Source organism: Oryzias latipes, chromosome 5, assembly GCF_053564925.1.
Source record: "Oryzias latipes strain Hd-rR chromosome 5, Olatipes_Hd-rR_3.1".
In the NCBI taxonomy this organism is placed as follows: Eukaryota; Metazoa; Chordata; class Actinopteri; order Beloniformes; family Adrianichthyidae; genus Oryzias; species Oryzias latipes.
Genome location: NC_136241.1, coordinates 9,161,966 through 9,263,194, shown reverse-complemented (window position 1 = coordinate 9,263,194; position 101,229 = coordinate 9,161,966). Strand labels below are relative to the sequence as shown.

The window sequence follows — 101,229 nt, the reverse complement described above, 5'->3', positions numbered from 1 at the left end:
CATCTGTAATGTGTGTTACAGTAGCATCTGTAATGTGTGTTACAGTAGCATCTGTAATGTGTGTTACAGTAACATCTGTAATGTGTGTTACAGTAGCATCTGTAATGTGTGTTACAGTAACATCTGTAATGTGTGTTACAGTAGCATCTGTAATGTGTGTTACAGTAACATCTGTAATGTGTGTTACAGTAGCATCTGTAATGTGTGTTACAGTAACATCTGTAATGTGTGTTACAGTAACAACTGTAATGTGTGTTACAGTAGCATCTGTAATCTTAAAGAAATAGAATATAAAAACAAAGTAATTGTAGAAAAAAAATAAGGTGATATAATTTCACAGCTATTTACAAATTGTCTTGGCAGAAATGTGCAAAAGTTATCTGTTATACTGTGACTTATTGTAAAGTTTAGGGCATGAGGGATTTCCGGTATCGGACAGTTTTTGAGCGGAGCTGTCTGAGCCTCTTAGTCAGGGGTTCTCAAAGGTTTGTAGCGGAGGGCCAAATTAAGAACTCAAAGTTAGAATGGGGGGCCAAGTTTGGTGGGAAAAAATGGATAAACACAAAAAGTTGTTTTTAATAACTTTGATGAGAAAGTGTCATTTGTACAGTTAACCAGGCCCTCCAGACGCTTTCCCAGTTGCGGTCGGAGGTTGCTGTCCAGATCTTCTACTCGTCTAGTAATTGTATCATTTGACAGAATTTTTTCTTCAAACTTTTTCTTTTGCTCTAGACCAGGGGTCGGGAACCTATGGCTCGCGAGCCATATATGGCTCTTTTGATGGTCACATGTGGCTCGCAGACAAATCTTTAATTATAGTTTTTTTTTCATTAGACCAGTCCTTCTCGGGCGCGATGCGATGCCGGAGGCGCGCAGTAGTAGCAGTGCTTAGAGAGAGAAATCTGCGCCAGCGCTATCAGTTACTATTATCTATTATTTCACAGAGTTTGTACCAACTGGAAACCTGTGAATTGACGTGCCTAAAACTGCGCGCTCCCGTCTCTGAGAAAGAGCGCGCAGATGCGGGGACGGGATGTGTGAGGGAGAAAGCAGAGGGTGGGGCTGAGGGGTTGTGGGGACAGGCAGCAGGTGAATCGCGCAGGGATTGTAAAAACGTAAAACCCGCTGCCCGTCACTCACTGCAGCGTGTGAGTGTGTGTTTGGCTCCCCGTCTGCATGTGATCAGTCTTTGTCACATCTACAGAACATTCAGACCTACGATCACGTTTAAAGTCTCAACGCCTGAACGAAGCAGAGAAACTCACCACGTATCAACCAGACTAGACCATCAGCAGAACTACCACGAGAAATACTCATCATTTATTAGCAACAGCATAACAATGTTATTAAAAAGAATCCACAGACTTATTGTACTTTAAAAGTGTTGAAATTAAATCAAATGCACACATTCATTTGTATATTTAGTTTTAAACAAATTGTCGCGGACTGAGTTGGATGGCTGTTGGGCCGCGTTAAAAGTTCTGGAGTTCATTGAACGCGTCAAGCAGAGATCTGATTGGCTCTCAGTTCTGTCGCTCAGCCTGTCGTTAGGTAGTTTGGACCAATGGGGTTCAGCTATGGGCCGAATAAGGGAAATGGGAGGGCTGCAGCGGGAGCAGGGGAATATAAAGTTGGGAGAAGCGCTCTCGTGTCGGCGGGAGAGATTTAGGAGTTGCTGAATTCATTGAACGGCGTTTGTTGCGGTCTGCAGTAATCGGAATAAAGAACTTTAAAAGAGGTTAAGTCTCCGTGCCTCAGTGTGGGGAAGGGACACTACATTATTGTATGGCTCTTTCGAAATTACATTTCAAAATATGTGGCGTTTATGGCTCTCTTGGCCAAAAAGGTTCCCGACCCCTGCTTTAGACAAACAATGTCAGCTACTTTCAGCATACATTCTTTCTACAAACTCCCCGTCACTTAAGGGTTTGCTACACCGAGCTGTTTCCGAAGCCACAACGTAGCTACTAGCTTCTGTCACAGCTTTACTGGATTTATCCATTTTTGTAAACATTGGGTGTGCAGCATAGCCTCGTTGTAGTTGTTGGAGCTTATTGTTGCGCTCCTCGACAGTAAATTTGTCATAGTTTTTATAATTTGTAACAAAGTTTGAGCATTGCATTTACCTGCTTGAAAATAGGGCACATGACTTTATCCAGCCCATGAGGTTACATGGATTACATAAAATCCTCTCCACCTTTATCGACCTCTGTCATGGTAGGGAGAACACGTCAATGGTCATCTTGACCCCATAAGTTAGCAGAAGGGTTAGAGAAGGAGCTCTGCCATTTGTCCAGAACAGGGTGGAGAGGATGCTCTGGGTTGTCCATGATGGATAAACGCTTGTTCAGTGACCTCCTCTCCACCACTACTTCAAATGTTTCTTGTTTGCAGCCATTGATAGAACCCGCCGTTCTGATTAGCTTGTTCAGTCTGTTGGCGTCACTGACTGCCATGTTGCTTCCCCAGCAGACCACAGAGGAGAACAAGGTTCTGGCCACTACAGACTGGTAGAAGACCTCCAGCATCTTGCTGCACACATTAAAGGACCTCCGTTTCCTTGAGAAGTAGAGTCCACTGCAGGCCTTTTTGTACACAGCAGTACTATTGCTCCTCCAGTTCAGTCTGCTGTTGATAGATATTTAAATATCCCAGATATTTGTACTCCTTCACTACCTCCACATCCTTGCCCAGAATGCAGAGAGGCTGCAGGACTGTCCCTTTCTTTTTGGAAGTCAATCACCAACTCCCTGGTCTTGTCCATGCTGAGCAGCAGGTGATTCTCTCCAGCCCACTCCACAAATCCATCCACCAGCCTCCTGTACTCTTCCTCCCATCCAGCGCTTATACACCCCACAACCACATAGTCATCAGAGAATTTCTGTAGCTGACATGACTGAGTTGTGCTGAAAATCTGAGGTGTACAAGGTAAACAGGAAGGGAGTGAGCACAAATGTGTGTGTGTGTATGTATGATTATGTATAATGTCTGATTTGGGGAAATAGCTTAAAAGAATTTGGGGTTTTGTTGCTAATTTTTAGTTTTACTAATATATTTAATTATAATCAGGATATTTATCAAATAGAATTCTTAAAATTATTCGTATGGGGTTTGATCTTACATATCAGTTATCTGAGATGATCATATTGTCTGCCATGGAGTTCATCAGATCACGCTATTTATTAATGTTTAAGTTATATTTTTTAAAGACCAACTTTACTTTGGGATGTAAAACTTATATCAACATTAAAGTGTGCAATGTTAATAAAGATGCAATGTTTTCGAGGCGGAAATGTGCTTTAGATTGTGGTTTAAGTCCAATTTGGGTGAGTTATGTAAAATGAAAATCAATGTTTCGACATTGAATGTTTCACACTTGTGGCTGTTTCCTATTGGCGCAAATATCCTGAATGCCACGCATCGCAAAGCTGTGATTGACAGCTAAACAACCAATCATCGGCTAAGCCCGCCTCTCGGTTCTAATGACGACACACTAAGGTAACAAATCAGCTTTTAGGAGCTGGGAGGGGCCGCTTTGTTGACAGGAACTATGTGGATCCGAAATACTATCAACTCCCTGTAATTTAGACCGAAACAGCGTTGGTTCTGGAACCTCTCTGAGGTACGTGGACCTGAATTATGCGTTTAAAGCTCGACCTGGGGCAAACATGCGATGGAGGTCGCTAGTAATTGGTTTGGTCGTGTTGAGACTTTCTGTCAGCTGCGTCCTGTGGCTAGCTTTCGGTTTGGGACCGAACCTTAGCTTGGGTTTCAACTTCCATTTGAATTTTAATTTACACAAACTAGACTTGCTGTTCAGAGAGGAAACCCCCACTGAGTCCTCCAAGGGTAGCTCTTGGTCTCAACGAATCCACGGCCCTAAGTATGAGGAGACGGCGGCCACCTGCGCCAAGGCTGGCGAGGAGCCCCCCAAGAAGAAGAAGAAGTCCTCCTACCTTCGACTGTTCGATGGCAGCGAGGACGAGTACGCCCGGAGATACAGCTCCTTCCCGGACGCGCTCAAAAGCCAAATGAAAGAAATGGCCAGAGAAATGTTTTATTTCGGATACGACAATTACATGAAATATGCCTTTCCAGAGGACGAGCTGAATCCGATTGACTGTAAAGGGAGAGGTCCAGACGCGCTAAACCCGTGAGTCTCCATGATCAGCTGGCTGCACACGACACTGCCGGACTCACTGTCGGTTACCCGAACCGCTTCTGTCTGCATGTAGTCTGTGGGTTCCGGTCCACTTATACCAGAGCGGCCACGGTTCTGATTTCTCTTGACTGTTCATGTTTAGCTGTCACTCTGAACATTTTGTGTGAACTAGACCCAAAAGAAGGTCAGGTTTGAAGTCAGAACAGACAGTTAATGAACTAAATCAGTCTGTTTTAATAATCATCATGCAAAAATCCAAGGAGCATAAGTGGAGATCTTTAAATTCTTAAACATAATCTCTAAAGGGCGGGCTCTTTACAAAAAAGAAGAGGAAAATGGCCTAAACTAAAGGTTTTTAGACATAATTTACTGTTATTTGTACCTTTCCCAGTAAAGCCTATTTATACACCAATAGTAGAGGCATTTATAAAAGACCCACTCAGAGGAAAATTGTGATTTTGGAGTTTTTTTTTTTAACAAGTTCTTATAGCATTTTTCTTGTGATGGTGTGTGTGTGTGGGTGTGTGTGTGTGTGTGTATACACATACACAAAGTAAATAAAGAGATTAAAACTTTGTTTTTGTGTATAGTGGGCAAAAAAGTATTTATTCAGCCACCAATTGTGGAAATTCTCCGACTTAGAAAGTTGTATGCCTAAACTATGAGAGACAAATGAGAAAGAAAAATCTGATTTTTAAAGAATTTATTTGTAAATTATGGTAACAGGCCTCTCATCTTTTTAAGATGAAGAACTTGCTCAATTGGTGGCTGACTATATAGTTTTTTTTATCCTACTGTATTTCTATATGCAAATCCATTGGGAATCAGATGGAAAAAGTTTGTAATTGTGATGTAGAAGCTACTACGGCAACGGGCGGCTCACAAGATCCCCGCTCCGCCTTATTCTGATGGATCCACTACTTGATGACCAGATCCATGTACGTTTTTGTTTTCCTGGTCTGAGCTGGAATCTGGCTCAAAGCTGTACGGCTGGATGTAATTTGTAATGAACTTCTACCGCTCTGCAGAAACTATCTCTTAGAAAATGACAGGATTTTTGATTTTGGCTCAAATAAAAAAAAAAAAATTAAACGGCCACTGGGAACACTTTTATAACATATCAAAAGTTGATTGGAGTAGACTTTAAGATAAAGTCTACACATTGTTTTTATTGTCCCGTCACCAAATCTGCCCCATAACTCAATCCATATTACTCCAATTTCTAAAACAGTGCCTTTAACATTAAAAGTTGGTACTGGAAGGCCCCCCTGCTCAGCTTACATTGGCCAGCTGCTCTTTGGGTTGCCATCGCGATCGTCTCCGGTTGTCTAAATGTTGGAAGAACGTGTATCAAGCTTGTGCTCTCATCTCTACTAATGTAAAGGAAATCTCGAATACTGAGAGTTCAGGATATTTAATGTCATTTGGCTTTGTGTGTTTGTGTTGTTTGTCTGTTGAGGGTGGTTCCCACCTTTCTGTCAGTGTTGGGATAGACCCTGTCCCGCCCTGAGAGGATTTAGGGGACAATGACAGGAATTTGTCTTTAGAAGTTACTTGTTCAGTGCACTCTTACAATGCCTCCCTGTAGTTCAGAATTACTCTCCAGACTTAGTTTATGCATAGATTTTCTTTTTCTTCAAAGGAAAGAATCATGCCTTTTATGCCTGTCCAAGTCCATACCACCAAGTCTGTTTTACTCTTTTTCTTTCAGATCCAACATCAACATAAACGATGTTTTGGGGAATTATTCTCTTACCCTCATCGACACATTGGACACCCTCCTGGTAACTTCTTTGATCCTCAAATGGTTTATTTTTGCCCAATCATCAGCTCAGTTGGCGCTCACCAGGTGTTTGGTCTCATGCAGGTGCTGGGGAATGTGTCGGAGTTCCAGAGAGCCGTCAAACTGGTTATAGAGACGGTGTCATTTGACAAAGACTCTACAGTGCAAGTTTTTGAGGCAAACATCAGGTACCAAGCTCGCTTCTGGACTTGTACTTGAAGAAATGTACTACTAGACGTTGTCAGTGTGGTTTTTTTTTTCTGGAAAGCATATCTGGCAGTCTTGATTAAGCTTGACAATTTATTGTTTATTTCTTAGGCTTTTGATGAAACTTAAATGTTGTCATAATTGTATCAAACTGAATCGTTTTAGATATAAAAATAAATGTCTTCTCTTCCATTTGTGCAGGATTTTGGGAAGCCTCATCTCAGCACACATTCTCCTGACTGACCCAAAGCAGCCATTTGGGAAAGTGAACTTTGAAGGTTATGAAAATGAGCTCTTGCATTTGGCCCATGACCTGGCTGTCCGCCTGCTACCTGCCTTTGAGCACACTGACACAGGCATTCCCTACCCCAGGGTGAGTGAGCTTTCAGCCATCAAAACTGGTTAAAAAAAATATCCCTGTTGCAGTGTGTGGTGCCTGTGGAAAGGCACCGCAGGCGGATCATTCAGTAAAGTGAGTGTGCCGTGAACACAGGTCAACCTGAAGACTGGCGTTCCTCTCGACAGCATCAATGAGACCTGCACAGCAGGAGCTGGGTCTCTGCTGGTGGAATTTGGGATTCTGAGCCGTTTGATTGGAGACTCGACGTTCGAATGGGTAGCGCGGCGAGCTGTCAGAGCTCTGTGGAGACTAAGAAGCAACGAAACGGGTCTGTTGGGTGAGTTAAAGATCACTTTCATGCCCGCCTGAGTCTTTCTGTTTCCGGTTCTTGAAGCCTCTTCCTGATTTGTCGTCAGGGGCAAACAAGTTTTTTTATTTTTTTTTTCCTTTGTAGGAAATGTTATTAATATCCAAACGGGCCAGTGGGTTGGAAAGCAGAGTGGTCTTGGGGCTGGCATGGACTCCTTCTATGAGTACTTGCTGAAGTCATACATCCTTTTTGGTGAGGAGGAAGACAACCAGATGTTTCAAGCTGCTTATGAAAGTATCCAGAACCACTTGAGAAGAGGGTGAGCTCCACTTTTTATTTTTTTTACCAATGTGGTTATGCAAATGTGTGAAAGTTTGTTGAAGTTTTGAAAAAAAATAAAATGAACTTTGAAATAAAATGCAAAGCTGCTGTAAAAGCTGAAAGATTTTAAAAGCTAAACTCTGGATTCAGAAAGATATTTGATATATATATTTTTACTTTTGAATCTGCCACCATCAGCTTTATAGCAGCTTATAGAAAATGATTGTGTCTTTAACTCAAATTGGTTCTGTTTTTTCCTGTAATAATAATAGTTTATTTAAAAAGCAACAGTGCAATTTCAAAAAACACGTGATTAAACATGGTTAAAATGGCCAAAATTAGTCAAAGGTTTGTTCTCATCTGTTGTATGCTGGCCATGCAGTAAATTAGCATGCATACTAGGGCTGCACGATATGAGGGAAAACTCACGATATTGGTGATTAATATTGCGATAACGATATAATTTGCGGTATATAAACAAATATCAAACCAACCAAAAACATCATTTCCATTTCAATGCAAAAGTCTGTGTATTCTCACAGACTTTTGTCCCTCTGCTGAATTTCTACTTTCAAGGCGAGATTTGTGCAATGAGGGAGAGGGAGACCCACCTCTCTACGTCAACGTGAACATGAACAGCGGGGAAATAATCAACACCTGGATCGATTCCCTTCAAGCCTTTTTCCCTGGACTTCAGGTCCGTTCATTTGCTTTTGTGAAGCGTTTGCCCGTCTGTGCCGAGGCTCATGAGGGGGACTGCTGCTCCGCCCCGCAGGTGCTGAACGGAGATGTTGATAATGCCATTTGCCTGCACGCGTTTTACTACGCCATCTGGAAGCGGTTTGGAGCTCTGCCGGAGAGGTATAACTGGCAATTGCAGGCTCCTGACGTGCACTTCTACCCTTTGAGGCCAGAGCTGGTGGAGTCGACCTACCTGCTGTACCAGGTAACTGCACCGACTTGTCCTGCAACATAGTTGTTTGCTCATAAATGTTTTCTCTGGGTTTAGTAAAGACTTGTGGTGCCTTTACGCAGGCAACCAAAAACCCTTTCTATTTGCACGTTGGAATGGATATTCTTCAGAGCCTGGAACAAACCACCAAAGTCCGGTCTGTTGTTTTTCATTGAACATCACTAGTCCTGTGTTTTTAAAGGTTTTAAGTGCATCTATGAGTTTGACTTTGGCTAATCTGCATTGTGCCCTCAGATGTGGATATGCAACTCTTCACCACGTGGTGGAGAAATCCAAAGAAGATCGCATGGAGAGCTTTTTCCTCAGTGAGACCTGCAAATACCTTTACCTGGTAATTTACACGTCACACTGATTTGAGGTTGATTGGCATTTAGAAGAAAAAACCCCACTCCCATCATTTTCAGACCAAAATATAAAAACGACATAGTTTCTGCAGAGCAGCAGGAGTTCATTAGAACTTCTCTTCTTATGTGTCATCTTGTGTTTGGGACTGTGACCAGTGCAACACAAATAGCAATACTGGAGCTCTATAGCCATGCAGCCAGATCTCAGGAGGATTTTTATTTAGAATTTGGGCCAAATTTTCCTTCAAAAATGTCCAAAGTTGTGTTCAAAAATGGGTTCAAAAAATGTCCCTACTACCAAGTTCCACATCTGGTAGTAGGACTATGTTTTCCCACTTAAAAGCCAATAGCAGCATAGAGTGAGGCCATTTTCCACTGTATCTCAGTCAGCTTAAATGAGCAGGACAGGTTTGTTAACCTCAATGCAGTGAAAAAGAACCAATCTAGAAGGATGAAGCACCTCAAATTTGACCTGCTGCACTAAAATACGCTGGAACAGCCAATTCCCAGAGGAAGAAGCAGGCTCAGGCCAGGATAGCTCCAGGGCAGTTAGCTCCTGGAGAACTCAACTGGGTGTAGATAGTTTCAGGTAGATGTGGCAGGCTCGGGCCTTGATAGCTCCTGGAAGGTATAGTAGTTTCAGGCTGATGGCAGTTGGTTCCTGGAGAACTCTGCTGGGTCTGGGTGGCCCGGGGCCCGTTGACCTCTACTTTTGTGGATGGATTATTGATTTATTAAAGCTTGGATCGATTCAGATTGATTATCCGACTTTCATCAACCCAGCCCCAGTTAAAAACACTAAAACCAGGATTTTCATCTGAGTGGGTCTTTACGGCTGTTTTTCTCTTAAAATGTGATGTTTACGGTTTATTTTTTATTTACATTACAGCTTTTTGATGAGAACAACCCACTTCACAAATCTGGCCACAAGTACATCTTTACCACTGAGGGTCACATTGTGCCTATAGACAAGCGCTTCAGGGAAAAGCAGTGGGACGACCTGTTTCCATGCGAGGAGGGAACACCGTCAGAAACGGAGTCAAACAACCCATCGCATCCCAGTAACACCAGCAACGTGAGCCCATCTCCATCATTTCAGTTCTGGTCGCTATAGCAACAAGTCTTTAAAGGTTTTTGGTTTTTTTTTCTGTCAACAGTGTAACAGGATTCCAGTGGAGCAGCGGTTTGCTCTGCCGCTAAAAAGCGTCTATATGAAGCAGATCGACCACATGGTGGGACTTTTTTGAGGAAGAGAACTGTGTTTTTTTTTTTAAAGGGTCATTCAAGTTCCCCACCTCTATTGAGCCGAGAAGAGACCCTCTGTATTTTTTAAGCCACCATCCTATGTGCTGCTTTGTATCCAGAAAGAGAAGTGAGACTCTTGAAAAGGCAAAGCTGGTGTCAAAAGGGAGGACCATTCAGGTGTTTGCTGGAGCAGCTTCAACTCAGCAAACAGTTGGAAAACGTTTTGTGTGAAAGCATTTTAAAATGACAGCTGGGCTGGGAATCTTTTTTTTTTTTTTAAAGCAAACTGTGCCATCAGACTTTACAAAGATTAAATGCATAGCCTGAAAATCTCTTCAAATATGTCTTAACTGCTAGTGCCTCTCTGCTGATGGCTCAACTGATCAGTGTATTTACATAAGGGCTTCATATGAACAAAGAATAATGTTTGGATTGTTTCAGCAGAAACACTGTTGATGTTTGGTGTTTTTCCTCAGAATTGTGATAGTTTAAGGGCAAATCCATCTTCTTCAGAAAAAAAACAAACTATACGCACTTTTGTTTGCAAGATCTTAACTGAACCAAACGCTAAGGTTAACCTCAAGACCTTTTTGCTGTTAACAGTTTAGTCCCAGGGCTGTTAAACAAAAAAAGTGTTTCATAGAGATGTGCTACGACTCTAAAGGTGTGAGGTTTAGGATGAATCTTAAGTGCCTTGTATTTTTCTTGGTCTGTCTCAAAGCTGTGTATTAAATGATTGTTTTGAATACATTTTAGGACACTCATGATATCAAACGATAATGTCATTCCTTTAGTATGCACAATGTTGCACTGCTCCTGGTATGAAACTTCAGTTTTTGATTTAAAAAAACAAAACAGCCATAGAATGTGTCCTTTTAAAATCCTAGATATTTTTTTAAATAAGTCTGATGCATTGTTTCTAATTGATGATTTTTTTTTCTGAAGTGCACATCATAATTGTTAAGTAAAAGCTCAGGGTTTACTCAAAATACAAAAATGTGTGTTTTCATTAAAAATTATTTTTTTTTAGTACAATTGTTGCATGTCTTTAATTTTCATCATTCTTTCAGTATATACCATTTTTACCAGTGTACTTAAATATACTTCAGTTATACCCGTAAGGGGCTGCTTTTATTACTATGTGAAATCATAGACTAGCAGTGCTGTAACTGTGCATAGCTCGGGCGGAAAAAGGGCAAAAAATATTTATACAGATCTTTTGGATGAACTGTATCAGTTTACTACATGTTGACTGTATAAGTTTCTTTTCCTGAGGACCTTTTCAGCCAAAACTTAAACAGGTGGGACCCGATTAATGTCTGCAGGTACTGAACTGCGCAGGTGAATTTTTCCAGATTCCTTGGATTTTTTTAAGATCATCTAGTGTAAATTAAATATGTTCTAGTAAACAGGAATGCATGTCAAATCTATTCACATTTTAGTTTCCTATAGTGTAGCTCATTGTTGTTTTTCCACATCCAAATAATCCAAAGGGAACATTCATAGAACATTCTAGAAAACTGTATGGACACGTCTCTGCGAAATCCAAAGTGTTTCCACACATCGGACTGGAATGATGTTGACATCATGTGTGTTGTCCGCTTTGATGTGTTTGGTCCTTTTTTCGTTAGTAAAATAAACCTAGCGCCTCAATCAAGATGATATTTTCTATGATAGATTATCGTTTTATCCCATTTTGAAACAACTTTTTTGATAGGACAGTAACAGTAACATGTTTTTAAAGTCTGGATAACAAACTATTTTATCTAGAGCAGAACTAATAACTTTCTAAAACATTTCCTCTTCCGTTGTACTTTTGAAACCTCAGTTCACTACAAAGCTAATGCTAGATATCTCAAGGTTAGCTTAACACCAACATCTGAAAACATTTTATTTACAGTTAAAAAGGAGCACAAAAACTCATTCTGTTTTGTTAAGAAGATTCTAATATTTTCTTTAGAGTTTTTAGATAAAATGTTTATCATATTGCCAGCTTTTTTGTTGTTATTTGTACTTACTAGTTATGCTAACTTTAGCTAAGCAGCTGCGAGTATTTGCAGTTTAAGGGTAAAAGGCATATTCCTCTTAAGTTATTTTGAAAATTTGTTAAAAATAAACGCAAATTAACTGAAACCTCAAAATGCAAGCACTAGTAAGGCTTGTGAACATCAAAAAAGAAAAAAAATATTTCTTTTTCCAACAGAACAAACGATTCAGTCACCTAAAACATTTGTTTTCCCTTTTTAAAAAAAATAATCTATTTTGCCTTGCATAATATTGCTCTTAATTTAAAAAAAAAGGACTTTATTATTTTATTTATGAGAGATAACTTGAGGTCTAAATTTTTGTTAGATTTTGTTCTGAGGCTGGCTAATTTTGACTAGGAGATTAATGGTTCTAAAGATCCCTCAAATATAATAAATGGCTGAGAATAAACCAGACACAGGTATTTGCTTCTTTTAATTTGTGAAAAATGAAAAAGTACTGGGTTTTCTACATAAGCTTTAATAATCTTAACCAAGGTGTGCAATTTTTCTTCGGTTCCTGTACAAGATAATTTGCGCAAAAGTTTATATAAATACTTTTTTTAAAACTTTAAGTTACCTACATCTACAACTCAACCGTGTTACAGATCAACACATTACCAAACTGTCCAATAAAAACCTGATTAGTTACATACATTTGCCCTTTTCAGCGACTGCAACAACTTACATTTTCTAACGCTTTTCTCAAAAGATCATTTTGTGAGCATTTTAAATAACATACAGAGTTGTTTATATAGAAAAGCCTTTCCTAATGACAATTTTGAGACTAAAAGAGGCTGAAGTGCATATGCAGGTGATGAGGCTGTCTTGATTGCTCTTTGGCTGTATACTTGCTGCTTACAGGAGAACGTAGACATTAGCTGGATATCTATTCACAACTGCATTTTTGTCAGCTAACAAGTGTACGCTGACACTGTAGATGTCTCATTTACAAACTTCTGGTCCTCCAAAGATGAGCTTAAGAAAAATTAGCTTGACTAAAACTTCTCATCTTAAAATCTGCACAGATGTCTGAATGAAGACTGACCTCGAAGTTGCAGTGAAGAAGATGTCTTCTGTCAGAGCTACAATTTAGTTTTGAGCACAACAGTTTCAATGTATTCTTGTTTCATATTTATTTTTCATAAGTTTTTTGTATCCACTTTTTTTAAGAACTGCTCTGAAAGGGGTCAGCTTCCATCTTCTGCCATTAGGTTAAATTGATGAAGGACTTCTGGAAGCCGTGGACTGTGAAAACACCCTGCAAAAAGAAAGTCACTTGGTTGGACTCTCCAGAAATGAATCCGAGTTTTTGTGGCAGCAGCTTCATTTCTGCTCACCTGCTTATGGTGTCTGGCTCTTAGAAGAGACCACAATCTTTCAGATTTTCCTTGATGATGATGTCGGTTACGGCATCAAACACAAACTTGACGTTCTCTGTGTCTGTGGCACACGTCATGTGGGAGTAAACTTCTTTGACGTCCCTGCGCATGTTCAGGTCCAAGAACTGCATCTTAATGTAGTTCCCAGCATCCTCGTAAGTGTTGGGGCCTACAAAGGAGAACACAAAATGAAATAATCTTGATTTGGGTTTTATGTAAAAAAAACAATTTCTCAGTAATGAAGCATGAACGCCTCACCATCATACTCTGGGAAACACATGCTCAGATGGGCTTTCTTGATCTTCTCAGTAAACACATCTTTCTTGTTGAGGAAAAGTACGATGGAGGTGGTTGCAAAGTAGCGGTGATTGCAGATACTGTTGAACAAGTGCAGGCTCTCATGCATTCGATTCTGAAAGAAACATGCAGATCCGATTACTCCTAAAGTAGACTTGGCTGTTGCCAAAGAACAATAGAGAAAAATCTAACTTTTTCATACCACTTCATCGTCTTCCACCAGCACCATGTCGTAGGCGCTCAAAGCAGCGATGAAGATGATGCAGGTCACACCTTCAAAACAATGAATCCACTTCTTTCTCTCTGACCTCTGGCCACCCACATCAAACATCCTATCCAGAAACAATGGTATATGTTTTTTATGATGTCCATTAGAGGCCGATGACATCTATGTTGATGTTATAAACTCACCTGAAATTGAGATCTTTGAGGCCGAACGTAGTCTCAATGATACCAGTGGTCTTCACTCTTGATCTCAGCACATCCTGCTCAGTGGGCACATAGCCTGGTTGGACCAGTCGCTCCAGATCATTCAGGTAGCTGTGGGTAAATTAGATTCACCTACTGGCCAATACATGTGACATGAAGTGAACAGTTCTGAGCTTCTGATTTCTTACTATCCAGCAGAGTCATTGAGTTGGTACTCTGAGGCCCTATCGAAGCAGGCCTGGATGCCAGAGTCTTTCCACAAACGCAAGATAATGTCTGACATTTCCTTGGGCATGGTGCCTTCCTCAATAGTGTCAGCAAGATGCATCAGCTTCCTGGCATCATCCTGCAGCATCACAAAACAATAAGTTTAGCTGCCTGTCCGCAAGCAATTTGGTCTGAGCCGCCCAGGGATGGGTGTTGTTACCTGCTGATCAGGGTGTCCATAGTTCATATTGAATGTGTTCATGGCTTTCACAATGGCCATGATAGACTGCAGCGTGTTGCTGTAGATGATAGTAATGAACTCCAAGCACTCTTCAAGCGAGTAACCATCTTTGTGGATAATTCTGTGGAGAAAATGGAAGGCCACAGGACAGTTTACAGTGAGTACAGAGACAGACAAGAAGCTCCTTTGATTGAAAGTCAAATCTTACTTCATCTGTTTGACAATGGTGCTTTTGCCTGATTCTCCAGCACCTGACAAGAGAACAGAAGGAAGTGAGACACTAGAACTGTGACTTCCCAGCAAAACCTGTATTCATATAGAGAATCAGACACATTTCGTTAGTTGGTTCATAGATCTCATCATGTCACTCTTCTCAGCAAAGTATTTGAACACTTGCAGGCATCAGTGCAGTAAAAAATACATTAGAAATGAAGCTTTGATTGAATTATATACGTTTAAATAAATGGTAATAGCTGAGCATTTTTTGCTTAAATGAGGAACTGTAAATGGGATGTAGAGCAAAAATAGACTCAAGTTGAATGAAGGATGTGGATGACCTAGTTCTTGTGTTTGTCAGTCGGTAACACCCCCCATACTTTGTACTAATCTTTATTTCCTAACTCTGAACTACATTATCGAGAAAGGCAATTAAACTGAGTATGGAGTAAAATGTGAATCAAGTTATGACACATTGAATGCACGCATAGACTATTAAAAATCTGTGATTATAAATGTTTAAAGGTCATTCTGCCAAAAGAGGTATTATAATTACAATATGGAAACCATATATGAGAGAAATTGCCTAGACAGCATGTCATTTTTATAGACTAGAAAACCTGAAATATTATTTGGAAATCTAATTAAAAAAACAGTTCTACAAAAGAATTGAAAAAGTTACTTGGAAAAAAATAATTCCACTTAAAATAAAACAGAAAGTCAAGTCGAAAGTTTGAATCTTTTTGAATGTCAAATAGGTTTTCCATTAATGTCAATGTTTATTGTTTTTCCTAAAACGTGGGTGCTCAGATTGGTATTCATGGTTACCCTTCATAGTTAAGCTCTTTGTGTTGAAGGACCTGTTGTGTCAGGATTACCAGGGGATTGTCCTGTGTGATCGAAGTGTCTTAGCAATTCAGTGACACAGGTTATTAAGCTTTTATCTGACTCAAGCATGTTGCATCTTCCCTTTTCTCGTTGTTTTTTACATTTGTGCAAAAATTACAGTTGAACAGATAATCTTCGTTTAACAGTTTGTAAAGGTTTTTGCTCCAATCTACTAAATGAAAAATTCACATTTATTGGAAAGATTTGTGTAACTGACAGTTAAAAAGCATTACAAAGTTTGGGGAATGTGTTTTTTTTCTATCTTAATATCTGAAATAGTTATTTGGCAAACTAATTGTACAATACGTTTTGGTAGTTATTGTATCTTATCCACCAGGGCTCCTGCTTCACTAAACCAGCTTATTGGTCTTTACCTAGCAGCAGCAGCTTGACAGTTCTTGCATCCTTGTCAGCATCCTCCTTCAGTTTCTTCTCCAACTCCTTGGAGCGTTTCTCTTCAGCGCTAGCTCCGGCCCCCATCCTACTTTTCCCGGCTTGGACCCTCCTGCTCAAAAGCCAAGTGTCAGGAAAAATGGAAGCAGGTCCTGGCTGCTCACCTGCCTGGCCGGTGCCTTCAACGTATGCAGCTGATGAGTCAACTGCGCTCAGCAAACACTGGAGAATGCTGGAGTATTTTCTGTCTTAGGAGAGGATTTCGGGCACCACCTGCCCACCTGACCAGCGGTGACCAATGGAGCACAAGGACAGGAGTGTTACAGGCCAGGGATGCAACGAGAAACACATACTACACCTACTCTAACCTTTAGGGTACTTTGCTGCGCTCAGCGGAAGATGAACATCGGCTCAAGTGCTTATCTCTGTATGTCAGTCTAAGATGCCTTTAAAAGAAAGTGTGTAAAGGTAAAACGTTTAATTCTTGTGGTTTTACCTACAGATAAACAAAACTAAACTCAATTCACCAAAGAAAAAATATTAAATCTCTGTTTTATTTCAGAATGATCTTTTGTTTGTGGATTTATGAAGTGGACTCTTTATTCTATGTTAAATTCATGTTCATTTACAATCAACTCAAAAAATTTTACTCTGGAGATCAGATGCAACCAGATCTGCCATTCCTATTGTCCTCAATGTGAAGAAATAGAATTGAGTTCGTCTTATTAGATCCCTCAGCCTGAAAGGTGAGTTGTGAAGTGCTTAAAGAGCTTTGTGGTCTCACCAGACAGATCTCATTGACCTCAATCTGGAGCTGGTTAAGGATCCTAATCTTCTCACTTTCAATTATGCATGCATGAATGCATGGTATGAGTGTGAACACAAACATTTATTCATGTAAAAAACTCATTCATCATGAAAAACTTTGTGTTTTTGATCAACTGTTTGCTTGCCAAGAGAGGAGCTGCAATATTCCATTGTCACATTAAATTTGAAAGACTTAAAAAACAACTCAACAGAAAAGGAATGCCATAATGAAATTATTTTAAACGACTGGGATTTAATTCTAATATAATTTTTTTTAACTAGTCTTGTGCCAGAAAGTGACTGTTATTGAGTAATAATATTCAACAAGGCGACGATCTGGCAATCACCAAAAGCCTTTAACCCTTGTGCTACCTTTGTTATTGTAGGAATAACACATTAATGTAAGGGTGGGGTCATCTAAGATAGCACAAGGGTTAAGAAGAAGAAAGGTAAATTCAAAAACAGACAAAAAAAGCTTTGCAGAAACAATGAAATACAAAAGAATGCTATAAACTTGGAGACATCCATTATCACCTTCATCTGTAGCTCATCATTACGTCCCCACTCCTGGAGAGTAAAACAAACAAGCTGCCATTTGAAATGTGGGAAGACTATGAGCTCCATTGCTAATGGGGGGATTCCACCAATGATGGCAGCAGAGATTGTAGTTAAGTGGGTAGATGAGGAGGATTTGATGGTGCAGGAGGTCAGCAGGGTTGTGAATGTCCTTGAAAGTGAGCAGGGATACTTTGTAAAGTGCATGAGATGTGTGACCAAGGGCCAGATTATTACAGAAAAACAGGTTAAAAACATCCTGCTCAGTTTTGTACAAGCTGGAGGAAGCGAAGCAGAAAGTGGTATGAGGTGTCTTCTGTTGCAGTAAAAGGAAGCAGATAAACTGGGTTCCACTAATGTGGCAAAAACACAGAAGTGTGCAGTGAGGGATGGGAGGCATGCTCTGAACTTGAGGGCAGGCTGTGATTTGGGTTCTGTCAAAAGATTTTCATTTCATTTGATTGGAGGAAATTGCATGAAAATCAGTATTTTTTGCTAGTTATTCAGCAATTAAAATGAATGGAACATTTATAGCAAACGTGAGCAACGGTGGGTATTTTCTGAAACTAGAACGGCCCCAAAACCCAGAAACCCTGTGCCCCTGCAGCAAAGCACGAACAAGTGAAACTAAATGATTTAATGGTTTCTTGACTCCCTTTGACCTGCCGACCTGCATGTTTTTGCATGTTAGCCTGCCTCAACACACTAAAATCAGCGGATTGTTGAGTTTTTCAGGTCTGAGAATGACAGCCATTAAAGGGTGGTATGTTTGCAGGGAAACACAGAAACTATTTGATTGGTAAGCCCAAGGACTGCTGGTGAAACATTGTGATTTCATCAATCACGATGATGAGCGGATAAGTGATTCCAATTGCAGAAAATCTCTTCAAGCTGTCAGTGTGTGAATTAGTGAGTGTCCGAGTCATGAAAAAAGATCAGGACATTAAGTTATGTTTCTTCATTTTATACTAAAATAAAGGAACTGGTCTGTGATTTCTCAAAGATATATTGCAATAAAGATGATGCTGGATTCTCCAAACTGATCTTAAATGAAGTCACATTCTTTAGCATTCTTGAGTACAAGAGTGACTAGATAAAAAATAATCAGTTAATTTAGTTATTTGGATTTTATTACATTTAATTATACAGCTTTTATAAACATTGATCATTTAGATGCCATTACACAAGGAAGCATTTATGGTTTCAGCTGCAGACATGCTTTGCTTCTGTAGCAGGTAAAACATTAAAATGATGATGATCTGTGACCGACCCAAGAAAAACACAACATATTTATGTTAAACACGTGGAAACATCATAGCAGAATGTGTTTTTTTCTTAACGGCAACAGCAGCTTTATTGTGAGACATTTACAGTAATGAAAGGCAAGTGCATTCTGTGTGTGGAGGAACTCCACTGCTCTGTTATCCCTTGTGCTATCTTAGATGACCCCACCCTTACATTGACGTGTTCTCCCTACCATGACAAAGGTGGATAAAGGTGGAAAGATTTCATGGAATCCATGGACACCAGTGAAGATCACAAATCATTGAAGAAAAAAGGTTCAGAGCACTGTCTAGTGGGTCTAGATGACCCAACTCCCAATGTTAAAGTGCCTAGGATAGCACAAGGGTTAAGAAGTAAAGGCAACAAAAATCTTTTTCAAAATCTACAGTAACTCTTGAAACAAATGGTAGTGGGAATAGTTGGAATGGTTCTTGCTGAAAATGCTCTGGAGGTGAAGAGAGTATCAGATACACTACCGTACTCACAATTAATCAGGGATATTATGAAAAACTCAGTAGATGTTGTAAATACACGGTGTTTGTTTCACTTTACAGATTTTCAGGCTAAAGAAGCAATTGCAGTGGAATAAGAGACACCTCATTTTGTGTTTTCAATACTTACTATTGTTGGAGCTAAAACCAAAAAAACTCTAAAAGAAAACCATTTTCAATGTGGCATCAACATCAACATTCTGTGGATGTTTATTTTGCTGGCAAGTCATTCCAAGTTCATAATTTAAACAGCCATGAACACACCACATTACCAAACACGGACGAGCAGCGCCACCTGGTCATAGCGCCTTCAGGTTGGTAGCAGGCGGTCAGATGTTGCAAGTGGACTTGGTAAGTCTCAAAATGTCATCAGGAGACTTGCATCAAGATGCAGAACTAGTGAGAGAGTTTGTGACAGACCAGGAGTGGAGCCCCATCAGTGACAGACCGCAACCATGACCAGAACCTGAGGTCCTCTGACCTCAGACATAGTTTAGACAATGCCACACAGCTGCACCCCCGTTTACCAGATGTGAGGGGTACGGGGGGTTTCCAGACCAACCATTCACAACCGACTTCACCGCTTTGACTGGAATGCCAGACGACCGTTGCAGGTGACTTCACTGACACCAAAACACCGGCGTGTTTGCAGTGGGCACACAACCATGTGACCTGGACAATGCAGCAATGGTCCACGGTCCTGTTCACTGGTGGTTTGGGTCACCATCCACAGAAATGATGGACGTCAGAGTTGCTGATGAAGGCGAGGTGAGGCGACACGCTGAGATCAACACGGTCTCCAGGGGTCACTTTGGTGGAGGAGGAGCAACAGTCTGGACGGGCATCACCAGTCGGCCCCAAAACGTATTTGGTTATTAGATGGTCCAGTTACTACACATTCTTACTTCAGAGACATCATTAAACTACCATCATCCCCCGATTCCACCGGCACCCCCCCAACTTTCTGTTCATGGAGGATAACGCTCCAACACATGGTGATAGGTTTCTCACAGGTGGGCTTCAGGAAGTCGAAGCGCCTCATTTGGTTTGACCAGCAGTGACCCCTGACCTGAACTCCATAGAGCAGGTCTGGGACCTGCTGAAGCAGAGACTGGAGAATCGTTCCCCACCTGACAGCACCTTCAGCTAAGGCTCTGGTCCCCAATCACCACAGTAGCAGGCAGCTCCAGGTCCTTCTCAACACCCAGAGAGCAGAGGGGCTTACCCAGCATCCTTGGTGTTTGATCCCCTGGTATTCTTATAGTGTAATTGTGCGGGTTTTCCTGTGTGTTAATCTTATTGCTTCTGTTTCAAGAGGTGGGAGGCTGAAGTGGTGGACTGCTGGTTGATTATGGGTTCCTGTGTGCCGTGTGGTTCTCCCACCACGTGTGAAATGCATCACAACATATGGTGCTGTTGTTTGCTTCTGTTTCTGTACAGTTCCTGCCACCTCAGTGAGCTTCCACTTCCAAAAATTACCACTGGCTTGATTACAGATTTGTATGCGTAGGAGCCAATTTGATTTTGTAGTTTGTTTTAAGACGGTGTAATTTCAAGTTGTTCCTGGGTCAATGAATTTTGTATTCTTATGTTTTTGATGTTCAAGTGTACATGTGAATACACAATTGCAACAATTACAGACAATTATGCACAAAATATTAGGCACACACAAATCCAGTGAGTCTGTTTTCTTTCCATACAGAACCACAGGTCGCACTTGGGAACAACAGTGGAACACATTGCCGCAGAACATCAGAGGCTAGTGAGGAGCAGGAGACCTTTTTTATTGCTGCAAATGGTGATAAAACCTGCTATTGACATGGTCACTTTTTATTATTGAGGGGCTTCTCTATTATTGTCTTATTTTTGTGGTAATAAATATCAAACTCATGAAAATTGTGTTTCTTCTCATTCATTATTAGTAATATCAAAGGTAACTTTTACGTATTTCATTAAAATTCAGACCACATAGGAAAAGGACTCATTGAAACAACAAAATCCCTAACTTATTGCCAGTATTGTAAATGCATAACTATAACCTCCATGCAGATGGATTCTCAGCCTGACAGCATTTACCCAACTTTATTCAACCTATTGATTGAGTTTGGTTCCTTCAGACTTTACTTCTTCACATCAGGGATGAGTTTGGCATAAACGAACAGATCATTTTCCCCCCTAAATGTTGAAGACACAAGTCCACAGACCCCAGGTTTGAAATGCTGTGATGTCTCTATAATTACTGGTAAGAGTACTGTTTAACCCCTCCACACAGTAATTCCCAATCCAGGACTCAAATTCATTTAGCATCACCTTAACCCACTCAGTTTCACTCTGCTCATTGGAACAAACAATAGCAACAACAAAAACTTGTTATTATAAAATATAGATTTAATTTATTAGCAACATTAATGAGGAAGAAAAAGATTGTTTTTACAAGTCATTACATTAATACCAACTGTGCATATCATACATAATCTCAATAATTAGCCAAACTAAGAAAACAGATTCACATAATTAAAGGATATGCAAACATATTTTCATTTTTTTTCCCGGAGAAGACAGTGAAAAGAAAATCACCGTCATCCAAAACTTTCAGCATTTCCCCATCGTAAAAAGAATCCATAATCCCTAAAACAAGAGAAGACATTCACTTACATCCACAGCAACATCACATTGAAGACAAATACCATATACTGTACATACACTGTACATGCATGCACGTTGAAACTCTGTTGTGGAAGATTGTGGCGTAGTTTTCTCTTCGAGGTTGGTGAGCAGCATGTTGGTGGTTGAACAGGCGATGCCATTTCACTGTGTCAAAGTTTGAAGGAGACTGTTGCACCAATAACTGAGGGACAACATGGCTCTGTACCAGCACCATTAAAAATCAACGTAGTATTCTCAAACATTGAAGATTTGAGTGTGTGAGCTAGCAAGAAAGTGTCATTTTTCTCTCCAATGTTTACATAAAAATGGCAGGAATGCAAAAAAAAGATTGTATATATATATTTAAAAGTCTACCTTTCATTGACATTCTAAATGATATGTCGGGCATACTAGCCCTTGTGCTATCCTAGGCACTTTAACATTGGGGGTTGGGTCATCTAGACCCACTAGACAGTGCTCTGAACCTTTTTTCTTCATTGATTTGTGATCTTCACTGGTGTCCATGGATGACATGAAATCTTTCCACCTTTATCCACCTTTGTCATGGTAGGGAGAACACGTCAATGTAAGGGTGGGGTCATCTAAGATAGCACAAGGGTTAAAATCCTTAATTTGGCTACAGAAGGTGCTTTGTTCAGTTAACGTGTCCAAACCTTTCCTGCTCATCCATAGCTGCCTGCTGGAATATCTCAACTCCACAGAGACAAAAGAAGGCAATGTTGTGTTTTCAGCTTTTGTGTCACCATTTACCCAAATAACAGCTTATCCCAAAATAGCATTTGTTATTAACAAAACACTCATCTGCGACGTTTACATAAAACGAAAACAAAAATTGTGACATTTTTTGATAGAAAGAATAAGTATATTTGTGGCAAGGAGGGTTGGCCCACATCATCTACTGAGAGCCTTTCCTTCACCACGTCCACAACGTGTCACAGCTGCAGTGTAGGGGTGTTCGGACTCCCATCAAATGTACTGCAAAATGCCATTTTTCTTCCATTTCTGCTTGTATTTTACAGAAAAGATATACAGTACATAGTTCTGGTGAGAACTCATAGGGATGCCTGACTTTGACTTTGAGCTTAGATTTCAACAGGATCGCCACTGACAGGTTTAGATCTCCTTGTCCCCTGTCCTGGGTTATGTTGCTCTTTAAAAAAAACAAAAAAACAACAAAAAAAACACCAAATATAAAGATATTCTCAACAGAACACATTGTCATGAACAATAACACTAACAATAATATTATAACAATAGTATTTGCACAGATTTATCTATTCACAAAAACATGTTGTCTGGATAGGTACAAAGAATTACTTTTTACAACCTACAATAAATATTGTGTATTTTTTCCCCCCAACTTTTACAGAAAAGCTGTTGATGGTTTCTTCTGGTTTGTCTTTCTGATCATCTAGCGTTTGACTGGAGTCACTGTGCTCCACGGAGGGCTGGAGTGGAGGGAGTTTGTGTCAAAAAGAAAATTAGAAGGGAGGTGTTGGAGCGCGGCGGGCTGCATTCGGAGCTCCTCATGTTTCAGCAGGAGTAATCTCCTCTCCGTGATGCCGGCGGTTGCGAGGCTTCTTCTGTTCTTTCAGCTCCTTCAGGCTTTTGGCCTTTCCATCTCCAAGACCGCTGTCTCCAATCTGCCAGTAATTCTGGCAATATTGGTTGATCAGATCCATCTCTGGCTGGTGAAGGAGCGTCAGCAGGTCTTTGTACTGGTTAGCACTCGGGGGCCATGGACTGGACTGCAAGGGGGCTAAGGCTGGATTGCTTGTCTCCACCAAGACATTGTTGACCATGCGACTTGAGAGGACCACCAGCTGCAGTTTCACCAGGGTGTGCTTGAAGTTCTTCTCTGTGGATGTGCACTGATAGATCCCACTGTCAGAGGACTGCAGCGAGCGGATCAGAAGACCTTGATTTGTTTTCAGGATGCGGCCTCCTGAGGAGACCTGGAACAAAAAAGAGGATGGATTTTCTAGGTCACTAAGCTACAGTCAGTTACATCTAAAGACCTTCTAACTCTACGCAAATCAGGGTAAAAATAAATAAAATTAAGAAATGCTTTCATTAATCATTCAAAAGCTGCTGCTACCAGTGTGCAGTTTAGGGAACAAAAAGGGTTTTTCAATAAATACCAAATCCTAGTGAAATAGGTTTTTGTATGCCTCAAGAAGTTCCTTAGTTAAGAGATAAAAAGGTTTTTGTCCCTGAAGCTACGTTCACACCGGGCATGCAACATGCGTTTGGCATATGGTGTTCACACTCGAAAAGCCGGGTGGGGCTTCTTCTTCTTTTTTACTGTTTTCTAGTGCATGTCCGCCATCTACAGTTGGGAGAGATTTTGTGCAAAATGCCAAAGCAGGGCAAATCTGGTGAATCTTGCTGCAGGCTTTTTATTTCACAGCTCTACTCTGAAATATGAAAGACTTGGTGTGATAGAATACCAGCGGGGCACAAACCGCAGTCTATTCATTTCTCCTTCATCTTTCCTTTTCAAACGATTGGCACTGCAGTGAGTCCCTGACTGGTCTAAGTTCTACCTGGTTTGACTTCCAGTGCGCGTTCAATTGCCACATTTTTGTACGATGAGCCTGAAGACAGTCGTGGAATCTTGTGTAGCGACGTGTATGCGTGAGAGTTTTGAAAAAGTGTTTACGCACATTTACATAGAGATTGACAGAACGCGTGTTGCTGAAGGTGGTGTGAATGTAGCTGGAGACCAACCATTCCGGATATAAAGTCACAAAGATAAAGTGGGAAATGTTCTGTGAGTTACCACCAGGTGGTGCTAGAGCTAAACTTATATAGACAAGAAAGGCCTCGTAAGACACATACACATCAAATTTTGACACTTTAGCTAGAGTAGTTTTAAGAGATATAGAAGTACAGGCAATGGCAACTTTTGCAGCACCATCTATGGGTTAATTTGTGGCTGAATTGTAGTATCACACCTCTCCTTATTTGCATTATGTTTTTATGGAAAACTGTCAGGGATTCAATCAAATCAGGGATGCTACTGGATTTGCGGTGATCCAAATAGAGTAAATATCAAAATTTGTGAAGATTAGTTAAAGTATATTGAATAGATAACCAAAACATGTTTTACAAAAAAAAAAAAAAATCATTTCATCTGAAGAAAGTGGGCGGTCCAATTTTAAAAACATGTTTCCAGCATCAGAACAATCTACAATATCTGACCATATGATGGCGCTATTGAGACAGCTTTTAATTTGGTGGGGTAGGAAATTACATAACACAATCTGTAGGAGTTTTTGATGTATCAAAACAGTTAAAGTTGAAGTCTAGTCCCAATTATTTCCAATGGGTAAAATGTTTTTTTATTTTTTTTTTAGTATTCATGACAGTAAACTAGAACCAAATGGTAGAAAAGTAAAAGAACGCTAATTCTAATGGAGCTTTAGAAACTACAAGTGAATGCACGTTGATAGCTTCCTCAAAAACGCTGAATGATAATAATATGATTATAAAATTTAATAGAAAAGTAGTTTTAACTCTAAAAACTTAATACAATTAGAGACAACTCCTATTTATGAGAAAAACTAAACAATAGGCCATAAATGTTTCTTAATATTCATACATTTTCCTCATAATAATTAAAATTTGTTTTTCTCTGTTGGTTTACAACCAATAAAAACGTAGATATAAATTACCAACTAAAAATAATAGATGATTAAACTCATGAAAGTAAATAGATCAATATCCACCCTCTTTTGTTCATTCATAATCTGTGGCTACTAGTCTGGTGTTTTCTTATTGCTGTCTACAAAGAATTGAGTCAAAGTAAATTTCATGATAACAACTTTTCCGTCTCTGTCGTAGTTTTTTTCTTACTAAATTCTTTGTTTTAGTTTAGTTAGTTTAGTTTAGCTCACAGTAAAACGGCTCTCACCTCTTTCCTCCTGTCACTGTTTTCCTTCAGCAGGTGCCACTTTAGGGACACGTGCGGCGATCGAGCCTGACACTCCAAAAACGTGGTGCTTCCCTCCACCCCATACTGCACCGTCTCCAGGGTATTCTTGTTAGCTGTAAAGCAATGCAAAGGAACACCAGGCTGTTTTATTTTGAAAAGCCTACAAACTGAAAATGATGCGTAGATCCTGTTACCAAGAGGATGCTCACCGTTGGAATTGTAGCCTCTACACTGGCGGATGGGGTTTCCATATTTAACGTCCTGTCGACGACTCCGTCTGGAGGCACCAAATCAGCCGTCAGACACACACAAAAGAAACGCTCTTCCATCTATGTCGTAGTTTTCCTCACCTCTTCTGTGAGGCTGAATATCTGGAGCAGGATTTCCCATCCCAGGCACAGTACGGGTCCCGGGCCAGACAGCAGTCGGCACAGGCCTCCCCGTACACATCACAGCGATGGAGAGCCAGGTGAGTGACACCCAGGACTGATCCCACATACAGTTGTTGCTTTGATAGAAATGGACAAAAAGACCGTTATGGTTTGACCTAAATACAAGCTGAGAAACTGCTATAATATTTATTTAAACTGGAGTTGATGACATCACTTGTAAGACCCAAAGTGCAAACTACAGCAATATCTTTAACTATTTTACCCCTTTTGTAAAATAAAAACATAATCAGCGATGAATCTGTGAAACCTAGAATAACCCTTTGAATGCTCTCTTGCTTTCTTCAAGGATCATTAATTGCCTTATTTTACTTTGTACTTCAGAATCTGTGAAAATTACCATAAGTTTTTAATCATCAAATAAAGGTCTTTGTTGTGTAAAATGGGAAGTTTCTCTTGTTTCCTTTTTTATTATTTGTTCTTATTTGTATTTTAGGTTGAAACCATCTCTCTAAAACCTTTTTTGTTTACTTTTAATTTGAGTCTTTTACTTTTTTCAAGACTCTCAGGATGAGCAGAAATGCCTTCATAAGTTCACTAATGACTACTGTTTGTCAGTGACTTACTCGTTTTGAAGAAATCTTCATGGTGGTGATCGGCGTGGGGACCTGCAGTAACAGACGTACCGGTCGGTGTTAAATGTGCACATAGGATGTTTGACATTACAGGAAACAGACTTCACAGATTGTGTGCGACTGATGCCTTAGTCACATGCAAACTTGTGCACGGGGGTCGACCCGAACGGGTACGGATCCAGGGCTGATCCAGGTGCGGCTGCATTTGAAGGATTTCCCTTGTGGCTCGTGCAGCCACCTCAAGGGATGTCATTGAAATGGAACGTACCATTGCCCTGCGGGTGATGCTATCATACAGTACCCTTACACCACACTCCAGTGGGTAATGAGGAGTGAGTACTGACCCCTGCATGCACAGGGTGTGCACGTGATACATAAGTACTCATAGGACGCCTGTTTGATGCCCACAGAAACTGCACTTATTTCCACATTTCTAACAGTCAGGCTGGATGCAAGGAGCTTGCACTTTTCACTTGATCAACCTATTGGCCTCCTTGTGCAGATTTTGGGGGTTGAAAAAATGTAAAGTATGTCTGCGTCTCACATATGTTTTTACCCTTACGTGTTGTTTTGAGTGTTTTGTCACCCATTGCATGCTCGTAGGAAAAAATGTGCATGTGTCATTCCTTACTGAGGAATCTAGGATCTTAAAATTTCGTGCTGGTCACTGGCATGCCCTAAACAAGTTTGTCTATTTTTTCGCTCCAAACAGCGTGTATCCACCCGTATGGGCAGTTGTCACTCTTAAATAAGTAGAGTCGGGGGGGTGGGGGATTGATTCAAAAACTGACCTTGAACACTTCAACCTCCTCTAAGACCACCTCCTCTATCTGCAGGTCGTCTCTTGGGAGGACGATGACCTTCTGGACTGTCCCTCGATCTGAAAGAGTGAGAAAAGAAGAAACTTAGCTCCAACTCTTTTATTTTTCAGTACACTTTTACTTTAAATATTTAGCACAGAAGTTTAATAATGAATCTCTTTCTTTTTCCTAGTCGTTTCATTTTTATGTGTAAAGATCGGATTCGGCCCTAAAGCACTGACCTGTGCCCAGGAAGAGCACCTCATAGCTCCCATCTGCAGCTCTCACTTGATCCACTGCAATGGTGGTGAACTCATAGTCCACGTTGGTTCTGACCACCAGGGGGCGCTTGTGCACTGGATATACAGAGTTGTACATGGTGGGGTGGTTTCTCATGAAGTTGATGACCTCATCCGGGTAATCTTTTGTGGATTTCATGTTGGGGGTGAAAGTGCCTCCCGGACACTATTGACAAAAAGATTCATGTGTCAGACTTCCTCTAGTCAGTCAGACTGTGGTTAGTCACTTTCTGTTATTGAAAGAGGTGTTATGTTTTAGTTAACCCACTGTGCCAGGTCGAGGGTAGGGGATCTTCCCCCCATATGCCACCCACTGGTAGTTGGGCCCTTCCTTGTGGGCGAACGGCCCGTTGAAGACCATGCGGATGTCAGCCATGGAGTACACACACACCGCTGAGCCTTTAAACACAGATCTGCAGGTGGAACCGGTGAAAAACACGCAAGCGTTAGCTCCAGGATTCACATGAAGTCGCTCTCTGCATCGAGGTTGGTGAGGACTCTGCGCAGCCGGCCGGCGGATGGAACTTTCTTCCCACATAAGCCAGTCTGCCACTTGCAGAAGTGCACAAACGCATTCCCAAACTGACTCAAGTAGAGTCCAGCTGTCTGACACATTGACATACAAACACCCACGTACTGCAGAGAGCCAGCAAAGCACAGACTCATGCTGCTGTGTGGTGGGTGCAGTGTGTTTGCAGCTCCTGTTATGGGGCCCTATCATTATCGCCACATGTGTTTTTATCAGCCGGGTTGCATGTGCTTGTTGTCTATTTCTGAAGATGGAAAAATTAACTGTATTTTTCCCCCAAATATCTAAATCAGGACATGTTTACTAGGAATTTGTGCACTCGTCTTCCTGCTTTTGGCCTTGATCTGTCTACATAATTGGTAGATAAAATGCAGGGGAGCTGTCACGGACTCACCCTGAAACTGAAAAGACTCCATAGATGACTGGATTCTTAGTGTCTTGAGTTGGCTGAATGTAGACATCTCCTAAAAGAGACAATGGAAACAAAATGATAGTATTTAGCTCCAGTGATACATTAGAAAAACACATAGTATCGCAGGCCTTTAAGGGCCTGTACCATGAAAAATCAACTTTTTGAGCTTCTTAGCGTATTATAATGTTTGCACCAGCCCCTCTCAACCCACAACGAGTGAGTTCTCACATTGTGACATAGACCAGTGAGAACAGGCCCTTAAAGGAAGAGTCGGCACAGCCAGCCCCGCCCCCAAGCTAACTAATACACACACTTTCTTCGCCAAGCCGTTGGTGATCGGCTAAATGCTTTTGTTAGACTCCACAACATGCACGTCCATCTTTGCAAAGGTTTGGATGTTGTTTGTTTGCAAAAGGCAGACACGGGCTGCACGGTGGTGCAGTGGTTAGCGCTCTTGCCTCACAGCAATAATGCCCCCGGTTCAAGTCCCGGCTGGGGGGGGACCTGAAATCAGGACACCAATGGGGGACCTTTCTGTGTGGAGTTTGCATGTTCTCCCTTTGCATGCATGGGTTCTCTCTGGGGACTCCAGCATCCTCCCACCATCCAAAAACATGCTTCATATCATCAATAGGTCCATAGGTGTGAATGGGTGTGTGATTATGTGTGACCCTGCAACGGACTGGCGACCTCTCCAGGGCGTCCCCTGCCTTCGACCATAAGTGGCTGGGATAGGCTTCCCCAGCCCCGTGACCCCGAAAGGGACAAAACGGAATAGAAGATGAATGAAAAAGCAGACACGCTCCAGGCTGACGTCATGAAACGATGTCGGAGCAAAGCTGGTGCCCCACAGATCAAGTCGTCTTCAGGTTAGGAAAAGGGCTTTGAAAATAACTCATAATTCATAAAAAAATGAGTTCTTCATGGTGCCAAAGGTAATATATGATCATATATATGGATCTAGTTTACTCTGAAAGGCTAAGGAAAAGCATGACATAGACCCTTAAAGTACGACTTAACTGTTCTACTTAAAGTCCAGCTTCGATCATATTTTGAAGAATGGTTTTTTAATCATGATTAGGCCATTTTTAGCCGAAATAAAAAAAAGCCTGCGTCATTTTCTAGGACAGTTTCTGCAGAGCGGCAGTAGTTCATTTGAAATTCACCTCCAAGTTGTGGGCGGGGACTGTTGGTGTGAAGTAAGCCCGCCCCCATTGCCCATCATTCTTCAGTTTACACACTCTCCTGCTAGCTTACAGCCCCTCAAAACCCCAACCTGACATCAGCGGTGCAATAAAAATGGTGAGCAATATTGGAGCTACTCAGCCGTACAGTTTAGAGCCAGATACCGGCTCAGATGAGGAAAACAAAGACGTTTTTGGTTCTAATCGTGTGCAAGTGGATGCATCAGAAGCATGGAGTTTGTGGCTTGCTGTAGTAGTTTCTACGTCAAAGCTACAAGCTTTCTCCAACAGCATTTTCCTGTCTGCTCTTGATTCACGATTTGAATAAAAAACTATTCAGAAAAGCAATTAAGCGCTTCGTGAGAAAAAGTCCACAAGAACATCGACATTTTCATCACAGCGGGTCTTTAAAAACATTCAAGTTATGGCAGAATTCCTGCAGATTTAGGAACAAAAGCAGTCATTTAGCCTAAAAAGAACATGTTATTACCAGAACGTGTACCTAAGTGTTTAAAACCCAACGTAGAACAACTATATCCTTTCCTCTGTTTTTGCAGCATATTAAATTTGACCTCTCTAAGGCCCAGACGACTCAAAGATGGAGACTTTTGCTTCCTTCGAAGGGGAGATGAGGGACAGCTTCCCATGAATTGTGGTTACCAGAGCCTCACTGAGATCCTGAATCTAAACTCTTCCAAAGCTGAAACTACAGTGTCGGAGCCTCAGCAGGGAATAGAAGTGAAACAGAGATGTCTGATGAAACATGGCTTTAATAGAAGCCACATGCATCCAGTGACTCTGGAGCAGAGCCAGCGGTGAAGCCGGACTATCCTCCTGATGGTTTCATGAGGGAAGTGCAAGGAAAAAACAGTACAGGAGAAACTGAAATACATTTTGAGCAGGCTGAGCACGCATTTAATGGTTTTGCCAGTGGGAAAAAGGTAAAAAAAAAAAAGCTGGAATTCCTTATTTGAACAGGTCTTAGATAATTATCTATGGTTAGGAATCCATATAAACGAGAAGAGGTGTGAAATTTGACTCTTCTTTCTAGCAAGAACTCTCTTATTTTCTTTGGATTTTTCTCAAATATCACTTTAATGAAGTGGAGAGAAGCCACAGAAATCCTGATGCAATGTGATTCAGCTCTCACCGAAATGAATTACATAAACACAAAAACATTTATATTGTAAAGTTTTCCATGCAAGAAGTTCCCAGTCTGCAGCATGAAGAAAAAAAATCTTTGAAATCTTTTTTGTGATAACAGAACAAAATCTCCTCACATGCCATTGTATGAAAACGACAGATAATGACGGCCCAGTAAAGCCAAATTAACTTTTGGCAAACGCTGTGAAAATTCATGACCCGCCTGACGCCAGTCTGACAGACCCCTGGCTGTGGAAGGAAGGAAAAGAGGTAAATCAGAGAACTGGAACAAGTTGCATCACTCTGGCTAGAGTTCTTGATGTGTTAGCTCAGACGGTCTTTGAGGCATTTCACATTCACACCTGTAATTTCTGGAAGCATAATGCGAAGAGCCAAGCGATACAAAGTGTTCAAAAAAAATCTAAAGCTTTTAGTTAATAGTTATTCAGATATACTTTCAAAAAAATTATAGTTTCATGTCTTTATTTCTTTAATTTTTTGCCCCTAAACTTGTAATAATGTTCATTTGAAAAGATTGGTGGCTGAAACTGAAACCCAACAATGTGCAACAACAAAAGCGAGGCTTACATGCAGACTTATCCATAATTACAGGCACCGCAAATTTATGGTTATAACGATTTCATTCTTTTTCTTGCATGGAAAGCGTTTTCATGTCTTGCATCTGTGTCCTTTTCTGTCTCTGAGTTTTCCTTTTCCCATGGTGAAACCCTGAATGTCTCTTTTCTTGAATCCACTCCACCTTCTCCCTTGTGTCCTCAAGCATCTACTCTGATGCCTCTGGCGGGCTCCGTCAGGACCAGCTCGACGGCAGACAGTCCATTTGTACCAGACCGTCTGCGGTTTGTGGGGAGAGCAGCCACAGCGCTGTGGGATGTTCCACTGCACCTCAGGTTCCACAATGACCTCACCGCAAGTTCTCATTGGCGCTGAAGACACATGACCTGCAGCTCTGCAGAGAGACTGCTCACGCTTCAGCAACACTGACAGAGGAGGGCCGTCCTGTGACGAGCACGGCGTGCACGGCGTGCTTTTGATGCATGACCAACGTTTGCAGAGCCTCATCACTGCACAAGCGCCAGAAGTCAGCAGGGTTTAGCTTGTGGTTAGAGATGGATTTTTATAACTACAGTTTAACTGTGGAACACTGCTTTAAACGGATAAAACAGTGCTCACTAAAGTTTATACATTTTATTGAAACTGTTGCATCGAGACACCAGACTTGAACTGGAAAAGTGAGGTAAAAAAAAAAGTCATGTGTTAATTTTTAAAAGGGAAAGGCATCTTAAATGCTATTTGACACATTAAAGTCCTACTCCAACCATCTTTTGGTCTGTTGGAAAAGCTTTCCCAGTGGTCTTTAATTATGATTATGATGTTCTTAGCCAAAATGTAAAAACCTGTATTGTTCTCTGGGACAGTTTCTGCAGAGCGGCAGTAGTTCATTAGAAATTTGCATCTGGGTTGTGGACGGGACTGTTGGAGAGGAGCAAGCCTTCCGCCATTTCCCATCATCCCTCTGTTTACGCTCACCCGCTAGCTTACAGTCCCTCACACTCCCAACCTAACATGACCTGTGCATCAAAAAGGGGAATATTGAAGCTATCCAGCCGTTCTGTTAATAATAATAAAACAATAATAATAATAAAACATTTATTTATAAGGCGCCTTTCTGGGCACTCAAGGTCGCGAACCTTGAGTGAAGAACCATACACCAGCTTGGGCGGGGAAAACGAAGACGTTCATGGATCTATTTGTTTGTGTTTGTTTGTTGTTGTGGCTTACCGTAGTAGCTTCTTCGTCACTTACAAGCTATTTCAAATGCCTTTTTTGTCTGCACCTGATTTGCCACAACTTGAATAAAACGGCAATTTAAGGCTTCATTTTCTTATATACACCATAAAACTAAAAGTATTGACTCACCCATCCAAATGATCAGATCAGGTGTCCTAATCAGTTGTTCTGGCCACAGGTGTATAAAATCAAATGCAGACTGTTTATACAAACATGTGAAAGAATGGGCCGCTCTCAGGAGTTCAGTGAATTCCAGCGTGGAACTGTCATAGGATGTGATCCGTGTAACAAATCCAGTGGTGAAATTTCCTCACTCCTAAATATTCCACAGTCAACTGTCAGCTCTATCAGAACAACATGGAAGATTTGGGAACAACAGTAACTCAACCACTAAGTGGTAGACCACGTAAACTGACAGAGAGGAGTCAAAAGTGGTTGCTGACTTTCTGCAGTCCACTGCTACAGATTTCCAAACTTCATGTGACCTTCAGATCAGCCCAGGTACAGAAAGCAGAGAGCTTCATGGAATGAGTTTCCATGGTCGAGCAGCTGCATACAAACTACACATCACCAAGTGCAATGCAAAGCGTGGGATGCAGTGGTGGAAAGCACGCCGCTACTGGACTCTAGAGCAGTGGAGACGCCTTCTCTGGACTCATGAATAACACTTTTTCATCTGGCAATCTGATGGACAAGTCTGGGTTTGGAGGTTACCAGGAGAACGGTTCATTTGGGACTGCACTGTACAAAATGAGAAGTTTGGTGCAGGAGGTATTATGGTGTGGGCTTGTTTTTCAGGACTTGGACTTGACCCCTTAGTTCCAGTGAAAGGAACTCTGAATGCTTCAGGATACCAAAGCATTTTGGACAATTCCATAATCCCAACCTTGTGAGAACAGTTTGGAGCGGACCCTTCTTCTTCCAACATGACTCTGCACCAGAACACAAAGCAAGGTCCATGAAGACATGGATGACAGAGTCTGGTGTGGATGAACCTGACTGGCCTGAACAGAGTCCTGACCTGAACCCCATAGAACACCTTTGGGATGAATTAGAGCAGAGACTGAGTCTTAGTGGCTAGATTTTTAATTTCGTAAAACAAGATTTCTTAGTAAGACAATTTTTCATACCCAATTGGCAGATTATTATGGCTTTTTAAAGATGGGGTCAGAGTTTTTTTACTTATTCCTAAGGGGCCTGTTTTTACAGTGTATGATAAGATAATAAAAGGGAATTTTAAAAAACCTTTCTGAAATGAATTTTGTGTAGCAATTAAACAAAAAACAGGAGGTAAAATAAAAATAAAAAAACAGTCATCCCATCTGTCATTATAAGGTTAGCAATGTTTTATATTCCTCTTAATCCTGTCACTCATGCGAATGACAGAAGGGTTGGGATGAGCCACGGAAAGTAAGAATGATTCCTGTTGCTCATTGCTTTTATGACGGCATCTGTGGCTCTCTGCTTTTTAAATTCTCAAAAAAAAAAACCTCACTGCTGGTTTTCATAAGGATGCAAACATCTAGCATTACACGTGTTTTGCTGGGCACATAACATTCTACAGTCACGCTCATGTTCAAAGTAGCACGAACGTCGAGATTAACATGCAACACTCAGTGGTACCTTAATCTAAAGCTGCAGCTTTCCTGGTTTTCATGGTCGTATTGCTCTACATAAGAAGACATGCTGAAAGCTCCTGGATGTGTGGTCCTTCTGTGCAGTGAGCTGCTTTTCCTCACAGCACAGAACATCTGAACGTGGATTAGGATCACAGGGAAACTGTGAAGAAAGCTGCCCAATGTTGACAGTTATCTGTCAACATGGAATCCTGATCACGTTTTTATTAATATTATGAAGAGCTTTGCTTGTACTGACACGACTGAGTTCTCACTTTCATATGTACCGGTTTCTGTGTAACCCTTGTGCTATCCTAGGCACTTTAACATTGGGAGTTGGGTCAATATGCTGCAAATTAAACCCAATCTTAAACCCTACCATGACAAAGGTGGATAAAGGTGGAAAGATTTCATGTAATCCATGGACACCAGTGAAGATCACAAATCACTGAAGAAAAAAGGTTCAGCGCACTGTCTAGTGGGTCTAGATGACCCAACTCCCAATGTTAATGTGCCTTGGAGGTGCGTTAACATTGGGAGTGGAGTCTAGTTTGTCTAAGTTTAAACTTTTTTCCGTCTTTTTTTATTGTGAAGCACTTTGGAACACCTAAAATGAGCTTTAAAGTGCTATATAAATAAAGCTTCATTAATGAATGAATGAATGAATGAATGAATGAATGAATTCATTCATTCATTCATTCATTCATTCATTCATTCATTCATTCATTCATTCATTCATTCATTCATTCATTCATTCATTCAATATGCTGCAAATTAAACCCAAGCAGATTTATTACAGAGATGTAGAAACTAATCTGAGAAAATCAGTAGTTTGTCACAATTGAGGTCAGTTTTGGATGGTTTGCTACCATGGTGACTGGACTCTTAAGTGTTACCATTACTACATAGGAGGGAATGTGGCGCACAACGTCCAAAGATATTTGGGTGGAGTAATGGGAAAATCCCCCCAAAAAAGTCCCAACAAACTGAAATGGAAACTGAACTCACTTAGTTCATCAAAGTGCGTCTCCGTGCCGTCAGGCTCGGGCACTGAACAAATGAGCCGAGTCTTCAGAAACGTGCTCCACTTGTTGACCAGACAGCAGTGTCCACCATCATCATTCTGTACAACACAAGCACACAAAAACATACACACAATGGTGAATTTCCAGAAAGCAGCTTCAGCAGAAACCTGCTAAACGGATGCAAATCAGCAAAGCTGCTGTTTCTGTGAATAAAGGATTGTTTATATTTAACTAAGTGACTTTGCAGGGAAAGAATAATCTTTTAAGTGGAGCAGCAGAGTCCGAATATTTTTCTGCAAATACATCTGTTTACTCTTTACGATTATTTACCAGGCAGATCCGTCCAATCCTGGACTGGGTCATGGGACTTTGACCCATTTCAGAGACTTTCTCACGGAAAAAGAAGTAGAGTTTGTCATCGTTCTTCTCTGCGCTGTCTGGGATGAGGTGAGCATGGACAAAGGTGGGATCTGAAAGAAGCAAACAAAGTCAAAGAAATCAGGAGAAAATGTACAATTTTTGGCTGCACATAAGTCATTTTACTAACTGTAAGAAAGGGTCTTTGACTTTCTATCCTGTTGCACAAAGTTTTGTTTTTTTGCTATTCGACCAACTTTTTTGACACATAGGCTTTAGTACGTCATTTTCTGAGTATAAGTCATGCTTTTTGCATAGTTTGGCCCGGGCTGAGACCTATGTGTGATTTAAAAAAAGTAAATATAAGCTCACAGTCTGGTTATTTTCTCACCAACAACCACTAGAGGGCACTGTAGGGTGTGTATCAGAATTTACTACTGCCAGTAACGCAAAAGAAAAAGGCCTGTCCAAAACAAACATTGAAGAGAATTTGATTGTTCTCCTGAACTTAGTAGTTTTCCTATTTGCATTACTCCTCTAATTTTATTCTTGCTTTTATTTTTTCCCTCTTTGGACTAATGCGGGACAGCAAGTCATCAAACTGGGCCACACTCAAAGCAGATGCAGCTCCTGCAGCTCCTGCAGCAGGAGTGAAGCTCTCTGTCTGGGAGAGTCTCTGAATGACCTCATGGACCCAGACATGCAGATGTGCTTAGCGAGGCTTTTGTAGAGCTCTTTAAGATAAATAAACCTGATCTCTGAACATCATCTGTGTCTTCCATGCATTGTAAACAGGATATGCAGTCAGTTCAGCAATGAGGCTGAAACGTTTTGATGGTGGTTCCTCCCACTCACATCTGGAGCTTCAAGTTTATGATCTCATTTCTGGACAAGTATCCAGCAGCGACTTTGACATGCGTCAAAAGAAAGACGCATAAATCAAGTTTGTTGGAAATTTCTGACAACTCTGAAGCATTGTTTTGAAATTCTTCATACGCTGACTTGATCTTTGATTTAATGTGATGTAATTTTAATTTAGCCTCTTAAGGTTTAGTATCTTTGTAAACTGGATGCCATGACAGAGAAGCATTGTTCCGTGACATCAAACGTGTCTTCAGCAACACATCGCCCTGCTATTGGCTGCTTTACTGGGTCACTAATGCATTCACAATACAGAAGGGGCCGCCCAGACTGTGAGTCCAGGGTCCTAAACAGGGACAAGAGAAATATTCGAAACGATGGGGGGAGTGGAGCAAACCACTGGGATGTTGGGGGGAGGGTAGTGTCACATACATGCCTGATTAGCAGGACTCAGGTGTCCTGATTCAGAGCATCACTAGCAGGGGACTGTTGTCAGGGCAACGGGGTCAGGAGGAAATTTAGGAGTCTTTGAAATATGTGCAGCAGCGGCATGAAAAGACTGAACGGGAGTTAATGAAAGAAGCTCGGCTTGCTTCAGAGCGCAGACACCTCTAGTGATTATTGATTTTCACTGATTAAACCCTGCTGCTCCAACACTGACCCACATTCTGCTGTCATGCAAATAACTAGTCCAGTTCCTTTGGAACTTTAGGTCCAACCGGATTCTGGGATCGCATGGTTGTGAGCAAAGAAGTGTTAAAAACACGAAGAGGCAGGTTTGAGGAATAAATTAAAATGGTGTGGAAGAGACGAGGGCAGGAAATGAAGTTGGATGCAGACCAAGCTGTGCGTCGAGACATTACCGTTTAACCATCTGGAGTTGTACTGATCAGTCCTCATGCCTGTCTGCTTCCCCAGAGTACGAAAGATAGCAGAGTCTGTTCCCATGAAATCAATGTAGACTCCTGCGTACAGCTCTCCGTCTGTCAGTCACAGAAATAGGAAAAAAAAAGGGTTGAAAACTGACGGGGTCAAAGGTGAGAACATTTTCAGATGAAATCACAGGATGAGATGTCAATCACGGTTGACGGAAATGTTACTAGAAGGTTGAACAATTCCTCAAGGATTCATCAACGTTTCAGTAACAGCATGTGCAGCTGCTGTTGGCTGAAATGAACTTCAACTCTTCGTGACGACAAACCAAAATACATCGCTGCAACTGGGATCAGTTCCTGCCTCACAAGTCTGTGAGACACGTTTAAACCAAAAACAATGACCTCATTACAGCACAGCAATCCCATTGACAGATACTATATCAGTCAGGATAATGGGAAAGTACAGAGAGCCAACATAGTGGTCAATAAAAGTCCAAGAAAATGTTGATCTGACTAAAGTTTCTGTCCAGTCACAGTGTTTGAATCCTCTATATAATGAAGGAAGACCCAATGGAAGCCAAATCAATGGTTCCCAAACGGAGTCGGAAAGGCTTGCTTCACCTCTACAGTGATTGCTTCTATCGGTCTGACTGATGAGTGTCTACGCTCGAGTCAGAGATAACCATATTGATATTACAAATAGCAATGTGTTTATGTGTGATGCAGGGAAAAAGAACAACCAGGGAACTAAAAATCTCAACTTCTTGGCCCTAAACCAGAACATTTCCAACTTTCTTTGTGTGGTCAGAGTGACACATCCTTCCCGTCAGAGTTATGTAAGACAGCTTTGCCGTCGTCAGCTGTAGCGTAGTTCGTGTGATGGAGCGAAAGAGAAGCTCTTTCTTCCTTAGACACACAAACACACAGAGGGCAGGAGGTCGCTTATCAGCGGCCTTGTCTGACCACCTGTACACTGCTGACAACCAAAGTGGGACCACACATTAACAGGGAGACCCATCCATTTGACCAGATAAGGGACTACTGACAGACTACCAGGCACATAAACCCTGTTGTTGAGTGATCCACTGCTCTCCCCCCACCAAGAAATTCTAGTATTCTCTTGTCTCAGCCTTTATATGGTATCATTTTTACGATATCTTGTATGAAGTACTTGACTTTCCGACTTCTTGTGCAAAAAGCTTAAAATTAATAAATAAACGGATGGAAAAGGCAGAAACATTCAACTGATTTCATTTGAAATTCAAGTTAAGGCAAAAAAACTGGACAGCTTCATTTAAAACAACATATTACTTGATAAAGTTGCTCTCAACTATAAAAACTAAACATATATTTCTTCTTTTTTTTTTAACAAAAAGATATATTTCAAATAAAAGTGCAGGAACTCACTGATCAAAGCAGAGACACTGTTCAATTTGGGGTCATAGGGGCATTTTCCTTTCCCAGAATCCACTTTGCCAGGTTCAAGTCGGAAAATATATTCCTGCAACACAAAGGAATTTTGAGGAATACTTTGTCTGAGCATTTGAATCGATCCTTAAAAACGGATTTGTTGTTTAAACCTGTTTAAGGTGAAGAAAAAAAGACTTAAATCAATTCAAAACAATGCTGGACAATGCGACCCTGAAGGCATTAAAAAAAACACATTTACAGCACTGCTGTGGAAAGAAAAAGAAACACAAAACCAGCTTTCAGTTAGAAAGTGTTGGAGGAAAAACATTGGGACGGTTCCAGGACTCATCCAGCACGCTTCTCATGTTAGTGAGCGCAACAGGTTTTCATTCTTCCATGAACATTTGTGTCAACAGTGATGCTATGGTAACGTCCAAGAAAATAATTTGTGAAATGCGTTTGGCAGAGCAGAGTTAAAGTCAGAGCTGTGCCTGTAACCCATGTTTTTTTTTCGTGGAAAAACAGTTTGTGGCAGAAAAAACAGGAGTATTTATGTGAATTAGCAAAAACAACCAGAAGGTTGCCTTCTAAAAAGTACAAAAAAATAAAAATCAGTAAATGGGTTTTAGTTTCATTCTTTAAGTTTGTGTTGGCGGAGATTAAAAGGGTTGCATTAAAAAAAAAAAGATTTTAAACCTAAAACACACATAAAAAAAACTTTTAGGTATTTCAAAGCCATTTAAAAAAATGGGGAAACAAAAAATTTACATAAAGTTAAATTTTTCCTTCTTCATCTGTTTTGAAAAAAAGACTTTAGGAGGGTGTCAAACCCCCCAAAAAAATCCCCCAGCCCACCTCTGAGCTCAAAGGCTCTGACGAAGGGACGATGTCTGTTGCTCGACTTGTTCTCCCTGCTGACTGGGGAACCAGTGAAGAGTAGAAGCCCTAAAAACAGAGACATGGCACAGAGCGCCACCTCATAGTCAATACCGGACATCGTCAGTTAAAAAATGGAATTGAACAACTGATGAGGTAAACTGAAAATTGAAAAAAGAAAAGAAGGAGGCAGTGCGAAGATATCAAAAAGTGAGGAAAACCATAATAGAAGAAAAGTCAATGTCAAAGCAGATAAGTGAAAAAAGAAAACCGGATTTTCAAATGGAAATGTTAGCGTGAAAGTCATGCAGCATCAAAACACCAAGCAGGACATCAAAGAAGGAAAAAAAAGCACAGAATCTTGCCAAAATGGAGATTAGACGGTAAAGTCAAATGAGAAGAAGAGATTTGTACAAGAAACTATTTCTTTTGTCATTCTAAAACAGGATCGTAAAGGCCAAACTGCCTTTTTCATAAAAGACCCACTCTAAAGAAAACAGTGTTTATTTTGTTTTTAACAAGCTCTTGTGGCATTTTTCTGACGATGGAGGACATCTATGAAAGAAAATAAGGCTTAAAATGACATTTTTTGAGTATTTCTTAGGTTAAATTGCTGTATATCAGGAGCAGATGCCGTTAGAAAAAGAAGCGGGCCACAGCGGGCCACAAGCTCCCTCCCTGCTCCGCTCCATTCTGATGCATCCACAAATAGATCCGTGTACGTCTTTGCTTTCCTCTGCTGAACTGCAATCCGGGTCAAAAATAGCTCCGCCTTTCTGCTAGTCTGCACCAATGGTCCCGCCCACAACTCAGAGGTGAATTTCTAATGAGCTCCTGCTGCTCTGCAGAAACTATGTCCTAGAAAACAACACCGTTTTTATAAATGATTATTTTGGCTAAAAAATCCCATAATCATTATTAAAAGCCCACTGGGAACTCCATTAAAACAGAAGATGATCAGAGTAATGCAGAACAGTAAAGTAGATCACAATAATCGCTGAAATTGCCAAACCTCCACATGAAGCTTTATGGAGGTAATTTACAGTCATATTCCCAGAAGAAGCACACCTGTCCTAAAATGTCAGAAGCACAGCACTGCCATATTTAACATAATCCCAGGCTGACACCGAATCATATGAGGAAGCAGCAGAGGAACATCAAAGGAGTTTCCAGGCCGACTGTTACTCAGGAAGGAGCTGCAGCTTCAAGCAGAGACCCACAGGATGTGTAACCATGCCTTGTAGGACAGAAGAGGGTTTCTGAACAAGTGGCTTTTGTTTACATCTAATGTTACAGAAGTAAAATCTTTACAGTGTGAAGTGACACAACATTTGGGCCCCAAGGGGACAGGGAAACGGACAAGAGGGACACTGACCTTTATCTAAATATCTGAACCCCTGATTTAAGCAGCGAGACTAAACAATCAGAGAGGTGAACATGAGCGTGTGGCTATAACAGGGCCGGCAGCTGCTGCAGCTCTGCACCGCCTTCCACAGAGGGGGGGCCGAGCTACAAGACCGATGACGGATGGGAGGCTCCATTAGCGGTGATGGCCTTTCGGGGGCACCCGGCCGGCCAGACACAGACGCAGACCACAGGCTGAGCTGTGGCTGCAGAGGTGATTGAGTGGGAGGGGGTGGGGGGGCACTTCTAGAGTGACACGTTTTTTAAGAAACTTTATTGAGTTTGAATCACTTCAAATACAAATATTAGACAGTAAAATTACGCAGGTGCATAAAGCCTAAATGCACTTTAAATTAACAGAAAAGGGATGCAATTTCAAAGATAAATAATTTTGAAATATATGTGAACAAATAAATACGTTTTCAAATATTTAGAATATGCCAAGAGAACGGAGCTTCCTTTCTTTAGTGAGACAGTTCTTCACCTCCTCAGATCTGCAATAATGTTCTCAAGAACAGAGTCATTGTGGATCATTTCCTGATTCAGGATGACTTCAGATCTTGTCTTCCAAATGTGTGTATCAATTACACACATGATCAACCAGAATAACCATCTTTTAGTGTCTGGGAGTTTCTCTGTGAACATCATAGAACAAGGATTGACATGTACATTAAAACTAACACTGTTCATTTTGGTTCTCATTACTTTAGTCCTATAGCCGCCAATCAGATGATGTTCCAGAGTTTCCTCTTCATCACAGGAGGTCATTGAACAGATTTTAGTTTGAACAAAACCGCTCCCATAAACTACGGCTCAGTGTGAATTCTTTTATCCTTAATGTTTTTGATTACTTGGGGACTATTTTCTGGATTACAATGCTTCAAATTTACTTGTCTTCCATTTAAATGTTTGGTAAGGTTTTATAAGTTACTGGCATCTTTAGATTTTGAAATGTATGCATGAGGTCCCCAAAAAGTAATGGATAATAAAGTTTTCCTGCTCCGGCTCTGCCTTCAGTCTGTTCGAAGGACCTCCTGCAGTTCTAACCCATCCAGCATTTCTATTCACTGCGCTTTGTAACAAATAGAAACACAATACTTATTATGCTGCACTTTATTCTATTTTCTTTTCATACTTGTTGTTAATTGTTGTACTTATTTTGATTATTTAAAGTGTTTTTTACCACTCCAAGGCTGCTACAATTTCATTGTATAAATATGTAAAATGACAATAAAGGATTCTGATTCTGAATCCGATTTTAGAAACTGGATACATATCAGAAAATGATTGAATCAGGTACTCCAAGACCTCCACTTTCTTTGCTTTAATACATCCCTTGTCTATTTGTCCCCTGCACCAGTTTAGCTATTTGTTCATTTAGAAACATTGTTTTTTTTTGTGTTGGGGGAAATATTGTAGATATGGGTTTTAGTTTTTATAGTTCATATCTTTGTTGTCCCGTTGGTTGATCTTTTCACCAATTTCCTTTTCCTTTTTTAGACCCGTTTGCTTGGTGGCAGTCGTTCTTGCTGAACCAAATCCCAAGAATCCGAATTTCATCTTTAATTTTGAAATTTACGACGACACTTTACCGTTCCTAGACCTAGAGGGAAGATTGGAGCCTTACTGAGTTCAGAGGGTCTGGTGAGGATCCCACAGCACCAGATTTGAAGACAGACAAATCAATAAAAAACTAAGATGTGGAAAATGGTGCAAAAGAATCAGAGATGATGAAGGTTGAGTTTTAGAAGCAGAAGGAGGTGTCCAGCCTGATTGACTGACAGTGTTCTTAAGGAACTAAAGAGTAAAGGTCAAAGTGTCTCCATGGGTGCTCACTTGTGTCTTTGGTTACCTGTGACCTGCGTCCTCTGTCCACATATGTGCAGATGGGGTTGTACGCGCCTGTTCCACACACATACAGGTGGGTTCGGTTCCACGGCTCAATTAGGCGGATGAAGTTTCCACATTCCCCCTTTGGAGAAAGAAAAAAATGTCCGACAGGATTACAGACTTTCATTGCAAGAATAACAACAGTAAAAAATAAAAAATGCTACACACAAATGAATATTCAACAAGCATTTGTAGCCAGCAGCTGTTCAAAAATCCTCAGTTTGGCCAGTCCAACAAAAGTGCTGCATCTGGGATGTGGAGTGAATTTGCTGCTAGGATTAGGGCTAAAAACAATTCAAACTTATTTACACAAACAATTAAACACATTCTGGGTTTGACTAAACCAAAAGACAACGGTTCAATTGAAATGTAACACATTCATGAGAAAATCTATAATAACAGGGTTTGGAAAGACCTTTCAAGTGACACGAGTTAAAATTGTTGTGGTCGGAGACAATGATACATCAAAGTATTACTGTAGGCAAAGTTCTAGCAAAACACATAAATTAAAAATGGATTTTAAGATTTATATCCTTATATGTCCTCTTGTTATGCAGAAAATTAGATAGCCAATGTGCTAAATGCTTTACAATTGACTTTAAGATTCTTTTATTAGTTTATAAGAGTCTAAATGGAATTGGACCTTAATTTATATCAGAACAACTTCGTTTCTGAGCCTCCCAGAGGCCTCGGGTCCTCAGGTGCAGGTCTGCTGGTGGTCCCCAAAGGTTAGATCAGAAACCGGCAGTGAGGCCTCGCCTGCAGAACAGCCTGCCTGAGGATGTGAGGGCTTCATCCACTGTGGGTGTTTGGAAAAAAAAAATAAAACTCGACTTTTTAGCTCAGCGTTTAAATAGGTTTTACATTTCCTCATGCTTCATTTTGATTTTATGGACTGTTTTTCTCTGTTTGCTTTCGTAGAATGTGCCTGTGTGTTGGTTTATTGTTTTATCATAATTTCTATTTTGACTATTATTTTTAGTTTTTTAGTTTTTTATAATAAAAGCACTTTGAGGTGTTCTGTAACAGGAAAAGGGCTCAATAAATACAGTAGAATTTGAATTTAAACCCAAATTTAAGGGGGATTAACACAGAATCTGAGAAAGATTACATTAAATATAAATACACACAAAGGAATTTTTTACTATCTGAAATTGAAGTAAATGCCTTAGTATAGATTAAAAAACAAATTGATGAGGTGCGCAGAGGCAACTTATACACAATTTTAGGTCAGCAACTGAAAATGCACCATCACCTCTGAGCCTTCCTTTGTCCTGGAGACAATAGAAAGTGACCGATCTGCTGACCTGAGAGAGCAAGACGGAGCTAATGTGGAGATAATGTGGGGCAAGACCACAAAGACACGAATTTAAAAAAAACAAAATGAAAATGATGAAAACGGAGACAGCTGCCTTCTGAAAATATTACAGTTAAAGAAGTGACTCAGCTTGATCTGAAGTGCTTTACAGTCAAAGTCGGGATACCTGGTAGAAACAAAACAAAGAATTTGGATGATGGGGGATGAGAATTGGACCTAAAATGAGTAAACCTGACTGATGCACAGTCAGTGTTTGGAGTGGATGGACTGTGAATGGCTACAAATGTGGTCTTTTGCGTGTATTATTCAGCATGGATTTGTGCTCCCCCACAACAAGCACAGCAGGGATGATTGCCTTTGACCTTCTGCCTAAACCTACCCCCCCCCGAATAGCTGTTCAGTTGTCATCATCTGTCATTCACCGAAGAACAGCCATCACTAAGATATCTCACAGTAACTAGTTTTTACTCCGTTTTCCCAAGGATGAAATTTCAAACCTCTAACACGCAGCAGCACACACACACAAGCGGACGTTCCTGCTCCGATACAACGTAGCTGCAGGCTGTGGGGAGTTCAGGTCACCAGGAACGAATAAATGAACATTCCAGTTGGATAAACAGACGCCTGTGCAGGAGGGGGGGCAGGAGGGGGGGCATGGCCCTCATCACTTTCAGAGTCCTCTCTGCTCATGCAGGCCAGATCAAAAGAGATCTCCCGTTTAGCATTCATGCTTTTAGCATAAATGTCAATGATGAGTTCCCGTCTCGTCCTGTGGGGGCCACACCGGCAGCGGCTGTCTGAATCTCATTAACACTTCAGACAGGCCTGCCTCTTCCACTGGCCAATTTAAGCTTTTTATCCATCTCCACAAAAGGTAAGGAAATAATAATTAAAGTCAATTTTGTTTTAGGATAAGATTTACTGTAAAGGCAAATGAAGGCATTTTGAAGTTCTTGCTATAAAAAGGACAAAGGTTGCACTCAGTGAGTCACTCTAAGAGTGTAATTGGTGGCAGCTGCATGCAATCAGCAATCAGGGATGCAAAAAAAGACAGTCAATAGGAGCTTCACAGCAAGTCTACAGAGGAAGGAGCTCCAAGTGCTCCTCCATGCAACTGTGGCGCCGCAGAAAACATCATGAGGAGCCCGAGAACATGCTTTTCATTTTACACATGGATCACCTCAATTTGCAGCAATAGGGGAAAAAAATAAGAAAAAAAAGGTTCATTCAGTTGCTTCATGGCAGGTTCACCAGGTTGAGCTCAGGAAAGCTTTCCATGCCAACCAAGCTAGATTAAAATAAAGTCATATAAAAAAAAAAAATCCCTATGTGCCAGAAACATGCTATTAGAGTTACAGAGGCAGAGTAAATCCCTAGTCAAATCTTTGAGATAGGGAATTTGGACATTGGAATTGTTTTCGTGGCGTCACATAAACAAACCGCGCTTCGGGACCGCATATCCGTGGTTCTTGCGTCACCTACATTAACCTATTACTACACTAACTAACCGTGACATTTGAAGACGTCATTATTGTTGTTAATGGTGGTTTTAACATCTTTAGAGAACGTTAAGCACATGCAACCGGTACGGATTGGATACCTACACCTGCCTTTCTTTGCACCTGTGATCACATTTGTTGGAGAATGAAGAAATGCATGTAATGGATATAATGCCTCCGTGCCACCCCCCTCCCACAGGGAGACGTGCCCCACAGTTTGAGAACATACAAAGTGAATGATCCTTTATCTAATTTATTTATACTTTGTAAAGGATTATTTACTCTGAGTACTTTCTCCTTCTGAATGCTCTGCCAGGCCTTTACTGTAGCAGCTTTCAGTTGCTGTTTGTTTGTGGGCCTTTCTGTCTGAAGTTTAGTCTTCAAAAAGTGAAATGCTCAACTGGGTTAAGATCAGGTGACTGCTTGGCCATTCAAGAATATTCCACTTCTTTGCTTTAATAAACTCCTGAGTTGCTTTGGCTGCATGTTTTGGGTCATTGTCCATCTGTGTTATGAAACGCCGCCCAATCAGTTTGGCTGCATTCACCTGGATCTGCACAGACAGTCTGTCTCTGAACACCTCAGAATTCATTGGGCTGATTCTGTCCTCTGTCACGTCATCAATAAACACTAGTGTCCCAGTGCCACCAGCAGCCATGCACGCCCAGACCATCACACTGCCTCCACCGTGTTTTACTGATGATGTAGTGTGCTTTGGATCAGGAGCTTCTCCATGCCTTCTCCAGACTTTTCTCTTGCCATCATTCTGGTAGAGGTTGATTTTGGTTTCATCTGTCCAAAGAATGACTCTCCAGAACTGTGCTGGCTTTTTTAGATGCTTTTTAGCAAAGTCCAATCTAGCCTTCATACACTTGAGTTTTATGTGTGGCTTGCATCTTGCAGTGTACCCTCTGTATCTACTTTCATGCAGTCTTCTTTTTATGGTAGACTTGGATATTGATCCGCCTACCTCCTGGAGAGTGTTGTTCACTTGGTTGGCTGTTGTGAACGGGTTCCTCTTCACCATGGAAATGATTCTGTGATCATCCACCACTGTTATCTTCCGTGGACGTCCAGGTCTTTTTGCGTTGCTGAGTTCACCAGTGCTTTCTTTCTTTCTCAGGATGTACCACTCTGTTGATTTTGCCACTCCTAATACTGTAGCAATTTCTGGCATGTTTTTCTGTTTTCTCAGCTTAATGAAGGCTCCTTTCACCTGCATGGAGAGCTCCTTTGACCGTATGTTGTCTGTTCACAGCAAAATCTTCAAAATGCAAGCACGAGTCCTCTAATCAACTCCAGGCCTTTTATCTGCTTCACTCATAATGACATAACAAGCACACACCTCCCCATGAAATAGCATGGAAGTCCTTTGTCCAATACTTACGCCCATGAAATCAAAAAATGATTTAGTTTTTCACATTTCTATGCAATCATTTTGTTCAACCCATGGAATAAAAGCTGAAAGTCTGCACTTCAATGGCATCTGAGTTGTTTTATTTAAAATTCACTGTGGTAATGTACAGAAACTAAATTAGAAAGAATGTGTCTCTTTCCAAATAGTTATGGTCCTGACTGTAGGTTCAATGTTATAGTTCTTACAAAGTCAATGGTCCTTATTTAATTTTTTTCTAGTGTCTAGCACCAGAATGTCCAGGTTTTTGATATGGTATTAAAGTTTAACATAATTGGCTTATTTTGTCACAGGTTTATCGCGGGGGGGGGGACAAGAGAAAAAGTTTGAGAACCACCGCTTTAGACTATTAGTCAGTCAGACAGCAGTCTAATTTATAATTGGGACGTTGGGAACAGAAACTGTCAGACGTGGTGAATTTCCCAGATGACTACATCTTTGATCATCACTTACATTGGTGTCTTTCCCTGACAGGACACATTCAGTCTTCCTCTGAGGCGGAACAGGCCAGTGGATCTGACAGCAAACAAAAAGAAAAATGAGTGGGTTAGAGGTAAAGTCAAGACGAGGTCATCCAGTTGTAGGTTTCAGGAGGAATTCCTCTTACGATAAGTGGCTCCTTGTTAATGTCGTGTAGATCCAGAGACAGGATGTAGTCTTTGCTTCCCACATACATGCGATCGTGGTCCTCATCCATGCGAAGTATCCGATAGTCCGTGGAGTTGAGCAGGAAGGAGAAGTGGTGAGCTGTATCCGTTGACTTCAACTCTACAAGATTTCACCAAAAAAGAAAAAAGAAAAAATCAACAACAAGCCAAAGGGTTGACAAATTTGTTCTAACATAAACTGGAACAGGAAATGTGGACACTGCTTTTTCATTGGGACATACAAAAAACATTATGATAATGTAAATGATATTGCAGTTTGCTAACGATAGAAAGCCAACCATCAGACCCCCTTAAAATTAATTTATGGGAGCCGTTTGGTCTTTTCTCCCCCCAGTTACATCCTGCTGTAATGGGGTTATGGATGAACTCAATCTAGTTATTGACTAGCTTGACAAAGAAAAGAGGACATTAATTGATTCTCCTGGGGAGTGAACTGAATGATAACAGACGTGCAGTGGATGGAGCAATGGTAGTAAGTCATGGCACACCTTTCATTGCAACTGCTTGTCTTTTTTCCAAGCTGTGGAGAAGACAGGGTTTCCTTTCATCTCTGAATTCTCTTTGTCAGCAGTAAAAAAATGTAAGAAAACTTAGTTCCGTTCTATAAGACCTAATCAACATTTAAAGCCTTTTAAAATAAAACCATTTGAAGCACTCTGCTTAGGAACAAAGGTGATGTGTGAATACCACTTCAATAACTTTCATAAAAATTCAGAAAATTGAAAAGTAAAATAATTCAGTGAAAGATCCAACATGTCTGCTTGTTCTGGCTGGTTGCATGGAACCAGGTTTGACAAACCCTCATGAAAAATACTTTGTGCAGCTTTGCTTGAGGAAAGGGGAAGAGTGCTTCTGCATCGGTGATGTTGGAGGACTGACATGAATCCCCTCAGAGAAAGCCTCCCAGCGTGCTGAGCGCGTTCAGAAACTGTGAAACGCTGTTGCCACAGAGCAGCATTCCCACATGCAGGCAGCACACAACAACAACAACAACAACAACATGCTTCTGAAAACCATTTTCCTGGAATATGTTTCACTTTACACATTACATTTCAATACATTTCCAGTGTATTTCCAGTTAACAGCCATAGTTAGTTGGCACCACAGATACTCTTGTTAGGAACGTTTGTGCAATCTTCTTCTCTTTTCACATTAACTTTGCAGGATTCACAACTTAAGTCCTTTTGTTATTAAAATTAGCCATAATAATAAATCTATGGCTTAAATAAATATTCTTTGTTGTTCCACAAAAAGTATTTGGTATGGTGACATTTTCAAACTAACTTGGGGGAAAACAGGAATAAAGAATTAAAAGGATAAAAGCTAAATTTTACAAAAACCTCACTGTGTTTTTTTTCTTTTTTTTTCTACACAGGACCTTGATCTCTAAACACTAGTGTCCCAGTGCCACTAGCAGCCACATTCCAGTTTAGAATGAGGAAAACCAAGACGTGCGTGGATTTATCTTCAAGTAGATGCATCAGAATAGAGCGGGGCAGGGAGCTTGTGGCGCACTGATTGTAGTTTTTACCAAACAATCACAAGCGCCTTTTTTTTTTTTGCCCGCTCCTGATTCACAATGATTTGAATGAAGAAATATTCAGAAATGCAATTTTAATCTTAACTTTATTTATAAATGTCCCACATCATGAGAAAAATGCCACAAGAACATGTTAAAAACAACATTTTTAGTGGATTAGGTCTTTAAGGCCTTACAGTCTTTCTTGTCTGACAACAAATAGAAAACATATTTGATCTCAAGTTAGCATGAATTTAAGAGATTCACTTTTAACAGAGACAAATTTCTCTGATAGGAGTAGATAAATAGACCAGCTATCCATTTATTTAAACCTTTATAACTGTACCACATGCAAAGGAAATGTTGCAGTACTCCAATGTGATTATGTACTGAAGGAAATCCTATAAGTACTAACATCAACAGACCGTACATACAGAAAGCAGAGACATATAATGTGGTAGAAAAGCGATGTTTTCTTCACAGACTCCTCCCTCATTAGATTTCCTCTACGGCCCCACACTGATTTGGTTGGTTGGACCGCTGAGAGTTTGAACCCTTGTGCTTGCCCTTGTATCCTAGGCACTTTAATGTTGGGAGTTGGGTCATCTAGACCCACTAGACAGTGCTCTGAACCTTTTTTCTTCAATGATTTGTGATCTTCACTGGTGTCCATGGATTACATGAAATCTTTCCACCTTTATCCACCTTTGTCATGGTAGAGAGAACACATCAATGTAAGGGTGGGGTCACCTAAGATAGCACAAGGGTTAAGGAACCAAAACCAAATGGAAGCCATCTCAACCTTTGAATTAGATCTGATCACAGTAGATGAAATCAAACAAAACCGTATGTCTGTAAATGAACGTGTAACAACCGTTCACTGGAAACCGTCTCAACCCAAGCTGCCTAATTGAATAAAGACCTCATGAAAGATGATTAAACATAAATGATTAATATTAAACAAACGTTTAAAAGGAGGATTAAACAGAGCAGTAATCCTCTGGGAAGTGGGTGATTATTTTTGCCAGCTTTTTCCATTGTAACCCCATTTTACTGTCACTGAATCATAGACCTTTGAGGGTTGTAACAAGTGGAGAGAGCCTGGCAAAAAAGCTTCAAGGGGATTGTTATTTTCTTACATTATTTCCATGAGCTCTAAATGTAAGCCCATAATGAAGTCTTTGTATCCTTTCAGCTAAATGACAATATTTCCATCAAAACCACTCAGTGTGTAATCTTCATTAATCACATTGCTGTCATTTGTGCAACAGAGGTATTAATCTAGGTTGCAGAACACACAACCTTCTCGGGAGGAGACAGGCTAAAACACATTTTCTTTGAAATAATGCTCGTGGCACGGTGACTCAAGCAGTGAAGCATGACAGAAATCCTCCTCGGAGTGTGTACACACTTTATTGTCAGCATAAATTAATCCTCACAAAGGCATTCCTGTCTCTTACAGCTCTACACAAATTACCCTCGAAGGCCAAGAAAAATGTTTCAAAACAGAGTCTTTACTTTGTGTTTAACAGCTGAATTTACAACCATCTAGTAGGTTTAGCTACGATGGGGCATAAGTGTCAAGATCTGGTGTAGATCACCCAGTTTCTCAATGTCGGCTTTGAAGGCTAATCACTACCAGACACAAAGGCTGAAAAAAATGGCCCTAGCCGTGTTACTAAATTGTTTGTTGAAGACTTTTTCTTTTTTAAATCTGCTGTCTGAGATTGTGAGGCTATCTGACAAACGCATATCTGCAGCATAGTCTGCTCTGTGGCTACAATGAAGATAAAACATGTTGCAAAAAGCAAGAACCTGTGGACCCAAGTGGAAGAATCTGCTGCTGTCATCACAAAGAGCTGCTTCCAAAGCCAAGAGTCTCCAAGAACTCGATGGATTTTAAGGTTGAAAGTTGAATTTTTGGAAGGTGTAAGCATAGAATGAAGAATAATGAGAGAGGATGAACATCTAGAAGCTGGTAAGAACCTACTAGACAATTCATTTAGCCAGATTGGCATTCAGTACAACACAGCAGGACATGTAGATAAGCATAAGTCCCACTCTAATCATCTTTTGATCTATTTCAAAAAGCGCCCAGTGGTCTTTTAGTTATGATTACGCCATTTTTAGCCAAGATAAAAAAAAAACAACTGTCTCTTTTTCTGAGACAAAGTTTCTGCAGAGCAGCTAGATTTCACTAGAAATTTGCCTCTGAGCTGTGGGCGGGACTGTTGGTGCAACGTAAGCCGCCTCCATTTCCCATCATCCATCTGTTTACACTCTCTCCCACTCTCTTACAGCCCCTCACACCCTCAACCTAACATTAACGGTGCTACAAAAATGGCATCCAATAAAAGAGCTATTCAGTCGTGCAGTTTTGAGACATATTCAAGCTCAGACGAGGAAAACAAAGACAAACACTGACCTAATTGTCTGCAAGTGGATGGATCAAAATGGAGTAAAGTAGGGAGCTAGTGGCCTGCCCAGCCTATTAGGTTCATCATAAATAAGATCCTTTTCTAACAGTATTTTTTCCTCTCCTCCAGATTCACAACGATTTGACTAAAGAAAAATTCAGAAATGCAATTTGAAGCCTAGTTTTCTTTATATATGTCCTCCATCATCAGAGAAAAGGCCACAAGAACACATTAAAAACACCAATTACACAATTTTCATCAGAGTGGGTCTTTAAAGTGAAAAGTAAAAAATAAAAATTTGAGCTATATTCACTATTATTTGCAGTGCATCTAATCTACTGTTAAGCTCTCAGAAAACCACTACTCGGTGTAGTGGAAAGCAGGGCTTTCAGATTTTCTCCATGGATCCCAAAAACAATTAGTTAACAATTAGTTTTCTTGGGTTTTTGATGTAAGCTTAGTCTCTGGTGTTTGTAGACCAGTGGGCATCTGGGAAGAGTGCTCTAAAAAAATCCTCATCCACACAGGCTCTGCTAATGTAGATCTGAGCGGCTCAGACATTCCTCTTCCATTCCAGGAGGTACCGTTTTTTGGCTCAGAAAAACCAAACTGGTGCCACCTGCAAACACGACGACAGAAAAATGGGGGTGCATTGGGGTGTGGAGAGATTTGGTGCACATTGATCTGAGCAGAAGAGGATAGATGACCATAATGATGACTAAAATATGGAAGCCAAGTGCAACATTCTTGATAGAGATCTCTGAAACGGTTTCTTTCAGAGCGCAGTGGTTTAACTGGGAGAGAAGATGATTCCACTGATACATTTAGGCAATTCTGGTATTTCTCATTGTCTTTCCCCATTAGTTAGGGGGTGGGAGGTGTGAAAGGAGAGGGGGGCTGGGTACGGGGAGGGAGGCCCTATTTTTTAATTTTTGTTCTCGTTTATTTTAATCGTCATGCTTGTTTTTATATTTTTGTTGTGTTTTAATGTAAAGCACTTTGTGTTATATTTTTATATGAAAAGTGCTTAATAAATAAAGTTTTGATTGATTGATTTAAATAGTAAAACAGATTTGGGTGGTCGTGGTGCAGGGGTAGAACGGTTGACCTCTGAAAGGAAGATCGCAGGTTTAGTTCCCGCCTTCCCGCTCATGTGTCCTTGGGCAAGACACTGAATCCCACATTGTTCTTGGTGGTTATATTTTAGATGTTGACATTTTTACGTTTTCGTTTTTAAAAATGTATGATCTCTTTCTTGAAAGATGGAACCAAAACATTTTAATAGTTCTAACAACTTCCATTTTAAGATATGTCATCTTACTTTCGGCAGATTCTCTTCCCTACAGCTCTCTCAGAGTTGTCCTTCTTTGTACTCCAGAAGCGATTAGAAGGATGCACCTCCCTGATCCTGCTTCCACTCCTTTTCATGCCTCCCTGGGATTAGCTGCTTTCTTACAAAAAAGTGCCCATTTGAGTTAGATAAAAAAGGGGACTTTTAGGGGGGCAGACAGCAGCAGAAAATCCCACATACCTGTCCAAGCATCCATGGTATGCTAAATGAATTTCTCATTCTCCTCATGTTCCACTCTCTTGAAAGCAGAGGTGTGGCTCCACCTTGCTGAAGCTTGCCTGCAGTCAAGCATTCAAGGATGAGTCTCCATCACTAATTAAAAGGGCTAAGATGGTCTGGAGAACTTTTGTGGTGTTGAAACGGTTGACTGGCGGTTAAAAAAAACTCCTTCCTTTGAAAAAGTTGCATTGTCTTGAAATTGTCAACTTTTTTTAGCCCCTAAAAGTAACTAAAGAAGGAAAATGAGCATGGTTGTCCCACCAGGAAAGCATTAACTTGATCTGTTGTGTGGTCTGAGTCGCAGAAAACTATCTCCTTCAGAAATGAACAGTTTAAGAACATACTTGAACATGACTGATGGTGCAAGCTTGGTATTTACATCACTAATGTTGGCCGGCTAGCCACAAGCTCCCTGCTCCACTCCATTCCAATACTGATTTTCAAATGTTTAACACACACAAATAATTACGATGCAGACACGGTGGATTCATAATTATAATTCATAAATAATGATTCATAAATATAATTGTGTTACGACGGTTGCGTCGTTTCATTTTTGGTTTATTTCTCCATCACACCCTAAAAGTCTGTCGCGGCTAATGTTAGCGTCTGGTTGTTAGCATCCACTTTGACGTCTTCATCTTCAGTTAAAGTTTAAAGTTTAAACCAGACGCAAACATTTTACAGAGAATTGAAGATTCAACCAAATAAATTTGCCGACCTACTGACGATGTTTCTGATCTGAGGAAACTTGTAAAAAGGAAGTAAAGGATGAAATAGGCAAGTAGCTGTGAAGAAACATTAGCGCAGAAAATGTTCGTGTGTTAAAAAAAGTAAATACACAATGAACTAGTATTTATGTAAAAACAAAAACTAAGCATGAAAAATCTTGTTCTGAAAGATGATTTGAGCCTGGGTTCAGTTCTCAATGTTATGATGGAATTATATGAAAAAAAAAACTGTAATGTCGCTTTTATTTAGTTTTTACAAATAGAAAAAATTCTACAAATGAACAATTCTCCTTCACTGAATCCTCATCTGCAAAAAGAAATCTACTAATCTTTTCAGATTTCTTGTAGTAGCTAAACATGACAAATAGATTTTTCAGAAACTGGAAGCTAAAAATATTAAACCAGTCAGTAAAAATATTATCTGACAATAAACCGGCCCGAGGCTCGAAAAAGGTTGGGTAGCTTTGGTCTATAGTGTGATGTATTTGCTATACGTATTCTCAGTTATACTTAATAAAATGATTTCTAAGTGTACACTCTTTTTTAGGGAAGAAACATATAAAAAGATAATGGAAAAAACATTATTACAACTGTGAAGTTTATTTTTTGTGTGATATCTGAATCAAAAAAACAACTAAGAAATGACCAACAAAAGAAGATGATTACTGTAATATTAAAAAAGTTTGGACAATGTCACCGAATCAGTGATCTCCGATCCGATCCATCTAACCCCCCCACCATAGATGGGAGTTAGTGCAGATTTCCTTTTTGTAGATTTCCTGTGAGGTCAATGCTCACTCCAGTCATAAACCTGCAGTGCAGGAGGGTTTCTTTGCTGAATGCTTAGGGAAAAAGAAGCAGAACAAATTCTATAATCAGCAGCTGTTCTCAAAGCTGTTAGAACTTCATCCACAGTCCGATACATTATTAGTCAGAATCCACAGCTGCCTTTTGGTCACACAGATTCTGTGACTCCAAATGTGAATACTGGATTACTGGAATCGTTCCGTCTCCTTCTTAGGCCGGACAGAGAGGTCACAGTGGACATCACAGGCACAACAGTGGCAGGCTTGTTTGGCCAACTTGTCTTCTGCGTCTGTCTCAGTTCAGTCCTCCCCACTGAGCTTCTCAACGCCCACTAGGGTGAGGAGATCTGATTCCAGACACATGTCATTGGCTGCTCACCTGCACATGGCGAAACAATATAATTGGGGGCAGATGACGTCTTATCTCTAAGCTTGCAGTCGTTCAGGCAGCCTTCAGGTATGTCTGCTACAGATAAACTGTGCGTTTGTTTTCCTGAAAATTAAAGCAGAGCTCTCTGGTGCTCAAATCAGAAACACACGTCTCCTTATGCTGGAATTGAAAGCAGGACGACACTGATTTAAGCAGTGAGCTGACTTCCTGAATGGAAATAAGAGCTTATTAAAAAATCTATTCCTGATGTCTCACATGACAAAAAGGAAAATCAAAACACATGAAAGAAAAAGATCTTTGGTTTAAGGGCAGCCTTTTTCAGGGGAGCCGTTTGTAAAGTGAGAAAGTCAAATATTAAAAGCAATAGTTTTGGTTATTTAGCTTGTTTTAGGAGGGGGGGAGCCAGTTTTGCTCGTGCTGGTTTGCGGCGCCTTCCGTCCGTGAAACCGGGGTTCGACTCCGGGCTGCTCCCTGTTCCCTTCTCTACCTTTGTGCCGGTTCCAAGCCCGGTTTGAGAAGGTTGCGTCAGGAAGGGCATCCGGCGTAAAACATTGCCAAATTTACCGTGCGACTTGTTCGCTGTGGCGACCCCTGATGGGAGAAGCCGAAAGTGGAAGAGAGCTTGTTTTAGGAGGGGAGAAGACAGGTTTCATTTTTTCAAATGGAAATTTTTATCTTTCAATTCATGTGTTTATAAATGTTACATTTACTAACTAAATATTTTTTATTTTAGCAAGCTAAATATTTAGTTTAAAGTTAAATATTGTTTTTTAAATTATATATTTAGTATACAAACTAAATGTTTAGTTTTAATATGAATATTTAATCTTATAACAGTAAACATTTAGTTTGCAAATTCAATATTTAGATCTCACCTAAATATTTTGCTCACAAACTAATTATTTAAGTTTTGTAACTAAATATTTATTTGTTAAATAAATATTTAACAAATGTATTTGTTAAATAAATATTTAAGTCCAAATAAAATATTTAACTTTTTAGCTAAATATTTAGTTTGGAGCTAAATGTTTAGCTCCAAACTAAATATTTAGCTAACATGCAAATGAACTTGCCGGTAAGAGGAAATGGACTATCAAAATAAAAGCTGTATTTTGTGGAATCTCTCAACCAATCCTCACCAGAGTTGTGGTCCAAGACATGTCCAACCTGCTGACCAAAAATACTGGATGAGCTGTTTTAACAGCTATTTCTTTGTAAATAGTTAAATACCCTCACTTGGAACAGAAGTTTTTCTCAAAATGTCTTTGTCTGGCGATCTGTTTACTTTTTTGTAAAGAATCCATGTCCGTGTCATTGTGGTCCACACTCTTCTGTCTGCATATTTTGTTGTGTTTTTTCTATTTAATTTTCAAATGCTTCCTGTTGTTCTCCTGCCCTGGTGAGAATCATAAGCCCACCCCAGTGCATGCTGGCTAAATACCAGTCTCTTAGTAACAGAATTGACCCAAACAGTTCCTTCTAGCTCAACAACTTTCCCTTTTTTTTGAAGGTAGGTAGATAAGTAGGGGTCGGGGATTTGGCATGGGGGGCCGGTCATAGAACGTTCTGTTCTAATAATCTCGCATTATTTGATTAGCGCCCTCGGCTGCCATATGGAAAATAAGCAGTTTTTAATTTGTATTCAATGATTGTGATTGAATGATTAAGCAGACAGAAGGCTGTGGAAAAAATCGGCACTAACTTCATTACCAAAAATATTGCTGTTAATATTTGACTGTCTCACTTTAAAAGCGGCACCCCATAGCCTTGCCTTCCCTGTTTTTTTCATCTCTGGCCAGTAGATCTCCCCTTAATTGAATTTATATTTTTAGCCAATAAACCGAAAAAGTCTGATGTTTTTCGGAAACTGCAAACTTCAAGTGCTCCAATGTTTATTGATTTGGCTTCTTTCGTGTCCTTGAAAATGAAATAAAAAGGTCCAACAGAAGTCAGACAGATTGCCAGTTTCTTGGATATATCTTTGAATATTTATCAGACATCAATAAAAAAAGACTTAGGTGGGTCTGGGCCCTGCTCACTGCCCTTTCTGTGTGCAGACGCTGCCACAGACAGCTGCCTGTGGAAAGCTTTGCAGAGCTGTAGGTGAAAGGTTAAAGGACGTGAAAGGTCTGAGGTGAAAGCTCATTGTGGTCTCACCGCACAGAGGAGAGCTGGGTGGTCAGCACCAAAACCAGGCTGTGTGTTTGAGTAGAAAAGCAGACGGAAACAATGCAAGATTTCTGGAGCAAAGACAATTGTTAACTTAACATACCATTTTTGGGACTTAATATGGAACAAAAGCTGTATTACAAGCACTGTAATTTCTGGACGATAAGTTGCTTCGAAGCATAGATCACAGCAGCCAAGAAAATGAATTATCGAGAAGAAAAAAAACATATTTAAGACACACCTTTGGCAGAAATTCATTTAACAAAGTGCTGGAACAAGAACAGACATTTCATCTTGAGAGGGGAATTATAATAATAAAATAGATAACAATAGTAGATTGAATATATGTACGCTTTAGCCTATGCTTATTTAGCGTCATGAAACAGAGTCACACTCACATTCACACGTGGATGGTGGCTCCGCTGCCGAACACTGGAGCCAACCTTCCACCAGAGGCAAGGTGCAGTTCCGTGTCTTGCCCAAGGACACTCGATACATGGGTGGGGAAGGCGGAAATCGAACATTCCAATCACAAGTCGACCGCCCCCTCCACAGCCGCCCCTAAGTGTTTCATATTTTATGATATATGAAAGACTTGGTGTCATATAATTCTGGCCGGGCACATTCTGCAATTATTCATTTATTCTCCATGATCACTGTTCACGCATTAACCCTTGTGTTATCCTAGGCACTTTACCATTGGGAGTTGGGTCATCTAGACCCACTAGACAGTGCTCTGACCCTTTTTTCTTCAATGATTTGTGATCTTCACTGGTGTCCATGGATTACATGAAATCTTTCCACCTTTATCCACCTTTGTCATGGTAGGGAGAACACGTCAATGTAAGGGTGGGATCAACTAAGATAGCACAAGGGTTAAAAGGGACGCCATCGACACGTCACTTCCAAATCAGGGTCCCTAATTGGTCAAACCTGTTTTTGATTCAAAGTGCGTTTAATGGCCAAACGTTTTCAACATAGAGTCAGAAACTTACGTAGTGATACGTGAACGCACGAGTTTTGAACACGGAAGCCTGAAAAGCAGATTTATGCACATTCACATTGACTTCACATTGGAAGTGGTCGCTTGAACACGCACTGCCAAGGGTGGTGTGAGCGTGGTCTAAGTCGCATCCCCGGTCGAACTATCCAAAACTGGGACTATATGCTACTGATATAGTATGTAGAAAAGTTGCTTTGTAAAAGATCTCCTGTGGAATTTCTAGGAACCAGTCCCATTTTCTGCTGGGAATTTAGAGAATTGTTTTGTCATGCTGAGCTGCAACACAGGAGAGCAGTCTTCAGGTATGCATCTCTCTTCCAGTACAGCACCAATCGCTAGATCTTGAGAAACATGAAATTCACTTGTTGGCTGCTTATTTTTGTTTCCGGCTTTATCCTGAGGTGCTGTCTGGGCCTGCGATCTGCTGACGAATGCACAGATGTCTGTGCGTGTGGTTAAAGGTGGGCCGCTGGTCGCGCTGATGCAGCGAGAAGCCGTAATGATGATGAAGCTGTGTTTGTTGTTGCAGCGGGGCTGTCGCTAGCAGCGAGTCGGCCGGGGCGGCGGGCGTAGTCAGCGGTGACAATGGCGTTGAGGGGATTACCGAGAGACCTGAATTATGAGGCCAGGCGGGAGCGAAAAAGTGAAAAATCCTCCTCTCCCAAGATGACCTTCGACCCCACGTTCAGAACAAATACTCTCGCTCTCTGTCAGCTGCACTAACACAGAGACAGATGTAGAATGTTTTCTCACAAGAATCCCCCCAATCCTATTTATAGAGCGCTTCTGGTTCTTGATTTGATTAGAAGCACTGAAATCTGGTCTAAGCCAAGATAGTGATGGATCAGTTTTCTTCCTGCTGGTTTGAAGCAGGTCTGAGCAAAGCCTTATTTTCAAAACTTCTTCTTCGTGTTTCTTTGTGCTTCAAGGTCACGTCTAGTGTGTTGCTAGCTGCAGGGCAATAAGTAGGGGGTAATTAGAAGGCAAATATAGAGAGACCATTAGTAGCAAGTGTTGACTCGAGGTCTACTGGGGACAGCAGCCACCTCTAGCCTCTCTGGGTGTTCCACTCCATAGTGTGCACAGACAATCTATTCTATTCCCTGTGGTCATTTTTCACCCACAGCAGCAATTGCAGAGGTAAAGGAGTGAGAATGGAAGGAGGAGTCCCGGGGGTAGAGGGGCCTGACAGCGAACCTAAGAACTTCCATTTATCAAAGCAGGCAGCAGAGAGCCGTGGAAAGTCTGAGTCAAACTCCAAAAAGAATTCTGCTGTGCTGTCAGCTCGCAGAGGAAGATCTCTGTGCTGCAGAGGGAGCAAATCAACGAGGAAGCCAACAAGTTCTGGAAAGACCAACTCCAAGGAAAATGGTGTCTTTGCTGTTTTTAACATATTCTTGTGGCATTTTTCTGATGATGGAGGACATATATTAAGCCTAAAATAGCGTATCTGAGTATTTCTGCGAAAGAGGAGCATACAAAAAAAATGCTGTTTGAAGTAGAGCTCATTTAAATACGATGGGCGAGCCCCAGGCCCCTGCGCCACTCCATTCCGATGCATCCACTTGAAGGTAACTAGATCCATTTACATTTTTGATTCCCTCATCCAAGTTGGAAATGTCCTGGAAAACGCCACAGTTGGGAACGGTTTGGAAATAGTTCAAAACGGAGACTTTTATACCACATCTGGGTAAAAGAGGAGGATCTTAACTTTCAGCTCTTATTGAGTAATTGAGGTTACATAAAAGATAACAAAAGAAAAATTGTTTTGTACAAGGTTAAACATAGTTATAAACAAAATCTAAAAACCACAGCTAGTTTATTTACTTATGTAATAACTAAAACTATTTGTACAGGTGAGTGATGTGAAGTGAAGTCTATAAAGTTGGGATACGATTTCAAAGTGCATAGAAAAACCAAACCAGCAGTTGTTTCAGCAAATTCCCCTCTAAGTTGATGCTGAAGTGAAATCCACGGCACATCCGCGGCACTCGTCTCTCAGGAGTAATTTAGAAAGTGGTGTGAGATTTTTCAAAGGCCTCATTGGAGAAAGAGGGGTCAGAGGGGTCTGAGGTTAACAGGAGTCCTTTGCTCCTCAGCCTTTCCTGTCTGACAGGCAGTCAGACAGACTCTGGCTTCTGATGCATTACCTGCTAGAGTGCATCTGATGAACTGTCCTCTGGTTTTCTGTTGATTTTCAGACACACCAACTCAAACAGACCTGCTTTGTGGTTTGAGTCATTACGAAAACTGCCAGCTGGAATCTCACTGAATCCTTTCTGTGTGCTGTTTGCCCATTTTCTAAAGTGCTTTGTTGCCCCCCCAACAAAGACCAAAATCATGGAGGTTCATTGTTGATTTTATATAGATTATGGGGAATAAATCCTGGCGTTGAGTCTATTGATGCATGGGAACAAACTGGTAACCCGTTCAGGGTGTAGTCTGCTTCCCACCGGATGATATCAGATCTTCAACCTTTCTACAGCCCTGAACCATGAAGGAGCTTTAGAAAAGTGACTCACGACTATAAATACCTCTTCTGGACCCTTTATCGTGGATGTTGAGACTCATGTCCCGTTTGACGTCAGTGTGTCTCTTTTTAATTGTTGGATTCCTGACAAACCTCATATTTTTGTTCCCTCATTCAGAAAAAAATGTTTTTCACTGCAGCCAAAAACAAATAAGAATGATCTGTTTTTCTTGGATGCTGTTTGTTGACTGTAGGTTGATAGTGGGGGGAAATTTAAGTACAGATCCCAAGAGAATAGCAGGACATGATTCAAAGGCTGAATATGTTACCACAAGTCACTTTAACCCAAATCAACTTTTAGTTTAGATCATTTCTTAAATGTTGGCCAAAGTCCGATTTTCTCAATGATTGCTCCCATGCTACATAAAAACGGAATCATCCAGTGGTTAACTGGATTCAACGTTGCATCCAGACTATAGCCTTGCTTAAAACACTTCATGCTGAGTTCATTCTTCCATTTTCCCTCCATGTTTTGTCATGCAGATGGAGACTATCGTGCAGCAAGAGGTGCTATCTTGCACGCAGCTTCATAAAAAACTATAGCATGCACATCCATCTTAAAGCATAACCCTGTTGATATGATTTTCACTTATCACAATTTTTCCTTTGACACCTTTCCTTTCGGCTTGTCTGATCCTGCCAGGATCCACCAGCCTCTGTCTGCATACCAGTCCGCTGAGATAACAAATGGTGTTTTCTGTTGATTGCTCCACTCCTTTCTTTGGCACCAAGCATGCCGCAGGTGGAGAGGGAAGGGAGATGTGGGAACCCCGTGTGGTGATGATATATTTTGTTCTAACTATCAGGGTTCAGTTTTTTTTTCAGGTCGTTCTTGTTGCTCAAGTGAAGGGGGTTTGACGACTTCCATGTGTAATGAGGTAATGCATCCTTTCTAATGTGAAAACTTTACTTTAAAAAACAAATGCAAAAAAAAAAGAGATTCTGGATTCAAATTGATATGTTTTTGAATGTTTTTTTTAACTTTTTTCAATGTTTTTGATGAATGAATTCATCTTCTTTTCATGGAGACAAAGATGAAAAGCAACAAAGGTCTTTAGCTAGGGGGGAGTAGCATGACAGCAGGACTCCCCCACAAAGACACCCCCCCGTTTTTAACCCGGGTCAACTAAAGCTTTTGGTGTTAGTTAGAGATATTTTCAAAACAGAAACGAGGAAAAATGTGCACACAGAAAACCTAACCCTTGAAATTAGAAGTTGTATCCGGAGTACAGCCTTGGTTCAGATGACGCTATATGAGAATGGTAGCTAGAGAATATAATGCGATCTTTGGACCCCAACTCACCAATTTGGGGACTAGGGCTGCAAATTGAGCTCTGAGCTCACTGACATCCGTGACGTCGTCATACAATAACACCTTTAAGGGTGTGTGCCAGAAGCCCATCTGCTTCTGCTCGTGCAACATCCTCCTGTGTGCCCCCCGCTGCAAGCCCCCACTTAACATCATGTCAGTTTTAAACAAAGAGAGGGTCGCCCGGGCCAGGTATGTGTCAGTACAGATTCAATGTCAACCTCTGTGAGCTAATGCCACATGACAAGCTAGGGACAACCAGAAAATGCTCCACAATCTTGCGGTTTGTTGTTGTGCCATGTGCTGAGGTCAACGGATTAGGCCTAGAGGTTGAAACCTGCCGTGAGGACTTGTCCCCACATAGAATATGATTAGTCACCACAAACAATAACTAACAAAAAAGAAAACCTTCTTAAAATATAAAAAAAAAAAACGACTGGGTGTTTTAATTGCTGTTAAACTTTCTCTAGTGCCACTAATGGACTCTTATTTGTTAGTAAAGTAGCAACCATAATGCTTTACAAATATATTTTTGGCTCAGATAGTTAAATTTGACATAAAAACAAAAATTTCACACATTAAAATTGTACGGTAACAAATTAAGCCTAACTGCCTATTTGTAGTTTGTGCCAACATCTTGGGGACAGTCTTCATTTGCAAACATTTAGCCAAACAGTAATCCAGTCAATCAGTGGCCAAAATGGACGCCAGCCATCCAAAGATGACAGAATAAAACATTCAGAGAAAAAAACCCCGCCTCACAGTCCTTAGACCCGTAAAAGAAAAAACGAAATAACTCTAGAACAGCTGTAGTTCAATTAAATAAGTCAAATGTGTGTTTTACGTCAATCGATTATCTCTTTAAATACAATTTAAACATTTTTCTATGATAATCTGCACTTCTATTTGAAGATTTGCCTAATTCCACAGGGGAAAAAGGTCTGTTGACTGCAATTGTAATATCTGACTAGGCCTGCACAATAAATCACAGATGTATCATCATCACAACATCAGCCTGTACCATATGCATATTGTAAGAGACGCCGTAAACTGTGGCACTGGTGAAAGTAAGCACACATGCTAAAACCATCTAAAGGCAGATTGAAGTATTTATTATTGATCTCTTTACATTTTTTGACTAATCGGATGGACCCCTTCACGTCGTTGACCAAACAAATAGAGCCCTTTATGTTAGACGAGCATCATTTGGAGTAAAATTTAAGTTATCTTGACTTTTCATAAAATAAAACTGTTGCAGTGAAATGAAAATAATGCATTAGTAGTGTTTTTGTTTCGCTATTCATTTATGGAACGTTAAGTCATATCGTCATCGCGATAACGACAATTAATATTGCACATCACAAACTTTCCTCATACTGTACATATCTGACCATACTTTTTCACTACCCACTTTGACACCTTTCAACCTGCAACTGTTTCTGTGTTTTTCTGAATGAGAGTCAGTGAGGTTAATACATCCACCAAAACTGCATGCCCCAACAGGATACTTCAGTGAATCTCATTAGGAAAATCTGTGGAGACCTGCAGCGAAAAAATGTGAGTATAAGACAAACTGCTGGAAATTAGCTGAGTGAGTGAAAACTTAAGTGAAAAAGAGTTTACGCTCGTTTGGCATCTGCTGACTGAGGTGGGAAATGAAGACTGTGAACCGGGAGCCTTAATTTTTCCATAAAGCCTGTAAGACGAACACGACTGCACTGAGAATTGTGGAAGTTGTGGTAAAGAGACAGGAAGTCAATGTGGGGGTAGGTTGACAGCTGAAATGCTACTGATCATTGTTCTGGAACTAGTTTTATATGGCGACTTCTTTAAACTTGCATTCATTCACTGGCAGAGCAATATGAACCTCTGTAGGAGAGGATATTTTTTAAAACTGAGCAAAGTAACATCTAGAATGTGATCACCAGCTCTCCAAACACTGAAAATCTGCGCTTTGACAGCGAGAGAAAATGTCATTCAAGGTGAAACATGTTGGCAGCCATACATTTAATGGATAACGTGACCTTTTTGTTTAGGTGGGCCTTACTTTCGTATCCCACCATGCAATTAAGGCAAAGCAACCACAAGGTCAGACGGACAAACCTCTTGATTACCGTCTCTCTGTAAAAATCCTTCTTTTGAAACTTTTTAAAGTGACTGAGGCCTCATTCTTATCTTTTGAAACATCAGCCTCTGTTAATGTGGCTTCTTTTATGTTTGACAGGCAGCTGGGACATCCTACTTTGTGACCTTGTGGCCTTTCTGTCACCCCTGACTACAAAGGTCAAAGAGCAGACGATGTGTGTCTACAGGCTGAGAGGAGAATATGTGTGATTGGCAGCACTGCAGGTCAAATTCATATTAATATAGTTGCTTACATACATACTAAGAACTCATGGTCAGTTGTTTGCATTACAACTAAAGAATGATAACTTTGCATTAGAAGCTTTTTTCTTTTTTTAGCCTTAAAGTATGTTCATTAGCGAATTATATTTTATAAGATATGAAATGTGAGCGTGCAACAAAAAGTTTGAGTATATTTTGCAAAAATTGCAGAAAACACAAACCTTACTATTAAAAACATTGAAAGGACATCCACAGGCTAATTTTTTTTAAATCCCTGTTCCAAGTATCTGAATACTCGGATATTCAGGATCTCTTCCTGAGAATTTCGTCCGTGATTGCAGATGAGCGATCTTTATAAATCCAGTGGAGTGTAGTTAAAAAACACACTTCAGGCAATGTACTCATCGCTCTAAAATGCAGAATAATGTTGGATATTAGGTAGTGGTACATAAACTACACAGATCAAATGCCTTCGTGTCATCAGAAGTAAACAAAACTTCAAAGTAAATTGTCGGTGATGCTTCTCATTTTCAAAGTAAAGCTGTAGTGTTTTAATTTAAAAAAAGAGAAAAAAGTTCATTTTACTAAAATAAGTTCTGAAGAAAAAAAAATTTGTATTAGATAAAATAATCATAATAATCAGATTTGAATAAAAAAATAGCATAAAAATATGAATTGAAGAATACTATGAAAATCTTGATTAATGTCCTCAGTTTCTAAAACCTGTCTGTTGGAAACTGTTGTCAGTTTAGATGAAAGGACTGTGAGGATTTTCTGGTTGTTCCATTTCTATTTAGGTGCTGCTGTGTCTTCATTTACAAGCTTCCTACCATCGATCTACTGGAACTGCATTCAGCTAAACTTTGAGGATAAACATGTTCTGAATCTGTTCTAGACTGAAGCAAACCAACAGCCACATTTATGTTTTGTTTACTGCTCAAGTTGTCAGACAAAACTTTGGAGAGTGACATTGTTTAAAGTAATAAATACTATTTTCAGATCTTTGTGTTTTTATCTGTTTTGTTCATTCTAATCTCCTGTTTAAGACAAAGGTTTAATTGATGGTGATTGACGGTGGTTTCAATTGTTATTCATTCATAAAAAGAAATACATATAGGAACTATTTAGACATATAGATTAAACAGTAAAAACTGTGGTTCTTTTTTTGAATTGCCTATCTGGATTTTCTCACAACCTAAATAACGATACACAGCCCTATTCAGTAGACAAGGGGTCAGCCACGTTTATGACATGAAGGACCAATTCCAAGTTTTTCTCCAGAACAACTGTGCCATCACCAATTATAATACAAACTCTAATACAAAGAAATACAAAAACATTTCCAATAAATCTCGAAAATGTATTTAATTCTCAAAAGGCAGGTTAAATAGATTTTTTTATAAAACATATTTTGGCATTACTTCAAAAAAGTGCTTTTATAACGATACTGCACAAGGTAAATAAGCCAAACTACTTTGTTTGTTTGAAGCTAAAAGTCCTGCATTTGAAGGGTTAGGGTTAAATAAATAAAGAGAACTTATGATTTGTGATTTTGGGGATCATTATTGCAATGACTATATACCTTACATTAATACATTAATAAAATAACAAAAAAAAAACATCATTTCCATTTCACTGCATAAGTTTAATTTAAATAAGAGTCAACATACCTTAAATGACACTCCTAATGACCCTTGTCTACAAAGAAGCCAAGCCTCTAACATAAAGGGCTCCATCTGATTGGTCAAATGCATACATGGATTTATTTGACTTGTTTAATACTTCAGCTGCCATGAAATTGTTTTAGTATAGTTAAGATTACCATTTATCATGATTTTCAGCGTCTTTTGCGATATGCATATTGCACAGCTTGATTTCGCGATGATGATAAATTTGCATTTATTGTACAGGCCTAATTTGTGTTTTTGTCATATCTACAGTAATAGGATTGGATACATGAGAACAAAATACCATACAACAAAAAACTATACAAGAACCTCTCAACCATTAACATGAAAAATAAGCGTATGCTTTTGGCTTTTATTATATCAGACAGGGCCTGACTACCTTAATGTAAGTTCAGTCTGTGATGGTACTTTTATTGCATGTCTAATGGCTAATTGTAGTAATATACATTTTTCACTATTGCACAGCGTCCTTCATTTTGTTCATCCTCAGTAAATAGAGTGGCGATCGGCTGTAGTTTTATTTTAAAACTGGTTCACATTTCATTTTGACATTTGCCAGAACAGAAAGAAAGTCTAGGTACAAGGGCTGGTTCAGACCTCACAGTGATTTGAAATTGCTTGCGTCACATCGGTCACATGGCCTTCAAAGCAGAATCGCCCCAGTGGCTGCAGAATGTCACACCTACTGATGACGTCACCTGCGAATGGAATTTTACGCTAGAATGGAATCACATCCAAATCGCGTCATTTAGGCCTAACTTGAATTTAGTCCAGCGATTAGAGTACACAATGACGGAGGAAACAGTGCAAAACAATGTCTTTTAACACTGAAGATGAGGAAAACCTAAGTGAAGAAGTTATTAGAAATGCCTACCTTCACACACACACACACAGAGTGGACAACTACATAGAAAATATAGCAAGTTACTGGAAATATATGTCTTTTATCTCAAATCTTGCACGCCCCTTCCTCCTCAGTGAAATTATAACAATGTTTTCATTTCACTGTGGCAAACTTTCTTTTTTTCCTTTGGTGTACATCAATATAAATCGCCTGTTCATGAAGTCTGACTGAAAAGCTGCAGTACTTAGTATAGTTGGGCGGGGTCACAGTAACGGCGCCGCATGAACGGACCATTTCTTCATGGCCACATAGGGGGAACATCTCATTGTGAGAAGAAATTGTCCCTCAAACCTGATTTTTTTTTCCAATCTGAAAAATACAAACAGATGAAAGATCAAGTGCTTATTGTCACACCACCGCGTTCCAATGTCTTTCCCTCATCGTGCCAACTGTGGCATGTCTGCCCTGCAGTAGACTATTTAAAAGCAGTAGTAATGAGGGTGCAAGAAGTATTTTTTTTAACCTGTTTTTTATTTGGGAGTGCATAAAGAGGACATTTCTATTAAAAATGTAAGTCAGGACAATATTTAGAAACCCTATCACCCGCTTCTTCAACCCATTTTACTACTGACCAGAGCAAACCTGCATGCAACAACACAGCTTTCTCCGGTATGTTGGTTTAGGAATTTACGCAGGAAAGTTCAGTCAGATCCACTATGCAGGTATGCAGATAAGAAATGTTGATCTGACCTTTTTAGCAGTTCACCTGTTATGTTGTTGCACATTTTTATCTCAGCTATATCTTGTTACTTAACTGCCAAATTTTGCAGCTACTGTGTAAAAAGTTTGGGTTGGGGTGGGGAAGGTTCTGTTTTCTATTCAGAGCATCAAAGATAGAAACAAAATGAGGTAATGGTAGGAATCTTATCAGCTGGAGGGATGCAGGCGGAGCACGCACGATGGAACAAAATCAGGGTTATGGTCGTCATTCATCCTGTTCTTCAATTGACAGAAACCTTCTTTTTGTTTAGCTGATGTGGCCAGTCATCCACACTGCCATGATGAATCCGAAAAACTGAAGACTTTTGGTTTGAGTATCTCATCCTGCCTCTCTCCCATTTTTATTGTCTGTTAACAGATCTGATCAACCAATATTTTTTCTGTACTTGTCTGGTTATGATGATCTGAAGAGCTTAGAAATTGCTGCCATCTGTGATATTGGGAGGGGGGAATGGTATAGGAGAAAGGTGAACCTTTTATTATTTTATTTAATAAGAATCTCATTTTTGATAATAATTTTTCATAATAATTTTAGTAATATTTTTAATTATCTAATATAAATGTAATTTGTGATGTCCTTTATTGATGTTATATTATATAGATTATTTCTGAATGTCGTGTTGCTGCCACAGAAATGAAATTTCCCCATTGTGGGATTAATAAAGTAATCTATCTATCTATCTATCTATCTATCTATCTATCTATCTATCTATCTATCTATCTATCTATCTATCTATCTATCTATCTATCTATCTATCTATCTATCTATCTATCTATCTATCTATCTATCTATCTATCTATCTATCTATCTATCTATCTATCTATCTATCTATCTATCTATCTATCTATCTATCTATCTATCTATCTATCTATCTATCTATCTATCTATCTATCTATCTATCTATCTATCTCTGTTAAGTCTTTATTTTTTTTCTGTATCTTTAACTATTTATGATGAATTATCAGTCAATAAAGAAAAACACAATATACCTCAAGAAGAAAGAAGTACTTCTAAAAATATGGTCATAAAAACAGTCCTTTTTTTATTTCCCAAAGGGCAACCAATGGGATCTCCCCGTTCATACTTTTAGTCTTATGTGATTTCCTTCAGTCTTGCCAATCGCAAACAAAGAACAGAGAAGTCCAGCATAGACAAAGTAATACAGCTTCTCAGAAACTCTATACTGTATAATCAGGTTAGTGTGTATTGTACAGAAAGTACAATGGTGTTAGATTACCCAAATACACATACAAGCCTTTCTTTACACCCTTACATTCATTCATTATGCAGCCACTGGTAAGTTGCACATAACAAGGAGGCAGAAAAAAATGTACTCTGAATTCGGTGAAGCCAGCGGCTGAAATCATAAAAGCATAAGGGACTAACACACCTGCATTCATGCATTAGGTCACACCTGAAGCAAGTGTGTAAATGGATAGCAACAACGCTGAGTTAAAAACATTGCTTCTAAAGAAACATCCATTCGTTTTCTCTTCTCACTTTGTCCTGCATAGCATCACAGGGATTGTTGTATTGATGCTGTCTTTAGGAGCACAAGAACAATGCCAGGCAATTTGTTTGTGTTGCACATTTTGTGTACCAAGGCAATTCAAAGTACTTTGCATTAGGGCTGAGCGATTAATCGATTTAAGATCAATTTGAATTTGTAGTTTTAGACTATTTATTTTTGGGAAAATAGAGACTTTATTTTTCCAGCTCTCCGCTCTCTTGCGGTTATGTTGTCTGGAGTAAAGTCAGTCCACCGATCGCTTGCAAAGTGCAGGTGTGAAAACAGCGGCAAGCAAAGTTTCTGCGAAGCTGAAAAAAAGACAAAACACTAGCAAACGCGGCGCGAGAAGCACACCGAGCCTCTTTAACTTCTGCTAGTTGCCTCCATAACACCTTCAGTTTAAACTGATGAAGCAGCAAAACATGTGACGATTTTTAACAGAATCTTGAAAGAACTGGAGGATAAAGCTGTTGGACTTACAGGAGCAACAGAAAGTTTAATAAAAAGTGTTAATTTGGAGACAGCGGTGCCGTTGGACACTGGAGCTCCAATGCTAAATGCTATGATGCTATCATGCCATGATGCTATGCTAATGTGCTGTTCCGTGTGTCACCTACATGAGATCACTGGTTTAAAGTCAGACTATGTTTTCACAGAGCGGACTTTAAGACTTGGCAGATAAATACAACAAAATGAATTCATTGAACATTAATAAAAACTGTATTTTATAATATAAGAGCTGCTTTGAATGGAACTTAATTAGAAGTGCCTTTGTAACATTACAGAGCCGGCTTTAAACTGAAAAGAGCCCTCCCTCGTAAGAGCGCTGCACCTTTACTGTCAATAGCAACAATCCAAAACAGGATCATGGTTGTAGGCTGTTGTTATGATTTCATGTAAGAATAATTCACATGGAGACAGATTTGGGAAAAAAGTGCATTTTCTGTCAATCTGCTCCCCTTTAGTAAATCTGTCCTTGTTTCCTCAGCAGGTTTAAATTTGATTTCAAGATTCAAATATTCAAAAGTTTATTTTCATATGCACAGCCAGGAAACGGGTTTCTCTGTACAATGAGATGCTTATGGTACTTTGCTGTCTGCTCCGAATGCCAAAAGGTTAAATAAAACAAACTGAAGATAGGGTAGGACACAGGATATCTGAAAATTCACACATAACATAAAATATAACTGTGCATCAGTAAATGACTAGACATACAAATCAGATGTTGAGCAAATTCCGCTGAGTGTAACTGTGCAAAGAGACTTACATGAGCTAACAGTATGATACACATGGATGTTGAATATGATGTTGAATGCACCAACTTGACAGTTGGTTCAGTGTACAGGTGACTGACTGAAACCCTTCTTCTCATGGGTGCATTTTTCAGCAAGAAAACAGAAACAACTAATTTGTTACTGAAAATAAAACATTTCCTGGACTGTAAATGCCAAAAGCAGAGTAATGATTGATAAGAAATCAATACAGGAGTTCCTTTGGAAAAAAAAAAAGTTGTTTTTATTTTTATGTTTTCGTTATGCTGTGACTTTCTCTCTGTTTGCATTTAACATACTATCATTTTTGACAATACAAACTATAGTTTTTCTTTGCAAAATTATGTAATAATTTAATTGGTAGATTTTTTTAATCTACCGACCAACTTGTCTGGCGAGTCAAAAATTAGATTTTTGTTATGTTTTTTTTTTACTTGTCCTTTGCTTTTTATTGTTACAATTGTGGTTTATGGATCTTCAGACAGACAGAGTGTATATTTGTATAAACCCCTTTTGTATTTGAGGCTAAGCTTTATTTATGCAAAAATTAGATTTTGCTCACTGGGGTTGTGACTTCAAACATGGAGCATCAAACAACATTCACCTAAATCCGTTTTAAGGCTGTTGCTACCAAAAAAAGCTCTGCTGCGTGTAATTCTAGTATTTCTCTTTATGAGATGCTCACAAAACACCTGCTGCATTGTTTTACAAACAGTTTTACAGCTTGTATTTATTTGTATTAGAACCAATTTTCAAGGGAGATGTTAAAATAAGGTAAATGGTAAATTGTGTATACTTATATAGCGCTTTTCTACCTACAAGGCCCAAAGCGCTTTACAGTCACAGAGCCATACACCCAGTCACACACACATTCACTCACACATTCACACACTGATGGCAGCTGCCGAACACTGGCGCCAACCTACCACCAGAGGCAAGTGGGGTTCAGTGTCTTGCCCAAGGACACATTGACGTGCAAGGCGGGAATTGAACCTGCAATATTACAATTATGGGTTGACTGCCCTACCGTTGCACCACGGCCGGTAGTAGTTTTTGTGAAATATATTCCATAATTTGTGATTTTGTTAGATAAAGTAAAAGCAGAGAGAAATTTTTTTGATTAAAATCGAATTTGGAATGAAAAACTCTGAGATTTCATTTTTTGGACATATCGCCCAGCTCTACTTTGCATAAAACACGAAAACATTTAAAAGGATTATTGACGAAGTGATCAATAAATTAAAAATGTTGAGAAAGTTACAAAGAACTGAATATAAAGTAAGCGCAATAAGATTAAAGTAACAATGCAGATGTAAACTTTGAATAAAAACTAATCAAAAGCTGCTGAGAACAGGCGGGTAACCGGGATTCACAGACTTTCTGGAAGTCTGTTCCAGATCTGTGGAGCATAGAAGCTTAATGCAGCGTCTCCATGTTTGGTTTTGAATTTAGAATCTGAAAAAATAGCGGATCCAGTTGACCAGAGAGGTCTGGTTGGTACAGACTGGATCAGAAGGTCAGTCATGTATTTTAGTGCTAAACTATTGAAAGCTTTATAAACCAGCAACAGAACTTTAAAGTCTATATTCTGGCAGACAGCCAGTCAGTGTAAAGACTTCAGAACTGGACTGATGCAGCCTACTTTTTCTGTGAGAACCCGAGTAGCTGAGTTCTGAATAAGCTATTTTTTCCACTAAGAAAACAGTGTCCATTAATTAAGTTCAAACTTGCAGCCAGCAGTTTGGATTAATAAGTCAGGCCAGTGAAATTCTCACGTGAAAAGCTCATTTTGTAATGCAGTTATTTGAGTCTAATTAATTACGCACAGTTGCTTAAGGGACAGTTTTTGTGATCCAGCCACAGCATGAAAAAAAGTAAATTTCACACAATCTGCCAATCCTGTTTACTAATGACACCGGGATAATCTAAGACAGAGACTAGTGAATTCTAAGCATCTTATAGTTTCTTAAGGCGATTACACCGGAACAAAGCATTAGTTGGATTGGAGATCTTCCCAGTGTCATTTTGTGTTCCTTCTCTCTGAATCTCTGCTGAATCGACCACATTAAAAGTCGATCCATCAGCTGTGGAACAGAAACGTGACGGGAAGTACTTCCTTTTTTCGAAGCTCTTTAAAAGGCTGTATGGGGTCGTCCATCTAAATATAATGCAGTGAAACACAAAGTCTGGAGAAGCACAGAGAAAGGCCAGAATCAGGGCCAGGCACTGAGTAATGACCATTCCCCCAATTATGCTAGGAGGTGGAAAAAGAAAATGATGAGGGCTGGTTAGAGAGTGAAGAGAAGGAGAAGGACAGAGCTGTGCTGAGCATTAAGGCCAAGCCAGATTTGACCCCCACCCCCCCTTTCAGGATTGCTGGGGACACAAGTGAAGTAATTGAATGATGGACACAACCTATCGAAACGCCCCTTTGCCATTGAGCCCAGCACTCCATTCATAGGGATGAGTGAGGCGTTGACACCACCACCGACAACAGCGACAACAACAACAACAATATAGCAGCAACACTGGAGGCCCTAACTCTCCTTTGGCATTCATTTATGCAGAAGCACAGACCCAAACATATGACCAAAATACCGCGGACAGCATGGCTAACATACCGTGAAAGACACCTAGTGGAGGTTTTCTGAGAACAGGGGGGACTGACAAAGGCCGGGCGCAAAGGGGTGTGAAACAGAGCAGGCATGGAAAAAATCTTGGCATCACGTCAATGCAACCCCCACAAAGATTAGCACTGATAGGCCATCTCCTACCCTAGCCAATTATTAGGAAACCCTTCGGTGTGCTAACCTAGAAACAAGGTCCAAAACCCACATTTTGCTTCAGTTTTGTCTGCGGTGATTCTGGAACAAGACAGGTTTGAGGGGTTGTCCGTTCACTCTCACTCAGAGGTCTGACCTCCAGACTCTTTCTGTGTGAAGCCACAGCAGCAAATGGAAATGTGTTAATGCGAGTCTGACACGACCAAATCAATCTGACAAGGATGATGCTCGCCATGCTGAACATTCCAGAATTTGAAGGTGGGTTTTGTAATAAAGTTAGCATCTGACAGAGGCTTGGCTTTCAGCAGTTCTGCTCCATGCTGGGAGAATTGATGCACAGAAAGCTGGAGAGCTCCCCCCCCCCCCCCCCCCACTGAAGTGATGAACTACATCCCTGACAGCAGCAGGCGGAGAAGAATGAATACTGCAACAGTGAGCCACAACTAAAGCCTCCCACAACATCATGGCCAGACTCAGCCACAGGCCTCAGAGAAAGCTACTTGGTCCTCCTCTATCCAGGGTTTCCAATGTCTATTATCTAACACCTAAAAAAGATCACCAAGCTTCTTCCATAAAACAGCCTTGAACTCTTTCATTGAAGGGCCCTTCTGCCAATAGTGATGGTAAACTAGTAAAATGCCAAACTTTCACTACAGAAACAGTCAGAAACTTTAAGCAACCCTGCATGTTAGCTTGGTATTTCAGAATGAACATGGTCTTTAAGGTTTACATAATTAATATGAATAAAGTCAGCAGTCTGACGTCAACAATAGTCAAATTTTACTGCCAGGAAAGTGACCGCAAACTGACCAAACTGAGTCTGTTGGAGCAGCTGCCAGCCCAAATGAATCTTCCCTGTCCAACATTCACACCCTGCTAATGCAAAGCAAATACGCAACTTGTCTTGAGCATGCCGTTGTGCTCCCACACTCCTCTCCTCCTTTTCATTCCCAAATCCCTACATTTACCCACACTCTGGCTGAGATAGCAAACCTGACACTGATGCCCTGTAGTCCATTAGCGCTCTCAGAGCACCATCTCATTCTGCCCTGCTGCTACCCTCACGCTTTCCTTATCTCAGATCCCCTCCCGTACAATCTTCTTTTCTCTGCAAGTCCCAGTCAGAGTCTGTCACTCAGTATGTCCATCCTGAATGTCTGAATTGTTGTTGAATTGTTGTCTTATGCATGAATTCTGATATGTGATATATCAGATATATACTGATAGATCCATCTAAGGACAAAAATCTGTCATTAGAAAACAACCGTAAAGAAAACAACCTCAGTTTGGCCCATATGGGGCCACATATGCAGTTTCTTAAGTCCACATTTAGTCTTTCCTGACTTATTGAGAAAGCACAAACCAAACTTTTGTTTACATGGACTTTAAGCCCAATACTTTGCACAATTCTCATCCTGCTAGTTTGGTCAAATTATAATCCCAGTTTGGCCCAACAGGGATTAATTTGTCCAAGACTTGCCCACAATGCCTTCTTTTGCTATAGATGCCAAAACACAGTATTTCCTCACTACATTACGGTTCACCTTTCATGGTCTGTCTGTTTCGCAGATTTTTTCCCCCGTACATTTGCATGTTTGTTTTTTTTCCCTTTACAGCGCACTGGGTTTTGCTTACTGATTGGCTGTTGAACTTGTTAATCAATCAATGCTGTGTATCCTGTACAGACTATGTTGCAACATTGACAAAGATCTTCTAATCTTTGTTTTCATTCTTTAATAATGAACTTCTTTTTCTGTGAAGGTTTGAACTTTAAGAGTTTCATCAAGAGATAAATGTGTGAAAATGTTCATGTCTGCCTGAGAAAACTGTATTAAGTACGTAGTGAGGAGTTTAATAGCCTTAAAAATATATAGAATTCTACTTTGTGGATTTTACCTATCGTGGATCATTTTTAGAATATATACCCCATGATAAACAAGGGAACACTGTAACCCAACAGAGGATCAAATGCATCTTTGATTTACAAAACTATATTAAAAAAATAGTGTTAAGCTTAATGACTACATTTATTCAACCCACTTCATCATGAGTCCCGTTTAACATCCTGATTTTTCACTTGAAATAAATGACCTTTGGCTGTATCCTTCTGAGTGGGAAACACAACTTATGCCAGAGTCCAAATATCTCCAGTACTAATTGTGTAGATCAGTAAAACAGAAAAGAACCTGAGAAATGTCCCCAATGTCCACTTCAGCAGAGGTCAGCGGCAATGCGGTAACAAGACCCCAGCCCTGACAGACAAATGAAAATGAAAGATGGCCAAGAAGGTAAACACGTGGAGAAATGACCTTGACCTGCAGTCTCCTTAATTTTCTGTCTGAACCACAACCTCCTCCACCCCACATCTGGAAGAAATGTCCACTGGAACTTCTGCGAATCCATCAGTCAGCTTGATCACACATTAACCTGTCCCTATCAGCCTCAATCTACCTTCAAGATTCAACTATGGCTTACCAAGGTCTGCTGTTTCAACACTTTTATTATTCCCATTTGTCTTAGCTAAGCGCTAAAAACTGCTTTGCTTTAGGATTTCTTGTTGGGAGAGGAGACAGCAACCACCTGGGGAAATAAGCACATAGCTGTGATTGCATCCCAACCTCTCTCTGTGAACGGAGAATCATTTCAGTCTGTGAGGAGTGACAGGTAGGGCTGCTATGGCAACCAAACTAAGGCAATGTCCCAGACAGCAGGTCTTCACAAACGAAACTGCTAGTATGCTAGCACCCACACACTGACATAAACACAACAGTAAAAACCTTACCACTTGGACTCCAAGTGAATGTGAAAGACTTCCTTTTTATTCTTGAATTTTGACCCCCAAAAAAACACTAAAAGCCTTAAATCTGAATGAAACCACAAACCTGGTCTGCTCTTCAACTGCCTTCACATCCTATCCTTATGCTTAAAGTCATTTGATCTATTTCAGTAGTGTTTCCAGCTGTCTTTTAGTTATTATGATGCCACTTTTAGCCTACATGAAAAAAAAAACTGTGTTTTTTTCGAGGACATAGTTTCTGCAGATCTGCAGGGGTTCATTAGAAATTCACCTTTAAGTTGGGGGCAGGACTGTTCCAATCATCCTTCTGTTTAGACTCTCTCCCATGAGCTTCCACCCCCTAAAAACTTCAGCATGACATTACCAGTGCAACAAAAATGCCAAAGCATACTGGAGCCAAACAACTGTTCAGTTCTGAGGCAGAGTTCAGTTCAAATGAGGAAAACAAAGACGTCTTCAAGTGGATACATCAAAATGGAGCGGGGCCGGGAGCTTGTGGCCCACCCAGTATATTTTTCCACATCACAAATACGCTCTTTTTCCAATGACATTTTTTTATGTCTCATCCTAATTCACAAAAATTTGAATAAAGATTGAGAAATGCACAATTTAGCTTAATTTTCTTTATGTATACCCTCCATCATGAGAAAAATGCCACCAAAAACACCATTTTCATTGGATAGGGTCTTTAAACATGATACCAGTTCAGGAATCCCTATCTAATATTATTTTTATCTCCAGTGATGAAAGTCAGGCAAGGAAAAAATCCCTGAACTTTTCTTTGAGCGATATGGCGGGCACAGAGCGAAATTTTGGAAAAATACGTGGTCTTAGATGCATTCTGGTGCATTCTGGCAGCTAGTTATTCACTTCTTTATCAAGAAACTAAGACTAATTGGAGCATCATGATTTGTCATTCAAACCCCTAGTTTGACTCTCCATTAAGGACTTGCTGGTCCTAAAAAAGAATTTGGAAAATTGCTCAAAGTAACACAATCCTACAATCTACGCTTTTCCTTAAAGCTGCAAAACATACAATTGCTAAAATATAGTAACATCAAAGCCCCAAATGGCAAAAAGAACACCAGTAACTATGATATTCTATGAAAATACCTCAGTTATTTATACATTATTTCTGCTTTAGAAATGACTGATGTACAACATCCACTTGCACTGTTTTCTCAAACTATAACTACATCAAAATATGGGATCTGCTTTAAACTATAATTCTATAACATAATACATCAATTCTTTAACACCAATACTAAGTAATCTGGGAAATATCAAAACAAACATACAAACTAAACTAAACATTGTAAACATTATTTTTTAAGGGAGTGCGGGTCCAAACCATCAAATACTTATAATTAATGTCAACTATACTGAACTAAATCATGGTAATTAGGGAATACAAATAAATTAGATAGAGAAATGTATTCAAAATAAAAACTGAAACTCAAAACATAAAATTGAATTTTTTCAAAATGTGGTTTTGAGATTATTTTACACAAAAAAGTATTTGACCTACACTACCTTAAAAATCTTTTTTTTCCAGCCAAGACCACTTCAATTTGTTTTTTTATCGTCTTCTCACAACTGAGGTCGTGACCACGCTCAATAATGACGATGCCTGCCATTATTTTAACACAAATTTGATCGCAAACTCTTCAGATGTGTTTGTGAAAGTTTAGCGTGGGTCCGCTAGTTTTGGTCTCTAGGGAAGCGAGTCACGCTGACCACGTGGTGCAGACAGAGCCAATCAGACCCGTCGACGCATCCGAAAGCAACTAAAACGTCCCGTCATTGGTCAATTAGGCCGGGAAGACGAGAGATGGCCACGACCATAGAGGAAGCGATCTGCGGAGAAATATAGAAAATAAAGCTAAAATTAGCTGATTTCAGACCATTTTTTAATCTGGAAAGCGATTTGTCCGTAGAGATCAGGTCTTTATTTCCCGGAAAGTACGTTCGGTTTGCTCAAAAACCCGGATTTCCGGGAATTCCCGGAAGACTTTCATCACTGTATCTCAATATAACATTATTGATTTTGTCTTAAAAAAAACAAACAGGATTTTTTTTTACTCCAATAACAAAAGAATAAAATGTGCAAGTATGATGAACAACTGTAGCTTTTAACTCGTTACCTAAAGATATTGTTAGAATACAGGAATCTAATTCCCACTCATCAACAAAAAATGGCCACAAAATCAAGAACAAGCTATCAGACTCCATGATGTTGCCCAGGGGATCATAAGAATTATTTCTGATTTATGAACCTTTAACACCATGGCATTCTCTGCAAAATTAAAGTGAGCTGCAATGACGACGATGTTAAGCTATTAGAAAAATAAGGCAATATCTTTGCGTGACTTTTGGTATGGAAACTTAGCGTGCTCTGTATAAACACGTCCTTTGATCTCACAAATATTTGTATGTTCAGTGTTGAAAAGAGGATTGTTGTAAGACAAAAAAATTGTAAACAGCATTGACACTTAGAGGGCCTATACCATGTCAAATGCATTTTTTGAGCTTGTAAGTGTAGTATAATGTTCAGTCTCACAATAGGAAACCCTAAAGTGGTGCTTTATCCGTTGACGCATCTCTGAGTATTCCTCTAAAAACCTCCGATCTGAGCACACCCCCTCCCAACCCTCAAATCATGAGCTGACATAGATAAGTGAGAACAGCCCCTTCCAGGAAGAGTCTGCACTGCCAGCACCGCCCCCAAACACAAACACCCACTTTTTTGTGCAGAGGTGGCAGTGTTTGATACCTGCTGGCACAGCTGATGTTTTGATTTTAATTTGATTTGAAATGGTTTTAGTTATACATTCATACAATGACGAATCAGACTTAGGATAATTAGACATATTGTTAAATATTGCTTGAAAGGGAGTGGAAGGATGGATCGGGACAATTGTCATCATCACATGATATGAAATGATATCCTTCCTGGTCAGTGCAACAGTCGTACCTTAAAAACAACCCATAGTAAAAGATTGGACCAAAGAAACTTTCCTTTTATATGCACAATATGCACATCCATCTTTGCAAAAGCTTGAATTTTGTTTGTTTTCGTGGGTGAGATGCAGACACGCTGTGGAGGCCAACTCTGGGTTGACGTCATGAAAAGGGCGGCACCCACAAGGAGCAAAAGCCTCAGAGATCCAGTTAGAAAAGAACCTAAGGAAAAAAATAATATTTAATATAAAGATCGTACGGAGCCCGTGTCCTGACATTAAGATATAAAAATATATCTTGTTCCCACAGATTAAAATCTTGTTCCCACAGGTTATTATGTCGTTCGCACAAAATACTATTCCGTTCCCACAAGATACTATTGCGTTCCCTCAAAATACTATTCCGTTCCCTCGAAATGATTAACTCGTGCGAACGCAATAATTATGTCGTTCGAATGCAATAATTAATCCGTTCGAACGCAATAATTATTCACGTCATAAGTCATTTACGCGGATATGCTCTCGCCGGCAAAAGCCGCTTCAGCGGTAACTTCCGTGTCTCTGTGACCCATATTCGTTCAAAAAAGGAACATGAAAAACAAAAATGATCACTTTATTACCGTCTCAATGAATATAAGAAAAATATCAAAAGATTTATGATAACTAGGCTGCTTTGTCATACGATAGCTCCTGCTAGGCTACTACTAGCTCCGCCGCAGAGCTCTTTGATGTATGCCGGCATTTGGGCAACTGGCTGGTCGGTTGACAGACAGCTGATATTGTAGTTTAGGGTCGAATAGGAATAATAATATTCAGGACTTGTCTTTTATTAACTTTAGCAGTCAGTCGCTTTACATTCGAAGGCTATTAGGCTACATGCTAACTGACTAGCCGATCATATCCTGTTATTAATTTACGTCATAGATTTACAGCAGATACCTTCACATTTCTGTCAGTGTGTGTCATTACATTGCATTGAAGACACGGAGGATGTTTAGAGAACAGATTTATTTATTTCAAATAGCACAAAAGCATCCATCGTATTCACGTTCATTCACATGATGATGATGATCTGGTACGCCCTCAGTCATCTTGCTGCAAAAGCCGCTTCCTGCCGCTACTTCCGTGTCTCTGTGAGCATTCAATAGGGGTAAAAATAAAAGCAAGAATGGTCGATCTGTTATTTTCTCGATGAAAATCTGAAAAATATCATATTAGGCTGGCTGCTTCGCCTAAAGCACTTACGTTTAGCTCGTAGCATAACAACAATAGCAGTACGTCACGTTTCCCAGCATGCTTTGCTACCAATCATTGGTCTTGTTGTTAGACCTTGGTCACAGGGACACGGTGATTGGCCAATGATTGGCAGCAAAGCATGCTGGGAAACGCCGGCGAGAGCATATCCGCGTGAATGACTTATGACGTGAATAATTATTGCGTTCGAACGGATTAATTATTGCGTTCGAACGACATAATTATTGCGTTCGCACGAGTTAATCATTTCGAGGGAACGGGATAGTATTTTGAGGGAACGCACTAGTATCTTGTGGGAACGGAATAGTATTTCGTGCGAACGACATAATAATCTGTGGGAACAAGATATATTTTTATATCTTAATGTCAGGACACGGGCTCCGTAAGATCGCTCTCTTGTGTGCCAAAGGTAACATATTATTACATACATGAATCCAAAGGGCTAAAGGACAGCATGGTATAGGCTAAAGGACAGCATGGTATAGGCCCTTTAATATAATGAGAAAAGCAGGAGTATCAGATCAGTAAATAAAAGAAGGTCATTGTTTGTAGGGAATGGAAATAAATCAAATAAAATATAAAAAAAAGTAAAATCACATTTATTTAAAAGCTGCTTTATTGGACTTATTAGTAGTTTCAGAAGTATTTATATACCTTAAAAGTTTTAGCAACTTGTTGTGTTGCTCTACTTGTTCATTAAGAGCTTCCACTCACATTAAGCTAATCAACTGCAGCGTTTATTCAGATTTAAAAGGGTGTGTTTTTTAGACTGCAGAAAAAAATAATTAAACAAGTGATTATGCCAAACCCAAGATTTCCAAATTGCAGGAACAATAAATTGTGGCGTGACTGTGGTTTAATTTGGATACTATGAATTGAAACCATAGAGAGGACGTTTCAACATTAATAAGTGCTTGCAGCTCAGACAAAACACTAAAATTAGCGATAAATGTTTTCAATCTGTTGCCGTTCAGTGTGGGGTAAAACCTTTGTGAGTCACATCATTAAGGATGGGAACATAATGCGGCTACACTGTTTTGATTGAAGCCTCCAATACGAGATCCCACTGCACTAATTGCGTATTAGTTGAGCTGGTATGTAAAACCTTTCTCTAGCTTTGTTATCAAGGAAAGTCTGGCCACTTTGGAGACTCCCATACTCTCCCTATTTGCCTTTTGTCTGTGCTAAAGTCCTGATGTGGGAGGCATATTTGGTGCTCTCTTTCCTCCACTCATGCTGCCAGCCACTCATCAACAGGCAGGTAGGGATGATATGCATGTGGTGTGAAGGCAGAGGGAGAGGATGAGCAAGCAGAGGAGGAGACAGAAGTAAAAAGAGACATAAACAGACAGGAGGGACACTATATTTAGCAGAGGAGCTGTCACCTTCTGTTATGCACTCCTGAATAAGCATAGTTTGACAGCATGAATCCTGTGCAGCAGAGGTTGCTGGAACACACCAACACCACTCCCTATTTCTCAACAGCAGCATCTCTGTAAAAAAACATTCAAGTATTGCAGTAATTGCAGGGAGCCTGAGAGCCTTAAAGACCCACTCAGATAAAAATGACGTTTTCTGTATTTTTAACATGTTCTTGAGGCTTTTTTTAAAGAAACTTAAGCTTCAAATTGCATTTTTAGCATCTCTTCATTCAAATCGTTGTGAATGAAAAAAATGCAGTTGGGAAAAGCTTGTAGATTTGATGTAGAACTCACAATCGGCGGACTAAAAGCTCCCTGCTGTGCTCCATTCTGATGGATCCACAGACAAATAGTTTGTTTGTTTTCCTCGTCTGGGCCGGAATCTGCATCAAAACTGTACAGTTGGATAGCTCCAATATTGCTGACCATTTTTGTTGCAATGGTAATGCCACATTAGAGTTGAGAGGGGCTGTAAGCCAGCGGGAGAGTGTAAACAGACAGATGATGGGAAATGGGACAGGCTCACTCCACGCCGAAAGTCAGAGGCAATTTTCTAATGAACTCCTACCACTCTGCAGAAACTATAAGAAGCAAAAAATGGCATAACTGTAAAAAGACCACAAAAAAAGAAATAACAAATAAAAACTATAGATCAAAAGATGTTGGAGTCTGAGACTTTAGGCTGAAACCAGCAGAGAAGCATGCAGCATCAGCACAAACAAAGGGTATTTGTAAAAGCCCCACACACTGCTCTGTTACCAAGGATTTAATTGTTTGTTGATGAGGAATTGTGAAGAGCTGTGAAAAACAAGGAGTGGAGCTAAGTGTCATCTTCTTTATAGTGCTGCTATTTGATCAGGAGTACGTCTGCCGGAACAGGCAGGTGAAAGAACTGAGGAGGCAATTGTTGGATTTTTGAAATAAACTGCAAAATGCTGAAACTAATTAGCTTAAATCTTGCAACACATCCCAGAAATATCTTTTTTTCTAACAGACTTGAGAAAACCATGCTTTTTAGCTCTGTATCTCAGAGATTTGCTTCACACCTCTTGGCAACATAAGCAGTTCATGCCAGCGACACAAGCCTAATTGGTACAATAAGCGGTTATATTGAGTATTTGTGTAACTGTGTTATTGATATTAGCATAATGCCAGCAGAGAAGTACTATCTACATTAACAACATTTATGAAATGGATTTTAAACTTTTCAAGAAGCAAAACCGATCAAAGAAAAAGAAAAGCAGATGACAAAATGGAAGGGAAAAGAAGAGAAAAAAAACAGATTTAACAGATTATTAAAGTTTAAATTTAACTCTAGTTAGACAACAAAATGTGAATTTATTTTTTAAACTTCACTCATAAGACTTCAGCACTACAGTTTTCCTAGAGTTTGTCCTCTGTTTGATGACTTACTTTAAAGCAGTGACCCTGAGAGAGGAAAAAATACCTCTAGGCTACTCTGAGCTTCCAGTTAAAGATCCTAACAACTTCCCTGTTCTTTATATAAGGAACAAATCTGGTGCAAAAGTAGACAATGCTGTTGTACAGTCATCTAAACCTTTGTTTTTGTTTTTTTACTTCTTAACTACTAAATGACTGGCAAACCAACTAATCTATTGTGATTATTATAGGACTTGGAATTCTGGGAAAATCCTACAAAGACACAAAACAGCTGGGAAAGTCCTTTAAAAAATTAAGTATTGCACCAGCGCACTGAAGGGAACAATGAGAACAAAAAAATCTGATTCATTTTGTGGACGAAAACTCAGAGTTCAACCATCACAGCATTCTTCTTGTGGGAACTAAATGACTCACAAACTCACCAAACACAACTTTGTGTTATGTTTAATGTTATGCATTTGTGTTTAAAGCACAGCGCTTTGGAGAAACCAAACCAAGTGTTGACTCGAAGCCGGATGCAGAATTTGTGATTGTTGTAAAAGAGGTCGGCTTTGTTGATTGGAAGGTTGTTGTAACAACCTTCCATTTCTAAATACACTGATGACACGTGTGCATCTTGTAAAATTATAAATATTGTACAAAAGTGAAGAAAAGTCAATTTAAATTCTATTGACAGGTGTAGGAGCCATACTGAATAATTCTATCCTGTGCTGTGTCATCTTTGATGTCAATTAGAAATACAGGTTGGTGAACTGACCTCTGCCAGAAGGGCAAAAGGTTTTTGATCTCTGTTGCGGTAAGAAATGGATAAATAAAAGTGAATTCCATATTGATTATATAAATAATAAAATCAATTCTCTGCTACTTAGATTGGAGCTATTATAATCATTTATCATTTGTCAGCGTGCAAAAACTTTCATTTTGTTTATTTTTCAGGGAAACGCGACAGTTTAGTACTGGTGTTAGCCAAGTCAGTCTGCTGTTGCTCACCTCAGTAGCTACAAGTTATAGCGTGCGTGTTCCTATAGCGTGCCTACTATCAGAGCAACAACAATGAGTCTGCTTGGGACTGCCACAAAATGTAGATACTTTCTTAACCCTTGTGCTATCTTAGATGACCCCACCCTTACATTGACGTGTTCTCCCTACCATGACAAAGGTGGATAAAGGTGGAAAGATTTCATGTAATCCATGGACACCAGTGAAGATCACAAATCATTGAAGAAAAAAGGTTCAGAGCACTGTCTAGTGGGTCTAGATGACCCAACTCCCAATGGTAAACTGCCTAGGATAGCGCAAGGGTTACACATAAAGCTCTAGATACAAAACGCGTGTTCGATGGACACATGTTATGCCAGGTTAAACTGTGACCAATCAGGGCCTCAGATTTGGTTGTGGCTTGTGGATGGCGTCTCTTTTAATTCACGGAAGTGCCGACAGTTTGAAAATTGGAGAAGAAACTAATAATTGCGGCTGGAACTAAATGACAGTCAGCATGAAAGTCATTCATGTATCGGAACAGAGCTGTGAAAGAAAAAGCCTGGCCTAAAATGACAGGATTGAGCAAGATTCATGAGATTTACGCCGCTTCTACATTTCACACCAAGCATCTTCCATCTGTAGGTGGTTGACATGTGTTAGTGAACTGTAGAAAAAGAAGAAGCCCCTCCCTGCTTGTACAGTGTGAACACCATGGGCTAAATGCATGTTCAAGAACAAGCGTTTAACACATTATTGAATGTGTGACAGACGTTTTAAGATAATACAGGAACGGTCTCTTTCCAAGGCAAAATCATCTCTTTCACTGTTTGGAGAAAACCTTCCTCTCCATCACCAAATGGATGCGGGAGGGGTAAAAAATCCCCTCCACTCAGTGAGCTGACCACCACCAGCGCTTGTCATCAATGTAAAGCAGCTTAAATCTGGTCTGTGTCTGTGTGCAGGCCATGCCTCAGCATGTTCAACACCTCTGGAATGTGTGCAATCTCATTTAATAATAGCCATTGTAATGTGGTTGGGTGATAAATAATGACAGTAGGAGAAGATTGGCTGTTGAACAAATGCTCAGGCATTCTTTTGTTGAAGTGTAAATCCTAAAAGGTAGAAGTCTATCCATCTGTTGACTTCAGGGTCTATCTAGTACATTTTCTTCTCTTACATTGTAAAAACAATATAGAAATGCATCTTGGTTAGTTTGCACTTCCAAGTAGAAAGCCATTTAAGAAACAGGTTAAATTTGCAGAAAAATCAGTGTTGATGAATTCAGCTTGGTATTTTTATTTCCCAGTCTATAGAGGCAATGCAGAGCAGACCTGTTTCCTGACTGTCTAGACTCTCATGTGGCCAAACCTGAAGTCCACACACATGTGCTGGCAGACAGGTAAGCTGAGGATAAGCTTTTAGCAGCTCATTGATTGCCAAGATTTGATTGCGAGGAAGCCTGGCTGAGGCTTTCAGCTCTGTCTCTGTCAAAAAAAGAAAAAGAAAAGGTGGAAGAGGCACAACCTGGGATAAAATGAAACTCTATTTTAACAGAAGACATAAAATACCAGTGCATGACCGCCAACATTAGAGGAACACTGATTTAACATGCAGAAGACAAAAGTAAATACACTCACGGAGAATCATTGTAAACATTTTTAAAAGGAGATTTTTGAGATGAAAGGAAGAAAGGATGTAGCCCCTGATTGTTGGTAGGATGAAAAGATGAAGGGCGTGCCAACATTTTTTACTCTGAAATCTGTCAGGAAAGATGAGCCGATACTGAAGTCTTTGTTCAGGCGAGACAAGGCACCCATCGACTCATTAAATGTCACCACAACAGCGTCCAAAAGGAGGGGGAGCTACAAAGGCTGAAGGAACCTAAAGATTTTCTCGTCTTTTTCTCTTCCAATAGCTAACCTGGTGCCCGTGTGTTTAGTGGACTACAAAGACAGAAACAAAACAAAGTTAAACACTTTCAAATGTGCCCGACGATTAACTCAACAAGCTATTACTTGTTAATATGGTACCGTTCTCCCACAGTTTGAGGGCAGTTCACCTCGGGTGTGACTGGCTTCTGTTTAGAAGGTCACAACCTCCCAGAGCCCCACTTGCTGAAATAGTATGTGATTATAGACCTTGTTTAAAAGTAAATATAGGACTTCTCAGCAGCTGATACAAGCCAGTCTGTTTGGGTCTTTAGCAGACAGAGAACATCTTCTTCACTGCACAAATGTTTTACAACATCTTCAAATTCTCACTGCAGGGGGATTCTTACAAACGAAACACACATTTATATCTAGAAAAACACAACAAAGTGTCTAGAGTTCTTTCTGCATGACATTGTTCAGGTTTTTTTTTTTTTTTTAAATCCAGGTCGGTGATCTTCTCGGAGGGAAAATGCCTTTGGTCTTATCCCGTTTGCTCCTTACCAGTTAATGACTCACTGTCCCGCTGTGCAGTGGATTTGGGTTCGTAACACTCCCCCTACATAAACACACGCTGGGACTACATTAGCCAACATGGCGCGTTTAGGTTCAGTAATCATCTTTGATGTAAACTTTGTAAAATCTGGACAGTGAAAACTTAATAGTTCATATGTTTTCTCCAGTAAAATAAGATATGAGGTGAATGAATAATATTTTAGCCTTGTAATGTGAAAAAAACTGCATACTACTGTTTTTCAGTGCAGACTAATGAACAAAAAGATGATAATAAATTGTGTTAAAATAATTTTTGGCAAGCAAAAAGAAATATAAAAAGAAATAAGAACATAGGGGTGAGATTATAAAACTAGGAATGTGGCTGTGCATACTGTCTCATTTCTGCAGCTTTGATAGACAGCAAACATCTGCAAGGCAAAAAGAAAGTGTGAGTTCTTTCATTGCAGAGTGGGATTGTCCCCTCTGCTCACTTTATAAGTGTGGGGCTGCGGTAGACCAATCAGAAGATTGGTTTGATTCCCGCCTTGCCTGTCCATATGTCGAAGTGTCCTTGGGCAAGACACTAAAACCCACCTTGCCTCTGCATGGTGGTGTGAATGGGACCGTGACTGTAAAGCACTTTGGGCCTTCGAGGAAGGTAAAAAAAGCGCTTGACAAGAATACACTTTTTGCCATTTACCATAAGATGCAAATATTCAGCAAAAAGTCAATAGTGTTTGTCTGCTATGGATTACCACGACGATGCAAAAAAAAGAAGACAAACAAGACTTTACCAGCTACCTCACATAACCTCTGATGCAGAAAAGTTTTGTTATTACAAGTGATGCCTACGGATGACAGCAGTATAACTACTTTTCCTGCACACTAGCACTTTCAAAATGAAGGATTTCCTTAAATGAGTACAATTAAGGAACAAATAAGCTGAGTGTTTAGTCTGCACTGATCTAAAGTTGTTCTGTGATGCATTAAGTGTCCTCCAGACCTCATTGGAAGCAAAAGCATTCAATTAAAAAACAGTAAAAGTAAATTAACTCTTTCTAAGTACAAGAGCACTGTTGTGTGAAATCCCACTCTTTTAAACCTTGGGAGAAAAAGAGTACATCTAACGAGGGAAGAGAAGCGTTTCCAAATAAAGTCCTTGATTATTGTGATCTTCCTTTGGTCATGTTCAGCCCCTCTCACCACTCTTAAAACCATATCATTTATTTGTTTTCTGGTGTTTATAACTGCAGTTTCCATTCTGACAAAGAGTTGAGTACAGCAATGATCCTTTTTGGGTTCATAAAAAAAAGTTCTCATCAGGTAAGGTGAAGGCTGAAGATCCATTATAGACACTGTTGACACCTGATAGACAAAGCACCAGAAACCGTACCGGCCCAGACTATTTTAACAGAACAGTTCAACACACAGGGTTTCATGTGGCAATGGCCAACATTCATAACATGCTGGATCTGCCCCCAGAGTGTGTGCCCAGCCAAGTGTTAAATTTGACTTGATTTCAGAAGGGAGACAAGGACACACAGGCTTTCGGTGCAGTGCAACCGTGCATTCAGATGAAGAGAAATCCTCCAGCCCTACATAGTCGAGATAATCAGAAGCACCTCTCATTCTTCCCTCACACACAATCACACCCGCTGTGCGGTTCTGGCTGGACAAAAGACAGCCTCACAAAGCCCAAATTCAGCCTGGTGCCACCAGTTAACCTGCTTCAAGATCCCAAAGCAAGAGCCAGCGAATAACAGAGCTGCATCAGATCAGAGTCATTAACTTGATTACGGTACCTTTAAAGGACAAGAAGATTCTGGGAGCAGAGAGGGGCTCGTAGGAGGGAGGTAGCCCCCCAGATGAAGAGGCCAGCAGGGCCAGCAGCAAGGACACTTTTTCCAACATGGTCCCTCCGTTTGTTAACAGAGGAGAGGGGGTCCTGCAGAAGAAACGATAAAAGGCCTGTTTTCAATTCCTTATGTAAACACAGGTGGGTGATTTTAGAAAAGAGGTTCATTGAAACACTTGCTGTTCGTCAAAACTTGGATTGTTGAAGTGGCATGAGGCACTTTCATAAACCTGAGGCATTTTTGCTGCTATATAATGCTCCTTTGTTTTGCTTTGTGTATTTTACAAGGAAAGAGGTTTCAAAGTTGACCCGTTCAGTCCAACCAGCTGTGCGCAGACTTCTACTACCTTGAACCTACAGGAGATTCAGCTCTGGAGTTGTCTTTTTTTTCTTCACAATAGTTTCTGCATGTTGTGCTGAATCTCTCTTTCTTTGTGGAGCTCCTTTCCTAAACGCCCACACAATTGTTCTCTCCGGCATTTGCTTCAGCGTGCGTCAAATTGGGAACTGTAAAAAAAAGGGTCTTCCTCTAGCTGCCAAACGACGACCCCCCCCCCCACCCCCCACCCCTCCGTCTTCTCTGTGCAGACCTCCACTTCTGAAAGCTGCACGTGAAGGGGGGAATACTTTAGGAATTACTGTTGTGTTTTCCACAGCGTGGGGTAATTTATTTTTCGCCAATTCTTGGCTGCAGAGCCGCTCCGCCTGGCGCGCGGCGGCTGCGCGCTCGCTGATTAAATCCCAAAGCGCATCAGCATGTTTGTAATCCACTACCAAAAAAAAGAGCTGAAGATAATATCTTCATAAAAGGACCTGGAAAACGCTCCCAGCTGGCACGGGACCAGCGCTGGAACTTACAGTAAAAGGCCGTTTAATGGGTTAGAAACTATAACAGACTAATAAAAGCCGCGTTCAGCTCTGATCATTGCACCAAGGCCGGTGATCTGCTTGTAAACGTGGATCAGAGTTTGTGGTCAAATTGTTAGTCTGGATTTTAAGATCAAGTTCCACACTGAGCCTCCTCAAAGCGTCAGCAACAACACAGCTTTGACATATCAGGACACGAGTGGAAAACAAGTGTCCTTTAGGAGAAACACACCTGAGATTTGACACATTTAGGATTAGGATTATTTAGTTAGAAAGGCACAGAAGCAAGTGCAACAAAACATGACTAAATATTGCTTCCTTTCATGTCATGTGAACATTTAATTATTTTTTTTTACTGACGAGAACACATTTGGGTTAAATCTATTAAATTATAGATTACCAGACAATATTAAGTTTATTCATTCAAGCTTTTATGTTGCACACAGATTATAATGTTGTACATTTGGCAGGAATTCTAGTGACATTTTCCACTCACCCACCTTCACTTCCAGCGAATTTTGTGCATCAGCTGCTCAAGAACACAGAGAAAATATCCACCCAGACTGTGAGTTCCACTGTCCGCAGGCGTATCCGCGAAAGAGCTCTTTGCACAAATATCCCACCACCAAACGCAGCTCAGAAGCCCTAAAAATCAACTTGATCGCTTTAAGTTGAAGTGGTGGCTGTGGTGCATAAGCCGATTCTGTATTTTCCCACAGGGAGACGCGACAAAACAAAGAGTTGTTCCTGTAGACAACCGGCGGCGCGCTGCTTCAGCCATGCGCTGCGGCGCTCAAGTGTGCAGCGGAGCGGATTGTGCAGGTGGAAAGGCTGAGGTCTCCCGGCTTTGGACACACCCATGGGGGAGGGAACCTACCTTAACATCCCTCCCCAAAATCTGATTTAAAAAAAGAGCCCCCCTCTGTATTTATATGCACCTCTGGGATGGCATGGCAGCTCCTGTTATGCAAAAAGTGAAGAGGTTTGTTTTTTTTGTTTTCTCCATATTTCTTGTTGATTGAATGCATCAAATTCCATCCAGGCTTCCATGTTTTAGTATATTTGAATAAAAAGTGGGAACAGCAGCTAAAAGTGTGTCAGTGATGTGTTACATAAATCTGATCCAAAACCTGTGGCTGCAGACTCTGCTTTCATTTCTACTCCTATTTATCTTCCTTGACAAAATACAGACATGCTATGATAACAGTGAAGATGGATTCAAATGAATGGAGTTCCCATGCTAAGACCGTTTACATTCAGCTTTCCATATAACTGATTGCAGAATGATGGAAACCCAAACCGAGTGTAAGACAGGAATTGTGGGAATTTGTGTTGGGCGATGAGGTCTGAACTCTGGAGATGTTTTGGTTGATGTATCTTCGTCGGACCGCAGGAAGCTTGTTTTACATGACCACTGCAGAATCCCAATCAGGTCAGGATATTTCTCAACTTTAATGGGCTGTGATTGCTGGATGCTGATTAATCTTTACTGCCTGGGGCCAGCACTCGGTGGTGTGTCCAGATTAAGCAGGGGGAAAAAAAGGCACTCAGTGCCTGTTTTGGCAGTGTTGTGGCCCATTATCAGGCAGGCTGGGTGAATGAATGTTTGGACTCTGGAAGAAAGATTAGGAACAAAAACTCATAAATTCATAAAACAAATGAGGGGAAAGTGGTCAGATTCAGATAGGCATGACTTCCTCCAACACCTTGGCGACCCGACAGAGGATCACCGGCTGAGATCAGAATCAGAAATTCATGTGCAAATGGAGCCTTAAATCTCTTAATCTCACTTGATCCCCCAGCTCGATCACACTGGCTTATTTTGCTTCTTATTCCGTCAGCACCCAATGCTGTTGACACTCGTCATACATGCTTATTATACCACAAATGATACATACAGTAGCTTAGGTGTCGAGGAGCCCTGAGGACATGGACACAACGACCTTGAACAACTCTAAGACGTCTTAACTGTGTAGTCAATAAGTGTTGTGGGGTTTTGTCTAAAATATTTTCACAGAAGATAAAATCAATTTTAATATTTGTTCAGATTTTTTTTTTTAATTTGCTAAGATTGCCTGTTTTTAAGAAACTGTTCATAACAACCCCTCCTTAACTTTAAAGTTTTTCTTATTGTTGGTTTAACCCTGTAAAGCCGCTACATCAAAAGAATTGACTGAAAATTCACTTTTTTTGGAATGAAGATGTTTTTTTTTCCAACCATCTGACGAAATCCACTACAACTTATTTCCAACATGAGTTTTTCTTTTTTATGAGTTAGTATCAAATATGATTGTCATGGTGCCTCTGTCAGCCTCGCCCCCTCTGCTCTGCTCCTGACTCCACCAGCTGTGACCAATTCATCCTCATCAACCCTGCTGCTCTTAAGGAGACCCAGCTCCAGTATTCAATGCCAGTTCGTTACCCCTTATGGTGAGTACGCCTGGTCTAGTCTGTCTATGCTTTGCTTACCCTTGCCTCGAACTAATTGAATTTTCCCTGTCTCAGGATTCATTATCACGAAGGTCACCTGTGTGGAAGTCGCCTATTACCCACTTGCCCTGGAAGACGCTGGATCTGCTCAGCCGCGCTACTACCTCCAGCCACGTCACGAGCCTCGCTCCTGTCCGTATCGCCAACCTGCCAAAGTCCTGTTCTCTCCGCTGAGATTAAAAACAACTTTTTTTTTTTTTCAGATACTTTATTTATCCCTCAATGGGAAACTTACCAATCCACTTACCTGTGTGATCTTTCTTGGTTTCAGCAACTGAGTCTGTTTTGCCTACAAACTATGACAATGATCTGCTGGGTGATTTGGTGAGTTGTGCCCACAATGCTAGCTAAAGATGCAAAACTATTAACGTAAGTGTTCAGCAAAAAAAAAAAGATCTTCTTCGCCCCTTGTCTCAAATTTGATCCACACATTTTAAACATGGTGTAATTGTAACATGAAGAATTAATTATCAACCAATGTTGCATTCTTTCAACACAGAAACTAGTTTTTATTTATTTATAATGCTTTTCTCACCGTAAAGTTCTGAAAATGATCAAAACTTTTCCTGGCAGAAGAGTTTTTGAGAATTCATGGAATGAGCCATTTTGAAATAAGCAGGAAAAACCATTTTATCTGTCTCTAGTGGAACAGCAGCACAGAAAACATGGACCAACGTCATATTTAGTGAGTTTTTGAGAAAAGTGTGGATCATAATAATGGGGGTCTCAGAAAAGCATTTATTAAATATGATTTTTAATTATATAGGGTTACATTTTCTATCTTGGTAGGATTTCTATTGCATAAAAGAGTGCAGATAAAGCTTTGAAATGTGGCCCCAGGCTCTGATTCTCAGAGACAAACACATCATCATGCTCATCAACAAGAGTTTTCCCAAAACAGGGCAACCAAAAGGTAAAGAAACAAATAAATAGATAAATATATCCCTATATTTTCTACTTTCTTGAGTGACTCCCAAAAATGATCTGTTTTACTTTAACAAACACTAAAAAAAGATGTGGTAGTTCATACATTTTAAATAAAATCCCGCTCTCATGCACATCTGCACCACAACTATCCACAAGAACAAATGAGAATAAACAAGTGAAACCCTTTGTGTATGCTTGACAAGAGCAGAAAAGACCTCCAGCAGACACGCGTGTGAACCAGCCAGGTCTGACTCTATTCTTATTATCATCTTTTTGGTTTCCCAGCTCTGTCTTTGCCATTTCTTTCTCTTTGTCTTTCGTCGTCTGTTTCAAAGCCAACAGCTGCATGTTTTTTCCATATTTCTTTTTAATCAACAACACTATTCCCATCTTCAGGCCTCTGGTGGCCCCACCATCTGTCACTTGCGTGAGACAAGGGGAGAAAAGCCATTACTGAATTCTGGCTTTGAGGAGCCCTCGCCTTTATGAAATTCTGTGATTCTTCCCAGTTTTTGTTTTTTTTATCTCTGTTTTCCACATCAACTATCTGAGTAAAAAGGGAAAGATGAGGCAGAAACTACAAACAACAGTTGATCGAATTCACTGGAAAAGCAACTCTCAGTAATTTCATCTTGGGCGTATTTGCTCCGACGCCACATGCAAGAAAAGCAACTTTGTCTGTAAAACTCCTGAGAGAGAAGGCTGCACAAAGACACTATGAGACAGGGAGGAAAGCATTTTTAATGATTATGATTTTTTTTGTCACTTTTTAAACATTTAAAAGACTAAAATAATATTGTTATTCATACATTTGGATGTCATGAAAGCAGAGGGTTCCATAGAAATTCAGAAAGAAAAGGTGCCTAAAGGTCACGGTGTATGGCTGCTGTTGCATTCAATTCATTTTTCTACTCACCATTTTTCCATCCAGTGACTCCAACCAGTGAAGTAATAATTAAGGAGCTGCGATAACCTCAACCTCTGTCCTTTGACTCCTGCACATCGCGAGGAGGCAATTAACAGCTGTTCCCTGTGTATGAAGAGGGGAAAAGCTGCACGGTGTCTGTGCCATGCAGATGTGCAGGCACATCCACGTGACACAGGCAGATGTGTCTGCACTCGCACGGTTTGACCACATGCTCCACGGCATCGACGATGGTGGAGCTGAGGATGCTTTGACACGCGCACGGCAGCGCTCGCCACACTCTGAGGGACACGTCAACTGAATTTAATGAGGGAGCATGTAATCATCCCTCCACCTCACCGGGAGAGCTGTTACCTTTTGGTGTGATAAGATATTAAAAATTCACACTGTTTCTGCAAAGCTTTGACCAGTACGGCAGTTTGCTCATTAGCATTTAAATGGGAAAAGATAACTCTGCACTTCACAGAGTCATACCTCCATCACAAAGCTGTCAGACTGAAAAAAAAAACAAATTTGGAATTAGAGACTTAAAACTGGAACTGTTTGAACACAACTGTTGTTACATCCTATGAATAAGGTTGTGCGAATAGGTTTATTTTTTTGTCAACACATTCACATCGTGCAAAAATAGGGATGCCTCTCTAGTTTAAAACTCTTGGTGTTATCAATCTGGTTTAATCATAAGATTCCTGCTTGCCCCAAATTCTGCTTATTAGGTGACCTGAATAACATCAACATGGAATCTAACAAGGCTTATATGGTTCTCACCGCTGTATGTATCGCAAAGAAAACTATCCTCCTAAACTGGAAATCTAAAAATAATCTTAGCATCAACCACTACAGAAACCTCATGTCAGAGCATATTAGTTCAGAGATAATGTCCTCCACAAAAAACCTGTCGGCTTCAGACTCTCCCTGGCTCCAGCTGGTTAGTCACATCACCTAGTGGGGGTGGGATGGTGATAGGTTGAGCCGGGTCCTGGCTGGTTGGGTGGGCCGGGGTGGGTTTGGGGGGGTGGGCTCTGCCGGGCCTGTCGTTCTCCCGGCTCGGGGCTCTGGTTGCCTGGGTGGGGTGGTGGTGGGGGTGCACACTCTGCCGGCAACTTGGCAGGGGTTCCTGGGCGGGTGCCTGCTGGGCGCAGGGTAGGCAGTGCGGCTGACCGGGAACGGCGGCCGGGTGCCGTGCTGGGTGGCTGGTCGCCGTGGCGGGGGCTGGGGGGGGGGCTTGGGGCTCTGGGGCCTGGGGTCGTCTGCCCGTGGCCGGTGTTTCGCCCGTGGCCGGTAGTTGGCGCGTGGCCTGGCCCCCCGGGGGTCGGCGCCGCAGTCACAGCAGGGGTTAATGGGTTCACTTGGGTGGGTTTATTTCATTATTATTATTATTATTATTATTATTATTATTATTATTATTATTATATTAATTATTTTATTATTATTATTATTATTATTATTATTATTATTATTAGTATTAGTATTAGTATTAGTATTAGTATTATTATTATTATTATTATTATTATTACTTATTTATTTTTTTTGGGGGGGGGGCCTGGGGGGGCAGTGTGCTAGTCCTTAGGGGGGCCAGGGTATGAATGGTGGGGCTGGACCCCCTGCCCCCCCGTTCTGGCACCGGGACCCTTCCTTGCTGGCTGTCTCTCGGCGCCACGAGGCTCTGGCCTCCAACTGCGGCTGGCTTGGCGTTTCTGGCTGCCCGGCCGCTCTGGGAGGGGGGGCGCCTACCGCGGCCGGCTGGGGGGCCGGTCGCTCGGGGGAGCCTTCTCCCCCGGTTGTGCCCATCCGCCCGCTCCTCCCCGCTCTCACCCAAACAAATATTGCACACAGGCACATAGGGCCCCGGGATCTGGATGGGAGGGGTATGCTGGCGGGGCTCACTGGGGATGGCCCTCTCTGGGTTCTCGTTGGCACCCGCCCTCCTCCCCGCTTTTTACTTGCATATTAGACACTCTGATTCATCTAGGGCCTTGTGGAGAGGGTCTGGTGGAGGGGGGCACGGTGAAACATCCGTGCTCACCTTTCGCTGGCCCCCCCACAATTTTAACTTCCTCTGTAGACACACACACTGCATGCTAGCAGCACACACACAGCAAATACACACCACTCACAGAGGGACTCCGGAGTGGGGGGCTTTGCGGCTTGGCAGCGGTGGATCCCCCCACACTGGTGACCTCCTATTTTACCTGCAGCACACACACAGCACTCCCACACCTCCATACATGGGTGGGGTTGGGGGGGGGGCGGCCGGTCTTCACCCGCCTGGTCCTCTCGGGGCGGCCGGGCTTATGGGTGTCCTGTCGGCTGCGGGAGGGGTCGGGCATGCGGCGCTGGGGGTCGGCCGGCTGGGGGGGGGGTTGCTGCTTGGCGGCGGGGGTAGGGAGGGTAACCAGATGATTGTGAGTATGTGTGTGTGAGTGCATGGGTAGGACCGACCTGGGGGCTGGCTCGCTGGGACCCTCTGGGGCTTTCCCTCCCCATCACAGAGAGGGGAGGGCACTGAGAGGGTTGGGGAGGGGGGGTCAGATATTATGGCGGGGGGGGGGGTGGTAGTGCGTAGGGTTTTAGGGGGGTGGCTGTGGCTGTGGGTGCGTGGCGATCCCTGGGTTGCTAAGGTCGCGGGCCTGGGCTGGCTTGCGGGGACGGGGCGCCGGTCGGGTGGTGGCCGGCTCTTGGGTTCCGGGGGCCCTGGCTTCGTCCCTGGCCTTTGTCTCGGTGTCCGGCGCCCGGTGGCCCCCATGGCTGCCGCCTGGTACGGCTAAGCGCTCCTGTCTTGTGGCCTGGGGGCCGGACACTGGGTTCGCTTGTGCCTCTGGGCATTGGGGGGGCCCCTGTAGGGGGGCCCTCTCTGTGCCTGGCTGGTGGGGTGGGCGGTCCCCTCCTCCTCCCCTCCCGGGCTGCCTGGGTCCGGATGCTGGGGGGGCTTCTGGCCTGGGGGGCTCTCCTCCCCTCTCCTGGTCTGGCTGGTCTGGCTGGGTAGGATCTGGCTCCCTTTATGAACACACGGTTCACGTCGGCAGCATGCATGTATCTCCACCCCCACGTGCACGTGCACACTCCACACTGCTCCCTGTCTGCTTCATCCCTCCTCCTTACCTACAGTGTATTGATGGACAGTTTTTTTTTCTCGCTCATCTTAGTGTCAGATTTTCACCTTTGATGTAACATTCGTCTTTCCAGCAGATCTGGTATAATTGTTACAGCTTAAATTAATAACTTAGTCAAATCAGTGCTTGTATCCCCCACCTTTTCACCTTTCTTCCTTTTACTCTCTTCCACCCTCCCCTCACATTCTTCCCCCCTCCCTCCCCACACACACTAAATGTAACAAATAAATAAAAAATAATACGACAAAAAGGGGTTTATACAAATCTACACTCTAGTTTCTTGAAGCTATATAACCTCTTTTTGTGATAGTAAAACCTGTCCAACACAAAAAGCCTTCAGCTCTAATCTGTTTGCTCAGCTGTTGGACAGAACAAGTTAAAAAAAAAAAAAAAAAAAAAAAAAAACTCTTGGTGTAACCCTTGTGCTATCCTAGGCTCTTTAACGTTGGGAGTTGGGTCATCTAGACCCACTAGACAGTGCTCTGAACCTTTTTTCTTCAATGATTTGTGATCTTCACTGGTGTCCATGGATTACATGAAATCTTTCCACCTTTATCCACCTTTGTCAGTAGTAGGAATAACACGTCAATGTAAGGGTGGGGTCATCTAAGATAGCACAAAAATGAACGGTTTTGAATTGTTGCATCCCTTTGCAAAACTATTCCTTGATGTTTTTGAAATGTTTAATTCACAAAAATGTACAATCAAACTTGTAAAAATATTGTTAACATTTTTTTAAATGGTTCAGTTTTAAAGTAACAAAAAGCAACACGTTTTTTTATTTTATTTAAAACTTAAAAAGCATATTAAACTTGAGGTCAATCCCCCTTTATACCTGAACAACCACTTGCATCCTATTTGATATGCATTTCTGAGATCCCTATCTCGTTGGCATGATCAAAACCTTCATTAATAACCCGTGGTATAAAACTTGGTCCATGTCTTCTTCCCTGTAGTTCAGGGGCAATAGAACGGCGTCTTCTGTTCATTAAAAAATGACCGCCTCCATGAAATCTCAAGAACACTTTTGGCGGGAATATCTTTTGATAATTATCAGAACTTTTTGATGAGAAAAACTCATCCATTGCTTCTTCTTTTTTTAACAACTTCCTGTTGCATCAAAGAATTCAAAATTTGTCGATAAATAATTCATTATAACACAGCTACCCCATGTTAAAAATGTGTGTAATAAATTTGAAACAGCGGATAAATAAGGAGCTTCTTCTCCCGAGCCTTCATTTCAACAGTTTGCATCTTAAACTAACATTGTTGTATCATAATCCATCCTATCTATATCTCTTAAAAATGATAACAGCATTTTTTTTAGGGTTTAACATGATGCTATTTTAAAAAAAATAGATTTTTCTGTCATTTCTTTGATGTTATGGATTTACAGCAAACATAAAGTCTACAGTGTTTCTCTGATGAACAGCTCTGACAGCCACGTTGTGTGTTCTCTTTGAAGGTCTGACTTCATTTGTCAATATTTCTTTATGCTCCCAGGAGAAACATTAATCCTCCATTTAAAAAAAATCCTGCTCAGAGCACTAAACCCCAAGTGCAGAAAAAGTTTGATTTTTGTTGGTTGTTTTTTTTTTTTTTAGAGAAACATAATTTGAGTTTTATGTTTATACATGTCCATGTGGACAATTTGCTGGAAAAATCTTTTGTTTCATGCCAAACTCTGATTAAGTTCAGAATGACTTTTCCTAGTTACGACATAAGAAAACTTTTCTGTTTGCTAATAAGTTTTCCTTTCTGTCTTCCAGTGTTTGACTGGGACTTTCAGGCTTGTATCTGTTCATCTGGCTTTTATCAGAGTGACTGTGACTCAGCAGGAGCGCTGTGGGGCTAAAACTGCTCGTCAGATAAATTAATCCAGACAATAAATATATATATATATATATATATATATATATATAGACAATGATAAAAATAAAACCCATTTTTTTCCCACTGCTCCCCATAAGACATGAGTTTTCCTCGTTGTACCTGTCTGGCCTGTCTTTTGCCTGGGAACTGAAGGAACAGGGCAGCTGCGGCGGATGAAGTGGCATAAATTAAAACTTGTTCATAACCGGCTCCACAGGGTCTGAATCCTTTTCTTCACTCAGATGATAAATTCTCCTCACGACTGTCAGCTTGAGTTTTAAAAAAAAGTGTGTTTGACCGTTTTAGCTCTCATTCTTTCTTGTCCTTTGTTTGTCAGATGTAAAATATACTCCAAACAATACCACGAGTTTTATATTTGGCACGATTTTATGGACCTAGGTGCCACAGCCACACCACCTGTGGTTGGCCAAGTGGGGGTTGTGTAATAGATTTCCCATGCATCGTTGGTGCTGAGGGTTTTCTTTGGAGCTGGCCTCTCACTGTCATTCTTCACTGGGCTCCGGCCACAGGTCCCAGGCTGGAGGGAGATGCTGTGGTTTGGAGAGGAAATGACTGCGCTTTTTGGTCGACGATCCAATCAAAGGTGGTACAAGTAGCTGAACTTAGTTTAGGCCTACTGCAGTCTGTGGTCGGGTGGGAATTTATGGGATTTTCTTTCTCTCTCCCTTATTTTTTCCCCTCAAAAACCTAAAAGAACCCGGCAATGTGTAATTCAACGGCTCTGGAATGGAAGGTTTCTGGGAATTGGGTTTTTAAACACTTAATGACAAAGTGTGTCTGTTTTGCTGCTTTTCAAATGACTCTTAAGTGGACTGCGCTGAGTTCCTTGTCTTTCAGCCCTTCTCCAACCCACCCCTTCCACACTCATCCCTCCTGTCATCACTCGCTCTGATGAGGCCATGAAACAGGTGGCTCCAGAATGCCAAATAACATAGGAGAGACAGAGACCAAACAGTTTGTGTGTACATGCGCATTTATGTGGAAGAGAGAGCTGGAGAAGAATTTAGCACGTTTCATGTCTCTGCAAAAGGCAGAATACAATGGAAAGCGCCAAAAAAGTATCAATTCCCAGAAAATTAATACTTGACTTTAGGATTCTTCTTACTGTCAAGTTCATCAGCTTTGCAGCAGGGACACCAGTCAAACTCTGCTGTCCACCTAAAATCATGTGATGTGTCAAGAATGGCAATTCATTTACTCTAGGGTCTCACTATGTGGCTTCATTTAAAGTCCATGTTCTGATCTATTTTTAGAGCATCCCCAGTGGTCTTTCAATTCAGATTGCAACGTTTTTAGCCAAAATGATAAAACCTCTCTTGTTTTCTAGGACATATTTTCTGCAGAGCGGCATTAGAAATTCACATCTGAGTTTTGCCCCTCACATCCCGACCTAACATTATGAGTAAAACAAATAGTGAACAACATTGGAGCTATCCATCTGTATTGTTTTGAGCCAGATGCCAGCTCCGACAAAGAAAACAAAAATGGAGTCACAAAAAGCAGGGAGCTCACGGCCTGCCCTTTTTTTTTTTTACTTAAAAATACAATCTTTGTCAAACTATATTTTTTTCGTCTGCGCTCCTGGTTAACAATTTGAATAACAAATACTCAGAAATTCAATTTTAACCTGAATTTTCTTTATATATGTCCTCCATCATCAGAAGAATGTCACAAGAACTTGTTAAAAACACCAAAAACACAATTTTCTTCTTAGATTGGGCTTTTAAGACTCCTAGACTCTTCCTGCAGTAACTAGATCCCTTTTCTACCTCTGTGTGTTTGAATTCAATGTGGACTTGATTCAAAAATTTCCAGCTCTTGTGAAAGAGAGTTAATCTATGTGGACATCTGTTCCCAGAATATTCAGCACCAGTTGTGTTGTATATGATCCTGCACAATGTTGTGTGGAGACAGCATGGGAGATCAAGAGCGTGCTCTAAACTATCTGTTTCTCGGTGGCTTAGTGTGCAATTTAATTAACTGTGGAAATGTTGTTGGAGGGATGTCACAACTGTCAGTGGCTCTCTGATCAATCCCAGAGGAGAGACGCTGAGTCTTATCACCGTCTGCTTTCCCATCAGAGATCCCCTCCTGCTAACACTCAAGTTACCCGCCAGTCCCACAGATTCCCTGCAAAAATTATTTTTGCGCTCAGATTAGCATTTTGAATGAAAATCCTGTTGTTTTTTTTAATGAGAAGCTTCTTTTCCTGTTGGGAGCAAGAACATGAAAAGAATAGATTTATAGTTTGCCAATAAATGAATAAAGTAAAGGGAAGTTACTTTTTCAAAACATGAATTACTTTATTATCAGTGTGCGACAGGTCACAGGACTG

At 40.6% G+C, this 101,229-nt stretch overlaps 3 protein-coding genes across 6 annotated transcripts; 1 reads left to right on the top strand and 2 right to left on the bottom strand.

The window, feature by feature from the left end:
• Positions 1-3,520: 3,520 nt before the first annotated feature.
• Positions 3,521-10,720, top strand: edem1 (ER degradation enhancer, mannosidase alpha-like 1). Its single transcript, XM_004084385.5, has 12 exons — positions 3,521-4,153; positions 5,874-5,946; positions 6,030-6,133; positions 6,354-6,525; positions 6,646-6,829; positions 6,947-7,121; positions 7,700-7,820; positions 7,899-8,069; positions 8,159-8,232; positions 8,331-8,427; positions 9,330-9,515; positions 9,598-10,720. Exons 1-12 carry the CDS (start codon positions 3,669-3,671, stop codon positions 9,685-9,687), a joined length of 1,932 nt encoding a protein of 643 aa, XP_004084433.1. The 5' UTR covers positions 3,521-3,668; the 3' UTR covers positions 9,688-10,720.
• Positions 10,721-12,132: 1,412 nt separating this feature from the next.
• gnat1 (guanine nucleotide binding protein (G protein), alpha transducing activity polypeptide 1) lies at positions 12,133-16,083 on the bottom strand. The gene is made up of 9 exons (XM_004084384.5): positions 15,744-16,083; positions 14,474-14,516; positions 14,245-14,386; positions 14,006-14,163; positions 13,800-13,928; positions 13,591-13,720; positions 13,350-13,503; positions 13,050-13,260; positions 12,133-12,970 (listed from the first exon to the last, which is right to left on the bottom strand). Exons 1-8 carry the CDS (start codon positions 15,847-15,849, stop codon positions 13,070-13,072), a joined length of 1,053 nt encoding a protein of 350 aa, XP_004084432.1. The 5' UTR covers positions 15,850-16,083; the 3' UTR covers positions 12,133-12,970; positions 13,050-13,069.
• Positions 16,084-21,266: 5,183 nt separating this feature from the next.
• sema3fa (sema domain, immunoglobulin domain (Ig), short basic domain, secreted, (semaphorin) 3Fa) lies at positions 21,267-90,370 on the bottom strand. Of its 4 annotated transcripts, none has more exons than XM_011492622.4 (19): positions 90,047-90,370; positions 88,627-88,769; positions 47,859-48,019; positions 47,705-47,767; positions 42,983-43,102; positions 39,706-39,795; positions 38,848-38,941; positions 37,429-37,548; positions 35,678-35,817; positions 35,331-35,445; positions 28,550-28,619; positions 27,895-28,039; positions 27,570-27,792; positions 27,319-27,407; positions 26,519-26,560; positions 25,854-26,011; positions 25,713-25,780; positions 25,483-25,616; positions 21,267-23,521 (listed from the first exon to the last, which is right to left on the bottom strand). In XM_011492622.4, the coding sequence occupies exons 2-19, from the start codon at positions 88,733-88,735 to the stop codon at positions 23,093-23,095; spliced, it is 2,370 nt and encodes a 789-aa protein (XP_011490924.1). In that variant the 5' UTR covers positions 88,736-88,769; positions 90,047-90,370; the 3' UTR covers positions 21,267-23,092. The 4 variants fall into 4 exon arrangements, with proteins under 4 accessions (XP_011490924.1, XP_078803146.1, XP_011490925.1 ...); XM_078947020.1 differs by having other exon boundaries at positions 90,043-90,352; XM_011492623.4 differs by lacking the exon at positions 39,706-39,795 and having other exon boundaries at positions 90,047-90,357.
• Between the last annotated feature and the right edge of the window lie 10,859 nt (positions 90,371-101,229).

Excerpts from the sequence above, each read along its gene's own strand:
- edem1 (XM_004084385.5), top strand. The coding sequence starts at position 3,669 with ATGCGATGGAGGTCGCTAGTAATTGGTTTGGTCGTGTTGAGACTTTCT. Across the intron at positions 5,947-6,029 it reads ACACATTGGACACCCTCCTG|GTGCTGGGGAATGTGTCGGA; the intron begins GTAACTTCTTTG and ends GGTCTCATGCAG. Across the intron at positions 7,122-7,699 it reads CAGAACCACTTGAGAAGAGG|GCGAGATTTGTGCAATGAGG; the intron begins GTGAGCTCCACT and ends TCTACTTTCAAG.
- gnat1 (XM_004084384.5), bottom strand. The coding sequence starts at position 15,849 with ATGGGGGCCGGAGCTAGCGCTGAAGAGAAACGCTCCAAGGAGTTGGAG. Across the intron at positions 14,517-15,743 it reads TGTCAAGCTGCTGCTGCTAG|GTGCTGGAGAATCAGGCAAA; the intron begins GTAAAGACCAAT and ends TTCTCTTGTCAG. Across the intron at positions 13,721-13,799 it reads CTCAAAGATCTCAATTTCAG|GATGTTTGATGTGGGTGGCC; the intron begins GTGAGTTTATAA and ends GTTTCTGGATAG.
- sema3fa (XM_011492622.4), bottom strand. The coding sequence starts at position 88,735 with ATGTTGGAAAAAGTGTCCTTGCTGCTGGCCCTGCTGGCCTCTTCATCT. Across the intron at positions 38,942-39,705 it reads CAGAGCCTTTGAGCTCAGAG|GAATATATTTTCCGACTTGA; the intron begins GTGGGCTGGGGG and ends TTTGTGTTGCAG. Across the intron at positions 35,818-37,428 it reads CAACTCCAGATGGTTAAACG|ATCCCACCTTTGTCCATGCT; the intron begins GTAATGTCTCGA and ends TGCTTCTTTCAG.